Source organism: Melospiza melodia, unplaced genomic scaffold, assembly GCF_035770615.1.
Source record: "Melospiza melodia melodia isolate bMelMel2 unplaced genomic scaffold, bMelMel2.pri scaffold_32, whole genome shotgun sequence".
NCBI lineage: Eukaryota > Metazoa > Chordata > Aves > Passeriformes > Passerellidae > Melospiza > Melospiza melodia.
The window spans coordinates 10,536,103-10,658,007 of record NW_026948638.1 but is presented as its reverse complement, the minus strand read 5'-3'; the positions used below and the strand labels follow the sequence as shown (position 1 = coordinate 10,658,007).

The 121,905-nt window shown below is 47.9% G+C and overlaps 2 protein-coding genes across 2 annotated transcripts; one reads left to right on the top strand and one right to left on the bottom strand.

The window, feature by feature from the left end:
• Window positions 1-18,575: 18,575 nt before the first annotated feature.
• Window positions 18,576-18,881, top strand: LOC134434163 (olfactory receptor 14I1-like; the record flags this gene model as incomplete). Its single annotated transcript, XM_063182845.1, has 1 exon — window positions 18,576-18,881. A coding segment is annotated over one exon (306 nt), but the record flags the coding sequence as incomplete, so codon positions are not given.
• Window positions 18,882-31,712: 12,831 nt separating this feature from the next.
• On the bottom strand, window positions 31,713-85,773 carry LOC134434140 (serine/threonine-protein kinase pim-1-like). Its single transcript, XM_063182831.1, has 4 exons — window positions 85,690-85,773; window positions 32,646-33,015; window positions 32,257-32,433; window positions 31,713-31,972 (listed from the first exon to the last, which is right to left on the bottom strand). Exons 1-4 carry the CDS (start codon window positions 85,771-85,773, stop codon window positions 31,713-31,715), a joined length of 891 nt encoding a protein of 296 aa, XP_063038901.1.
• Between the last annotated feature and the right edge of the window lie 36,132 nt (window positions 85,774-121,905).

The window sequence follows — 121,905 nt, the reverse complement described above, 5'->3', positions numbered from 1 at the left end:
TGATTTTTTTTTTTTCTTTGTGTATGTGTAGTTTAGTGTTTGTTTGTAGTTTAGTAATTGTTTGTATGTAGCTTAGTTAATAAACTTTTCTGTATGTTGAAGTTGGAGCCTGCTTTGTTTATTCCTGGTCACATCTCGCAGCAGACACCGGGGAGAAGGTATCCTCATGGGGGCTCTGGCTTTGCCAGGCCCAAACCATAACAAGGAGAAAAAGCTATACATGTAGAGAGACATCTGTACAGTTGCTTTGCAGTGATGGGTACACCAAAAAGAATTAAAACAGATAATGGTTCTGCCTATACTAGTCATAGAATAGGGAAATTCTTTAGAAATTGGGGGATTGAACATGTTACAGGTATTCCTAATTCCCCAACAGGGCAGGCCATCATTGAAAGGGCACATGGTACCTTAAAGAAGTATTTAGCCAAACAGGAAGAGGTGACTGACCCCCACTCCAGATTACTAAAAAGCTTATTTGTGATCAATCATTTGTGTGTGTTTGGTGATGTAGGGCAGCCCCCAGCAGAACTACACTATAAGCCACCAGAAACTGGTGAGCAGGAAAAAGAGGTATGGGTAAAATACCGAGACCCCAAGACAGGGCTATGGAAGGATCCTGCTAAGGTCCTGTTCTGGGGAAGGGGATATGTTTGTATTTCCACCCCTACAGGAGCATTGTGGGTACCTGCCAAGTGGACTAAACCTGTTCTTGATGCAGCGCCTGGTGGATCAACTCACAGAAGAGGACAAGGACCGTCTGGAGAAGAAGCTGTTCCTGATCCTGAGACCACTACTGCTTCAACTGAAGGGACACTCAAAGGCGATCGACAGGGCCATAACACGCAGTTGCCGGACAACCAGGGAACTGATTGACATTATTGAATCATTATCATCTTTCCATATAAAAGGACCGGCAAAAGAGAACTGCCTTGAATGTCACAGCCCACATTGTGCTGCTTGGGTTGCACTGTGTTGTGGGGGTTGTGACAGGACTTTTTGGGTGGATCAGTTGTCACTTTTTCATTTATGGTGTAATACCTGTAATTATGAACATAACTGGGAACATAATTGGGAGTGGGCACTACGGAATGAAACAGGACTAAACACTGCCTCAGCTTTAGCTCTTTATGAGTCACATGAGCAGAAAATCTTGGCTTATTATCGGTGGGAGGTACAGTGTATTTTGAAAAGGGTTAAAGCTCAAAGTGCATCATATATTACCTCTGTAAGGTGTAGAAAACTGGTGCCTTTAACACAACATTCCATTGTAGGGCCTATAAAAGGAGATCCCAATCAGGCATTAGACAACTGCATTAGAAGGTTACAAAGGTGTGGTCTTCGGGCCTCGGGAACAGTAAGGTTAAAAACTGATAAGAAGAAGAAGGTCAAAGTAAAACCAGAAAAATGAGGTTTCCTTTTATTATATTACTTGGTGTAGTGGTAGCTGAAGAATTAAAAGTAACACATTTTAGTCAATCTAGGGATAATGTATGGTTAACACTTGCTAGGCAGATTAATCAGACATCGCTTTGTCTCAGCATTGGAGGAGTTACTAACCCCTTTCGAACATGTTTGGTAGGACTTCCAGTATGGTCTCCTCAAGAATTCTGCAGTTTTATTAATAACCGTGCCTTATGTATGCGCAGTATGGTAAATATTAAATTGCCTAAAGGGTATACTGCCAGTCAGAGTGACGGCTACCGTCAATGCCTGTTAATTCAATCACTTAATATTCCTTTGCATTCTCCACCTGAGGAATTGGAGCTTTTCGGGAGTGCAAATGCTAGCATGACCAGCACTTCCGACGGTGGGTGGTTTAGCTTTGATTATTCTAATACTCAAAAGATGAATCCACATACACAAACGTGGGCTACCCTGGATTCAGCCCTAAAGCCAAACATAGTGTCTAAACAACTCTACAATCATTGTAAAGGCTCTAGCATCATAACACCTAAGAAATTACCTACGGGTATATTTCTAATTTGCGGAGATAGAGCCTGGAATGGTATACCTGCCCAGCCTCAGGGTGGACCTTGTTATTTAGGCAAGTTATCTTTATTCCACCCTAATATATCTGTGCTAATGCAATTAAGCCGTAAGATAAGCAGGCAAAAGCGTAGCTTACATAATTTAGACTGTAGTCAAATAGGAGATCCGTGGTTCTGGAGTAAATTTAAGCAAGTGATGGTTTCAGCTTTCCTACCATGGGGTGCTGCCAGCAAAGCATTGACTCTAGCAAAACAAATAGGGTGTTGGGCTAAGTGTGAACTGAATAAAACTTCACAGATATTAGATATGTTAACTTCAGATGTACAAAGTGTTAATCACGCTGTTCTACAAAATAGAGCTGCTATAGATTTCTTATTATTAGCACAAGGCCATGGGTGTGAAGAGTTTGAAGGAATGTGTTGCATGAACTTATCTGATCATTTTGTATCTATTCATGCTAAGTTAAAAGAGCTACAGCTAGGTTTTAACAAACTTAAGGAAGAAGAAGGATTGGGTATTGATGAATGGCTGAAAAGTTTCGGATTGGGACCCTGGCTAAGAAACCTTATAACATATGCTATAGGGATATTAGGGGTACTCTTATTACTTTTACTTATATTACCTTGTTTCTGTAGCTGTATCCAAAAGATGGTTAGTAGGATGATAGAGAATACCTGGCAAACTAACCTCCTTTCTCTTAAAGAAAAAAGCAGGGGAAGTGTGGAGAGTTTAGTTCAGGCATGGCTTGAAGAAAAAGGCCATGAAGCCATGAAACTGAGAGAAAAGTAACAGGTAGCTGTGAAGCAGTTCCCAGCCTGACTTCTATAAACAATTAGACTCTTTCAGGCATCATTGTATAAACAATAAAGTTCTCAGGCAGTCTTCTCATAACAAGTGTAACACTCTCTCTGGGAAAAGATGGCACCCTGAGGACAGATGTGGAAGTTTTGGGAACCGTTCGTATCACAGTGAGAACACTGGTTTTGTTTTGTGTAAACAATCAACGGTGTAGTAAAACAAACGGTGTGGTTAGAGTTTTCTCTGTTAGCCTATCATAAACCTGTATTTCGGAATATGCATGAAGTTCGTTAACACTATTATTTAAGCTGACTGATCGATCAATAAATCGAGTTCGATGCATCACAGGATGGTCGTTCTCCCCTCACTTCAACAGCTTTGTTGGCTGACAAGAAATGAACATCCCTCTTTGTCTCGGGCATGTCCTTCTCCAAGGAAAGCAGGTGGGAGTTGGAGCCAAGGAGCTGAAAGCTGCAGGTGCAGCCTGGGCTGGAGGGAGCTCAGATTTGCACAAGGCTGCTCTGAGTGCCAGGGCTTGGATGGGGGAAATGGTGGGGTGGGGGTAGGGACAGAGTCTGATTGATTGTCAGCCATGAAGGGTCTTGATTTTCATATCTATTCAAACTGGCATGAGGAGGTCCTTGGATTCAGGTTCAGCTGGAGATTGCACATATCAATAAATTAACAGGAAAACAAAACAGGATCTAAAAAAATCTTTTCTCACCGTCTTTTTAAATATCATGTATTCACTTTGAATCACTACTGAGATCTACCTAACCACCAACAATTTGAAAATTAAAATCAAATTACCCCCAGAGGCTTGGCTTGTTAAGGTGTTGTGAATGTTAATGAGCCCTGGGACACTGAATTCTTGCACTCAAGAGCTGAAGGCTTAACAAGCCTCTGGAGCAGTAAAATTCAGCAGCAGCCTCCAAGTTGCTGAGGATGTCAGCAGCCCCACTGAGGCCATGCCTGCCCAGAGACCGTGGGGGAATGGGCAGACAAGGAGAGCATCCCTGTGGCTGGGGCAGCACAACTCAGAGGCAGCAGCGGCTCCAGCTGGGAAATGGAGTGTGGAATGTGGCTGGGAAAGCCCTGCCTGGGCTATGCCAAGCAGGACAGACAAGCCCTGACCCATATCCCCCAAACAACTCACTCAAGGAGACATTTAAAAGGAATTACAATTGTTTGTGTCCTCTGAGTTAGACTCACTGGAAAAATACTGACGAGATCATCAAGAGGTCAAAACAACCAAACTGCCTTTAGTGGCACCTTTAGAAACGAAGAGAAACTTTGGCAAATGGTTTAATATGACATTCAATCAACACAAAACACTTCTCAAAGCATTAACTTGGCCCATTTAACTTCACAAACTCGTAGCTTGTTCAATTTAAAGTTACTCAAAATTTGCAAGAAGAGGTTATAAGAAGAAGACACAGAAAGATTTAGAGAAGGACATACACAGCTACCAACTCCTGGATTCCAGCACTGTTCAGGTGGAAATTCCAAGAGGAGGTAGGGTCAAGATGTGTGCTTGCCTTGTGGTCAGCCTTAAATACCCCTTGGTCTTCCTGGGCCCTTCCCCCAGGTGGGTCTTGGGCTCATTTGGTCCCTCAGGAGCTGGGCTGGGGCTGCAGAGGTGGCTGTGGAGCATTGCCTGTGCTGTGCCAGGGACTGGCAGACACTTCTGGGCTGGGATAGAGGCTCTGGGGGGATTGGGGTCCCAGGGCAGGGCAAGGCTGGACCTGCCCCTTCCTCCCCCCCACACAAAATGTTTAGACCCAACAATCTCCTCCAGTCTGTCACAATAGGGAATGTTGGAAGTGTAACCCCAGTTCTGGCCATGGGCACCTAGATGAAAAGGACAGTTCTTTTCCATAGGAAGGAAAGCACAGAGCTCCAGTGTTTGCAAGGCAGGCGAGAGCCTCACTAGGCCAAGGCCAGCCAGACTTGTTAGGAATGGCAGATTTTGTCTGGGAGCAGACTTTGGATTTAGGGAATTTTTGAGGTGAAACCCCAATCTCAGCCATGTGTGCGTGGAGAAGCAGAACAGCTCTTTCCCATAGGAAGGAAAGTACGGAGCCTTCCCCAATGTTTTGGGGACGAATGGGAGGTGACTCTTGTGAAACCACTGCCAGCCAGACTTGTCCTGGCAATATTCCTATGGGAACAATCCCTACACATAAGGAATTTTGAGGTGATATCCCAGTTCTGCCCATGGGTTCCTGGAGAAGGACAGTTCTTTTCCATTGGGAAGGAAAGCATGGAGCCCCAGTGTTTAGGCAGATGAGAAGTGACTCTCAACATGCCAAGATCAGGTAGACAAGTCAGGCAGTCCATGGGGGGTTAAATCAGCCAGACTTGTTCTGTGTCCCCTTGGTTTTATGATCCCCCATAGTCACAATGGTGTCTTGGATTCATACCCTGCAGTGTCATAATGGTGCACTCAATTACAAGAAGACCTGCATTGTCACACTTGTCCCTAGTTTCGATGGGGTCCCATAATGTCAAAATGGCCCCTAGGTTTCATAAAGCCCTGCAGTGTCACAATGGACCATTGATGACTGGAGACCCCTCTGTGTCACCCTGGAGCTTTGGTCCACAATAGTCTCCTTTGGCTCCACAGTTTCACAACGGACCCCTGATGACACAAGGCCCTGCAATGTCACAATGGGCCTTTGGTTCCATGCAGCCCTGCAGTGTCACAAAGGCCTCTTGGTTTCATGAGGCCCCACAGTATCACATTGGTCCTCTTGATTCTGTGAGGCTCCCCAGGGTCACAATGGTCTGACTTGTTCCATGAGGCCTCACAGTGTCACAATGCTTTGCTTATTCTATGAGGCCTCACAGTATCACAATGGTCCCTTAGTGTCACAGGGCCCAACAGTGTCACAATGGTCCCTTGGTGTCACAGGACCCCACAGTGTCACAATGGTCCCTTGGTTCCATGGGGCCCAGTGTTAAGAACAAAAATTCTGCTAAATTTTTGTGAGAAAAGGTTACAAAAATCAGCCAGATCACTGTTGCTGCTGAAGTTTGGCTTGTTTTGTTATTGTAATCACAGGTCATTGTGGCTAATTGCTCCTTTTGTATTAGCAGAGCCTTGCCCGAGGCTAAGTTGTACTTTTCCCCAAAATAGTGAAGAGACCGGTGGGGGGGGGGGGGGGGGACTATGCAAAGTGACTCCAGGACCAGCGTGCTGTGGGGGACTACTGCTCCAAATGTACTGAGAAAACCCCAAAACAACGAGCCAATGCAGAGTTGAGAAGTTAGAGTGATGTCTGGATATGAGGAGCGGAGCGCTAGGCCTGCAGACAGGCTGAAAACCTTCATTGTTCCTCACCCTGTGTTCAAGAGGCCCCACGCCGAATCTTGGAGGGGGCGAGACGGGGACCAATTCAACATTGGAATGGGTCACCACACCCTAAAGGCTCCCACGAGGACCGAACCTCCAGCTCTGCCCCTAGTGGACAAAGCTGCAAATACCCTCCTCCTCCTAGTCGCCCTGGGAGAGACGACAGGAAGCTGCAGACTCGTCCGAGCTGCCCAATCCTGAACTGATCACTTTTAATAAAGGCATTAAAAGGAGAAAAAGTCTCCTTGCCCTGTTTATTTCAGCTGGGGTGCTCTTCCGGGATAGCCACGCCAGAAGAGGACACCAGGACTGGCCATCTTGGACCTCCAGGACATCTGGCTGTCAGGACCAGAGAGATCGGCTCAGAACCAGTGGCGCAGAGGAGCACTGGAGCACCGGACTGGTGAGAAATCCGGTGGCAGGAGTGGGAGATGTGCGCATGTGTGTGTGAGTGAGACTAAGGTCTGTAGCCGGACCTTCGGAGTGAGAGTAGCCCCTCAGTACCACGTTTCCATACCCCTGCGAAGGGGCCGGCTAGGAAGGGGGGAAAGTGTGTGGAATTAGCGTGAGTGAGTCGTCTCCTAAGGGGGAAAGAGGGCCCCCCTCACCGGGCATGTGGAGGGAATAGTTGTATGAGTGGTATGCACCCAAAGTAAGTCCTGACAGAGGGAAGTCAGGCAGATTGTAAGTCCCGAGAAAGATTCAGGTAAGATTGTAAGTCCCGAGAAGGATTCGGGTAAGCTCACAAGCCCTGCAGGTAAAGTAAGTCCTGACAAAGGCGTCAGGCACAAATCCAAGCAAAGGAGGCTGCGGTTTGTTTTTAAGTCCTGATAAGGTGAAGCCTAAAACTTGGCAGGTTAGGCAAACTAAAAATCAGGCAGTTGTTTTTCCTGACTGAGGGAGTCAGGCGCGACTTGGATTCTTAGGCTGAGGTTTCGTGTGTTCAAGTCCTGATAGATGTAAGTTCTGATGTTAGGAAAGCTGGGCAATCAAGAGATTGGGCAGTTGTTTCAGTATAAAGTCCTGACCATCAGGCAAAAATTTGAAGTTCGTTGGAGGAGGCTGAAGCTCCTCAAACAAAAGGGTTTTTTTGAAATTACCTGTCAGTAGAGGCACCTTTGGGATTTTTTACTGTTGAGATCTGAAAAATGGGAGGGTGTAATAGTAAGAAGACCGACAAGAGACTGAGGAATATACCTCCCAATAGACCTTTAGAAGAACTGTTAGAGAAATGGAATTCTATAGAGGCCACAGAGCAATTAAAGTGAAAATGATTCACTATTGTGTAGAAGTCTGGCCGGAATTAGAGGTGCAAGGAGGATGGCCTTGGTGTGGGACAAAGGATAAGTGGATGTGCCAACAACAAAATCATTATCTGACAGCTCGAGGAGATACTGATCCGGAGCAATTACTGTATGTATCTTGCTGGTTAACGAACGCTATTGGGGATGAAGGGGTGCGAATTTGTAAGGTACAGAGGAAGAAAGAGGGAAATGAAGGACGGGATGATAGGACTAGTAAAAGATGGGACCCCCTGGATTATTTGCCTCCTTCTGCCCCTCCACCTTATAATCCTCTTCTTCAAGCACCTCAAATGCCAGGTCCGGTTCTTCCCCCGGCTGCCATCTCATTACCACCTGCTCAAATTCCTCCTCCTACCTCTTCAGCTTCCCCTGTGATAAACCCAGTATCTCCCCCAGTAACCACTCCCTCACCACCTTCAGCTCCTCCAGTTCCTTCTGCACCACCACAAGTGCCTACTCCACCTGCTGCATTCTCCACCCCTTCTCCAGCTCCACTTTATATCCACTCAGGCTCTTCTCCCCCTCCTGTTGCTGTCACTTTACCTCCTCCTAGTTGGGACACAAATGCCTCCTCACCCGATAAACAGCTATCAGCAAATACACCTGCTGATGTGCAGAAAGTTCAGGGTAACCCAGATATCCCTCAAACTAGTTTGGCATCTGAATATGGGCCATACTGTAGCACCAGATCCAAGACCTCTAAGGCTGAGAGACTCTTTCCCCTCAGAGAAGTTCCTATGGGAGGAGTAGCGGGAGGGGTTGGCTTTGTGAATGCTCCCCTAACTGCTTCTGAGGTGAGAGGATTCAAGAAAGAGTTGGGGCATTTAGTTGAGGACCCAGTGGGCATAGCCAACCAAGTGGATCGAGTTTTAGGTCCAATTATCTACACTTGAGGGGAGATGAATTCCATCCTGAGTATATTATTTTCCCCAGAAGAGGTCCAGATGATTAGGGCAGCTGGCATAAGAAACTGGGAGGAAGATAACAGGCCAGGACCCCAGGTGCCAACAGGTGAACAGAAATTGCCACTAACGGATCCCAGCTGGAACCCTAACCAGGAAGAGGGGAGGAAGGCCATGATGGTATACAGGTCTTTGATAATACGGGGGATCAAAGAGTCAGTTCCCAAAGGAACTAACACCCAATTGGCATTTGAGAGTGCACAAGAGAAGGATGAAGCTCCTGCAGCTTGTCATAATCGCCTAAAGCGGAACTTCAAGTTCTACTCTAGAATAGACCCAGACACCCCAGAAGGACACATGCTACCAAAAGTCCAATTTGTTACCAAATCTTGGCCAGATGTATGGAGAAAACTGGAAAAGATTGAAGATTGGCAAGAGAAGGATATCAATGAGTTATTGAGAGAAGCATTGAAGGTGCATTTAAGGAGGGACGAAGAAAAAGCAAAGGCCAAGGCTAGGATCATGGTTGCTGTAGCTAGAGAAAGTGTGGGGTGGGCAGGTCCACCACCAGGAGGAGGCAAGGATAGGTCAGTACTGTCAGGTACAAGAGGGATGGAGAGACCTCAAGTCCGTTTGAGAGAACGACATTGCTATTACTGTGGAAAGGCAGGACACGTCAGGAGGTTTTGTAGAAAGCTCAGTCTCAATGCGGCAATAGCCAGGGAAAAAGATAATTTAGGGAAGATCCTTAGAGGTGACGATTAGAGGGTCAGAGGCTTTACCCTTTAGGGGACCCGATGCAACATCTAGAAGAGCCCTTGGTAAACTTTGAGGTGGGACCCCTAAATGAAGAATTAGAATTTTTGAGTAGATACAGGAACAGATAAGTCCTGTCTCAACAAAGTACTGAAAAGTATAGTACAGTGAAAAAACATCTGAAGTTAGACAAAAACAGCTAGGTAGAAAGGATATCCAATAGCACCAAAACTGGCCAGTAACACTAAATATGTAATAAGTAATGTGAAAATAAAAGGTACCTTATTGTTTTCTTGTTGTGTGTGAGAGTGAGTTACAAAGTCAGCCTCAACTTCCTGGGCAGGTGGGAAGGGGGCAGTGGAAGTGTGTGTGTGACCTGCAAACCAGGCTTGTGTCCCCCAGGTGGGTGGGGGCTGTGGCTGAAATGTGTGTGTGTGTGACCTGCAAACCAGACTAGTGCTCCCCAGATGTGTGAGGGAGCCGTAGCTGTAAGAGTGTGAGTGATACGCAGACAGCCTCACAGGTGAATGTGCACCAGAGGCAACCAGAGTCAGGGCCCTTCCAAGAGGCCGAGAGATACTGAAACCTGTGGGCCAATCCCAAGGTGAGGGGGGGCTACAGGGACCCGTGATTTTCTAGCAATAATGATCCAGTTTGTGTCTTGAGGGTGCGAAGGAATGTGTAATAGTGAATGAGAAATAAAAGACAGTGAATATAGATGAATTAGAATAGAGGTAATGTAGATTGTGCATTACAAGTTTTACCACATCTCCTTAGAGGGGAGAGTATTGTGTAGAAGAATGGTGTAAGAAAAAAAAAAAATAAGTGTAAGGGGTTGAAAGAAAAGTAGTATTTAAGCTGTAAGTGAAAGTAGAAACAGAAGAAAGAGATAAATAAATAAGATCTTGAAAACAGAACAGAAAACCAGTGAATTAAATACACAGAAAAATAAGAGAATAAAAGCACTCTGGGAGTTAAGTTAGCTAACCGAAATACAACTCCCTGCAAAATTCAGAGTGTGCAGAAGTTGATAAGAGAAACATACAAGCTATGGAGAAGTTAACCAATAACATTGAACCGAGAAACTGAGTTTTGAAAAAATCATAAAATAGCAGACCATTAATGCTTATGTTTGAAAGCCTGTTTCAGGTACTCTTCATTACTAATTCGACTGTGCAGACCAAAAGAAAGAGGTTGGACTCACATCACTCTCACCTCCTGGCATTGGACCAGGATTCAGCATCAGTTTTATTCCCTCTGGCATTCTGGCATTGGACTGGACTCCACCCCATTCTCCCTCTGGCATTGGACCGGACTGCACCTCATTCTCCTTCTGGCATTGGGCCAGACTCCCAGTTTTGCCTTCTGGCATTGGGCCAGAGTCCACACCACTCTCACCCCCAGGCACTGGATAAGGATTCAACCACATCACAAGCTAATTCAGCTGAGTATACTGTGATTTAAAGTTGACTCTCAGAAGGAAGAGTCAAAAAGACTGAACTTTGTGGGAAAAAAATTGGTATCAGAGTTCTAACATTGCTTAAAATGTTTCAAGATGATTCTGTGTAAACTATGTTGGTAAAAAATTTAAGAGTGTGAATAAGTAATTACAGTTAAGTTCCCCAAGTTAATTCTAAAGACTCCAGGCTAATCCTCTACAGAGCACTCCCCTGGGAGGGGAAACCAAAATTGGTAGGGAACAGACCAAGAGAGGTTTAACCAGAGAAGCAGGCAGAAGGGACTCTAAAGAGCTTGGAAGCTTCTTCTCAGTAAAATTCCCCAAGAGGCAAGGCCGGGTGGGCAGGCTGTGCAACATGACCCATACCGGACTCTTGGGAAGGGTAGTCCTGATGGCTCTGATTGCTGGTGGTGCTCTGGGGAGCCCAGCTGAGCCGTGCAATGAATGCTACCAACTCCTCTATGAGGAGCAAGTGAGCTCCTGGTCTAGAGTCCCCATCAATTCTAACCCTAACTGTGTTAACCTCTCCCAATTGGTCCTTTATCAGAAAAATAAGAGAATGTATTGGATAGCACACAACATTGCCACTTTTAGGCAGCCACTCCCTGAAAAGTGCCCTATAGGGGAAGCCTGGTTGTGCTTTGAATGTGATGCTGCTGAAACAAGCTCAGTAGATCTAGTAAAAAGAAAAGAAATGGTGAAAAGGGTAAGAAAAATTGTTTGTAACAAGTATTTAGCAGTGGAGTATTCAGCCACCCAGTGGATCCCAAGAGATCCAAACAAATTAGAGTCTGTTGAAAAAAAAAGAAAGAGACAAGTGTGATCACCAAGAAGTTTATGAATGTCATGAGTGTACTGAAAAAGAGATAAACCCCTTTTGGAAAATGAAAGAACTGTGTATATGTTGGGAATGCCCAACAGAAGCTGAAAACACGTTTCATGGGAGCTTGAAACCCCAAGGTTTAGTCTCTGATAACACAGCACACACCAAATTGTCAGGTCTGGCAGATGCACCGCTAGAATGATAAAACCAATTTTCTTCTTATTACCCAAAGAAACTGGATCAAGTTTAGGATTTCCTATATATAATGATTTGGGAGAAATTAAACAGAATAAGCAAAGTGAAATAGAAATTGAGGAAATTCAAAATTGTAAAGGACACGTTCAGACCCCAATATTTATGTTAAACAAAGTCATCAGGCTCCAGGCAGTATTAAAAATAAAGAATGCAATTATTAGAAACATTTCAAATGAAATAAAAAATTAGCATGTGTAAATAATCAAGAACAAACTCCTACACTTGATTCCAGTTGGTGGGAGAACCTGGAGATTTTCAAAAAGGATGTATGGGAAAAGGTAGTTTTTCTCACTGTGTGTATACTTGGAGGATTGCTCTTTTTACTATGCTTATTTATCTGTTTCATTAAAATAGTATTTGCCGTGCAGACCAACCTAAGGAAACCAAGGAAAGTAACAAAGTTATGTAACCATGATTACCAAAGTGCAGAAGAAATTTATAGTCAATTTGAAAAATTAAATATGAAGCCCATGAGTCCAAAATTTTAAGTTGATGCGAGCTTAAAATTTAAGCTCCATCAAAGAAAAAGAGGGGGGACTGTTATGAACAAAAAATTCTGTTAATTTATTTTTGTGAGAAAAAGGTTACCACTGTTGCTGCTGGGCTGCTACTTGTGTTATGGTAATTACGGGTCGTTGTTGTTAATAGTTGTTTTGGTATCAGTAAAAGCCCTGGCTGGGGTGAGTTAATGGCCCTTGTCTGAGACAGTGAAGGGTGGGGTACCTCCCGAACAGTGAGGAGAAGAGATTTTGGAGGGGAGGGATATGCAAAATAACTCTAAGGACCAGCATGCTGTGTGGGACCCCTATTCCAAATGCACGGAGAAACCCCAAAAACAACGAGCCACCTAAGAGTTGAGAGATTGGAGTGATGTCTGGACAAGAGGAGCGGAGTGCTGGGCCTGCAGAGATGCTGAACACCTTCGGAGCCTCTCTTGCCCTGAGCAAGGGAGTCATCCCCGGCGCTGAGGGCCGGCTAGGACAGCCAGCAAAAGTAACATCGGGAGGCATCACCACACTCTAAAAGGCTCCCACGAGGACCTGATCCCCAGCTCTGCCCCTAATGGATAAAGCTGCGCATATCCTCCTTCTTGGAATCGCCCTGGGAGAGACTACGGGAAGCTGCAGACCCGTCCGCACTGCCCAATCCTGAGCTGATCACTTATAATAAAGGCATTAAAAAGGAGAAGAAGTCTCCTGGCCCTGTTTATTTCATATAAGGTGTGAATTCAGTTCACAGCACGACAGCATATGAATTACCAAGTGCCATGGCCAGCCCATAGAAGAGCACAGCTAACAGTGTTATAAATAAGAAGCTTGACTAGGCCGATACTCAAGCAGCAATCAATTTATTATTTAATATAGTAAAGTATGAGCAATACAGTGCTGGGTACAATGGGGGAAGTTTTCCCTCCAACTGCACACTGATAGTTGAGGCTTACAGGTATTTATAAGGGTACTCACCAGGTTTTTCAGCAGTTTCTATTTCCAATTTTTTTCACTCATCAGCAATTTTTATTCCACATTATTACATCACAATTTTGATTTTAATTTCTCAGGATGTATTCTCAAAAGAGGATTCCCAGATGGTGGTGGTCCAGTTTCCAAAAGAAGAAAGACGAATCCCATCTTGTGGGGTCCAGCTCCCCAGATGTGTGTCCACCTTTTAATTGCCAAGACTATAAATCTAATAACAGTGATGTCTTGCTTACCTTTGGTCTAAGCCATAAATCCTTGAGGTGATGTTCATCTTCCTTTCTCAAGCTGTTTTTCTCTGCTTCAATAAGGTGTGAGATAAGCATATTTCCTTTATATATATTCCAAAGCTATAGTTTCAAGGATACAAGTAATATTCTAAAATTATCCTTCAGAAGGTTATTATTGCAGAGCTTGTTATGGATTAAATGCAAGGAAAAAGCAACATCTTTAACACCTTAATTCCAATGCTCCTAAATCAACCAGGGTTAATTGCAAACAAAAGATAGGTTCAAAGGCCTTTTTCCATGCTTTATTTTCCTCAGTTATTATTAGAATTCACAGCTCTCCCATTGTCGGGGTCCACAAATTTTGCATTCACAAATACACACGTCACTTGTTTGTACCTGACACGAAACACAGCTTTGCATCTCACACCAGGGACCCCACCAGGCCCCATCGGCTGCCGGGCAGGGCAGGGGAGGCTGTGGGGCCGAGGCCGGGCCGGGCCATGGCTGCAGTTGGCAACAACTGGGCACTGCTGAGCCCTGCCCTGCTGCCAGCCCAGCCCCAGCCAGGATCTGCCAGGCCCCAGAAGCAGCCCCGGGCCAGGCCGGCTTGGCCAAGATTCTGCCACTGTTGGGGTTCACCGGTAAGCCCCGGGCAGGGGGAGGAGAAGCCATCGGCCCTGGCCATGCTGCTGCTGTGCTCTGGCCTGGCTGCTGAGATCCTGGCCCTCCCCCAGCGTGGCCCATCCTGACACAGCCCCAGCGCAGCTGCTGCAGAAACCTCCATCGTAAAACAGCTCCAGCTGCAAGCACTGAGCCCGGCCGGGGTCACGGAACCAGCTACAGGCCCTGGGTGAGATACGAACTCTTTCAGTGCTTCCATCCTCCCTCGAGTGAGAGAAAAGGACAAAGTGCAGGCTCATAGAGGAGCAATATGAAGACACCAAGGTCATTGAAGACGAAGTTGCGTCCCAGATAGGAGGGATGAGGAGATGTCCTGATCTTGGGGCTGAAATCCTCTTGTAAAGCTATGGAGAAGGATGTAATTGATACATCAGACTCTCTTTTCCCCTATAACGCACTAAAAGGTATGAGGAAATGTTCAGGCTTGTTCAGCAAAGGCTTGTTCAGCAAAGCTTGTTCAGCAAAGGCTTGTTCAGCAAAGCCTTCTATGGCAGCAGCTCTCTGGCCACAGAGAGAAACACAACTTTCCAGGCATTATTTTGGAAAAGCCTTTGGAGAAGATAAGAATAAAAGAAAAAATTCTTAGCTTAACTTGCTGCACTTGGTATTTTAAACAAGTTGAATGTGTTATGGAGATTTGTTTACCAAAGGGTGGGTTCTTATTTAGCCAATGGTGATGATGTTTGGATTGGAGGACCATTTAAGTCCACATGTATCAAACTGGGGTATAAAAGTATGGGTTTCTTAATAAAGATTATGGATCAGCCTTCTGTGAATCATTGAGTCAATGTCTATTATTACCTGGCCAGGAGGCCTTAATGTGACAGGCCTCTATGCTAAAGTAAGCAAATGTTGAAGTAGCTGTGATCGCATGAGAAGTTTGGACAGAGAAAGAGAGAAGAGTGTTGAGACCCTGTGCCCTCATGAAGAGAAGAAGATCTCTGTATTCAGAGATGAAGATAATTTCAGAAATAGATGAAGAGGACCTTTGCTCTTCAACAGCTCATCTTTAAACTAATACCCCATAAGCAGACATGGCCTATGAACACAGCTGTGGGAAAAGTTGTGGAAAAAATAGGAGGGACTTCACAATTGCAGATTTGCCGGGCAGCTGCTATTCACTGAAATTGAGAGCAATGAGAGAATTATTTTCTTATGGAGAAGTCTCCATAGAGGGAAAGACTCCTCTACCCAACAGAACTGAAGAAAGGCTCTTATAGAAGTGGTAAACTGACTGAAACCTTTAGGTTTTGTCTCATTACATTGTCAGTAACAAAGAAAAGGTTTTAGAGAGAGGAGAAGTATTCTAAAAGTTTTGTTCTGATTCTTATTTCTCTTTCTTTGAGTTACTATTAATAATCTTTTCTTTATACCCTTTTAAAGTTTTGAGCCCACTTTGCCTTTCTCATAATTCTATCTCACAGCAGAAAATAAGTAAGAATATTCTAGTGAGTGCACAGGTAATTAGCCAGCACTGAATCCACCAGACTAATTGATACATTGGCTAAGAAATCTCATATTGGTGAACTAAAACCACTACAGAGAACTTCCTGATGAACTGCATGAGAGCAGAGGGAAATCAAGGAAAAGCCATGGTTTGTCAGGACTTGTTTGATCCTAATGAGCCCTGTGGTGCATTTGGAGGTGAGCCCTGGAACCTCAGGGCATGAGAGGAGATTGCACAAACCTTTCCAGATGTCAAAGTCAGAGGAAACACTCAAAGTGTCTCAAAGCATGAATGGGTCCCACTGAGGTCCATCCCCAATGCAGGCTCCTCCTGGACTCCTTGGAGGAGTGAATTGGAGGCCAGGATGGCACTAAATGCTCTCATTTTCTCAGATTCAGTGTGGAAAGGAAATTCCAAAGTACCTTAAAAACCTTGAGTATTTCAAATCATTGATGAGGCCCACTGAATGTCAGTACAGAGTTCTCAAGGGACTCATTAAAGCAGAAAACTGTGGCCATGATTGCAGAAACTTCTCATTGAGTTTGTATTAAGAGTGAAACACCAAGTACCTTAAAATACCTGAAGTACCTTGAGGCAATAATGAGCCCACTGAGTGTTGTTACTGACAAAGGCTCTCAGGGGACTCATTAAAGCAGATAATTGGAGGCCAGGTTTACAATAAACCTCTCAGAGACTCCAAGGCAAAAGCCAAATCTTAAGTCCTTTGAAAAACTCTGTGACCATTAAGGAGCCCCTAGGGCCATTTCTGACCAAGACTGCCCAGGGAATCCTTCCAGCAGATCCTTGAGGCCACTGGGATGTGGGCTAGGGGGGGATGCTGATGGCAGGACAAGTGGCTGACAGTGCCCAGCCTGCCTGGGGCTGTGCCAGGAGGCTCCAGAGCCTCAGGACAAGGTGTCTCCTCCCAGCCCTTGGTGGCACAGACCCTGCTGCTGTGCCCCAGGGCACCAAGACTTGGCTTCTCTTTGTCCCCACCTGTCATCACTGCCTCCAGTTCTCTGCTCTGCCTGGGGTCTGGGGACACATTCTCTGTCGTCTCACTCAGTGAGACCCATTAAAACTTCAAGAAACTTTGGAGTTGGATTCTGACTTGGAGTTCTGGAGAGGTTTATTCTGCTCCTTCTCAGGGACTGATATTCAGGGCCTGAGCACAAAGCCCCAGAGGCTCATTAAAATCCTTGTGCTGTGTCTGTGCTGCTGAGCTGGGCTGGGCTCCTGGCACAGAGGCAGCTCCTGTAGAGCTGCAGAACCAAGCAGAGCTTCAAAAGTACATTTCTCTTGATGAGCAGCTCTTCTGCCAGCCCAGCTAGGCTGGGGCACTGCCTGCAGCCACCCTGGGCACAGCACAGAGGCACAGAGAGCTTCAATCAGTCAGGGCTGGGAAGGTGCTGCAAAGTGCCTGGAGCAGAATCATTGCCAGCCCTTGGCACAGGAACCTCTGGCTGCAGGACAATGCAGCTGCAGCTCCTGGAGCCATCTCCTAAAGCTGGAACATCCCACTGCCTACAGACTCTGTGAGTACAACTCTTGAGTATTTCTGGTGCAGGGGAGGTGAAATGCTCATGAAGCTCTGACATGCTTAGGGGTTCAGATCAGTCATAGAATATTTCCAAGTCAAGGATTTTGATAAAAATGAGGAAACTTTCTAAGACTATGTAGACAGTTTCCTACTATTGCTGAATGAAAGGTAATGGGGATGAATATTAAAGGTTGATTATGAGGTATTTAATATGAATTTTGACAAGTGCCTGAGACATCTAAACTGTTACTTTTTGTGATCAATAGGTTCACAGGAGATCCCTAATGTGCTTTCAGCCACTGTGCCCAAGGACAGCAGCAGCATCACCTTTGCTCTTAACCTTCAGGCTCAGTCTGAGCTGTCCTTTCTCCAAGCTGCAAACAGAACCTGCCTCCCGCCAGTGCCCTGCAAACAGGCAGGGTTCAGTCAGGCCAAGGAGTGGGCACAGAGATTTGGGGTCTGTGGGCAGGGGGAGATCAGGAACAGGGAAACACCTCCAGTAGGGAAATCTCCAGGAAGCAGAGAGAAAATCAGGCAATGAGAGAAAACAAAACCCAGCAATGCTGTGGCAGGGAGAGTTTAGAGATGCCCACAGGATCCCCTGCAGTGCAGCCCCTCCCTCTGAACAAGCCCCCTCCCTCCTGTGCCCCAGCCCAGCCTGTGCCCTCAGGGCCAGGGCTCCAAGGCGTGCAGCCCCTCCTGTGCAGGCAGAGCTGCAGCAGAGCCGTGGGGCAGCTCTGCAGCCCTGGGCCCAGTTCCCTCTGCAGAGCACAGGACTGGGAGCAGCTGCCCAGCCCTGGGGGCTCTGGCAGGGGGCACAGCTGGCTCAGGGTGACGCTGTCCCCAGTGCCCGGCTCTGGGCAATGCTGTCAGTGCAGCCAGGGAAGGAGCTGCATCTCCCTTCATCCAATGCCATCATAAGGACACTTGGAAGACTCTCTGAGATTTCAGTCCAGGCTGGGAGCTTAACTCCAGGGTGTAAACCTGTCCTAGAGCATCTCTGAGTTATAAGATTGATGGGGAAAGACAGAGATGTTGTGACACTGAAAATGTTGCTGGGTTGGTGCAATCAGCAATGTGAGTCCTTGGCTACAAATGTGGAGCTGGGCTGTGGTGCAGTACCTGGGGGTTTTTTAGGGGAAGTATGGGAAGGTGATCACCATCCACCTGAGAGAGGTTAAAGCTCACAGAAAATCTGAACAGATCAGAATGCCAGACCACGTCCCCTCATTCTCCTCCCATCACTTTGCCTCACAGAACTTGCTATCCTGCCTGAATGCAAAAAGAATGTTGAGGGTTTCTGGTATCCAAGAATACCAGGAGAGACGTGGGAGGAGCTCAAAAAGGAAATCTGAGAAACCTTAAACACAGAAGCATGTCAGTCTGTGTTAAAGAGGAGGATGAATGGAAAATGGCTTTGATTTCAGTCGCAGGTATCCCCTCTAACTCTTGAATGTCCCTTTATCCATGAACAGGTCCCCATGTGCAGCTCCAGCAAATGTCCAACTGCAGCTCCATCAGGCACTTCCTCCTGCTGGCATTGGCAGACACGCGGCAGCTGCAGCTCCTGCACTTCTGCCTCTTGCTGGGCATCTCCCTGGCTGCCCTCCTGGGCAACGGCCTCATCATCAGCGCCGTAGCCTGCAGCCACCACCTGCACACGCCCATGTTCTTCTTCCTGCTCAACCTGACCCTCAGTGACCTGGGCTCCATCTGCACCACTGTCCCCAAAGCCATGCACAATTCCCTCTGGGACACCAGGAACATCTCCTACTATGGATGTGCTGCCCAGCTCTTTTTCTTTATGTTCTTCATCTCAGCAGAGTATTTCCTCCTGACCGTCATGTGCTACGACCGCTACGTGTCCATCTGCAAACCCCCGCACTATGGGACCCTCCTGGGCAGCAGAGCTTGTGCCCACATGGCAGCAGCTGCCTGGGCCAATGCCTTTCTCTATGCTCTGCTGTATACAGCCAATACATTTTCCCTGCCCCTGTGCCATGGCAATGCCCTGGGCCAGTTCTTCTGTGAAATTCCCCAGATCCTCAAGCTCTCCTGTTCCTCCTATCTCAGGGAACAGGGGGGTCTTGCTTTTAGTGGCTGTTTAGGAGTTGGATGTTTTGTATCCATTGTTTCCTCCTATGTGCAGATCTTCAGGGCTGTGCTGAGGATCCCCACTGAGCAGGGACGGCACAAAGCCTTTTCCACCTGCCTCCCTCACCTGGCCGTGGTCTCTCTGTTTGTCAGCACTGGCATATTTGCTCACCTGAAGCCTCCCTCCATGTCCTCCTCATCCCTGGATCTGGCCCTGTCAGTTCTGTACTCGGTGTTGCCTCCAGCCCTGAACCCCCTCATCTACAGCCTGAGGAACCAGGAGCTCAAGGCTGCAGTGTGGAGACTGGTGACTGGATGCTTTCAGAAACATTAAACTGAAAGCTAATTTTCTGAAAAAAACTTGTAATAAAAGTTATCTGCGATATTTCTTGTTGGTTTCATTCTGAAAATTCTAGTTCTTTGTTTTACTTTTTCATTATCAACCACAAAGAAATGTAATTGTGCCATTTCTCATTTGTGTCTCTCCACCTTCCCTGTGGCCACAGACTGTGTCAATGAGGGGTTGTGCTCTCAGTGGCATTAAAGAACATAAAGGATTTTCCAGCAGTTTTCTGCAGAGATGCCCTTTTGTTGCCTTCTCTGGAGCTGCAGCAGCAATGTCTGTGTGCAGAGCTGGGGGCAGATAAGGGCTGCCACAGCAGCTGTGCCCAGCAGCAGCAGCACTTGGTGTTGCCAGTGCTGCTGCCGTGGCCCTGCCCCGCTGCCCTGGTGGCCCTGGTGTTGCTGCAGAGCCTGAGTGCTCTCGGGGCCGGGCACACCCCTTGCGGTGGCAGTGCCGGGGCTGCAGCAGGGACAGGCCATGGGCACTGCTGGGGCAGCACTGACGGCCCAGGCCAGGGCCTGGGGGCTCCAGGCTCCATGCCCAGGCTCTCTCAAGAACATGGCCAGGCCAATGCTCAGCACAGAAAAGCCCCATGAACAGCCCCAGGCTGGTCGTGGGCAGGCTGGGGGCAAACAGCATGGCTGGGGCTCTGCAAGGGCCCTGGGGCAGACGGGAAGGAGCAGCAGAGCAGGGGCTGATCCATCCCCAGTGTGCTAGACAGCCCAGGGCAGCGTCCCAGAGCGTCCTGATGGAGCTGCCAACAACATCCCCCCTCTGCATACCTGGCCTGTCCCCCAGCTCACATAGGTGCCCCATCCTTGCAGGCACAGACACGGCAGCACTGGCTCAGCAGCTCCTGTTTGCATTGCACAGAGCAGGGGGAGCACCCTCATGCTGTTGCTGTGGGGACATGAACCTGAGGGAGCACAAATGCCATCAGCCCCTGGGGCCAGCAAGGGCTGGGGGACACCAGGGAAACCACACAGCTTTGTGCTGATCTCTGCATTCAGCCAGAAAGTTTGTTCCCATCAGCTGGGAGTTTCCTATCCCACTGCAGACGCTGTTCCTCAGAGCCAGGACTGCCTGGCAGCCACCCCCAAACTGCCCCGAGCATTTCCTTTTCTTCACCTTTGCTTTCTTTACTCTTCCTGCTACAAATTTCTTCCTATTGTCCACCCCTGTTCCCTCCCCCGCAAAGAGCCCCTCTCTGTTTGCCCTTTCCTCTCTGGCCCCACTCCCCATTGCAGTTCCTGACTTGGCACCATGGGAATGTCCCTGGGGCAGCAGGATCATCCTACAAGTGCTGCAGGAATTGTCTGCAGGCTCCTGCAGTGCCTGGTGCTGCTCCCTTTCCAGAGGCACCCCAGGCCAGGGGGGCACATCTGGGCTGCTGTGTCTGGCTCTGGGGCTCCCTGTTCTGGGCAGTGAGGAGGAGCTGCAGAGGCTCTGCAGGACTGACAGGATGGGCTTTGTGGCTGGCAGGAGAAGCTGAGGGACCTGGGCTGCTGGAGCTTCTGAAAAGGAGGCCCAGGGCTCCTACTGCAACTGCTCCAAGGGTGGATTCAGAGAATTCCAGAACCAGCAAGTTTGGAAACGACCTTGGAGATCATCATGTCCAACCTGTGCCCTGATACTTCCTTGTCTCCTCTGAGCCTCCTCTTCTCCAGGATAAACAACCCCAGCTCTCTCAGCCACTCCTCACAGGACTTGTGCTCCAGACCCATCCCCAGCCTTGTTGCCCTTCTCTGGACATGCTCCAGCCCCTCCATGTCCTTCCTAAATTGGGGGCCCCAGAACTGGACACAGCACTCCAGGTGTTGCCCAACCAGCGCTGAGCACAGGGGAAGAATCCCTGCCCTGCTCCTGCTGGCCGCACCATTTCTGATCCAGGCCAGGAACCATTGGCCTTCTTGGCCGCCTGGGCACACTGCTGGCTCCTCTCCAGCCTGCTGTCCATCAGTCCCTGCAGGTCCCTTTCTGCCTGGCTGCTGTCCAGCCACTCTGTCCCCAGCCTGTAGTGCTGTAGTGGTTGTTGTGGCCAAAGAGCAGGACCCAGCACTTGGACTTGTTAAACCTCAGCTTTTTGGATTTGGTCCCTGGGTCCAGCCTGTCCAGGCCCTGTGCAGAGCCCTCCAACCCTCCAGCAGATCTACACTATCAGACAATTAGGTGTCACCACGGTTCCATGAGGCTTCTCAGTGTCACAATGTCCCTTTGGTTCCATGGGACCCTTGATGTCACAAAGTCCCCTGGATCATTGGGCCACTGCAGTGTCACAATGTCTCTTGGTCCCCCAAGGCCCTGCATTGTTACATTGGACCCTTGGTTCCATGACGTCTGGCAGTGTAGCAATGTCAATGTGATATTTTCTGAAAATTCCCTTCGCCAGGATTTCTTCTCCTGGGAAGATGAGAAGCCTCAACTTCTTTGTGCTTTGCTTCTCTGCAATGTGGTCTGGAGATTGTTTATCCAAACATGTGAATTGTTTTAACCTAATGACCAATCACCATCAGCTGTATTGGACTCTGAGGAGTCAGTAGTGAGTTTTCATTATCATTCTTGTTAAGCCTTCTGTCTGTATTCTTCTTTTTCTAAAGTATATTTTTTGAACAGGATAATGTAATATAATATAATATAATATAATATAATATAATATAATATAATATAATATAATATAATATAATATAATATAATATAATATAATATAATATAATATAATATAATATAATATAAATCAGCTTTCTGAGAACATGCAGTCAGATTCTTATCTCTCACCTCGTCCTGAGCACCTCACAAACACCACATAGCAATGCTCTTTTTGGTTCCACAGTGTCACAATGGCCCCTTGGCTCTGAGCTGCCATGTCATACACAGTGTCATCATGGTCCATTTAGTGCCACCAGGCCCCCAGTGTCACAATGGCCTCTTGCTTACCCAGGGCCCTGCAGTATCACAATCATCAGAGAATCAACCAGGCTGGAAAAGACCTTGGAGAGCATCAAGTCCAACCTGGGACCCAACACTACCTTGTCAGCCAGACCATGGCGGTGAGCGCCACATCCAGTCTGTCCTTAAACACTTTCAGGGCTAGTGACTCACCCATCTCCCTGGGCAGCCTGTGACTTTACATTGTGCTGCCCAACCAATGCCAAGAAGAGAGGGAAGATCACTGTCCTGGTCCTCCCGGCCACACCGTTCCTGATCCATAGGAGTGCCAGGGGTTGGATAAGGGAAATGGTGGGGAGAGGGTGAGGGCCAAGTGTTATTGATTGTAAGCCATGAAGAATCTTGATTTTCATATCTATTCAGACTGCATTAGAAGGTGCTAGAGATTAATACCAACTGGACATAGCTGATACCAATTTATATTCAGGAAATGAACACTAAACAGGAAAAAACCAGTTCTCTCTGCATTTTTTTCAACATAGTATAGTATTCACTTTGAACACACTTCTGAAATCTATCTAATTAACCAAAGAAGAATTGAAAACTTAAATTGTTCCCAGGGGCTTTTCTTTTGCAAGAGTTTTGCATAAATATTTAGGAGCCTTTGTCACTAAATTCCTGAACTGAAGAGCTCAAGAAAGAAGAGGCTTCTAGAGGAGTAAAATTCCTCAGCAAACTCCAATTGGCTGAGGATCCATCCCCATCAGAGCAGCAATGAACAGAAATGGGTACAGCTTTGTGGCTGCCCCAGCTTTGGCATGGGCCCTGGGCCTGGAGCAGGAACAGCTCTTGAGGGTCCCAAGGCCGCAGCACTTGTGCTGCCTTGGGAAGATGGGATGGCAGCAGGGGCTGCAGAACTCTCAGCACCTCAGCCCGAGGGGAGCAGGGCAGCCAGGGAGCCTCCTTTGGCCTTGGCCCAGCACCTTCCCCCATGGCTGGGGCTGAGTCCTGTGGCAGCTGCAGCTGCTGCTGTGCCCTTGCCAGGGGCTCAGGCCGTGAGCACAGCTGTGGGGCCAGAGCTGGCTCGGCTGGGCTGGGGAGCGGCCCTTGGTGCTGCCCAGAGCTCAGGGCAGCTGGCAGAACTTGCAGGGAGCTGGGCTGGGCTCCGAGAGCCTGGCCCAGAAACCATCAGTGTCCATCTCAGCCTGGCTGAACGTGCAGGGGCAGGACTCAGGCCAGGCCTTGTGGGGCAGGGCCAGCGCCTGTGCAAGGCATTTCAAACAGGCAAGTGGCCCAGAGAGGAGGCTGCTCTGTTCCCTTTGGTGCATGGACAGAGCAGGGAGGGGGCCCAGGACATTTGTCAGCACCAGCCTCTGTGCCCAGCCCTTGGCAGCCCTGGCTGCTGAGCTCAGCTTTGGCCTGGGCTGAGTTTGGCTGTGGCCCAGCTCCATCCTCCTGCGGGGCTCAGGGCCTGTTCCCAGCCATGGCCAGCCCTGGCTGCCTCTCTGCTGGCCCAGAGGCTGGCACAGCCCAGGGCAGGGCTGTCTGTGCAGCCCCACAGATGCCCCGGGCTCTGCAGGAGCTGGCAGAGGCTGCCCCGCAGAGAGGCCATGGGGCACAGAGCCCCAAGGCTGCTGTGGGCACCACGGCACAGGGGCCATTCCAAGCCGCAATGCTCCTGGCCTGGGCTGGGCCTGCACAGGGGCTGGGCCACCATGGCTGGGCCTGCACAGGGCCACAAAGGGGCCACGCAGCCACTGCCAGGGCTGACAGCAAAGCCAGGCACACACAAGCAATTGCTGAGCATGGCCTGCGCTGGCCAGGCCTGACTGTGCCAAAGGCAGAGCTCAGCTGCTCTTGGGGGCTGCAGGAACAGTCCAGAGCCCAAAGAGCCTCCATGGCTGTGCTGGAGACCAAGGCTGCAGGAGGGAAATACAGGGCTGCTGTGGGATGGGGAGGGCATTGCAGTCCAGCACACACCTCAGCTCTCTGATGATCCCGGCACCATGCTGGGCCCTGTTTCAGACTGGAGCAGAGATGATGTTGATGGGACAGCAGCCCTGTGAGACTGTCAGGATGGATGGGACAGGATGGGATGGGACGGAGCCCTGCAGGGCTGTTTTTGTTTTGTTACGGTTTAGATCTCATCTATTGCATCTGAAAGGTGAAATCTTATCTTAAGTTTAAAAGCCAAGTTTTAAAATTGATATATATGTGAAGATTTTGCCAGAAATTAGCTCATGAAAAAGATAGAGCAAAATCAAATTATATGGTAGTTTGGATGGATTTTAATTGCTTCTTGTCATGCAGATTTGCCTCTTGAACAACCAAAACCAAATATTTGGTTGACCTTAGCTAAGGCAGCAGGCTTGGATACCACATGTTTGTCTCATTCGGAACCAGAAAAGCATTTCTCAACCTGTCTGGTTGGTGTGCCCATAAAAGATTTGCCTTTGATCAAAAAGCAATCCAATGGTGAGCCTGGTGAAATTGACAATGGGAACAATCCTGCATTGAATTTGAACGTTTGGGCCAAAGAACTTTCCAAAGCAGTACCCGAACCCCAAGAATTAGAAATCCTTCGTTCTTTAACAATAGATTTTTGCCTTACATTTATAGCTAATGATTAGGGAGAGCATGATCCTCCAAAGTACATTGTTACTCCCCATTATTTTGCACACAGAAACTTAAGTTTTTGGTGTAATTATTCAAAAAGTTGGGATGTGCTTTCTGAGGCTGACCAATACCCACCACAATTGCCCAAGGGATATTGTTCATTTGTGGAGATTGGGCTTGGCAAGGCAATCCATCACACCTTGAGGGTGGCCCATGTAGCATTGGAATGCTCACTGTGATAGCACCTAGTGCCAAGGCAGTCATTAAGAAGAAACTAAGGGGAACAAGATCTGCTCGTCATTATGATGAAAACTGTAAGAGTGATTTCATGCCTTGGAAGGCTGCAAAAAGAGTTTCAGCAGGTTTGTTTTTACCCCAATTGGCTTCAGCAATGGCATTGAAACAATAAGATCAGGTTGGATGTTGGCTGAGTAAACAAACTAATGCCACATCCACTGCAATCAGTGATATGTTGACTGATGTTAATAGTGTTGTCAGACCTGCTACCCTTCAAAAGAGCAGCGATTGATTTTCTTTTACTGGTACATGGGCATGGTTGTGAGGAATTTTAAGGATTATGTTGTACGAACTTGTCAGATCATTCTGAATCTATCCACAAAAGCATACAAAAGCTGAAAGATTTGACAGCTCCAATTAAAGAAGATGGCGGGTCATGGTTAGATGATCTGTTCCAAGAATGGAGCTTTGCACCTTGGCTAAGGGTACTTTGTAGAATAGGTCTCTATATGTATTGGGGGTTTTGGTAGTGATACTAGTAGTCACACCTTGCATACTTTGGTGTGTGCGACAAATGATGGACAAAACTATCAAAGAAAATTTTATCACACAAGAGAGAGAGAGGTAGGAAATGGATTCACGAGAGTTCTCGAATTCTCACAGAGATGGTCGATGAAGGTATGGACATGGAGGAATGTTTCAAATTAAGACCTGTGAATTGACAAGACATTCTCGAACAATGACTTGTAACTATTGTCAGGCATAATTTATGCCCTTTGAACTGACTGGACTTCCACAGCATTAAAATTGCTGTGTTGTAATATAGCAATGCTTAGTGCAAGCGAGAAAATGCTTTAAATAGGTAATAAGCAGAAATATTATAGTAAGGCTACGAAACACAAGTAATAAACTACATAATTGTGAAGGTTTCTTTTTAGGTGAACAGGAGGGGTAATTGGGGGAATCCATAAAATTAGAGGGTTTTGGGGAAAGCTGCAAAAGGAAGGCCCCAGAGGCAGCAGAACTGTGATTAGAGCTAAGCAGAAGTCATGAGATAGGTCAGCAGAAAAATTATTTAAACTGTACAAAATCAAGGACAAATAGAACACTGATCTGTGTATTAACTCTTGTCTAAAATAACTCTCTAAAAAGCAAGGGTAGAAGCTCTTTCCCTACCTGATGGGATGCGGGCTGGCAACTGCTGCTCTGAAGATGTGCAGCTGCTCCTCTCTGGAGAGGTCATGGAAGGGTTGTGATGGTCTACGGGAACCAGAGGAACAATGAGCTCAAGCTGGCATTTAAGTTTCATGGGAACAAGCAGAATGAAAAGCTCACAGTGGAGATGAAATTTGCCTGTGCCTGGCTCCTCCGATGAAACCCCAAGAAGTCCAGATGAAGCAAACACCTTCTCCCAAGAAGCTAGGAAAACCTCAGAATCCTGAGCACCTGCACTTAGCCTGGAAAGGCCTGGAGGCAGCTCTAAATGCTCAGGTGAGGCAGCACTGAGGTCCTGGTATGAAAGCGCGGTGTAGCAGTGAGGGAAGGAAAAGGGAAGCAAAGGGAAGGCTGGGTCACTATTGGTTTTTGGGTGTGTTTCCCTTAGCAGGAACTCTACTTCTGTCATGGAAAACAAAAGCTCCCTGAATTGTTAAAACTGAAAATCAGGGACAAAGACTCTCTAACTAGTCAAAGTTACAAAGTGGTATGTTCATTACGCCGGCGGCCGGCACAGGGGTGGGTCATTCCCGAAATGCGTGACCGCTGGCCGGGCTCGGCTCGGCATGGCACAGCGCATCAGGATCCAGCAGGACAGGGAAGGGCAAGGCAGGCAGGGAAGGGCAGGGCAGGGCACTGGGAGCAGTGACAGGCTCTGTTCCCACGCTGCATCCCATGCCTGGGTCACCATCGAGGACAGAGAGGAAGGACATTGCTCTGTCTTGGCTGGGGAAAGGATGAAAAGGGGGAGTTAGAAAACATTCATTGGGACTCCTTTTCAGCAGACTAGCTGGTTTTATCTCACCATGTCTGCCTGTCTTTGGCAGATATACAGATATCAACTTCAGTGAAAAAAATTACTTCATTGCAACCCTCTGCAACAACTCATTGTACACAAATATTGAAGTTACTGAATTGAAGTTTAAAAAATTTATTACATATTACTACAACCGTACAGCCCATATACAAATACAGAAACATCAATATCCCTCTCTAAAGAATCTCAGATCCAGAACTAAATAAATAGAAATTTAGAACTATACAACTCCATACATAATAAATAGAAGTAAATACATATATAGATATAACAATATAGATGTAAACACACATTACATATTTCATGACATATAACATGACAATATAATACAAACATAACAAACCTGTCTATAAATACACAAATATCAATGGACCAATCAAAAAATCCATACATCCCCAGCAATAGAAATGCACAGCTACAGAGCTGTCTGTGCTCAATTGGGGGGACCCAAAATGTCCCCAGATGTCCCCAAATGGCTCCAGAATGTCCCAAATGGCCCAAAATCACCCCAAAATGGCCTCAAAATGTCCCTAAATGGCCACAAAGGGTCCCCGGGGGGTCCTGAGGTATCTCCAAGGTGTCCCCATGATGCTCCATTGAGGTTCCCAAAATGTCCCCAAGATGTCCCCAGAGTGCTCTCAGGGTGTCCCCACAGTGTCCTTCAGGTGTCCCCAGGGTGTCCCTGCGATGGCCCCTGAGATGTCGCCAAATTGTCCCCAGCTTCACTCCCATATCTCCCTCAAATGTCCCCAAAGTGTCCCCAAGGTGTCCCCAGGGTGTCCCCAAAGTACTCTCAGGGTGTCCCTATGATGGTGACCCTGAAGTGTCCCCAGGGTGTCTCCCAGGGGTCCCCACGGGGCATCCTGAGGTGTCCCCAAAGTGTCCCCAGGGGAGTTCTGACAGTGTCCCCCTGGGGTTCTCAGAACATCCCCAAGGTCTCCTCAAGGTGTCCCCAAAGTGTCCCCAGAGTGGTGGCTCTGAAGTGTCCCCAAAAGTGTCCCCAAGGTGGCCTTAGGCTGTCCCCAAAGTGTCCCCAGGGGCCTCCTGAAGTGTCCCCTTGGTGTCCCCACAACAGCTCCCAAAGTGACCCCAGGGTCTGGGGTTCCCAGAATGTCCCCACAATGTCCCCAAAGTGTCCCTGAAATGACCCCAGGGAGTTCCTGAGGTGTCCCCAAGGTATCTCAGGGATGTCCCCAGGGTCACCCCAAAGTGTCCCTGAAGTGGCTCCAAAGTGTCCAGAAAGTGCTCTCTGGGTGTCCCCAGGATGTCCCTAAAGTGTTCTTGAAATGACCCCAGGGTGTCCCCAAAGTGTCCCCAAGGTGTTCCTGAGCTGGGGGTTCCAAAAAGGTCCCCAAAGTGCTCTCAGGGTGTCCTCAAAATGTCCCCAAGGTGTCCCTCAAGTCTCCCCAAAGTGACCCCAGGATGTCCCCAAAGTGTCCCCAAGGTGTCTCAGGGATGTCCCCAGGGTCACCCCAAGATGTCTCCAAGGTGTCCCCAAAGTGTCCCCAAGATGTCCCCAAGGTGTCCCCAAAGTGTCCCCAAGGTGTCCCTAAGATGTCTCCAAAGTGTCCCCAAGATGTCCCCAAGGTGTCCCCAAGGTGTCCCAAGAGTGTCCCCAAAGTGTCCCCAAGGTGTCCTTAGGATGTCCCCAAAGTGTCCCCAAGATGTCCCCAAGGTGTCCCCAAAGTGTCCCCAAGCTGCTCTCAGGGTGTCCCCAGGATGTCCCCAAAGTGTTCCCAGGGGGGTACCAAAGTGACCCCACTATGGCCGCCATGATGTCCCCAAGGTGTCCCCAGGGTCACTCCCAGATGTCCCCAGGGTGCTCTCAGGGTGTCCCTGAGGTGTCCCTGAAATGACCCCAGGAGTTCCTGAGGTGTCCCCAAGGTAGCCCCAGGGTCACCCCAAAGTGTCCCCAAGGTGTCCCCAAAGTGCCCCAAGGTGTCCCTGAGGTGTCCCCAGGGTGGCCCCGCCTCATCCACATCAAGGGACACCAGCAGGGGGTGCCCCAGTGCTCCCAGTGCATCCCAGTACAAACCAGTGCATCCCAGTGCTCCCAGTTCAATCCCTGTCCATCCCAGTGCATCCCAATTCAATCCCAGTGCATCCCAGTTCAATCCCTATCCATCCCAGTGCATCCCAGTTCCATCCCTGTCCATCCCAGTGCTCCCAGTTCAATCCCAGTTCCATTTCAGCTCCCAGTTGATCCCAGTGCTCCCAGTACATCCTAGTCGATCCCAGTTTGTCCCAGTTAATCCCAGTCCATCCCAGTGACTCCCCCCAGTCCCTCCCAGTATATCCCAGTACAAAGCCGCTCTGTCCCAGTCCCTCCCAGTACAGAGCTGAGGAAAGTGAAGGGAGACGAGCACACATCCTGATTGATGAGCATCGATCTCCGATTTATTGATCCAGCTTGCACACTTTTAGAGTAGTGTTAATTAAGTGCTAATTAAGCTCATACATATTGCAAAACCCGAGCTCATCATTGGTTACAGATTACACACCAACCCCTCCTTTGTTGTCAATACCTGTGGTTCCTTGTTGAGGCTAATACTTGTTTTTCTCATCCTGCTGTTGACTTGTGGTTTGACCATTCTCAAGGACTCCATGTTTTCCACCATGTTTTTCTCATCACTTAGCCAAGGACACAGTGTTTATTGTTGTTAAGGAAAAAGCCTGAGACCTTGCTGCTTACAGCTGCCTTTTACTTTTTAACCAGCTGTATGTGCTCATGGCCTTTCTATAAGCCATGTCTGAACAAAATTCTCCAACACATTCCCCGTTTTTCTTTTTGCGCAAGGAGGTTAGTCTGCAAGGTTTTTTTCTATCATTCTACTGACCATATCTTGAATACAATTAAAAATACAAGGCAAAATAAGCAAAAGCATTAAAAGCACACTTAGTATCCCTATAGCAAATGTCACAAGGTTCCCAGCCATGGTCCAAGCAATGGCTTTTACCCCAAAGGGTTAAAACCACCCCCAACTGAGCCATAATCTCCTGCCCTATAAGGCATTGCACAGTAGGTGGTAATTGGACTAAGAAAAAGAAAGCTGTTAGCTGTTTTCCTTCATGCGAACCAGAAGAGAAGGGGAACGGCTAGGGCTAATAATGCTGGAATCTGCTGGAATCTTTTGGCCCAGTGAAAGGACTGTCATGAAATTTCATCTCTGACATTGAATCTCATTGCTACCTGCAAGGAAGTCCCAGATAACTCATCATTAGGCGACCATGTGCTCATTTGAGATACTTCAGAACGGTACGAATTGCTCAAATGCTGCTCTGAATTGCTATGATGTCTGGGCTGTAGCTGGGTTTAGATGTGATTCTGGTCAGTATCCCCTGAGGCTCAGTTTTGTCGTGATATGAACTGATGCAGTAAGCTTGACTTAAGAGTGGCACGGACTAACGGAGTCAGTCTTTGAATGCTTCTGAATATATGATCTCCCTGTCTGCTGCTTTTCTAGGCACAGCTGCAGGTGCAGGGCCTTGAGGCAAAGCTCAGTGTGCAAATTCCTGGTGCCATTCTTGCCTTCCTGCAGGACCCTGGTAGAACGTGGTTGTTTCTGTTATAGGGTAGTTTCTCCAGGCTGGACTCCCTGGGCTTGGATTACAAGGAAAAATATGGATCCTTATAGTCCCTGGACATTAAGAAACAAAGACAAATGACACCAAGCCCTGCTGCCCCCGGCATTCTCCTCAGGCCCCTCCGTTCCCGCCTCCTGCCCTGAGGGCCATGGGGGCAGGATGGCGTCCTGAGGGCGGCGCCAGGATCGTGTGGTCAGAGCCTGGATCCTGTGGGCAGAGCCTGGATCCTGACTGCATTGCCCGGATAGTGTGGGCCAAGTTTGGATCCTGCGGGCTGCTCCTGGATGCTGTGGGCAGAGCCTGGGTCGTGTGGGCCGCGCCTGGATCCTGTAGGTGTCACCAGGATCCTGAGGGCAGTGCCCAGATCAACCAGGCAGCACCCAGATCCTGAGGGCAGCTTTTGGATTGTGTGGGCAGTGCCTGGAAACTGAGGGCAGCTCTTAGATCCTGAGGGCAGCGCTTGGATCCTGACAGCAGCACCCGGATCCTGTGGGCAGCTCCCATTTCCCTCCCAAAACTCACCCTCTATCCACAGTTCTGGAACACAGTGACTTCTCCAATCTATACAACTGGTGAGAAACCACATAACGGCATGTGATTGTCTAAAGTTCAAATTCCTGCCAGAGCAGATGAATGTCAAAAGCATCACCCACCTTCCCTCAGCCCAGGCCAGAGCTGACATCCTGTGGTAGCCAGCCAGCCTCCTGAGGGGGTGTTCCCCTCAGGAAGGGGTCGTGCTCCAGGAAAACACACCAGCTGTGCCTCGGCTTGTGGGGACATCACGATGCCATTGAGCTGCAGGGGCATGTTTCCCCTGTCCCAGTCCGTAGCACCTTCACCGCACTGCCACTACTTCTCCAGTGGGACGGGCAGCATGGAGCCGCTCCCTCCACAGCTCACGGGGATCAGCGGAAGCATCTCCTCGGCTGCGCTCTCTCCTCCATGCCGTGGCCGCAGGGAAACACTCCAGGGTTTTCTTCCAGCGCCACGAGACACGTGCCGGTGCTACGTGCTGGCTCCTGGATCCTACTGTGCACAGGGATGCATCTCTGCTGTCTCCTGGGCCAGGCAGGGCTCCTGCAGCCAAGAATGCTCAAAAAGTCTTCCAGTGATGGCCTGTCTGTGGGGTCCATGCATAAACACCACCTGATGATGTGCTGGCAGTCTGCGGAGAGAAACCAGAAACTGCCGCTCAGCAGGACAAGGCTCCTGTCCATGCTCTCCCACATTCCACAATGCCCAGGCCACCAGGAGTGCTCAGAGCTGCACCCAAAAGCTTCCTATCAATCCCTTCTTGTGGAGGACAACAGCACAGAGGAACAGGTGCCACCTCCTCCAGCTGAGCCCAGGAGATCCACCTCCTCACCAGCTGCAAGAGCAGGATGCTTATGTGCCAGCTGCTCCTCCCAATCCCGTTCTTCCCCTCATGTCTTGAAGGCACATCCCCACCTTGAGACATCTGGGGCGGGAAGAAGAGCTGGCCCCAGACAATGTCCTCGTTGGTGTGGAAAGGAAGGTGCCTGCAGACCAGCTCATAGAGCAGGATGCCCAGGGACCAGATGGTGGCTGGCTGGCCATGGTAGCAGCCAAAGAGGATCCACTCTGGTGGGCTGTACTCCGGTGTTCCTATGGGACATGGGCGCAGCTCATCAGGCCCATGCTGCTCCCTCCCTCCCAGCCAGCTCCCGTTCCACAACAGCCAGCCCCTGCCCTGCCAAAAAGCAACTTGGCTGCAGCTGGCTCCCTCCTTCCCTCCCTCCTTCCTTCCCTCCCTCTACCCACTCTGCCAGCCAAGGGGGAAACTTTGCTGCCCTGCTGGGCCCCGGCTTTGGGCTCACCCGACATCCAGGTGTAGAATGTGTCCTGGAGGATTGTGCCGCACCCAAAGTCGATGAGCTTCACCTTGCCCGTGGCCAGGTCGACGAGGACGTTCTCGGCAATGATGTGACGGTGCAGGACACCCCGGCTGCTGCAGCACCGCACGGCCTCCAGCACCTGGCTGAGCAGCCCCTGCACCACGGGCTCCGTCAGGAACCACTGTTCGTGCAGGAAGTACCAGAGGTCCTGCCAGCGCTGCGGATGCTCCATGAGCAGCGCGAAGCCCTCGGGCACCTCGAACCAGTCCAGGAGCCGCATAACGCCGCAGAAGCCAAGCCACGACACCTTCCACAGCAGCGCCGGCTCCAGGGGCACAGGGGCATCCTTGCGCTGCGGGGGGATCGTGAAGTGTCAGCGGGGCCGATGCTGCGCTGCGCCTCGGGCAGCCCCTGCCCAGCCCCGCCGCGGCTCGCCATGGCCCGGCTTGGGGCGCTGCGCGGCCCCTGCTCACTCTACGCTTGCTGCCCTCGCAGCGTTCCAGCTGCCGCCCTGCCGGGCCTCACCTCAGCCTGCCCGGCATGCCCTGCCAGCTCCTCCCGCTGGCCCCGCTCACTCCCCAGCCGCGCCCACTCCGAAATGCGACCCCAGGACACTCAGTTGATGGCCACCTGTGAGCCAAGGCCAGCAACGGACTTAAGATCATGCTTGGTTAAGCGTGTATAAGAAGGAGAACATGCAGAATAAAAAAATGTTTTTCTTCTTGGACCCTGATCACATGTGTATATTGAGACAGAGTAAAGATCCATTCTGAATTAGGTGAAGTGTCTAAGAAAGGTGAAAAGTCTGTGAGGCCAAAGCTGAAGGAAAAACTCGCATGCCGAGACAGCAAGGAGACAAAGAAAGAAAACCAGAAAAGACCACAAGGTCGATTTGCCCTCGACTTAGAAATTCCTATGATAAAGAATAACTGGTGCTAAATGTCACGCGGAATGAATATGTATGAACTTATTGTGAAACTGTATGCATATGCATTTGGAAGGGGGATAAAAGAAGACCCAAGGTCTTCAGAGGCACGCATGCCTTGTTGGGGGACTTGCGTCCGGCGCGCGTCGTAAATAAACATACCGGGCTTTACAACTTTTATAAAGTTGTGAGGTTTCTTCTTTTCTCCGCAAAACATTATGGCGAGCCAAGCCAGGAGTTCTCTGTCCCCGCAGGGGCAGGGGGGATAGACGGACCTCCAAGGCGCGCCCTAGGATGTTTTCCTGGTGGGGCTCCGCTCGTCTCAACTTGCCACCTGCGAGGACAGACAAGGACCTGCTGGCCTGCGGAGGAAGATACGGTATGTACTGGGTATGTACTGAGGGGCCCTGGGAGAGGGAAAGGAGAGCAGAGAGTAAACCACCCAGAGACGTCTGGGTTCAGCTGATGGAGCAGCTGTATTAGAGACGGGGTTCATCGTTCTGATAGAGCAGACCGCAAGCGGTTCTGGAGGTGAGCCGGGTGAACCCGTGTATGTGTGTTGGGGGTTCATAGTTCTGATAGAGCAGAACTGCTGAGCCCATGTGTGTTTTGTTTGTGTGTGTGTGTGTGTGATGTCCGGACACTGTGTTGCTGTATGGTTAATGTGTGCACTGTGTGGTCAGTGCACTGTGTTTCTAATCGTGCAAGTGTATAATTGTATGGTATATAAAAGAGAGTAGATCTACAGGGCCCTAAAGTGCGGGGGGGTCAGTACTACCCGTGTTTGAAGCAGCTGAGTGAGGCCTGAGGCGCCGGCTGCAGCAGGCTGCGGGGGCAGGGAGAGAAGTGCCCCGCAGGGAAGTGAGTAGAAGAATGTCAGTGATAGTATTTATCGTGTTTAAATGTAGTGATTTGTGTAGATTTGGTACATTTTAACCGTGAGTATGAGCTCAGAGAGTTCCTTTGCCTTGGATGTTTGGATTTCATCTCTAGACTGCATGCTGTTATTTTGATTGTGTCCAGGAAAAATTGACATGAGTAAATGCCGAAGTATGGTATGCTGTGTTGTGTTGAGAAAAGTGAGCACTTTGAGAAATATGCCCTTTCCCAGTGATTTTGTGTGGTGATTTTCTTCCGCTGCATTGTGGTAATTTGATTCTCAGATTGTATAGTAGTGTTTGTGGAGATTTTAAGATTTTGTTGTAACAAGAGCAGCATTTTACACAGGAGAACTATAGTACGGTGATTTATGCTTACCTACGATAAAGCGAGTTAAAGGAATTCCAAGAATTCTCTCCCTTACAGCAATTCAAGCCTTGGCTCTAGTGAATTTGAGATAAAGGGGGGGTGTGGGTGCGTGTGTCTGTGGGCATATCAGAGTTTTGGCTGTGACTAGCACAGCCTTTTTGCAAAGCAGTAAAACAAGTGTAAGTAGACACAGTGCTTAATTAGATTGTGCAAGAAGAGAACTAGAAAAGACTGATATTTTGTAAAACAGAGTTTATATAGAAGAGATGAATGAGATGAATTAGTTAATGAGACGAGATTTATGAGACTTCAGCTGGTACTGCAGTAAGTCTGGACTGGAAACAATCTGCTGTAGGGATTTAAAGTTCTCTGTAACAAACAGAATAGCCTGCCTTTGTGGGCAGTTTCGGGGAGCCTTTGGTGCATCAAGAGGCCGGCACGCTGCATGAGGCGACAGTGGCTGGCCCACAGAGCCAGAGCTGCCCCATCTCCCCAGGGAACACGGGAATGGCCTGTGGGCAAAAGCTGGATGTGCAAGTATTATTGCAGTGCGGTGTTTATGAGAAACACTGGTATTGCTGTTTTGCTGTTCTAATAAGTGTCAGGGCACATGCACCGAGTGTAAATTAGAGGTTTCTGGTCAAGCGGATTCAGAACCTAAGGTCTTAGAGCTTGTGTGTGGGAACCACATCTGATACCTGCCACCTGGAGCTGTGTGTATAGGAGGAAAGTTGAGAAACTACTGTGAAGGTCTGTAAAAAGGTTTGAGTGGAAGCGAGATAGGGCAAGGAGAAATAAATAATGAGAACTGACCAGAGCAAAGAGGTTCCTAAATTAGCCCCTTTTGGGAGGGGCTCACTGGGAGGAGGCTGCCAGTAGGAGCAGCTAAGAAAATAAAAAATTTATAATACTTCATTGCTGTTAGTACTGTTTTAAAATAGGAGGATAAATGGGATGCAGTTTTTTTTTTGTATGCTGAAATGTCTTTATGTTTTAAGAGATCACCTGGAATGGCAAAGAGACTGTGAGATCAGACCACCCTCTGGTCTTGGCCCTTGAAAAAGGAAAACAAGGCAAAGAGAAAGTAAATAAAACATGTTGTTCAGCATGCAGCATAAGATAGCAACGTATGAAATCAGGCAAGGATTATCATGCTGAAATGCAAAGCAATCACAGTTCGCAAAATGAGTACATATGATTTGCTAAAGTCTCCTCCCAAGGTAAGGGAGGAAGGGTAAAGATGACCTCCCCAAAAGGGACGAATTTTTGTCGACACAAGGGTCATATACTCAGTTTTAATAAAGCTTTAGTTCCTGTGGAGAATGTTTATGTTGTAGTGTGGGGAATGAACAACTGGCCAGTCTGAGAAGGCATACTTGTGCAAACCTTTAAAGTAACATGTGTACATTGTGTACCTAAAAGCTTTTGTACAATTCGCTCAATTTGCTAAACATTCTCAAATGAGAAAGGTTACTCTGGAGGCAAATGATATAAAGATGTTAGGCTTAACATTAACAGACACTGAAATTAAGAAAGACATTAGTAAGGAGATATTAGAATAAGTAAACAAGTGTTTTCAAGGGTACGGGCCTCTGCTGTACCAAGGAGAGTGAAAGATGCTCCCCCATGAGCATCAAGCTTAAGGAAAGAACACAACTAGTGAGAACTGAGTAGTACCCTCAAAAGGAAGATAAGGAAGGAATCAGCCCAATAACTGATAGTACTGGATTAAGGGCTGTCAATAAGATAACACAGAATTTATACCCTGTGGTAGCAAATCCATATACCTTACTAACTTGTTTAACACCTGAGCTAACCTGGTTCACTGTTTCAGGCCTAAGAGATGCCTTCTTTTGCCTCCCTATCCACGAAGCCAGCCAGAAAATTTTTGCATTCAAACACAGCTCACATAGTCCATGTGCCTGAAGGCTTCAAAAATTCCCCACTCCTATTAGAGAACAGCTAGCAAAGACCCAGACTCCTGGGAAGCTCCACAAGAGGAAAGGAGGATGTTGCAGTACATGGATGATCTTCTAGTAGCCACTCGGATGAGGGAAGCCTGGACAGTAAGCCTTTTGAATTTCCTAGGACTCCAAGGATGCAGAGTCCAAAAGAAAAAGGCACGGGTAGTGAAACAGAAGGTAATCTACCTGGGCTAAGAAGTGAGTGCTGAGCAGCAGACTTTAAGGCAGGGAAGCCATATGCCAAACCCCGAAACCCCAGACAATAAAAGAATTCCGAACCCTCCTAGCCACGGCAGGGTAGTGCCAGCTGTGGGTTTATAATTATGGACTGCTCATCAGACCCCTCTATGCTCTTATTGCCAATGGAAACAGAGATCTCCAGTGGACAAAAGATGCCACACGGGCCTTTCGCCAGCTAGAGAGAGTGTCCTCATGTCAGCTCCAGCATTGAGACTTCCAGATGTAAGTAAACCATTCTTTCTATTTTTCCATGCAAGGTATTGCCGGGGGAATATTGGCTCAGGACTTGGGCCCATACTGAAGGGCAGTTGCTTACTTCTCTAAGCAACTAGATTCAACAGCCAAAGGATGGCCAGGTTTCCTCAGAGGTGTAGCAGCAGTTGTGCTGAATATTCAAGAGGCACCCAAGTCTACCCTAGGACAAAAATGACTGTGCTAGTGTCCCACACAGTGTCCGCAGTACTGTAAGTAAAGGGTGGCCACTTTGTGGCCACTGGCTTTCACCACAGAGGTTTCTGAAATACCAGGCCATCATGGTAGAGCAAGATGATGTAGAGATAGTGGTGACTAATATTGTCAACCCAGCTTTTTTTCTCAGTGGAATCAAGGAGAAGCAGTACACCATGATTGCCTGGAGACCATTGAAGCTACCTACTCCAGCCTCCAGCTGCCCAGACTTAAAGGACACTCCTCTGGACAATGCAGAGACCTGGTTCACTGACGGAAGCAGCTACATTGCCCGTGGAAAGTGACATGCAAAGTACGCAGTGACTACCTACAGAGAGGTAATAGAGTCTGGACCCTTACCAACAGGTACCCCTGCACAGAAGGCTGAGATAAATGCATTGACCTGTGCCTTAGAAACAGCAAAAGGCATTCAAAGTTGTGCATGCACATGGAGCCATCTGGAAGGAGAGGAGACTGCTAACCTCACAAGGGAAGAAGAGACAATCCAGCTGCTGGAAACAGTTCAGCTACCTGAAAAAGCATATTAAGGCCCACCAGAGAGTGAGCTTAAAATTGGAGGAAAGAAATGAGCTGGCGGATGGAGAGGCAAAGAAAGCAGCAAAGGGTGAGGTACAGATTTTCCTCAAAAGTAAGCCATAATACAATAACACTAATCAAAAGAGACGTACAACTACAAGGGGTGGGCTACCATTGAAAGAGAGCTAGTAATCCCTTCCCATTTTCATGGTTACTAGCGAAGGAAGAGCACTAGAAAATACACCAGAGCCTAACTACTTAAAAGCTTTTTCTAAAGTGTGGCTCCTTTCTCAAAATGACCAGTGATACAGAGTGCATTGAAATGAAGTGTTGACTTTGAAGTAGTAAATTCCACAGGCTTTCTAGAACATACATCTGATTGAAAGAATCATTGTCAGGAATTTATGTGCCACTATCACTCAGGTAAGATGAAAATGTGATCCTTGCCTCCAGACTAACCCCAAAATACCCCCCGGCCGAAACTCGGTCAGACTGGGAGAGGCCATGAGCCTGTACAGCAGTGGCAAATTAACTTTTCAGAACTCCCAAGGAAAGGGAGGTATCAGTATTTACTGGTGTTGATAGATATATTTTTCAGGGTGGCCAGAAACATTCCCCACCAGAATTGTCAGAGCTCAAGAGGCGACCAGATTATTTTTTCAACAAATGATACCACGCTTCAGAGTTCCAGCCATGATATCCTCAGATAAAGAATCATATTTCATTTCCAAAGCAGTGCAAAAGATTAGTAGCCACCTGGGCATAGATTAAGAACTTCACACTTCATACTGCCCCAATCAAGTAGCCAGGCAGAGAAAATGAATAATTTGGTCAAGCAGCAGATTGTAAGACTGAGGCAAGAAGTTAATCTACCCTAGCCCAAGCTCTTCCACTAGCACTATTGCAAATTCGAACTAAAACTTGAGCTAAAGGAATGCTGAATCCTTTAAGAATGCCTTATAGAAGACCATATAGAATACAAAGGGAATGTCCACCTACACAGTGGCTTTAAGCAAACAGCTCAGAGAAATTGAGAAACATGTGGCTGGAACTCGGAGCAGGGAGTTAGATAGCCTGGGGATGATGTATATGTTAAGTCTCTTACAGAGAAGACTTTGGAACCACAGTGGGAGAGATCACTGCAAGTACTTCTCACCACCTTCACTGCAATCAAAATCAAGGAGCAGGACGCCTGGATCCATCACTCTCGGGTGAAGAAGGCCCAGAAGCCCCTTAAGGAGTGACACCAGGAGACAATGAACTGAGACTAAAACTTACTCGGGCAAAATGAGTATATTGCGGTCGGGAGTAGTTTATACTTTAGTTTACAGAATTGTTTTGTATGTAATTATATCTGAAGTTTTAGAACTAGAGAGTACCTCTGTCCAAAGCAATGCTGAATGGCCTTGGTCCCAGGTGTTTAATCAGTATACTGGATCCATGAGGAAACCTTCTGAGATAAAGGATTTAAACCTATCCGCTGTAGTAATTCACGGGGATCAGATATATGAGGAGCAGGAATGGCAGGAACAGGAACTGTGGACACTTAAGGGATCAGAGGAGAAGAAATCAAGGTAGGGTGCCGGATGATAAATGGGACAGCTTATGAGAGACCAAATGAAATTAGTGTTGTAACACCTCCTGGTGTAGACGGACACCAGGAAGTCTGTGATAACCTAAGTGAATCAGACTGTTGGTGTAATTTCACCTTGATACAGCCTGTAGAAGTGACCTGCCTTTGAGCTCGAGTTGCTATCAGACTTTCATTTAAATTCAAAGCAGACACTGCACCTTCTACCACAGCAGGGCCTTATACACCCCATACTAGTTCAGACTCAACCCAAACTTGAACCCAAAGTGTATGAAATAGGCCCCTACGTAGTAAAGAATGCGAGTGAACAACAGCTATTATTCAATCCAGAATTGTCTCTCAAATGTGTAGAGTTGATAATGCAAACTAATATCTCAAAAATCCAACCAGCCTGCCCATCCTTCCTAAAAACTTACTTTGAGGGCTGGACAACATGGTTACAAAAACAGGCATACCTCAGGAGCAGAACAAGAAAGGAAGGAGCCAGCTCTCCTGGTGCCTAAAACCAGGAACACCAAGAAATCAGTTTCCTTAAGTCATTTTCTAAGCTGGTTGGCTGAACACTCAGGCAATGACTGGTAAAGGGTGCTGAACTGCAGGTGGTGAATTAACCTAAGCAAGGAAGGTGATTTTCTTTATTTATAGCTATCCCTTTTCCTACTGAGATTTGGATCAGTGATTTTCCCAGTCTGAGGCAATTGGATTCTGCTTAAAAAAGGTAGAGAGAGAGACCCCCCCTCAGAGCTCAGCAGCAGGCTGTAGGAGTTTGAGCACCACAAACCTGATCCCAGTTTCTTCTGAGGCACTGCAATGAATTTAGGCTCTTCTCTCAGATTTCCCCTTCATTATTTACTTGAGGCTTGGACCTGCCCTGAACACAGTCCACAGCTTGATCTTAGCTAGGGGCAAGGTGGGTGAAGTTTTGTAGGCCAGGAGAGACATTCCTGCTTGTAACACATCTGGGAAATCAGGTGCTTTAATCAGGATGGGGAAGGAGAGGTTAGATTCCCTGAGGTCTCTACATTTAAGAACAAACATCTGCTTCAAGTATGACCTAAACCTCTGTCAGATACACTTGTGAAGTGTGTCTGAATTTGCAGTGTGAGCCCAGCACATCCCTCTGGCAGGCAGGGATGGTCATGGACTGAAAGCAGTTCCTGTTCCCCATAATAAACATCTAACTGGCATATTAGGGACAAGATTAGGAGTTTTAAATGGAATTGATTCAGAAATACTGATGAATAGACTGGCCACTGCAGCAGGTAGCCTAACAAAATGGAAGCAGCCTTTATAGTCATCTCTATTGGCATTAGGAACTAGCCAGTGGCAGATTTCAAAGTACTGACAAAGTAAGGAAGTATGAAAAGGCCGGGGACCAAGACCACAAGCTGATAGTAGAAGCACTTAGAACAGTTCAAGATAATGTGCCTTTAGCTTTCAGTTGTATACAAGCACAGTTATGGGTGCAGGCAACAGCAGCTCTGATCATACGGGAAGGGGGTGAAGGTAATTTTCCAGCTGAAATTCGGAAAATTGTGTGGGACAATGCAATTGATTTTGAAAGAAAGTTTCAGTCCTGGTGGATTATGGTGAATTTCACCTATGATCCTGTTTCTAAAGTAGCAACTGCCTTTGTGCTTACCATACATAATGCCACTGTTTATGTTATCCATCCCATCATTGCTCTAGGATTAAACCATGAAAAAACAATACTCTACCCTTCAGAACATAGAGTGTGGGCACGAAAGATGAATGAAAAGTGGCAGACAGTAAACTTAGAATCCTGCATTACTAGAGAACAGATGGGGTTCATTTGTGAAAGCAATACTATGAATGCTCAGGATGTGTGTTTGGACACGGAACAGAGTATTTGTCACTTTGAAATTCATCCAGCCACTGACCAGAGAACTGTGCTCGTATATACTGGAAATGGGTGTATGCTTGAGAACTGCTTGTGCTGCTGTACAAATTGATAGCAATGATGTTATTCTGTCTAGTAGAAACCATTCTAATTTCTGTATTTGTAATTTTGTTAAGATTATTGGGTGTGATTTTTCGTATTTGGTACCAGTAACATCTCACCAGCTGATTAAAGCCGATTACACACTGTATCACAGACTACCACCTACCCCTATTGGGATGAACCTTACATTAGTGAAACAATTAATTAAGCACCAAGACCTATTGGAAGGCTTGAAAGAAATCCAAGAAAGTGGAAAGAAAACCTTAATTACTGTCCAACATGATACAAAGGAGATAACCAGGGTTCTACAAAGAATGAAACAAAATATGGATTATCACTGGTGGGATGTGATCTTTGGGTGGTCACCAACTGAAAATGGAATCTTTAATAAGTTGTGCCACCCCATTGTAGTTTTACTAATATTAGTTGAGATAAGCTTAAGATTATCTATTATATTGTTAATTTGGAACTGGAGAATACTACAACAAATGGCTGTACTAACCTCTTTATCAAACGTACGTAGTGAAGAATTAAAAGACACTTACTGTCATGAAGGTTTTCATTAAGTAAAAGAATTTACTTATTTCCTAGGAAAGGGGGGAATGAGACAGAGTAGAGATCCATTCTGAGTTAGGTGAATTGTCTAGCAGCGGTGAAAATTCTGTGAGGCCAAAGCTGAAGGAAAAACTCGCATGCCGAGACAGCAAGGAGACAGAGAAAGAAAAACAGAAAAGACCACGAGGTCAATTTGCCACTGACCTAGGAATTCCTTTGATAAAAAGAACTGGCAATAAATGTCACGCAGAATGAATATGTATGAACCTATTGTGAAACTGTATACAGATGCATTTGGAACGGGGGATAAAAGGAGACCTGAGATCTTCAGGGGTACGCATGCCTTTTGAGGAGAATTTTCTCCATATGCGTCCGGCGCCGTAAATAAACATACCGAGCTTTACAACTTTTATAAAGCTGTGAGGTTTCTTCTTTTCCCCGCAAAACAATAGGAAGGAAAGCATGGAGTCCCTGTGCTTCAGCAGCAGATGAGAAGAGATCCTCAACATGCCAGGGTCAGCTGGACCCGTCAGGTGGCCCCTGGGAGGCCAAACCAACCAGATCTGTCCTTTGTTCCTTTGGTTTTATGGGGCCCCACACTGTCACAATGGTGTCTTGGATCTATGAGGCCCCACAGTGCCATAATGGTGCCTTGTTTCTATGGGGTCCAGCAGTGTCACAATAGACCCCGTGGTTCAATGGAGTCCCACAGTGTCACAATGGCTCCTAGGTTCCAGAAGGCCCCAGAGTGTCACAATGATCCCACTGATTCCATCAGCCCTTGCAGTGTCACAATGGTCTCTGTTGTTCCCCAGGTCCCACAGTGTCATGAGACTCTTCCATGAGCTTGCAATGTCACAATGGACCTTTGGACCCTGGGGGTTTGCAGCGTCACAACGGTCTCTTTGGTTCCACTGTCACAATGTCACAATGGACCATTGATGACAGGAGGCCACTCTGTGTCACCCTGGAGCTTTGGTTCCATGCAGGCCTGCAGTGTCACAATGAACCCTTGGTTCAATGGAGTTCCACAATGTCACCATGGCCTCGAGGTTTCGTGAAGCCCTGCAGTGTCACAATGGTCTCCTTTGGTGGCCCAGTGTCACAATGGACCACTGATGACACGAGGCCCTGCAATGTCACAATGGACCTTTGGTTCCATGCAGCCCTGCAGTGTCACAAAGGACGTTTGGTTTCAAAAGGCCCCACAGTATCACAATGGTGCTCTTGGTTTATGGGGACCCCCAGGGTCACAATGGTCTCACTGGTTCCATGAGGCCCTGCAGTGTCACAATGCTTTGCTTATTCCATGGGGCCTCATCGTGTCACAATGATCTCCATGATTTCATGAGTCCCCTCAGTGTCACAATGGCCCCTTGGTTCCATGAGGCTGTCAAGTGTCTAAGTGAAGTTAAATGCTGCTAAGAGTTGTTTTTTTTGCTAAGTTTTTACGTTTATTATAAGTTATAAGCTAAGTTAAATATTGTTATGTGTTAGTCCTCTTTTAAATTGCTAAGTCATAGGTTATAATTTAAGTTAAATACTGTTTAGCAGCATTTAAATTCACTTAGACCTTGTGACTTAACCTTACCTACAGGCCTGACTGACTCAGCTATCCAAGGCACTCCAACCCCTCAGAGAGCAGCATTTCTGCCACATTTCCCCAGCACAGGCACTCCTGTGTGCACACAGACACAAAGAGTCAGTGCCAGGCACCTGTGAGCAATTCCCCTGAGGAAAGGGAATGCTCACTGTGGATCCTCTGGCATCTCCCCAGGGGGTGAAGGGCTGAGCCTGGAGGAGTGGGGGAATCAGCCCAGGCTCTGTCGTTGTTCGGGATCCCCGAGTGCAGCAAACGGGAGAGTTCTCAGCTGGGAGAGGCCCCACTCAGAGGGAGTCGCTGGCCCAGGAGTGTCACTATAGGACACAAAAGAACACAAGCTCACATCGTTGTTCTCATGGTGAAGAAAAAAGGGGAAGTTTATTTTCTGACTCCAACATTTACAGCTTTCCAAAAGTGACAGTGGATTGGAGGGTGACAGTGACACCTCTCCAATGACACTGGACAAACCAGCAGTCCATCAACTGTCTTCTCCTCCATAAAGGAATGCAAAACAATGAGTTATTTATAGAAAGTGTGTGAGAAAGTTCACTACAACAATGTCAACATCAGAAGGCTTAGAAAATCTTAAAAAACCAGGGCAACATCTCACTGTTTTCCTTTAAAAAAGAAAAAAAAGAAAATTAACAATATGATAAAGAAAACATGAACACTGTTCAGTGTCCACTTGCAGAGGAATCATCAGAGTGATCACTCTCATCATCTGCACCCGAATCATCACTCAATGATTCCCCCGCTTGATGCCTTCCAGGTTGCTCATGGTTTCCATCTTGCTCATCAGCTGGATTCTGTCTCTGCAGTTGCAGGTCAGGTTGAACAAACTTTGAAGGTACCCAGCGTACCCCAGTGTGTGTGGATACACAAGCATACCCACGCCCCGAAGCAATAAGGTCATAGGGACCTTCTCACTGTTTGGTGACTAAATTCTGCACCTGTACCTTCACTCAAGGCTGATGTGCCTCCCCCGCAGCCTGCAATGAGAGATGGTGATTACAAATGACAGGGTTATTTGAGTTCTGCGGAGCAGTGAGATGATTGATTGTGCACAAAGCTTTTGCCAACCGACTGTGCGGGGTTTCACCCTGCATTCCCTGTTTTTGTTTTTGAAGAACCTGCTCCAGAGTACCATGAGCACGTTCTACAATAGCTTGACCAGTTGGAGAATGAGGGATACCAAACTTGTGCAAGACACCCCACAACTGCAGGAACTGCCGCACTTTTGCAATGCGTAAGCAGGACCATTGTTGGTTTTCACAGCAGAAGGTATGCCCAGAACAGCAAAGGCCTGACTCCAGTGGGCAAGGACATCACGGGCCTTCTCCCCAGTGTGAGCCGAAGCCCACATCGCAGAGGAGGACGTGTCCACAGTGACATGCACATACTTGAGCCAGCCAAACTCGGCAACCTGGGTGACATCGGTCTGCCAAAGCTCCAAGGCCCTAAGGCCTCTGGGATTTACCCCAGCCGGCAAAGGCGGAGCAAGTGCATGGCAGTCATCACATGACTCAACAATGTCACGAGCCTTAGCTGGCATCAGCTGAAACTGCTTCTGCAAGGTATGTGCATTTTGGTGGAAAAACCCATGTGATGCCTTGGCCTGCATAAGTGTATCAGGCTGAGGCGCTACCCACGCTGGGTTAGCCAACTTGTCAGCCCTTGTGTAACCTTCCATTATAAAGCCTGGCAAATTGGTGTGACTCCTCACATGCAGAACATGGAATGGATGAACCCGGGCCTGAATGGCACACCACAAGGTCTTCAGCAAATGAAACAAGGCAGGATTACTGAACTCCTTCAAAACGGAATAACCCAAACTCTGTGTGGTATTGGCCACATAGGCAGAATCCATGACCAAGTTGAAAGGTTCCTGGGAAAATCAACCAATTGGGCTGACCCATCCTCATGAGCTTCCAGAACCTACCACTCTGATTGGTCTCTCCAAGTAACAATGGCGTTTCCTGTTCTCCCTGAACCGTCAGTGAAGACGGCGGGAACTTGCACAGGTTCCTGGCTATTTTTGGGCCGCAAAGAGATTTGTGTGAATTTCACCATATGCAGTAGCGTATGACTTGGCAGATGATAAATGATCTGCCCTGAAAAATTTTCCAGAGCACTCTGCAGGGACACACTGTTTGCAAAGCTCCAGTCAAAATCCTCCCGTTGCACCGGGAGTATGATCTTTGCAGGATCCGCACCCATCAATTGCAAACACCGTTTCTGGCATTTGATTATCCAGCGAGCAATCAGCTCAAAAAATGCAGTTGCCGTCTTCTGCAGCTGATGGGGCAGGAAAACTGATTCCAACACATGCAAGGAATCGGACCATTGGCCAATGATGCCCGTGGGATGCGAATCTGGAGTGGTGATGAACACGGTGACATCAACAGAGGGATCAATGCGATAAACTTGGCAAGCCGAAACAGCTCGCTGAACCAACCCCAACGCCTTAAGCGCCGCAGGGGGCAGTGTGCAAGGTGACTTTAGATCACAGTCTCTTTTCAACAAATCATACAGAGGAGACAGCTGTGCATCAGTTAGCCCCAAGTACAGACATGACCAAGAGATGACACCTACCAATTTCGGAGCATCATTCAGTGTCTTCACAGAATGCACAAATTGCACCTCCTGGTGACGGATCGTCCATTCCAGAATTTTGACCCCCAAGTATTTCCAAGGTGGTTGTTGTTGAACCTTTTCTGGAGCCACCTGCAGTCCATGAGCATGCAAAGCATCGAGCAACTGAGGCTGAATCCTCAGCAGCTCATCCTGGGTGGGCATACCCACCCAAACGTTGTCCATATAATGATACAGACGTGCATCAGGAAACTGCTTGCCAACTCCAGACAAGGCAGGAGAATTCTGCATGCCTCGGGCAACATCCTCCATTGATATCTCTGTGCGGGTTCAGCCTCGATAATCGCTGGCACTGAGAAGGCAAACTTCGGTCTGTCATCGGGATGCAAAGGAATCGTAAAGAAACAATCCTCCAGATCCACAATGAGGACCGACCAGTCTGGGGGAAGCATGGTAGGTGATGGCATGCCCACCTGCAATGTCCCCATGCTTTCCATCACGGCATTAACCTTTCGGAGGTCTTGCAACAACCTCCACTTCCCAGATTTCTTTTTGATGCAGAAGACAGGAGTGTTCCAGAGACTGGTAGAAGGCTCCGGATGACCCTGTGTGGGAATCCACAAAATTAGAGGATTTTGGTAAAGCTTCAAGATGCAGACCTCATACAGAGCCCAACTATGAGCAGAGCTATGCAGCAGCCATGAGATAGGTCAGTAGAAAAATTATTTAAACTGTAGAAAAGCAAGGGCAAATAGAACAATGGTCTGTGTATTAACACTTGTCTAGAATAGCTCTGTAAGCTACAGAAAGTTTATCTAGCAAGATATTAGGAAGATTAAAGATTAATAATGGAGCTCTGTGCATTATGTTTTAAGGCTTACAAGCAGGTATTGTATTCCAAATAAGAAAGCATTGTTTTAACCAAAGGTATGTGTGATTATGGTGATTGGCTAGAACTGCTGTTAATGTGCTTTTGCTTTGTGTAATTGGTCAAAAAACTTAGAAAGTAAGTTGTAACATTAAGTTCCTGGTCTGCTGCCTGGAATGTGAGCTGCTGGCATATTCCCATTGTCATAACCATGTAATGAGACTGATGCTGAAAATTAAAGCAGCTCAAGGCACATTCTACAGCAGCCCTGTCTGGTTCGTGGTTTGAACAAAGCCACCCTGCTGGCTTCACCCTGGTCCAACTGCTTCTTCACCAGATTCTGAAGGGCGACCAGGTTATCTTGAGGGAGGGGCCACTCCTTCTCCCAGACAGATTTGTCCACCAGACACCGAATAGGAGGCGTAAGACACTCTGCGCCCTTCACTGCAGTGACCCCCATCAAAAATCCGTCCCGATGTGCACCCCCATGTTGGGAATTTAGCTGCTAGGGACTGGAAAATTACAAAGATGTGGCTGATTCCAAATCCTGCACCTGTGAGATAGTGTGTCCTTGGGCCTAGCTGTAGTAGGATAACAAATAGTAAAAGAGACATGAGAAAAGAGAGATGTAACGCCTAAGGAATGAGGAAGAGTTCATGGTATAGTTTAACCAATAGATTGCTTGGCTTACAGAATATTAATAAGCTTATTATTTGCTGGATAAGTGTTTAATGCTTTCTTTAATAAACTGGACCTGTGATGAACCACCTGGTGAACTGGTCTCCTTCTCACGACACATGGTGACCCTGAACGCCTACCCCTCGTCTCGACTAAAAGAAAAAGGGGGAAAGAACGTCCCACGGTCGAGGAAGTTGGAGCTGGGTCCCGTTGCAGCAGGGACGGTGCTGGAATTTTGAAGCACCCTTGGGGTTCACATCGGTGACTCAAGCCATTTACGTGCTGCCGGAGCCTGGAAAGCTGCAAGAGCACTCACAAAAGAGGTATGAAAACGCAAGCAGCATATAAGTTATTCGCCGCGTATCTAGAATGGCGAGGGGTAAAGGGGATAGATTTGTTATTAGCCTACGGATACGCTGAAGAAATTTTCCTTAATCCACATACGGTCTATGAACTCTCAGAATTGAGGAAATTTGAGGATATACTATGGGAAGCAGTGTTAGAAGATGATAAGTCAGCAAAGAAGCCGAGCAAGCCATGGCAGGTGATATACAATACACTTCAACATGTTTCTGAGTGCAAAGCAGCAGCTGCGGCTCAGGGCAGCTGCAGGGCTGTGCCGCTCCGAACTCGGCATGGGCGCAGCGGCGGTAGCGGCGGCAGCCGCGGGGGGAACGACCCGACCAGCGGTGGCTGCAGTGGAGTCAGCCTGCCGGCGAGTAAACAAAGAGCCCAGTGCGGGGGGGTTCGCCCGCTCCGACACACCTGCCGCGGGACTGGAGCGCTTTTTCAAGCGGGAGTGCTTCTCCCTCCGCCCTGCAGCGGGCAAAAGCTACAGTTTGAGATCTAACAGCTGTAATGATTTTGACTCTTGTCAACAAAAGAAAGATTCCTACTACAATTAAGAGACCAGTGATAATAAACAAACGACACCAAGGACCATTGCGCCAGCATTTCTCACCTAAGTTAGAAAAACCCTTTTGTTTTTCCTAGCAGAGACTGTGAAAGACAAATCAGCATAGTGAATGCAGGAGTCAAATTTGGGCCGAATTGGCTCAGCACTCGTTATGCTGTCTTAAAATCACCTGTATTAACAGAGACTTTAAACATCAGAATCACAGACTTTAATCGGTGGAACATTAAACTCTGAAATTATATTTTGAAAAACTTAAAAATGTTAAAAATGTGTTAAAGTGGTTGTAGAAGTAAGATGTAATGAGTGTGGTTTTTGGATTTTTTAAGCTTTGTTTAGATGTGATAAATGTAAAAGCAAGCACTGAATTCAAAAGAATTTCTCCACAGGTATACCTTGAAAAAAAACTTTTTATGTTTAAGTGCATTTAAGTATAAAAATGCTGCAGCAAATACGTGAATAAACTTGTTTTAGTTTACTATTTTGGAATCAGGCCTGTAAGCAAGTTATAGTAAATGCTATATTCTCTTTCTATAGTAAGTTTTATTTGTTACTAAGTAGTTTAAGTTAAATTATCTATTAAGTGCCGTTAAATGTTAAATATTGTTAAGGTTTAGTTTTGTTAAGTTTAAATGTTTTAAGTATTTTAATTCTAGGTACTATTAAGTTTAAGTGATGTTTGATAGATTTATGCTTTTATGATAGACGTTTATTTTATGATTGTGTGCAAAGTGTTCTTGTGTGAACATCAGAGAAACTTTAGTTAAAAGAGACAGTCAGAAGCATTTGTGAGTAAAGCTGCTCCTGTTTGAAGTATATCTGCTGTTTGAGAATAGAAAGCAAACTTACGAGACAATCAATGCAGGTGAAACCTCCGCACATGTTACTCCTTTAGCTTATTTTTGTAGGTTGTATTAGCACACCTGAGTTTTGTTTGAGCCTTGTAGCACATAGAATCCTTTTTGTATCTGTTCTATAGCATATCTTATAAATAGTGATAGCCTTTTCTGTTTCTTTCCCTGGCTTAGATCCCTTGTAAGGGAGAAACCTTGCTAGCTGAGAATATTGTTTAGTTGTTAGAATTGACTATTTTTGTGTTGCAAAGAGTGTGACACAGTTAGCCCATAGAATTTTGCTTTCCTAAAAAATAAAAACAGGGGAGATGTTGGGAATTTAGCTGCTAGAGATTGGAAAATTACAAAGATGTGGCTAATTCCAAGTCCTGCACCTGTGAGATAGCGTGTCCTTGGGCCTAGCTGTAGTAGGTAACAAATAGTAAAAGAGACATGAGAAAAGAGAGATGTAACGCCTAAGGAATGAGGAAGAATTCATGGTATAGTTTAACCAATAGATTGCTTGGCTTACAGAATATTCATAAGCTTATTATTTGCTGTATAAGTGTTTAATGCTTTCTTCAATAAACTGGACCAGTGATCAACCACCTGGTGTCCTGGTCCCCTTCCTACAACACCCCCAGACAGAAGAAGATCCCTCCCCCAGAGGTTGGGAGGAGTTTAAGTAACGTGAGGCCTAACCCAGGCTGTCTGTCCCTCTGGGTTCGCCACCAGCATGGGCCGCAGGCTCACGTAGCATTGCGCTGTCCCACCTAGACCCGCGACAGACGTCCTCACCAGATCCAGGGGCCACTCTGGGGGCCAGGCTGAAAGGGAGAGAACCATGACGTCAGCACCGCTGTTGAGAAGCCGGCAGAGGTGGATTTCCGATGGCGTCGCACCAAGAACAGACAGGGTACTCAGCATCTTGGGATAGTCCTTGGTCAGGACAGCAGTCCAGCTAACTTGAGGCGGCCCAGTGGATCCAAAGCCACCAGCTACACGCAACCGGTCAGCTCTCCTGCCAACAGAAGACTTAAAAGGCACAAGTTGAGCAAGTCGCGTCCCTTTCGGGATCGTGACGGGAGGGGGTGGGTGTGGAGACCATGGCACAAATCTGCCCTGTGAAATCTGCATCAATGAGCCCCAGGGGCACAATGATGCCCTGAAGGGTGGCACTAGATCTCCCCATCAGGAGACCACTCATGCCCCCAGCCAAAGGATCAAAGGAATCCAGGGGAGCCTTGTGTATTTTACAAGATTCTAAGACAACTGTTGCTGTGGTGCAGACATCCACACCTGCTGATCTGCGGGTGCTGGCTGCAAGCCGGCAAAGAAGACCTCCATCAGCTCCAGGGTCTGGAGGGAAGCTTGTGTCTTGGCACATCCATGCTGTGCGCTCCGCTTCACATTTCCCGAGCACGGTAAAGCCTGGCCATTAACATGAACAGTCGCCTTGCAGATATTGGACATGTGATTCGACCTACCACACTGACCACATAAGAACATGGGAAATCTGAACTTCGGTGTTTTCTTCCCCTGCTGCTTACCAGCCTGCGCAGTCCCCTGCTGTGGCCGCCCGCCCTGCAGTGCTGCCCAGACTGGCTGCACAGCGGCAGCCATGGCAGCCAACTTCCAACGTGAGGGGATGATGTCCGCACATGCCTCCGCCATCTGAGAGACAGTAGGAAAACCAGGCAGAGCCACTATGACCCTCCTACAAGCATCATTCCAATTACACCTCACATGGTTTGCAATCACAATCCTCCTTGCCACAGGATCAGGCACCTGCCTCTCCACAGACGCAGTCAGCATTGCTGCAAATGCCATGAAAGGCTCATCATCCCCCTGGACAATGGTCACAAACGGCTGCCTCAGAGCAGCCATTTCCAGGGTCTGAATAATCGCTGCCATGCCCAAAGTGTGGCACTGGTCAAGCACAAGGGGATTGAAGCCAACGTGCCCCTGAGGATTTTCATATACCCCTGTGCCCAGCAGCATGTCAGTGACATCCACACGCCTGGGGTCCTGCGGCGCCAGCGCAGCATTCTGCACCACCGCTTGGGCCGCCAAACGAGCCCACTTGGTCTCAAAAACATCAAACTGCACAAAGTCAAAAAGCGAATGTGCTACACGACAGAGGTCATGAGGTGTCAGCACATCCATAACGACCCTCCAGAGAGTCTGCATAACCTCAGCAGACTCCAAACCATGCTGAGCAACCACATCATGGACTTCCCTCTCCAGCTTATACAAAAGCGGTTCATGGGTGTTATGAGTAACACCCCTGAGCATAGGGAAAGCCTGGGGACCGTCCGACAAAGCCACAGCACCTGCTGTGTCTCAGTCCTTGAGCCCCACAGGGACAAGAGGAGATGATTGACTGGGAGCCAACTCAACACCACTTGCCCCTGCACCCCTTGCAGCCAGAGAAGCCCCCTCCACGACCCTGCAGATGCCATGAAGAGGCAGACTCAGACATCTCATCAGACTTGGTTTTGGCTTCTTGCCAGAAACGCTCAGGATTCCTCGGACGCACGGTCACCTGGCATGAGGAAAGTGTCCACAAATTCAGTAAGGAATCGCCACGGCCCCGGGCACCCACCGGTCTCCCGCCGGCCGTGTCGGCATTCACACTAAAGGTAAATACCTCAGCGCCCTGTGGTGCCACAGCCCTGGCAGGGGGCGCCTTGGTGGGCACAGGTGCCAGCACGGCCTGCAAACCCAGTGTGGACTGGGACGATGTGATGGTGGTCACAAGAGTTTTCAGGATGAGAGAGAGAGAAGAATGTTAACTCCATGATCAGAAGGTTTGATTTATTATTTTATTATATATATACTACATTTTAACTGTACTAAAAAGTAATAGAAAGGAAAAGGTTTCTCGGAAGACTAAGCTAAGAATAGAATTGAAAGGAATGAATAACAAAGATCTGTGTCTCGTCAGAGAGCAAGAGCAGCTCTGCCATGAGTGGTCAGTAAATCCAAACATCCACAGGAGACTAATCACGGATCCACCTGTTGCATTGCACAGCAGCAGATAACCATTGTTTACAATTTGGTGCTGAAACTTCTCAGCTTCAGCAGGAAAAATCCTAATGAAAGGAGTTTAATGAAAAGATGCCTGCAAGAGGACGAGACCGGCGTGGGGCCCTGTCCCCAACATGGAGGAGGGGAGGAGTGCTGAGAGAGGTGCAGCCCGTGGAGCTGCATCACTGCAGAGCGGCACAAGGGAGCCTGGCACAGCCAAGTCCACCCCGGGGGAACCATCGCCATGCCCCGTGTTGGACCCGTCCCCCACCACATCCTCCCAGGGTGGGGAGAGAGCTCCACATTGCACAGAAACTCAAACTTCCCCTCGTCCATGTCCGAGACAGAAGGGCTCCACTGGGAACTCTGAGGGGTACAAGAACCAGACCCCTGCCAAAGCTCCTCACACTTTTTCCACTGCACCAGCAGCGATCCCACGTCTACGGTGCAATTATCAAAGAGGGCCTCCATGAGGTGTACCCCCACAAGAGACCACTCCTCCTTGGAGAATGGCTTTGCAGAGTCTGAAAAGAGGCCTCGCTCTCGGGCCCACAGAAACAATCGCTCAAAATCATTCCAGGAAATAGAAACCTGTTTCCACTCCAAGACCCCCCCCTCCAGAGATCCAAAATGAGGGAATTCTCCTTGAAACCCACAGCGGTTGCCATTACCCCAAGAACAGCAGGCAAAGCACCAAAGAGGGGTGACAATAAAACCTCACTGGCAATCCAGACTCTGACTCAGCCTAGGCTGCAGTACACTTTGGCAGTCACCTGATGTCACTAGAGGACAGGAAAGAACAGGAGCACACATGGCTGTTCTCAAGGTGAAGGAAAAAAGTGAAGTTTATATTCTGACTCCAACATTTATAGTTTTCCAAAAGTAACAGCGGATTGGAGGGTGAACAGTGCCACCTCTCCAATGACACTGATTAAACCAACAGCCCTTCAACTCTCTCCTCCTCCATAAAGGAATGCAAAACAATGAGTTACTTGCAGAAAGTGTGTGAGAAAGTTCACTACAAGAATGTCAACATCAGAAGGCTTAGAAAATCTTAAAAAACCAAGATGACACAAGTTGGGCTAAACTTGACCTCTGGTGACTGCTTCTCTGGTGACTGCCCCTGCACCACTGGGGCTCACTTGTTTCCTTCCTATGGAGACCATTGTGACACTGCGGAGCATTGTGGAACCAATGGGCCATGGTGACACTTAGGGACTTGTGGAACCAAGAGGAACATTGTGACCCCGCAGGGTACCATGGATCCCAGGGGCCACTGTGACACTCTGGGGCCTCGTGGAACCAAGAACATCTTTCTGTTCTCTTTGAACCAAGAACATGAGGCCCAGTTGGGCCTCACAGTCCCAAGGGGCCAGTGTGAAGCAGAAGGGCTTTGTGGAACCAAGAGCCTATTGCTGCATTTCAAGGCCTTGTGGAGCCAAAGGGCCATTGGGATCCTGCAGGGCACTGTGGATCCATGGAGAACATTGTGGCATTACAAGGCCCTATGGAATCAGGGAGACAATTGTGACCCTGCAGGGTCTCATGGAAGGAAGGGGCCCTTGTGACACTAAAGGAACTTGTGGAACCAAGGGAATCATTGTTGCACTGCTCGGCCCCAACGGAACCAAGGGGCCATTGGACACAGCGGGACTTCATGGAACCCATAGACCATTATGGCACTGTTGGGCCTTGTGGAACCATGGAGACCATTAAGATCCTTAAGGACTTGTGTAATCAAGTGACCGTTATGACACCTGAGGGCCTCATGGAAGCCAGGAGCCATTTTGACACTGCAGGGCCCTGTGGAACCAAGGGAACATGAAATAGGTCTGGCTGCCTTGGCTTCCCAGGGGTCACCTGACAGGTCTGGCTGACTTTGGAATGCTGAAGGCCATTCTCATCTGCCCCTGAAACGTTTGGGCTCTGAGCTTTTCTTTTTATGGAAAAGAACTGTCCATTTTTTCCAGGAATCCATGGCCAATATTACGATTCCACCTCCAAATTTCTGTGTATGCAAGGACTGCTGCGAGACAAAAGCTGCCAGGACAGACAAGTCTGGCTGGTCTTTGACTCCTGAGTGGCAGCACTCATCTATTTTCAAAACACTGGGAAGGGCTCTGTGCTATTCTTTGTATGGAAAAAAATTCCCTCTTTTCCAAGCACAAATGTTCTAAATTAGGACTCCGCATTCGTAATTTCAAATATCCAAGGGTTGCTCCAAACAAACCTGCCAGGACAGACAGGTCAGGCTTACCTTGGCCGCTGATGGCTGCTGTTCATCAGCTCCTTAAACATGGGGGCTCTGTGGTTTCCTTCCTATGGAGACCAATGTGACATTTGAGAGCCTTGTGAAATGAAGGGGCCATTGTGAAACTGCAGAGCCTTGTGGAACCAAGGACAGCATTGTGGCTCTGTTTGGCCGCATGGTCCCAAGGGGCCAGTGCAAAGCAGTGGTGTGGGAGTTAGCCCAGCTGTAACTCAGAGTCAGACAGATTTTACCCTGGAAGAACTGGGTGTGAGTTTCAAGTTCTGGGAATCATTCAATTTACTTAGGGTGAGCTTGAGACTTTTCCCATAAGCCTTTAGTGTTGTTATGCTAAGTTGTCCAAGTTCTACTCCTGTATTGGTTTATTGGTTACTTGTTTCTTCTATTGTTCTAGTTTTCTAGCCCCAAGTATCTATGTTGTGACTTCCTCTTTGTCTCAGGTTTTAGCATACTGCCCCTCGTACCGTGCTCGACTTCTCCATGTTTATTATTTTTCACCCTGTAATTAAAGTTCTTTTTGGGAAACTCCATCGAACCCACTCCTTTTCATTTTTGCCACCCTTGCCCTGCTGAAGTCAGGGACTCAGAGAGGTTTCTCGCAGCCACCCTCATTGTGACATTTGGCACCAGAACAGGGACCATGACATTCAGGGCTCCCTGTTTCAGTCACGTCAGCTGGGGTTAGCTGATGGATAGGTCAGTGCTCCCCGGGATTTTGGATTGTGCAGGCCTGGCGGATTCATTGTTGCTTCGAAGGACCTCGGTCCCGGATCGGCAGGAACAAAAACGGTTTCACCTGTATAGGATTGCAGGTGGGTTTGGGGAAATGCAAGACATTTATTCCCATTTTGTCACTGTGTTTTTACAATATGCACCCAAGTCCCATTATTGATTTCGTGTGTTCTGGTGGCTGTTGCCCCTAAGGTGGAGAGGGAGAAAAATGGGCAGCCAGATGTCCAAAGTAGAAAGGAGCATATATGGATGCTTTAAGTTAATTCTAACAGATCGTGACAAAATATTTTCAAAGAACAAATTAAAATCAATCATGAGGTGGATCATTAAAAATTTTCCAGAGGCCTCTGCTGATGAAATCCATACCACTGAATTTTAGGACTCAGTGGCACTTAAACTGTACAACCTTTCGATCAAAAGGGAGCCCATTGCAGCCCACATGCTCCCCATTTTCCATACCATCCTTGAGACCCTTCACCGGCAAACAATGTCTCAAAAACTCAATCCGTTGGTCACTCCTAACTCAGGACCTCCCCTCAAAAATGCCTTTCTCAGACCTTCCACAATGGTCCAAGATGGCAATGGTCTCGTGGTCTTGGAATATCATGCCCTGGAGACTCAAGATGGAAGGAGCCTGAACGTGGCTTGGGAGCTGGATCATCCTCCCTCCATCTTGGCTCCTCCACTTCCTGCTACCACAACCTTCTCTTCCGTCCTGAACAAACCTCCAGACTCCATCCCCACAACTGTGGGTCATGTCCCTACTGTCAATCATTCCACATTCACACTGGGCAATGCCTCCAGAACTCTACCCTGGAAGTCTGCCATCGTAAATCAAGGCCCTTCCTCCCCAACACCTGACAAAATGGCAGTGCCCTTTGCCTCACCCTCCAGCAATAATATAACCCCATGGTCACAGATACTAAGCCCAACTGTCACACTATTTCTAATCCAAATATTTCTCCTCCAAGTTATTCTTCCTCCCCGGAAGAAAGTTTGGATTCCCCCAGAGCCACCTTTCCCCTCAACCACAGAAGGTCCCTAGGAAAGGATTCGGAAGGAAGCAGTTAAGGAAGGAGACTGGCAAAGAGTCTCAAAACCCCTCTTTGCCCTGGTATGTTATGAAAGAAGGGGGCAGAATCCCAGGTATCAGCCATTGGTTTACGGGGAAATCAAAGATCTGTGTAGGGCAACTAAAGACCATAGGAAGGACTTACTTTGTTTTAATGGCCTAATGAGGGCCATGTTTACAGCACATCATAACTCCCTATAATTTAAAATGTATTATGACCATGTTGTTGTCTCCTACAGAATACAACCTGTGGGAAGGGGGATGGAAGTATTTACTAAATCAATTAATAGCAGACTATGCTAATAATGAGGCAAGGGCGAAATTGACAATCAACCACCTAGTTGGAGAAGGACAGCAAAGCCGACCAGATGATCAAGCAGCAGGTGTCCCCAGAGAAGTATTGAATGATATCAAAGAGATGGCTTTGAAAGCTTTAATCCAGGTATCACATTGTAGTACCCCCAATTTGGACTACCTTGGGTGCCTGCAGCTAAAGCTTTAGGACAATCAGACCATCTTGGGTGCCTGTTAAGTCAGCAAACCAATGCTACTCCCTCACACTGAGTGGCCTGCTCTCAGACATAGAGACCATCAAACATGCCACCTTGCAGAACAGTGATAGAATTTTTATTCTGGGCACATGGGCATGGCTGTGTAGACTCTGAGGGCATGTGTTGCATGAAGCTCTCCAGCCACAGCGAGTCAATCCACAAGAGCATTCAAGTACTGAATGAAGAGTTCAAGAAGCTTCAAGTGGAAAACAAAGACTGGGTCAATGAACTCTTCCAATCCAAGAGACTAAAGTGTTGGATGATGTCTATCTAAAACAGGACATTTAATTTTCTTAGATGTTGTTGTATTGGTAATTGTCTCAGGTTGGTTTGGATGCTTTCAGAAAGCCTTACAAAATTCTTTCAGTTTTGTCTTTGTTGTAAAACAGAAAGAGGGAAGATACCCAACACAGTCTCCTCATGGACTCCTTGGAGGAGAGAACTGCAGGTCAGGATGGCACAAAAACCTCTCAGAGACTCAGTGTGGGCAAGGAAATCCTTAAAATTACCTAAAAGTATTCTTAAATCCATAAAGTACCTTAAAAACCTTGAGTATCTAAAGCCAATAATGAGCCCCACTGAGTGTCAGTGCAAAGCTCTCCTGGGACTCGTTAAAGCAGAGAATTGGGGCCATGATTGCACAAACATCTCCCAGAGTCAGTATCAAAAGGGAAACACCAAGTACCTTAAAATACCTGAAGTAAGCTGAAGTACTAATGAGCCCCACTGAGTGTTGTTACTGACAAAGCCTCTCCAGGGACTAATTAAAGCAGATAATTGGAGGCCATGATTGCACAAACCTCTCAGAGACTCCAAGGCAAAAGCCAAACCCAAAGTCCTTTAAAAAACATGCAGTCCCTACAGGGAGCATTAAGGATTCCCCAGGGCCATTGCTGAGCAAGGTTCCCCAGGGACTCCTTCCAGCAGATCCTTGAGGCCACTGGGATTTGGGCTGGGGGGATGATGAGGGCAGGACAAGGTGCTGACAGTACCCAGCCTGGCTGGGGCTGTGCCAGGAGGCCCCAGTGCCTCAGGACAAGGTGTCTCCTCACAGCCCTTGGTGGCACAGACACTGCTGTTCCCCAGGGCACCAAGACTTGCCTTTTCTTTGTCCCCACCTGTCATCACTGCCTCCAGTTCTCTGCTCTGCCTGGGGCCTGGGGACACTTTCTCAGTCGTGTTTCTCAGTGGGACCCATTAAAATTCCAAGAAACTTTGGAGTTGAATTCTGACTTGGAGTTCTGGAGAGGTTTCTTCAGCTCCCTCTCTGGGAATGATGTTCAGGGCCTGAGCAAAAAAGCCCCAGAGGCTCATTAATGTTCTTGTGCTGTGTCTGTGCTGCTGGGCTGGGCTGGGCTCCTGGCACAGAGGCAGCTCCTGGTAACCAAGAAGAGCTTCAAAAGCACATTTCTCTTGATGAGCAGCTTTTCTCCAGCCCAGCAGAGCTGGGGCACTGCCTGCAACCACCCCAGGTACAGCACAGAGGCACAGAGAGCTTCAATCAGTCAGGGCTTGGAAGGTGCTGAGTAGTGCGTGGGGCAGAATCACTGCCAGCCCTTGGCACAGGAACTTCTGGCTGCAGGACAATGCAACTGCAGCTCCTGGAGCCATCTCCTAAAGCTAGAACATCCCAATGCCTACAGACTCTGTGAGTACATTCTCTGATTGTCTCTTGTGCAGAGCAACCAGGGGTGCCCAGGTCCTCCAGCCGAGGGCGCTGTGCTGGGGCAGGGACTCTGCTGCCTGCCAGGGACAGCTCTCAGCCAGCCCTGGCAGCTGCTCCCAGCACGGGGAGGACAAGATCTGGGTGGCAGGAGACAGCTGGTCAGGCTTGGAAGTGTTCTCCTTGTGTGGGGTGGATGCTGCATTGTTCAGGACTGCTCCCAGCACGGCATTAAACGGCAGAACATTTGCAAATATAATATACAGGGAGCACATCAAGGCAGGGGCTGCATAAAAGAGAAAATCATGCTTTTTATTCTACTACTCTGGGTTACCTGGATGGGAACTTGTACACAGATATTAATCTCTCAGTTCACATTTAGAAAAGAAAAAAGTTATCTCAGATGTGAATAAACCAGACGCTGATGAAAATCAGCACAGGGCCCCTCACAGGCAGCATCTTTGTCACTTTTCCAGTCTCCTCAGGGTTGCTCTGGCGTTGCCATCAGAGCCTGCAGAGCCAGAGCTGCCCCTGGGCAGTGCAAGAGCTGGGAGGGGTCTGCAGGGCAGAGCTGAGCCCCCAAGGCTGGGCTGGGCTCTGGCAGCACTGACAGGGCCCAGCCCTAGGCACAGGGAAGCAGCTGCTGGCAGGGACAGCTCCAGGCAGCAGAGCCCTGGGCAGGCAGTAGGGGGAAAGTGCCTCCAGGCTGTGCTGCGATATTTAAAGTCCTCTCCAAACCCAAGTATTCCAAGAGTACTTTTTTTACAGATCCCCATGCCAAGAGAGCACAAATGTCCAACATCAGCTCCATCAGCCACTTCCTCCGTCTGGCATTGGCAGGCACGTGGCAGCTGCAGCTCCTGCACTTCTGCCTCTTGCTGGGCATCTCCCTGGCTGCCCTCCTGGGCAACGGCCTCATCATCAGCGCTGTAGTCTGTGGCCACCACCTGCACATGCCCATGTTCTTCTTCCTGCTCAACCTGGCCCTCAGTGACCTGGGGTCCATCTGCACCACTGTCCCCAAAGCCATGCACAATTCCCTCTGGAACACCAGGAACATCTCCTACAAAGGATGTGCTGCTCAGGTCTTCCTGATTTTCTTCTTCATCTCAGCAGAGCTTTGCCTCCTGACCATCATGTGCTATGACCGCTACGTGTCCATCTGCAAACCCCTGCACTACGGGACCCTCCTGGGCAGCAGAGCTTGTGCCCACACGGCAGCAGCTGCCTGGGCCAGTGTCTTTCTCAATGCTCTGCTGCACACAGCCAATACATTTTCCCTGCCCCTGTGCCATGGCAATGCCCTGGGCCAGTTCTTCTGTGAAACCCCACAGATCCTCAAGCTGTCTTGCTCACAGTCCAACCTCAGGGAACTTGGGCTAATTGCTGTTAGTGTGTGTTTAGCATTTGGCTGTTTTGTGTTCATTGTTTTCTCTTATGTGCTGATCTTCAGGGCCGTGCTGAGGATCCCTACTGAGCAGGGACCGCACAAAGCCTTTTCCACCTGCCTCCCTCACCTGGCTGTGGTCACCCTGTTCATCAGCACTTCATTTTTTACATACCTGAAGCCCCCCTCCATGTCCTCTCCATCCCTGGATCTGGCCCTGTCAGTTCTGTACTCGGTGGTGCCTCCAGGCCTGAACCCCCTCATCTACAGCCTGACGAACCAGGAGCTCAAGGCTGCAGTGTGGAGACTGATGACTGGATGGTGTCACAAACATAAAACTTCTGGCCAATTTGTGCAACTCACTTGTAATAAAAGCCATCTTTGGTACTCCTTTTTGGTTTCATTTTGGAGGTTCTTTACTGTTGTTTTTTTTTTTTTTTTTTTTGTATTTAAACAGAGAAATGTCACTTTTTCTGCTATTTCTCATTTTATTTCTCTCCACCTTCCCTGTGGTCACAGACTGTGCCAATGAGGAGCTATTCCCTTGGTGGGTTTTTAAGGAACTAAAGGAACTCCCAGCCAAGTTTTCTGCAGAGATGCCGTTTAGTTGCCTTCTGTGGACCTGCAGCAGCAATGTCTGTGTGCAGAGCTGGGGGCAGATCAGTGCTGGCACAGCAGCTGTGCCCAGCAGCAGCAGCTGCACTTGGTGTTCTCAGTTCTGCTACTGTGGCCCTGCCCCACTGCCCTGGTGGCCCTGGTGTTGCTGCAAGGCCTGAGTGCCCTCGGGGCTGGACACAGCCCAGAGGGTGACAGTGCTGGGGCTGCAGCAGTGACAGGCCATGGGTACTGCTGGGGCAGTGCTGATGCCTCAGTCCAGGCCCTGGGGGCTCCAGGCTGCTTGTCCAGGCTCTCTCAAGAACACACCCAGGCAAGAAGGGGTTAAGTTCCTCAGCCTTTCCCTCATATTTGTTAACTACATCTCCACTAATAATGAATGGAGATTGTCCTTGTACCTTGTTTTGCCATTAATGTACTTATAGAAACATTTTTATTATTCTTCACAGATGTGATCTGGTTAAGTCTTAAGCTTTCACCTGTCTAATTTTCATTTTGCATGAGCTAACAACATCCTTAAACTTATCCTGAGATACCTACCTCTCTGTCCGAAGGAGATGCACGCTCTGTTTTGTCCCAAGTTCCTGCAAAAGGCCCATCACATACAGAATATCACCTGTTGGCTAAAGCACGCCTCAGAGGAGGAAAATACAAGAGTCTATAAATTAAAAGAGGGAAAGCAAGCTAGTAAAGTAAAAGAAGAAGAGGCTGGGAAGGCTAACAAAAACTGGGACCCCCTTGACCACTTACTTCACCCTACCCTTGCAGTACCTCAAATCCTTCCTCCAATTCCTCTTGCTGTGAACCCAATTCCTCCTCCTCTCCCAGCTGTCATTCCTTCACCACCTCCTAATGCAGTTATACCTCCAACACCTTCCCCTCTACCCTCTCCTTACTCTCTTTACCCTTCACTACTGTTCCCTTAGCTCTGCCATCTCATGCACCCCTAATTCACCAGCAAGTTCCCGCTCTGCCTCTCCCAGCACAAACGAGAAGCCAAAAAACATCTCAGAATCTCATGCCCAAGAGTGAAGTTAACCAGTCAGCCTCCACAGCTGATGTTGTAACACCCGGTCCAAAGTGGGTAAAGTGGAAAAATTTTGCCCTCAGAGAAGTTCCCATGTGCAGGGTGGCCAGTGAGATTGGATTTGTAAACCCTCCCTTGACTGTGTCCGAATTTGGAAATTTAAGAAAGAATTGGGAAATTTAGTGGAAGACCCAGTAGGAATAGCAAATCAAATTGATTGATTTTTAGCCCCTAATATTTAGACATGAGGAGAATTGTACATCTTAAACATCCTATTTTCCCCAGAAGAGACTCGAATAATAAGAACTACAGGAATGAAAATTTGTGAGCGAGAAAACCAACCCGGGCCCAAGGTAACAAAAAATGCCTTTAGTGGAGCCTGACTGGGACCCTAATCAAGAAGAGGGGAGAAGGAATATGAGAGATCACAGGTCCCTGATGACCAGAGGGATAAAAGAATCAGTCCCTAGAGGGAGTAATACCAGGTTAGTGTTGGATGGCGCCCAGGAAAAAGATGGGACCCCAGCAACATGGCTTAATAGGGTAAAGCAAAACTTCCAGATTTACTCTAATGTTGACCTAGATAGCCCCAAAGGCCAGATCCTTCTCAACATACAATTTGTATCTAAATCCTGGCCAGATATCAGATGAAATTTAGAAAGAATAGAGGACTGGCAGGAAAAAAGTATTAATGAACTGCTGTGAGAAGCCATAAGAGTATATATAAGAAGAGAAGAAGAAAAGACAAAAAATAAAAATTAAAATTATGGCAGCCATAACCAGAGAAAGTGTGGGAGCCAACAAGGACAGGCCAGTAGAACCACTTAGAAGAGACAAAGGTTTTATTGGACCAAAAGGCGCTAGGGCTCTACTCAGTGACAAATATTGTTATTACTGTGGAGAGAAAGGACACCTAAAGAGAAATTGTAAGAAACTTCACTTAGATGAAGCCATAGCCTGGGAGCAAGAAACTCTAGAAAACATCTTAAGAAGAGACGAGAAATATGTGGAATAGGGGTGTCAAGGGTTGTATGCCCTGGGGAATTTAATGAATCATCTAGAAGAGCCCTTTGTAAATTTTGAGATTGGTCTCCAGAATGATGAATTTGAAGTTTTAGTTGATACCGGAGCAGACAAGTCATGTGTGACTAAAATACCAACAGGAATCACAGTCGGTAAAAAGGTCTGCAAAGTACGAGGGGCCAAAGGAGAAGCATTGGAGGCCCAGATTATAGAAGATGTAGAAATTAGAGGAAATTCAAGAGAGCTAAGTTCATTTACATCCCCAAGTTATGTTGTGATTTATTAGGATATGATTTACAAATCAAATTGAGAACTGGAGTAATGCCAAAAGAAGGAAAAATGGTAGTACAAAAAATGGTCTTAACTAAGGGAGACATAGATGAAATCAATCCCAACACATGGATGGGGGAGGGAAAAATTGGTTGTTTGAATATGCCACGAATAAAAGCAGAGATACAGAAAGACATCTCCCCCATTCGGGCAAGGCAGTATACAATTTCCCCAGAGGGAAAGAAAGGACCAGCCCCAGTAACTGAACAGCTATTAAAGGAAGGATTTTAGCACCATGCATGTCTACACATAATACACCCATACTAGCGTTGAGAAAAGCTGATGGAAGGTATTGATTAGCACAAGATTCAAGACAAGTTAATAAAAGAATGGTTGCGAGGCACCCGGTAGTACAAAACCTGTAAACCCTTTTAAGCCAAGTACCTGAGGAGCATGCATGGGTCTCTGTCATGGATTTAAAGGATGACTTCTGGGTGTGTCCCCTGGCTGAAGAGTGCCGGAACTGGTTTGCCTTTGAATGGGAGGACATTGAAAAGAAAAGAAAACAGCAACTAAGGCTGACACATCTTCCCCAGGGGTTTAGAGAATCCCCGAATCTCTTTGCCAAGCTCTAGAAGAACTCCTAGAACAGTTTAAACCCGAGAATGGGGTAAATATTTTACAATATGTTGATGATTTAGTTGCATCAGAGGGAGAACAAGACTAAGTTAGAATTTCTATCATAGAGTTCCTAAATTTCTTAGGGGAAAAAGGCCTAAAAGTATCACAAAAGAAACTTGCAATTTGTGAAACAAGAAGTAACAGATCTAGGACATATAATCACCCAAGGGTATAAAAGGTGAAGCCCCAAGAGAATTTTGGGAATTCTGTCCATCCCTGCCCCAAAGACCAAAAGAGACGTTAGAAAATTACTAGGTTGGTTTGGGCATTGCAGATTATAGCTTGATCAGTATAATAGGAGTGTTAAATTTCCATATTGCAAATTGAACAAATCAGAGCCTGTAACCTGGACATCAAATGACAAGGAACAGCTTCGGAATCTGAAAATTAAATTGTCCCCTGCCCCTGTACTGAGCCTACCAGACCTTATAAAGAACTTTGACCTATTTGTAAACGTGGAAGAGGGGACAGCTTGTGGAGTCCTTACACGGGATAGGGGAGGATGCAGGAAGCCGGTCGCATCTCTCTCCAAGTTACCAGATCCAGTAGCCAGAGGGTGGCCAGCCTGTGTGCAAGTGATAGAGGCAACAGCCACCCCAATAGAAGACACACAGAAACTAACCCGAAAGGGGAAGATCCGGGTTCATACCCCACATGATGTAAAAGCTGTTTTAAGTCACAAGGCCCCTCAGGGGCTAACCGACTCCCAAATACTAAAGTATGAAGTCATCCTAATAAGTACCAAGGGCCTTTAATGTGTCACTTCAAAATGTTTAAATCCAGCCCAGTTCCTCACAGGAGAGCTGTTAACAGACCTGGAGCATGATTGTTTAGAAATTATTGAAATGCAGACTAAAGTGAGAGAAGATTTAGAAAAAGGGCCGCACCCATATGGGAGAATTTTATTTACAGATGGATCATCACAAATGGTAGCCAGTAAACGGGTCTCAGGGTATGCAACCATAGATGGGCAGAACATGCAAGTTGAGGAAATGGGAAAGCTACCCTCAAATTGGTCTGCCCAGTGCTGTGAAATCTGTGCCCTTTACTAGAAAAAGACAAAAGAACAATCTATACCGACTCCCAGTACGCATTTGGGATTGCCCATACATTTGGAAAAACATGGGAAGAACAGGGGTACCTTAATTCTAAAGGCAAAAATTTAATACATGAAGAGCTAAGAAAATTAGTAATAGAGTCCCTGAGGAAACCAACAGAGATAGCCAAAGTTCACATAAAAGGACATCAAAAAGGGGACACCCTTAAAATCAAAGGAAATGGATTAGCTGATCAAGTAGTGAAAGAAGTAGCCTTGGAACAAGGCAGTCCAATTAAAATTCTTAAGATAGAAGGAACACCTAGTGGGGAAAGAAAAGAGGAAAGACCCATCTTTGATGAGAAAGAATTAAGAGAGTTAGAAAAGATGAGAGGACAGCAAAAAGAAAATGAAGAATGGTGGACCTCTGATGGATGGCAAATTTTAAATAAAGCTCTAGCCCAAAAGGTGATGATGGAGTTACACAAGTTGACCCATTGGGGAATACAAGGATTATGTGACCCCTTTCCAAGGGATCAAATGTGCATGGGAGTACGTAGCATAAGAAAGGCAGTTACCAAGGGATGTTTAACTTGCCAACAAATTAATCAGAAATTACTGAGAAGAGTACAGTCTGATCTGGGGGAAGAGAGTTGTCCTTGCAGCCATTCCAAAGTGCGCAGGTAGACATCACAGAAATGTCCCCTGTTCAGGGATACAGACACTTATTAGTGACCGTGGATCCCCTCACCCATTGGGTAGAGGCGTTCCTGACCAAAAGAGGCACAGCCCAAGCAGCCACAAAAGCAATCCTTGCAAACATCATTCCCCAATATGGGTTGATAAATAATATTGATTCTGACCGAGGTCCACCTTTTGCTGCCAAAGTCTTACAACAAGTTGTTGAAGCCCTGGGAATGAAATGGAGGTTGCACAACCCATTGGCATCCCCAGAGCTCCAGAAGAGTAGAAAGAATGAATAAAACCATCAAAAACACGTTAACTACATTAGTTACAGAAAGCCAGATGAATTGGCTTAAATGTCTATCCTTAGCACTGTTACAAATTAGAACAAGGCCTCGAACAGGTATAAGAGTCTCACCGTATGAAATGATGGTTAGACTCCCCTTCTTGATAACCTCATAGAGCATTGGAATTTATCCAGAAGGAGAGACAGCCACCCAAAAATATCTAAAGGCTATAGGAAATATGTTAGAAGATCGTAGGAAAAAGGGCTTTCTCCCTCAAACCTCTCCCTTAGACACTAAGGGACATAACATCAATCCAGGGGACTGGGTGTTAGTTAAATAATGGAACTCTGCACCTTTAACCTCTAAGTTTGAAGGCCCTTTTCAGGTCCTACTCACCACCAATACAGCCATACGAGCCAAGAGAAGGGGTGGACACATATAACCAAAATTAAAGGACCTGCACCACATCCCAATGAAGAGTCAAAACCAACCACATCCCCTACTAAGTCTTCTAATGAATGGATTGTGACCAGTCACGGAGACATCCTAAAGCTAACCCTCCAGAGGAGACCTAAAGACTATTAGAGAGTGGTAATAGTCAAAAACTTGTTAAGAACTGTTTAAATAAACAAAATTTGTTAAGAACTGTTAAAAATTGCAGTTAATGTTATTTATATTTTACTTTTGAGTTTGACAAGTAGATACTTTTCTGTTGCATTTATTATTAGTTAGTGTTTATTAATGAATGTACAGGTTTTAGTTTTTGTTGGAGCCTTTGTTTGTTTCAGCGTATATTGTGATTTTATAGGATTAGGCATAAGAGTAAATAACTCGTTATTTGTTTGGAGTATTTTTTCTATCATTTTGGATTCCGATAATTCTTAAAGTCATCTGACCATTGAGTTCAAGGTTTTTAGGTCATGTTTTTGTGTGAAAAAGTTTAAATACCCCAGTTAACTCCAATCTTAGTGTACAAAGCAATCTCCTATAAAACATCCCTCAGGGCAAAAATAAATTAGTAAAGAAAAGTCAAATGTGTTGACACTGAGAGAATAAAAACTCTGTACTAAAACCAACGAGCTCTTCTGTAGGAGAAAAGCATAACCAGGAGGCAAGGCTGGGTGAGTCTACATTCCGCCTAAAAACAGCCACTCCAATCACTGGGTGCAGCTCAGTAGTTGTAGAGTTTAGGGGAATGCCTCATACCAGACTCCTGGGAATGCTCTTACTGATCTAACTTGTTTAACATCACGCTGGGAAGTCAGAAGAGCCCATGTGCTAAATGTTACTACGTCCTTTACAGAGGAGAAGAAACCGGATCTTTAATGCGAGGACATACAAATTTAAATTTTAACTGTGCCAACCTCTCTCTGTTAGCAACCTGTCTAGGGGAAGGGAAGACTTACTGGATTTCACAAAATATAGCCACTTAGCAGCAAGGACTGCCTGGGGACTGTCCTATAGGAGATGCTTAGCTTTGCTTTGAACATAAGTCCAGTCAAAAAGGCACAGCAGACTTAATAAAAGAGAAAGAAGTAACAACATCAGTAAATGAGAAAGAAGACCTAGAAACATCTCGTGGGAAAAACTTGTTCATAGATTTAGTGGAAAAGATCAGTAAAGAGTTAAATGTTACTAATTGCTGGATCTGTGGAAATACAGAAATGGCCAAAGTCTGGCCTTGGGAAGGGATCAGCTTAAGACCAATAGAAATCTTAAAATGGACACAAACAAAATAAAAGGTACCAACTATTGGACAAAGAGGAAAAGAATGGTAGCAATTAAAGTCTAAAATAATTGGAGAAGAGTAGTGTATATCTAGGAACGGGAAAATGTATAAAATGTATAAATTTATAAAACCCCAGTAGGAGAAATATCCTGTAAGAGATATTTAAAAATAAAATATCCAGTAGCTGGGTAGGTCCCTAGACAAACCCAACAAATACTGGAAGTATTATTTATTATTTATTTATTGGATAAGTAAATATTATTATTTATTAAATAATAATAATATCATTTTATTTATGTTTTATTTTTATTAAATAATAAATATGAATATTATTTTAAAATATTAATTATTAAATAATTAGTAATATTAATTTCTTAAAATACTATTTCTTTATCATAATAATTATATTTTCATATTATATTTTCATATTATATTACATATAAAATATTAACAATCAATATAAAATCTATTACATATGATATAATATTATATTATATATATATAACATATTATATATAATATATACCATACTATACATTATGTATTATATATTATATAGTATAATATTAATATATAATATAATAACATTAATAATCATACTTGAAAATAATAAATTAAACACTGAAAATCCATTGGGAAGAAAGAAACAGGGTGTATCTACCGAGAAGGTTCTACACTCCAGGAGTGTACAGGAAAAGGAATAAATAAAGGAATAAATAAAGAAATACATAAAGGAACAAATAAAGGAATACATAAAGGAATAAGTAAAGGAATAAAAGGAATAAACTCATTCTGGGGAGTGAGGAAATATCCAAATACTGGGAATTTCCAATGACTATCAGTGATGCTTCCTGGAAAGCTCCAGAAAACCTGGTTTGCATATGTGGGAATGTGGCTTACACTGAATTACCTGGGGAGTGGAGCAGCACTTGCACTATCGGAATTATTAAAGCATCATTTTTCTTACTCCCAAAAGAGTCTGGATCGAACCAAGGGGTCCCAGTATATGATGATTTGAACAAATCTAGCTGATGAAAAAGAAACTTAATTGAAATTGGAAGAACACAGACACAGAAAAACACAGTATGGAACATCCAGGAAATAATTTGCACTTATGGACCGGCGACCCGGGCTCAAGATGGGTCCTGGGGACACTGGACCCCAATTTATACGGGGTTAAATCGGATTCTGAGATTACAGGCAGTACTCGAGATGGTATCGAACTGAGCCTCTCTAGCTTTAGACCACATAAATGACCAACTATCCCAGACTAGAACTGCGGTGTATCAAATCAGACTAGCAGTAGATTATTTATTAGCTGATGATGGAAGCATATGTGGAAAATTTAACTCCTCTGAGTGCTGATTAGAAATAGATGACCGCAGTGAAGTCATTAGAAATATCTCAAAGGAAATCTGGAAGTTAGCTTATGTTGGAACACAAGAGTGGACCCCTACATTCGATACCAGCTGGTGGGACAATTTCTGGTCATTAAAAGGAAACTGGTGGGGAAAAAAAAACCTTTTTCATCTTATGTGAAATTGCTGGTTTGATCCTCCTACCTTGCATGCTCCCCTGTATAATCCGAATTGTAGCATCTGCTGTACAAGCAAGTGTAATGATACCAAAAGAGCTTAATAAAAAAGAAGTAAAAGTAATCATGATAATGAATGATCAAGAATGTGAAGATGCCAAGCAAATTTACAATCAATATTAAAAATTGTACTTTCAAGAAGAAGTAATTGCTAAATGATGCAGGCTTGAGCCCAATCGAACAATTAGAGGGGGAAATAGTAGAGAATCAATTGTTAAAGGAGTTGATATAAAGTTCCAATGTTATTTATAGATTGTTTGTTGAATGTTTAATAGTTATGTCAAGTTCCAATGCTGGTTAAAGGATTTATAATTATGTATATCCCCTCACTGTCAGGTGTTCCCCCCACTGCTCCTGTCAGCGTTCAGAAGCACATAATCATGAGAATGATTCTATGCAGGTGCTTTTATTGAAGAGCTCTGGGTGTCAGGGGTACAAACCCAAATCTGTCTCCGACATGCATTCAGGATGAACATGTTTTTATATTCAGTCCTCATATAACTTTCATGTTAATTATTAAACTTATATTGTTCTATTTATACATAGATTTCAGCCAAGCATAGGCTCCTCGTGACCCCCCCCCTCAAACATCTAACATAGTTTCTCATGATTCTTTGTATGATTGTACAATAATTGTATTTAATTACTAAACAATCATCACATCTAACAATTACATCATTTATCATATACTGCTTACGCAGGTGCAATTTCACATGATCTGGCAAACACAAATTCTAACATTTTCAGAGTCTATTTTAAACATTTTCCAGGGCCCCACTAAGTCTAGCTTCTTTCTAATTCCCAAAGTTTTATGATTTTAAAACCTTTTACTGTCACTCCCACTCATCTAAGATGGCAAACCACCTGACACCATAAAGAAGAGGATTATGTCATAATAACTAAATACAAAAATGCCATAAGACCTAACAGAAAAGAATGACCTAACAAAAACCCCTAGAACAACAAGCCACCATGCAAATGAAGAATTAAAATAACACCTCTAACCAAAGAAAACATAACCATGGTCAGAGCTTTTTGCCTTCGTCATCCTAACCAGAGCAGGCCAAGAGCAGTACAGGGACCATGGACCTGAAACCAACAGTGCCTACCCAGAGACTCTTGAAAGGAGAGAAAACCCAGCCAAGCCAGGCCTTGCTCAGCACTGCAGTTCCCTGCCCAGAGCCTTGGGCTCCCTGCAATCCTGCCCTCAAGGATCTGCTCTCACCAGGCCCTGGGCAGCCTTGGGCACTCCCTGCCCTCGCTGGGGCCCAGCCATGCTCCAAGGCACTTGGAGTTTTGCTGCTGACTCCTTGAGCAGCTTCTCCATCCTTCTCTGCGTGCCTGAGGCTCCTGGAGCCAGCCCCAAATCCAGCGTGGGGCTGATTAAAAAACAGAAAGCCCTCAGGAGCTCTTTGTCTCCCTTCCATTGTCTTTGAGTCTCCGGGGCTTGTGCAGGGATTGGAGTCAGTTTGGAGTTCTTTTCAGGAGGGAGATTCCAAAGTGCACATAAGGATTTTTGGTTTTAGTCAAGGAAATATTTTTTTATTTTTATTTCAGAGAAGAGGGGACATAAGCATTCCTCAGGTGATCTTGATGCTGAATGTCTCCTTAGGAGGTCTGGGCAGGGAGAAGAATGAGCCCCTTGCAGGCAGAGCCTGTTTGGACAAGCTGTTTCTCACCTCAAACCTCACCATATCTCACATCACAAAACATGAAAAAAATTTAAGCATTTTTCCTTCTAAATAAAATTTAATTAACAAAATTATATTTATATTATTCTAATTATGATAGTAATATTCAATATCTTACTACCTAATTTTTATATTTATATTTAAAAATCAATACAATTTTAGCAAACAAAAAATTATTTCTCATTAGTTCAAAGTAAATACAATACCGTTCATTAATTAATTAAGCTTTATTGGCTATTTATTTCTTCCTCTTTATGGTAACTAATAATATTTGTAGTCCTTTTGGCACCATTTTTATAAACTTTTTCTCTAATAGGGTCAAGGGGCGGCACTTTGGTGTCCCTCGAGACATTTCTGGGGCCCAATTGGGGCAGTTTTGGGTCTGGGGAGGGAATTCAGAGAGAACTTGAGGGTCTGGAGGACACTCTGGGGAGCCGGGTGGGCACTTGGAGGGGCACTCAGGGATTCTGAAGGACAGTTCGGGGCGCGGAGCAGCACTTGGGGGTCCAGGGGGGCCCTTGGAGGTCAGGGAGGGGAATGTGGCGCCCTTCGGGGTCCGGGCGGGTCATTGGGGGACTCCAACGGGGCGCTCAGGGGAGCAAGGGGTGATGGGAGTTGTAAGCGCGGGTATCGAAGGGTTAAACGGGGTCGCGGAGCATCACGGGAGTTCTAGGCGCAGATGCAATGGCTCTCGGTGAGGCGCGGAGCATCATGGGAGCTGTAGTCCCGAAAGTGGTTCAAACACGATGTTCTGGGGTCCGGGAAGGCTCCTGGGGCACTCTTTTGTGTCCAAGCCGTGACTTGACGACCTCGGGGGAACTTAAATGGTTCGGGAGCACTTGCAAGGATCTCTGGATGTTCCAACCGGGCTCCTTAGAGCGCGGGACACGGCAGGATTTTTTGGCGCGGGACTGTTCTGAGGGGCTCTGGGGCCGCGGGAGATGAGAGGAGATGAATTCCCAGAAGTGGCTGTACCGGGCATCTGTGGGGTTGGGAGCACTCAGGGGATCCGGGGACGCTTTTGTCCGGAATGGGCGCTTAGGGGGCACTGAAGGATATTGGAGGGTCTGGCAGACACTTAGGGAACAGATGGGGGCGGATCCCGGGGTTCTGTGGAGCGCGGGACCTGACGGGCTTGTAGTCCCGGCTGCAATGGTGCTATACCCAGCCACGGAGCATGATGGGAGTTGTAGTCAAAAATAAAAGATGGCGTCCATTGAGGTACCGCCCCCAGGCCCGGATTTCTGGCACTGATAGGCTGCTGGAAGTGATGGGCGGGAGCCTCGGCAAATGGTTTGGGGAGGAGGCGGGAACAGCCCATGCACCAGCCTCCACTCCATCCCAGTACAGCCCATCTCAACCCAAGTAGAACCCAGTACAACCCCAGTACCCCTCCAGTCCCTCCCAGTACAGCCCAGTCCCTCCCAATACACCTGAGTTTCTTCCCTGTCCCTTTCAGTTTCCCCCCAATGTCATGCACAGGATGCACCAGTGTCCCCAGCCTTCCCCGCAATGTCCCCAGTGTCCCCAGTATCCCTAAGTATCAATCCCAGTATATCCTGGTACCTGCCAGTATGTCCCAGTGTACCCTCAGTGTCCATCCCAAACCACCCAGATTCCCCCTCAACATTCCTGCAGTCCTCCCCAGTGTCATTCCCAGTATGTCCCAGTCTCTCCCACAGCGTTCACAGGGTTCCCCAGTATGTCCCAGTCCTCCCCAGTATCACTCCCAGTATGTCCCAGTGTCTCCCACAGCGTTCCCAGTGTCCCCAGTATGTCCCAGTCCTCCCCAGTGTTTCCAAGGACAGTTTCATTTCTCACGGTGGCCATGGCAGCCAAACCCAACAGTGGGGTCAGTGCAGTGCCCATGGCCACAGCCCCTTGCAGGGGCCCAGTGCAGCTTGGGCTGATGATCCACCCTCACAGCTGGCCCAGGGCAGCTCTGCAGTGCCTTTGGTGGCACCTGGGGCTGGCACACACCTGAGCAGTGTGTCTGTTTGCACTGGGAAACTCAGCAGTTTCAGATTGCTTAAAAAAACCCCAAAAAGTGAAAACCCCTCTTAGGCTGAGTGCATCCAGCTCTGCAAGCACAGCAGGGCCCAGGGCAGTGAGGACAGACAGGATGGGGCTGGGCAATGTGGAGCAAGGTTGTCCACACTGGGTCAGAGCTCCAGGCACAGCTTCTGTGAGCAGGCCAGAGCTGCTGAGGAGAGACCCTGGGTCAATATCAATCACAGAATGCTGCAATCATCTCTGCTCTAAAGAGAAATTAAATAAAAGACACCCTTTAAAATAGGAATGTGTGTTTTTTTACAAGGTGTTTGAAATCCTTCTCCATAACCGGACTTGGAAAATTTTAATGACCCTCTCAGGGCTTTGCTGTTGTTTACATCAGACTCAGTCCCTGAGAGTGTCTTCAAAAAACTTCTCACAAACTCAAAGTTAAATTTAGACTCCAAAGTTTCTTCAAGTTTTAATGGCTTCCACTGAGGGACACGACTGTAAAGTGTCCCCAGGTTCCAGTTAGAGCAGAACACTGGAGGCAGTGATGACAGCTGGGGACAAACCAGGCAAAGGTGTCTCTGGTGCTGAGCAAAGCTGGATGTGTTTCAGGAATGCAAAGGGCCAAGGTCTGAGCCCCAGGCCCTTGCCAGGCAGATCCTGTCCCTCCCTCCTTGCTCAGGGCTCTTGCCAGGATGGGCACTGGCATGTGGGGATGTGCAATGGCAAGGGCAGGAGCATGGGGCAGCCCCTGCCAGGCTGCTGAGCAGGGACAAGGAGGCAATGAGGCCCCAGGCCTGCAAGGGTCACTTGTCTCCTGCTCCTGCCTCAGGCCCAGGCCCAGCAGCCATGGCCAAAGTGCTGCCCAAGTTGGCCCTGGCAGGGCCAACTGGTAGAATTACATGTCCATGTGAGATTGAGGGTTATGCCTCCTAGACCTCATGCCTGAATAAATGATACCCTCTGAAATAGCAAATGAGTGTTAAGGAGCCTTATTCTGATATTTAAGAGATTTGCTGACAGCAGGGCCTCATAGAACCAAGGAGTCAGCTGTGACACTGTGCAAACTCAAGGAACAAAGGGTCCATTATGAAACAGCAGAACTCCATCGAACCAAAATCCATTTTGTTACATTGGGGCCACATTGACCCAATGCTCCATGGTGATATTGCAGATCGAAGGAGACCATTCTGACCCTGAAAAACCTCTTGGAACCAGGGGTCCATTGTGACACAGCAAGGCCTGGTGGAACCATGGGTCCATTGTGACACTGCAGAACCTCACGGAACCAAGGTGACCATGTTCTACTGTGGAACCTCATGGAACAAAGGGTCCATGGTGACACTGCAGAACCAAGGAGACTGCTGCTGGCAGTGTGAGAGCTCATGGAACCAGAAGTCCATTGTGACACAGCAAGGCCTCATGGAACCATGGAGGCCATTTTTACGCTTGGAGGACTTGTGAAACCAAAGGGCCATTGTGGTATTTCAGAGCGTTGTGGAGCCAAGGGGACCATAATGATGCCGTGGGGCTCTGTGAAACCAATGGTCTGTTGTGACACGGCAAGGCCTTATGGGATCATGGAGACCATTGTGACACTACAAGGCCTCATGGATCAAAGGGTCCACTTTGACACTCTGGAGTCTTGGCAGGCCAAGGGGCAATTGTCACACTGTGGTGCACTGTGGAACCAAGGAGTCCGCTTTGACACTGCAGGGTCCTATGGAACTAAGGATCCATGGAACAGTGGAGGACCCCATGGAACCAGAGGTCCACTGTGACATTGAGGGGCCTCATGGAATCCTGGAGGCCATGATGGCACTTGGAGGCCTCATTGAATCACGGGACTGTGCAGGGCCTCATAGAACCAAGGAGACCCGTCTGATACTGTGAGTCCCCATGGAACCAAGGAGCCATTGTGACACTGTGGCACCAAGGAGACCCCTGTGACACTGCAAGGCCTCATGGAAGCAAGGGACCATTGTGACACTCTGGAGCCCCATGGAAACAAGAGGCCAGTGTGACACATCTGGGCCTGATGGAACCAGGGACCCCATATGACACCACTACTGTGACACTGCAGGGCCCCATGGATCCCAGGGAACAGGGAACAGGTCTGGTAGGCTTGGCCTGACTGGTCCCATTGCCCTTGGCATGTCGAGGGTCTCTTCTCATGTGTCCCTGAAACCCTGGGGCTCTGGGCTTTCCTTCAAATGGAAAAGAACTGCCATTCTCATTCAAGCATCCATGGCCAAAATGGGATTCCCCCTGCAACCTTCCCAATATGCAAGGATTGCTCCCAGACAAAAGCTGCCATTACCAACAAGTCTGGCTGCCTTTGGCTTCCTGAGAGCTGGGTCTCCCCTGCCTTTAAACACTGGGGCTCAGTGCTTTCCTTCCTATGGAAAAGAAACATCCTTCTCAAGGTGCCCATGGCTGAAATTGGGATTCCACCTCCAAAAGTCCTATATCGAATAATTGCTCCTATACAAAAGCTGCCCTTACAGGCAGGTCTCATTGGCCTTGGCCTCCTGAGGGCCAGCTCTCACCTGTCTTCCAAACACAGGGGCTCTGTGCTTTCCTTCCTGTGGAAAAGAACTGGCTTTGTCTTCTGGGCAGAAATGGCTGAAATTGGGATTCAACATTCAAAATTCTGAATATCCAAGTGTTGCACCCAGACAAAGCTGCCAGGACAGACAGTGCATCTGTCCAGAGGCCTTTGTCTCTGGTAACTGCAGTTCATCACCCCTAAAACACTGGGGTAACACGGTTTCCTTCCTGTTGAGATCATGTTGACAGTGTGGGGACCCTGTGGAACCAAGGGACCGTTGTGACATTATAGGTATCGTCAATACCAGACACCACTGTGATACTGTGGGACCTTGTGGCACCAAGGCCATCCCTGTGGCTCTGCTGTGCCGCATCGTCCCAAGGGCCCAGTGTGAAGCAGCAGGGCTTTGTGGAACCAAGAGGCCATTGCTGCATTTCAGGGCCTCATGGAACCCAAGGGCCGTTGTGATCCTGCAGGGCACCATGGATCCATGGAGAACATTGTGGAATTGCAAGACTCCATGGAATCATGGAGACCATTGTGACACTGTGGGGCCTCATGGAACCAAAGGGCCACTGTGACCCTGCAGGGCCTCATGGAAGCGTGAGGCCATTGTGACACTGCAGAAGCAAGGAGAACATTGTGACACTGCAGGGCCTCATGGAAACAAGAAGACATGGAACATGTCTGGCTGGTTTTGCCTCCCAGGGCCACTGGACAGGTCCAGCTGAACTTGGAATGTTGAGGGCTACCTCTTATCATCTCTGGAAGCACTGTGGCTCTGTGCTTTCCTTCCTATGGAAAAGCACCAACCTTCTTTCCAGGTGCCCATGGCCAAAATTGATACTCTCTCTGAAAAATTCCCTATTGGCAAGGGTTCTCCCACACAAAAGCTGCCAGGACAGAGAGCTCTGGCTGGCCTTGGCCTCTGGTGGTCACCTCTCATCTCAAGGAAGGCCTGAGGAAAGTATTTGAACAGGTTTGACCTCTGGAATATCAATGAGTCTCTCCTACTCTGAAAAAACTCAGATGATCTCCTGATCATGGGTCTCCTTTTTTTTCTCATGGTCTATCATGCATGAAATAATTTTTTTAACTAAAAATTATTATTCTTATCCCTCTACCAGTGTTATCTGACACAAATCACCTCCTCTATATATGGATCCAGGTCTCCTGTACAGGCAAACAAAAGAATGTAGCAGGAATGATTTATCTCTGCTCCCATCTGTCCCATCTCTCTGGGACTTGGGGGTCACAAGCTCAGCTCCCACCCAGAGAACTTGCAGACCCTGGGCTGCTCTTCTTGGCCCCAGCACGCTCAGTCAGGCTGAGATGGAAACTGATGGTTTTTGAGCCAGGCTCTCTGAGCCCAGCCCAGCTCCCTGCAAGCTCTGCCAGCTGCCCTGAGCTCTGGGCAGCACCAAGGGCCTCTCCCCAGCCCAGCCCAGCCGGCTCTGGCCCCACAGCTGTGCTCAGGCCAGGCTGCTCTGGGCACTGCCCCACGGCCTCAGCCCCTGGCAAGGGCACAGCAGCAGCTGCAGCTGCCACAGGACTCAGCCCCAGCCATGGGGGAAGGTGCTGGGCCAAGGCAAAGGAGGCTCCCTGGCTGCCCTGCTCCCCTCAGGCTGAAGTGCTGAGAGCTCTGCAGCCCCTGCTGCCATCCCATCTGCCCAGGGCAGCAAAAGAGCCCCAGCCCTGGGGCCCTCAAGAGCTGCTCCTGCTCCAGGACCAGGGCCACTCCCAAAGCTGGGGCAGACACAAAACTGTGCCCATTTCTGTTCATTCCTGCCCTGATCAGGATAGATCCTCAGCACCTTGGAGGTTTGGTGATGAAATTTACTTTTCCAGAGGCCTCTTCTTTCTTGAGCTCTTCAGTTGAGAAATTCAGTGAAAAAGGCTCATAAACATTTGTTCAAAACACCCAAACAAGACAAGCCCATGGGAATAATTCAAGTCTTGAATTCTTCGGTGATTAATTAGAAAGATTCCAGAAGTGTATTCAAAGTGAATCTATGACATTGAAAACAATGAATAGAGAATAGTTTTGTCCTGTTTAGTTTTATTTTCCCCTTTTTAAATTGCTATCAGCAATCCCCAGTTGATATTGATCCCCAGCCCCTCCTCATGCAGTCTGAACAGATATGAAAATCAAGACCCTTCATGGCTGACAATCAATCACACTTTGTCCCAACCCCCTCCCCACCATTTCCCTCATCCAACCCCTGGCACTCAGAGCAGCTGAGGAATGGAGTCACATCCAGGGGTGTCCCCAGGGTTCAGGACTGGGGCCAGGTCAGTGAAATCTCTTTATTGCTGATCTGGACGAGGCCATCGAGAGTACCCTCAGCCAGTTCCCAGGTGAGCCCAAGCTGGGTGGCAGTGTGGCTGTGCTGGAGGGCAGGAAGCTCTGCAGATAGATCTGGACAGGATGGAGCCATGGGCCCAGGACAATGGGATGAGGTTCACCAAGGCCAAGGGCCACATCCTGCCCTGGGCTCACAACCACCCCAAATCCCTGGCTGTGCCCTGCTCCTGATCCCCACAGCCTGTCCTGTTTCCTTCATCTCTGCATTGCCAGGGACTCTCTGGGACAAGGGAGCTCTGCTCAGGGGATGGAGGGAGGTGCAGGCGCCACCACTGGAGTGGGAACCAGAACTCACCAGGTTTGTGCCCTTTGGGGGTCAGGAACTTGTGGGACTCAGAGGCACAGGAAGTTTCTCTTCATGGTGAAGAGACTCTGGTTGAACAGGATACAATTCAATAACGACCACGCTTTTCCCTGAGCCATATGCAATGTCCCAGCAGTGTCTGACATGTCCACCATACACAAGTGATTTCCATACTAAAATTAATTTTAGAAATATATGGTTCTGTGATAGATATAAATAGAGTTAAGTTGTTGTATCAGGATCCTCGTCTGGAAGTGGGGATAAAACAGCCTGAACAATTCCTGATTTGCAAAGCTCTCAGTGGTGGATGGAGAAGGGAAGTCAGGCTGCTTTTAGTGTTGAGGAAATGCTGAAACCAGCCTGACTCATTTCATCTCCTCATGCCCAGGCTGATCTCCCCTCTTTCCCCTACCACCCATAGGCTTTTGTCTCCCACCAGGCCCCCTGTGAAGAGCCTGGCTCTGTGTTCTCCATCCCCTCCTGGCTGGCACTGCCAGGCTGGCATGAGGAGCCCCTCAGCCTCCCCTGCTCCAGGCTGGACAAGCCCAGCTCCTTCAGCCTCTGCTCACAGCACAAGGGCTCCAGCCCCACCTTGGAGGCCCTTCCCAGACCCAGCTCCAGCTGCCAGACATCTTTCCTGCCCTGGCCAACCCAATCCAGGCTACAGTGACCTGGATAATCCACGTCCTTGATGTCCTGGTCACACAGCCCTGTCGCAGACATTTCTCCACAGAAATCCTTTCTTTCAGATTTCTGCGTCTTCAGGAGGCCAGAGGCCTCCGAAGAGAAGGTAAACAATTATTATCAGTTGCTGTGGAATGCAACAGGGACACCTTGATTGGCTCATTTCCTATGTTTATACTTAAGGGTCAATCACCAGTGCAAGCTAGGGGACTTAGTCCTTGGCCACAACTTTGTTAGAGATTCTTTCTATTCTTTTCTTAGCTAGTCTAGCTGCTCTGCAAACCTCTCTCTATATTCTATTTAGTATAGTAATAATGTATTATATATAATATCATAATAAATAAGCCTTCTGATCAAGAAACAAGATTCACAGTCTCTCTCTCACCAGCAGCGCCCACTCAGGCGCGGTAACCCCTCGTGTAAGAGCAAAAATTAATCTAATAAGACCAGAGGAGCAAATTGCTGCACTGGGTAAAAATCCTGTATGTGTAGCATTTGATGGTTGCTTTGAAGTGACCACAGAAGTGGATTCAAGCCAGGAGCTGAAGAACTGAAAATCCTGATTTGGACAGAGTTCACAGCCAAGGCTGACCACAACAGAACCTTCTTCTGAAAAACCTTCAGGAAACATGGTAGACAAAGCAGCATACCTGCAGAGCTGGCCAGACCAAGCTGGACTTTTGAAAAAGGTACTGTTCACTTTTCTATCCCTGAGGGTTCAACCGCGATAAAATTATGGCTGTTTATATGGGGGAGATACCCTTTGAAGTACGTGGTTCGTTTTACTCCTTCAGAGAAGAAATTCATGGCCCTCTGGAAACATTGGTGCAGGGAAGACGGTTTCCTTTTGTCAGAAACAGATATCTATGAATTCTTTCTATGGGCAAAGCTTTTTGGGTTCTTTACTGATGTCCTGTACGCTTTAGATGTTTTTGTCTGGGAGTGCATGGACTCGATTATCCAGCGCGTCTACAGTCAGGGACGCGTGTTGCCTTCCATCTACCCAGCATTTATAAAGCTTTTCCCAGTCCTGAAGCGCAGAGCAGCTTGTTTTCAATGGATCTCTAATTGTTATAGCCAGGCTCCGTTTCCACCGCCCTTGGCAGAAGACCCCGTGGGTGATGAATTTGGGCTTTTTACCCCCCCCTGCTTCGCGGCGGGGGGGCTGAAACTTCGCGGCACGAAGAAGTTTTTTTTACTCTTGCTCCGGATCATGCTCAGATGGAGTTTTCTCCTTCCCCCCCTTCTCTCTCTCCGGGGGGATGGGAGTGGCTGCTCAAGCCACAGCCGGCCTCTCAGACTCCGCCTTCAGACATGGGGGCGGCACCGGTCTCTGAGGTTTCCTCCACGGCCCTGCCAGAGCCGTCACTCCAGGAGGTCCTGCCCTCGGTTTCACCGGCCTCCCCGCCCCCGCCAGAGCCTGTGTCGGAGAAGGCAGAAGAGACAGCACTTTCGGCGATTGACCTGTTGCTAAGCAACAGCGACGCTCCACCGCTTCTCCCGGCTCCGCTGCTGCCTGTTTGCGCTGCGACGGAGACTGCGACTGCGCCTCCACAGCGGACCCCAGAGTCAGCGGTAGAAAACCGCGCTGAACCTGCGGGACCCTCAGAGCAGCCTGCGGCATATCCCACGATCAGCACGGTTCCCTCCCCAGTTCCGGCTCCCCCCTCGCTGCTTCCACTGGCCATCCCAGCGGCTCTGCCGTTGTCGGAGGCTCTGCCCTCCGTGTGGGCGTCAGAGACTGCCCTGGAACCGGCTGCTTGTTCTAGCTCGGACCATCCCGGACTGGCTGCTCTAAGCCACACAATGTATTTTTAGACAGTGACTGTGCTCTGTCCAACTGGACAAACCAGATGCAGAAGTGACTAATTCTGTCAGCAGGAAATTCAGCTGGCACAAGGGGGTGGTGGGAACCAGCTCTGCACTGGAGATCTTACAGGAAAGCAGAGATTCTCCTGCAGTGGGGGATCATGGAAAGGCTGGGATACGCCATGGAATACGGCTCCCCAGCATGATGTGTGCAAAGCAGGGGTCCCCCTGGCGGGGCGTCTCTCCTTCCGTGGAGCGGGGGCTGCCCGCCAGCTGACTGTTGCGGCAGTCCAGCTGCCTGTTTTTAAGATCAGCATTCTCGGCGGTTTGGGGGGTGGTTTTTCGGGGATTGTCCCATGGAGGCCGCCGCCTCTCTTGTGCCCTAGTGGCATGTGGGGGCAGGTGCATCCAGAGAGTTCTGCCTCTGATCCCCAGCCCGGAGGGGATGGGGATGATGCCACGGGGCGGATGAGAGACAAACCCGATGCATTGCAGAGGGAGAGGGCACAGTTGGAGGAGACCATAGCTGGTTTGCTGTGGGAAACAAACATTCCCAGACCCGAGATGAAGATTCTCAGGGCAGCTTCTACTTCCTCACTGCTGGCATGCCTCAGTGGTATTGGGGAAAGGAAGCGTCTCACTACCCGTGCTGCCATTGTGCTGGCAGCAGGGTTCAGGCCTGTGGATATGCAGAGCCTTCCTTATGGGTTTGGCCTGGGACGTTGGGCTCAGATGGTTCCTGGGCCAGGGCCCTCATTTGGCCTCCTTGTGATTTTGGGGACTCTGGTTTCTCCTACCGGTCCTGGTCCCCCTTTGTGAGCCAGTTTTGGGGTTCCTGGTCCATCATGGGCCAGGGCCCCCAGGGCCTTTCCTTCTCTGGCACTGCTCTGCTCGGCTGGCTGCTGCTCTTTTGTTTTCGATCAAAAAAAAAAAAAATTAAAATTAAATAAAAAAGATTGAAAATAGCGGGCAGCAGCTCTGAAGCGCTGAAGCATTGAAGGGCCAGAAAGGACATTCCAAAATTGTTCAAATGGTTTCAAATTTTTTAAATTGTTTAAAATTGTATTAAGACTGTCGGTGGTTTTTGATGGCTATTGATGGAACTCTTTTGCAGAAGTCTGTTTCAGGACCAAAAGGACTCTCAGATATTCCAAGGGAAACAACTTCGGCTCTTGGACTGCTCCTGAAACTCAGCTGCATGGACTTCAATTTTCTTTGCATTGTTTTTGGCATTTTTCTTATATTGTAGGATTGTTTTAGTGAATTGTTAGTATTCTATATTTTATAGGTGAAGAAATTTCCTGTTCATTCCACATCAGCATTTTTCTTTTATTTTATACAATTTAGAAAGGTGAGATGTCGCAGACATTTCTCCACAGAAATCCTTTCTTTCAGATTTCTGCGTCTTCTGGAGGCCAGAGGCTTCAGAAGACAAGGTAAACAATTATTATCAGCTGCTGTGGAATGCAACAGGGACACCTTGATTGGCTCATTTCCTATGTTTATAATTAAAAGCCAATCACAAGTGCAAGCTAGGGGACTGAGTCCTTGGCCACAACTTTGTTATAGATTCTTTTCTATCTATTCTTAGCTAGCCTAGCTGCTCTGCAAACCTCTCTCTATATTCTATTAGTATAGTAATAATGTATTATATATAATATCTTAATAAATCAAGCCTTCTGATCAAGATACAAGATTCACCGTCTCTCTATCACCAGCTGCGACCCACTCAGGCATGGTAATATGCCATCACCCCAACATCTCCAATGTCCCCAAGGTCCCGTCACCCCAACATCTCCAAGGGTCCCAACACCCTCCATATTCCCAAGGTCCCAAAGGTCCCCAATGTTCTCCAATGTCCCAAAGCCCCAATGTCCCCAAGGTCCCCATCACCCCAATGTCCCCAAGGTCCCCAATGTCCCCATTGCCCTCAAAGGTCCCCAACGTCTCTGAAGTCCCCGAGGCCCCATCACCCCAACATCTCCAATGTCCCCAATGTCCTCCATATTCCCAAGGTCCCAAAGGTCCCCAGCTGTCTCCAATGTCCCAAGGTCTCCAATGTCCCCAGTATCCCCAAGGTCCCATCACCCCAACATCTCCAAGGTTCCCAACGTCCCCAAAATCCCAAAGGTCCCCAACATCTCCAATGTCCCCAAGCTCCCCAACATCTCCAATGTCCCAAAGGTCCCCAAAATCTCCATGATTCCCAAGGTCCCCATCACCCCAACATGCCCAATGTCCCCAAGGTCTCTAAGGTCCCCAAAATCTCCAATGTCCCCAGTGTTCCAATGTCCCCATCACCCCAACATCTCCAGTGTGCCCAAGGTCCCCATCATCCCAATGTCCCCAAGGTTCTCCAATGTCCCCATCACCCCAACATCTCCAATGTCCACATCACCCCAACATCTCCAGTGTGCCCAAGGTCCCCATCATCCCAATGTCCCCAAGGTCTCCAGTGTCCCCATCACCCCAATATCTCCAATGTCCCCAATGTCCCCAATGTGCATACATCTCCAATGTCCCCAAGGTTTTCCAATGTCCCCAAGGTCCCAATCACCCCAACATCTGCAACATCTCCAAGGTCTCCAAGGTCTCCTCACTCGTGTCCCCTCTCCCCCAGGCTTGTCCCCCGTGTCCTGCCACCCCGTCCTGGCAGGTGACGCGCTGCTCCTGGTGGTGGCCCAGCTGCCCCGGGTGTTCCTGTGGGGGGCCGGTGGCTTCACGCCGCATGCGGACATCTCACACAGGGACGTCCCACACAGGGACATCCCTCCCAGGGACATCCTGCACAGGGACATCCCACACAGGGACATCCCGCACAGGGACATCCCGCACATGGACATCCCGCACAGGGACATCCCGCACAGGGACATGTGGTTATGGGGGTCCATCAGGATTATGGGGTCATGTGGTTATGGGGGTCCATCAAGATCATGGGAGTAACCAGGGTCATGGTGTTATGGGGTTCCATCAGGGCCATGTGGTTATGGGGGTCCATCAGGGTCATGCGGTTATGGAGGTCCATCAAGGCTATGGGGTTATGGGGGTCCATCAGGGTCATGGGGGTCCATCAGGGTCATGAGGGTCCATCAAGGTCATGGTGGCTCAGCAGGATCATGGGGTTATGGAGTTCCATCAGGGTCATGGGGTTATGGGGATCCATCAAGGTTATGTGGTTATTGGGGTCAATCAGGGTCATGGGGGTCCATCAAGGTCCTCGGGGTCCATCAAGGCCATGTGGTTATGGGGGTCCATCAGGGTGATGTGGTTATGGAGGTCCATCAAGGTTATGGGGTTATGGAGGTCCATCACGGTCATGTGGTTATGGGGTTCTGTCGTAGGAAGGAGACCAGGACACCAGGTGGTTCATCACAGGTCCAGTTTATTGAAGAAAGCATCAAACACTTATCCAGCAAATAATAAGCTTATGAATATTCTGCAATCCAAGCAATCTATTGGTTAAACTATTCCATGAACTCTTCCTCATTCCTTAGGGTTTACATCTCTCTTTTCTCATGTCTCTTTCACTATTTGTTATCCTACTACAGCTAGGCCCAAGGACACGCTATCTCACAGGTGCAGGACTTGGAATTAGCCACAGTTTTGTACTTTTCCAATCTCCAGCCTCCTAAATTTCCCAACATCTCCCCTGTTTTTATTTTTTATGAAAAGCAAAATTCTATGGGCTAACTGTGTCACACTCTTCGCAACACAAAAACAGGCAATTCTAACAACTAAACAGTATTTCAAACAGTGTTCTCAGCTAGCAAGGTTTCTCTCTTACAAGGGATCTAAGCCAGGGAAACAAACCAAAAAGGCTGTCACTATTTATAGGATATGCTATATAACAGATACAAAAAGAATTCTATGTGCTACAAGGCTCAAACCAAACTCAGGTGTGCTAATACAACCTACAAAAATAAGCTAAAGGCGTAACATGTGCGGAGGTTTCACCTGCATTTATTGTCTCGTAAGTTTGCTTTCTATTCTCAAACAGCAGATATGCTTCAAACAGGAACAGCTTTACTCACAAATGCTTCTGATTGTCTCCTTTAACTAAAGTTTCTCTGATGTTCACACAAGAACACTTTGCACACAAGTCATAAAATAAACGTCTATCATAAAAGCATAAATCTATCAAACGTCACTTAAACTTAATAGTACCTAGAATTAAAATACTTAAAACATTTAAACTTAACAAAACTAAACCTTAACAATATTTAACATTTAACGGCACTTAATAGATAATTTATCTTAAACTACTTAGTAACAAATAAAACTTACTATAGAAAGAGAATATAGCATTGACTATAACTTACTTACAGGCCTGATTCCAAAATACTAAACTAAAACAAGTTTATTCACGTATTTGCTGCAGCATTTTTATACTTAAATGCACTTAAACATAAAAAGTTTTTTTTCAAGGTATACCTGTGGAGAAATTCTTTTGAATTCAGTGCTTGCTTTTACATTTATCACATCTAAACAAAGCTTAAAAAATCCAAAAACCACACTCATTACATCTTACTTCTACAACCACTTTAACACATTTTTAACATTTTTAAGTTTTTCAAAATATAATTTCAGAGTTTAATGTTCCACCGATTAAAGTCTGTGATTCTGATGTTTAAAGTCTCTGTTAATACAGGTGATTTTAAGACAGCATAACGAGTGCTGAGCCAATTCGGCCCAAATTTGACTCCCGCATTCACTTCGCTGATTTGTCTTTCACAGTCTCTGCTAGGAAAAACAAAAGGGTTTTTCTAACTTAGGTGAGAAATGCTGGTGCAATGGTCCTTGGTGTCGTTTGTTTGTTATCACTGGTCTCTTAATTGTACTAGGAATCTTTCTTTTGTTGACAAGAGTCAGATTCATTACGGCTGTTAGATCTCAAACTGTAGCTTTTGCCCGCTGCAGGGCGGAGGGAGAAGCGCTCCCGCTTGAAAAAGCGCTCCAGTCCCGCGGCGGGTGTGTCGGAGCGGGCGAACCCCCCCGCGCTGGGCTCTTTGCTTACTCGCTGGCAGGCTGACTCCACTGCAGCCACCGCTGGTCGGGTCGTTCCCCCCGCGGCTGCCGCCGCTACCGTCGCTGCGCCCATGCCGAGTTCGGAGCGGCACAGCCCTGCAGCTGCCCTGAGCCGCAGCTGCTGCTTTGCACTCAGAGACATGCTGAAGTGTATTGTATATCACCCGCCATGGCTTGCTCGGTTTCTTTGCTGACTTATCATCTTCTAACACTGCTTCCCATAGTATATCCCCAAATTTTCTCCATTCCGAGAGTTCATAGACCGTATGTGGGTTAAGGCACCTCAGCTCTCTGATGATCCCAGCACCATGCTGGGCCCTGTTTCAGACTGGATCAGAGCAGATGTTGACGGGACAGGGGCCCTGCGGGGCTGTCAGGGCCCTACAGCTTGCAAAGTGCTCTGCTCTCCCTCAGGTGCTCTCTGAGAGATCCAATCCCAACTGGGCACCTCAGGGCACAAGTGGCATTGCCTGTTCATGGGCACACAGCTGATGTCTGCCTGGAAAGAGGCACAGGTGTTAATACCTGTTAGTTCCATAATATAGAAGCAAATCTTTATTTTCTGGGTCTTTTGAGAACTTTTGAGAAATGTAGACATTTTCTCTCCTGGAAAAGGAATTTCCTGGATGTGCTGGATTCTTCTTCTGATGGCAGGAGAAGAAATACTCATCTTCCCCTCTGCCTTTGCCACAAACATTCACTCTAATATTTAATCACCCCTTCCCTTCAGGTGTTTCCAGCTGTCCTGTTGAAATGGCCCTGTCTAAGAACATCTCTTCATTTAGAGCAGCTGCATCTATGTCCTTTCCATCGCTCCCAGATTTTCTCATCCAGATGCTCTCTGGTCATTCAAGTACCTCTCAACTGACTCGTTTCATGCTTTGAACATCAGGGAGTTGTCAAATCTTTCTGAAGTTTAAATAAATATCACAGTAGACAGCATCCTAATTGTGTTTATATCTATCATGGAATTACCATTTCTTATGTCTTTGTCAATAACTCTTGCTATACAACAATCCGTGGGGAATGGTGGACATGTCAGATGGTGCTGGGACATCCCAGAGATCCGAGGGAAGAGCTGTGATGGTTATTAAACTGTTCAAATGTTCAACTTCTGGTTTTTGGCAAGAAACCTTTCTGTGTCTCTGAGTATCACCAGGCCCTGAGCGCAAAGCACACAAACCTGAAGAGTTGTGGCTCCCAGTGCAGGGGCACTTGGACCTTGGCTCTGTGCAGGAGAGCTCTTCATCTCCTTTCTCTCTTTTTACTCCCTCTGGGTATGGAGGGAGCTCCTGAATTCAGCCTGTGACTTGTGTGTGCAAAGAGCAAATCTGGGCAGAATTGGGGCAGGGAGGGTTTGCACGGGAGGATCTGTTGGGATCTGTGCTGGGCACAGAAGGTGTTTTCCATTGCTCTGAGATGTCTGCTGTGCAAAGTGGATTTAATACCTTGCAGAGGAATGATTTTGGCATTTGATGGAGCTGTGCATTCCCTTGTCTTTGTTGGCTGACAAGAAATGAACATCCCTCTGTGTCTCGGGCAACTCCTTCTCCAAGGAAAGCAGGTGGGAGTTGGAGCCAAGGAGCTGAAAGCCGCAGGTGCAGCCTGGGCTGGAGGGAGCTCAGATTTGCACAAGGCTGCTCTGAGTGCCAGGGCTTGGATGGGGGAAATGGTGGGGTGGGTGTAGGGACAGAGTCTGATTGATTGTCAGCCATGAAGGGTCTTATGTCGCAGAGAACTTTTATGAAAAATCCTTTCTTTAGGATTTTTCCTCCTGAAAAGCTGAGAGACCTCAGGAACCAAATGTAAACAATGATTATCTGCTGCTGTGGAAGGCAACATGCAGATCTGTGATTAGTCTCATGTAGTTGTGTGTAATTAATGGCCAATCACAGCCCTGCTGGCTTGGACACGGAGCTCGAGCCACAAACCTTTGTTATAATTTCTTTCTTTTCTCTTCTTACCTAAGCCTTCTGATGAAATATTTTCTGCTATTATTTTATATAGTTTTAATGAATTATATATCATAATATAATAAATCAAGCCTTCTGAAACATGGAGTCAGATCCTCATCTCTTCCGTCATCCAAGAACCCCTGTGAAAAACGTCACAATCTTGATTTTCTTATCTGTTCCAACTACATGAGAAGGTACTTGGATTCAAAGTCAATTGTAGATTGCTATTAACAGGGGAAAAAAAACCCAAACAACTAAATAGGATCTAAAAAATGTTTTCTCACTGTATTTTTAAATAGAATATATTCAGTTGAATGCACTTCTGAAATCTCTCTTTGTTAACCACACAAGATATGGAAACTGAAATAAAATTGTCCCCAGAGGCTTGGCTTGTTAAGGTGTTCTGAATGTTAATGAGCCCTGGGACACTGAATTCCTGCACTGAAGAGCTGAAGGCTGAACAAGCCTCTGGAGCAGTACTTGGAGTCAGTGTCAATTGGAGATTGCACATTTTAATGAATTAACAGGAAAAAAAATCACAAGACCATAAAATATGTTTTGTCACTCATTTTAAAATATATTGCATTCAGTTTGGATATACTACTGAGATCTGTTGAATTAACTACAAATGATTTGAAAACTGAGATCAGATTATTCCCAGAGGCTTGGCTTGTTCAGGTGTTCTGAATGTCAATGAGCCCTGGGACACTGAATTCCTGCACTCAAGAGCTGAAGGCTGAACAAGCCTCTGGAGCAGGAAAATTCAGCAGCAGCCTCCAAGGTGCTGAGGATGTCAGCAGCCTCCACTGAGGCCATCCCTGCCCAGAGACCGTGGGGGAATGGGCAGACAAGGAGAGCGTCCCTGGGGCTGGGGCAGCACAACTCAGAGGCAGCAGCGGCTCCAGCTGGGAAATGGAGTGTGGAATGTGGCTGGGAAAGCCCTGCCTGGGCTGTGCCAAGCAGGACACACAAGCCCTGACTCCCATTCCCCAAGAAAACTCTTTTAAGGAGACATTCTAAAGGAATTACAGTTATGTGCTCTGAGTTGAACTCACTGGAGAAGTACCATCAAGAGGTTCTTAGGAGCTCAAAACTATAAAACAGCCTTTACTGGGAACTTGACAAAATCAGAGAAACTTTGACAAAACGTTTATTATGACATTGTTGTTGGTTTGTTTATTCAAGATTTTTCTAATCTTGAGATTTCTTAATTAGCGTATTGATGAGTGTGTTGGGTTTTATTGTCAATTAATTATTTATGTATTTTTTTTGTTGTGAGAGAGGATTGTGAGAAAGGTAAAGTAGGCTTAATATTTTTAAATGGTAGAAAGAAAATTTTATTAAAAGTAACTAAAAGAAAAAATGTAGCAATAATTAAAATAAGCTCTTTAGAACACTTTTTTTTACAACTTTTTTTTACTGGCAATGTAAAGAAACTAAACTTAAAATTTCTAGTTATTTACTATTTCTAGAATAGTCTTTTTTTAGTTTACTTTGGGAGAGAAGTTTTTCTTGTTAAGGTTATGCAGATTCTTTTACAAGAGGAAAAAATAGCTTTTTATCTGGTTCTTAATTTTGTCATGGATAACAGTGGTCTGGGGGACTTTGTTATTGTGAAGTTATTTTTATTGCCAGAAGGTTTTTTACAGCTTGTTGATGGGCCATGTTGACTTATGGGGTATTGTTTTAAAAATAGTTCTTTACAGGTAAAAGTGATCATAATTTACTTTTAAAATTATTTTTATCTCTTGGAATACAGATCTTCTCTTGGGAATACTGGATTACTTTTTTTTCCCCTGTTTAAACTTTTTATGTTATTACAGTTATTTTAATAATTCTTTTCTTTTAGCATGGAGGTTTTTCTTTGATATTAATTTGAAATTTTTTATTAGTTTTATGTATTTTAATGAAAAATAGGTTTTTTGGGATTTAATTTCTTCTTTACTGATTTTTATGGTTTTATGTTTGTTTTTTACATGCTTGCATTTTGTTTTTCTTTTACTCGAGGGAGGACTGAAGTATTGAAAGGATTAAGACCTGACCTGCCAGTAGCTTGTGGTTGAAGTTGTGGTTGGGTTAGGATTGGTTTTATGGTTCATTTTTGTGGGGTTTTTTGTTTAACTTTAGTTCTAGGGTTGAATTTGTGTGTGTTGTAGGTTGTAAGAGTTTTGTGTTTTAATTGTCTTGCGGGGAGGGGACTTGATGGTAAGATTTTAATAGCTGTGACTGGCTTTGTTCTGGTTAGGGGTTTGTAGCCTCTCCTGTTTTCCTGTTTGGTAGTTGTTGACGTTTGGTTTAATTAGAACGAGGCCGATTGGGGGGGGCAGGGGGCAGCCTGGGGAGGTGGGAAGGGGCTCAGCCCGTGGCAGAGTTGCTTGGTTTGGTTTGTTTGGTTTGGTTTGGTTTGGTTTGGTTTGGTTTGGTTTGGTTTGGTTTGGTTTGGTTTGGTTTGGTTTGGTTTGGTTTGGCTTGGTTGGGTTGGGTTGGGTTGGGTTGGGTTGAATTGGTTTGGTTTCGTTTGGTTTGGGTTGGTTTGGTTGAGATGGGGGCTGGGGCCAGGGCCTGCTGCTTCTTTGTTGACTGGGAAAAAAAGAGGAGGTTCCTGGGTTTTTTCATCTTTAACATTTGTGTTTCACAGAGGCGTGTTCAGTATCTTAGTGGTTTAACAGATTTTCAGTTACACAAAAATTTTGTATTACTTTTTAAAATTCTTCTCATGTCAAACTACAACAGACATTCAACCAACAGAAAATTCTTCTCAAATCATTGACTTGGCCCATTCAACTTCACAAACTCTATGCCTGTTCAATTAAATGTTAATCAAAATTTGCAAGAGAAACAGAAGAAGAAGACACAGAAAGACAGAAAGACAAAAAAGATACAGAGAGGCACACACAGAGCTACCAACTCCTGGATTCCAGTGGTGTTCAGATGGAAAATCCAAGAGGAGGTAGGGTCAAGATGTGTACTTGCCTTGTGATCAGGCTTAAATACCCCTTGGTCTTCCTGGGCCCTTCCCCCAGGTGGGACTTGGGCTCATTTGGTCCCTCAGGAGCTGGGCTGGGGGCTCCAGAGGTGGCTGTGGAGCATTGCCTGTGCTGTGCCAGGGACTGGCAGCCATTGCTGGGCTGGGATAGAGGCTCTGGGGGCTTTGGGGTTCCAGGCAGGGCAGCGCTGGGGTCACAGGGCAGGGCAAGGCTGGACCTACCCCCACTTCCTCCCCCACACATGAAATATTTCCAGCCAACAATCTCCTCCAGTCTGTCACAACAGGCTGTGTTGGAGGTGGAACCCCAATTCTGGGCATGGGCACCTGGCCAAGAAGTACAGTTCTTTCCCATAGGAAGGAAATCACAGAGCCCCAGTGTTTGGAAGGCAGGTGAGAGCCTCAGTAGGCCAAGGCCATCCAGACTTTTCAGAAATGACATATTTTGTCTGGGAGCTATCTTTGGGTGTAGGGAATTTTGGAGGTGGAAATCCAATCTCAGCCATGGGCACCTAGAGAAGCAGGACAATTCTTTCCCATGGGAAGGAAAGTGCAGAGCCTTCCCCAATGTTTTGGAGACAGATGGGAGGTGACCCTTGTAAAACCAATGCAAGACAGACTTGTCCTGGCAATATGCTATGGGAACAATCCCTGGATATAAGGAAATTTGGATGTGAAATCCCAATTCTGGCCATGGGTGCCTGGAGGAGAAGGACAGTTCTTTTCCATTGGGAAGGAAAGCATGAAGCCCCAGTGTTTCATTAGCAGATGAGAAGCGACCCTCAACATGCCAAGGTCAGTTGGACCAGTCAGGCAGTCCATGGAAGGCCAAACCAGTCAGACATGCTCTGTGTCTCCTTGTTTTTAAGAGGCCCCATAATGTCACAATGGTGCCTTGATTCCATGGGGTCCAGCAGTGTCATAATGGACCCTTGGTTCAGTGGAGTTGCACAATGTCAAAGTGGCCCCCAGGTTCCAGAAGGCCCCAAGTGTCAGAATGGTCCAAATGATTCCATGAGGCCTCGCAGTGTCACAATGGTCTCTGTGGTTCCCCAGACCCCACAGTAACATGTGACTATTCTGTTCCATGAGCCCTGAATGTCACAATGGACCTTTGGACCTTGGGGGTTTGCGGAGTCACAATGGTCTCCTTTGACTCAAGAGTGTCACAACGGACGATTGATGACAGGAGACCCTTCTGTGTCACCCTGGAGCTTTGGTTCCATGCAGCCCTGCAGCGTCACAATGGTCTCCTTTTGTTGCACAGTGTCACAATGGAGCACTGATGACACGAGGTCCTGCAGTGTCACAATGGACCTTTGGTTCCATGCAGCCCTGCAGTGTCACAAAGGCCTCGTGGTTTCATGAGGCCCCACCGTATCATAATGGTGCTCTTGATTCTGTGGGGACCCCCAGGGTCACAATGTTATCACTGGTTCCATGAGGACTCACAGAGTCACAATGCTTTGCCAATTCCATGGGGCCTCACAGTGTCACAATGTTCTCCATGATCCCATGAGTCTCCTCAGTGTCACTACGTGCCCTTGTTTCCATGAGGCTGTGAAGTGTCCTAATGGTCTCTCCATGGTTCCATGAGGCCTTGCAATGTCACAATGGACTTTTGGCTCCACGGAGTCTCGCAGTATCACAATGGGTCCCTTGGTTCCATGACACTCTAAAGTGTCATAATGTTCTCCACAGTTCCATGAGGCCCCACGGTGTCGCAATGGACCCTTGGTTTGATGGGGCCTCTCAGTGTCACAATGATCCCTACATTCCATGGAGCCACACAGTGTCAGTACAGTCCCCTTGGTTCCATGAGGTCCAGCAATGTCACAGTGCTCTCCATGATTCCATGAGGCCCCACAGTGTCACAAACGTCCCTTGGTCTCATAAGGCCCCACAGTGTCACAATGGTCCCTTGGTTCCATAGGCCCTGTGCTGCTGCATTCCCCCCTGCCCTTCTCAGGCCGCCCTGCCAGCTGAGAAATGCTCCTTGGGCCTCGGCCTTGGCCAACAACCCCTGGGCTGAGCTCCTCTGCAGCTCATCACAAACACTGTCTGCTCCAGGCACTGCTGCTGCCCAACCAGCTCCTGGTTTCTGTAGGAGCAGCTCTGGGACCTGTTTGTGTTCCCTGAGTGGCATAACATCCCTGTTCTCACCCTGCCAAAGAAAGCAGTTGATGCCAAGTGCGGCCAGGATGAGCCATTGCTGGGACTGAAGCCCCTCTCTTGGGGCCCTGCAAACAGCGCTCCAAAAGGAGTCCTTGGAGCTCTCCTGGGCCAGCGACTCCCTCTGAGTGGGGCCTCTCCCAGCTGGGAACTCTCCCGTTTGCTGCACTCGGGGATCCGGAACAATGATGGAGCCTTGGCCGATCTGCCCCCCCTCCTCCAGGCTCAACCCTTTGCCTGCCGGGGAGATGCCAAAGGATCCACAGTGAGCATTGCCTGCCCTCAGGGGAATTGCTCACAGGTGCCTAGCACTGACTCTTTGTGTCTGTGTGCACACAGGAGTGCCTGTGCTGGGGAAATGTGGCAGAAATGCTGCTCCCTGAGGGGCTTGAGTGCCTTGGATAGCTGACTCAGTCAGGCCTGTAAGTGAGGTTAAGTCACGAAGTCTAAGCTAAGCTAAATGCTGCTAAGAGTTTTTCTTTTGCTAAGTTTTTATGTTGAATATAAGTTAAGTTGAATATTGTTAAGTGTTATTCCTCTGTTAGATTGCTAAGTCATAGGTTGTAAGTAAGGTAAAGCTCTGTTCTTTTGCTAGATTGTTAAGTTGAAGGTATCAGTTAAGGTTAAGTCCTGTAAAGTTTCAGCTCTTTTAACCTTTTGGGCCGTATTCCTTTCATCCTTGCCCTCACTTCCCATGTGTCACACACACACAGGGACAGTTCTCAGTTCATTTCTGGTTTGATTGCCTGGATTTGGTTTGGTTTTGTTGTTGCTTTGTTTCCTTGGTGTGCCTGAAGTGTCCAGTCAGGAGCAGAGTGACTCTTGCCAAGGAACTTTGTGCTGCTGTCCTTAAATATTTAATGTGGTTTTTGCTGCTCCCTTGCTAGGGATATTTTCAGCGCTCTCAAGCCCTCGTTTATAACAGGGTGAAGGAGCCCTGGCCCAGGCTCTGGCCCTGGGGGACATGGGGACGCTGCCGGGGGGTCCCTGTCCCCCTGTGCCACCCCCAGGGCGCCGTCCCCCCGTCCCCGTGTCAGGCTCTGGGGTCGATCTCATGGAAGCTCCTCTGGGGGAGGCTGCGGGGCCGGGGCCGGGGCCGGGGGGACCCGGAGGGACAGGGGACCCCGCTGTGCACGAGCAGGGTTGGACTGCTCTGGGGGGAACTGTGAGGGGGGCCGGGGCAGAGTGACCTGCCCAGGGACCTCGCACAGCTCCTGTGATGTCACACAGTCATCTGAGACGTCACCCTGTGATGTGATACAGCCATCTCTGTGATGTCATAGATGACACTGTGATGTCATAAAGTCACCATGTGATGTCACTGTCTTTTCTGTGATGTCACAGTGTGTTCTGTGAGGTCACAGCCTGATCTCTGATGTTGCACACCCATCTGTTGATGTCACAAACCAATATTTGATGCCACAGATTAACACTTTATGATGGCAGAGTCGGCTCTATTGCCTCACATCCTACTCTGTGATGTCACAGCTCCCTCAGTGATGTCACAAAACACTCAAGAACTCAGTTACATTGAAATGCTGAAGTTTCTTGCACTTTGAAGAGATTCCTGTCGAGGACACAACTGGGAAAGTGTCCCCAGGTTCCAGGCAGACCAGAACACTGAAGGCAGTGATGGCAGCTGGGGACAAACAAGGCAATGGTGTCTCTGGTGCTGAGCACACCTGGATGTGTTTCAGGAATGCAAAGGGCCAAGGCCTGAGCCCCAGGCCCTGGCCAGGCAGATCCTGTCCCTCCCTCCTTGCTCAGGGCTCTTCCCAGGATGGGCACTGGCATGTGGGGATGTGCAATGGCAAGGGCAGGAGCATGGGGCGGCCCCTGCCAGGCTGCTGAGCAGGGACAAGGAGGCAATGAGGCCCCAGCCCTGCAAGGGTCACTTGTCCCCTCGTGGCCTCAGGCCCAGGCCCAGCAGCCATGGCCAAAGTGCTGCCCAAGTTGGCTCTGGAAGGGCTGTCTTGAAGCTGCTGCCTATCCCTGTGCCCTGTGCAGCCCAGGCTGTCCCATGGTGTCCCTGCCCTGCGTTTCTGTCCCTGCAGGCTGTCGTCCCTGGCACAGCACAGGCAATGCTCCATGGCCACCTCTGGAGCCCCCAGCCCAGCTCCTGAGGGACCAAATGAGCCCAAGGCCCAGCTGGGGGAAGGGCTCATGAAGACCAAGGGATATTGAAGGCTGACCACAAGACAAGCACCCATCTTGACCCTACCTCCTCTTGGAATTTCCATCTGAACACCACTGGAATCCAGGAGTTGGTAGCTCTGTGTGTGCCTCTCTATATCTTTTTTGTCTTTCTCTCTTTCTGAGTCTTCTTTTTCTGTGCTCCTGCAAATTTTGATTAACATTTAATTGAACAGGCATAGAGTTTGTGAAGTTGAATGGGCCAAGTCAATGCTTTGAGATGTGGTTTTTTTGGATTGAAAGTCTGTCATAGTTTGACATGAGAAGAATTTTAAAAAGCAATTCAAAACTTTTTGTGCAACTGACCATCTGTTAAAGATACTGAACATGCTCTGGGAAACACATTTGTTAAAGATGAAAACACCCAGGAACCTCCTCTTTCTTTTCCAGTCAATAAAATGCAGCGGGGCCTGGCCCTGGCTCCCATCTCAACCAAACCAAACCAAACCAAACCAAACCAAACCAAACCAAACCAAACCAAATTAACCCTGCCGTGGCCTGAGCCCCTTCCCCCCAACCCCCCAGGCTGCCCCCCCATTGGCCCCATTCTAACCAAACTAAACCCCAACAACTACCAAACAGGAAAAAGAAAGGTTCTACAAAACCCTAACCACAACAAAGGTAGCCACACCTATTAAAATCTTACCATCAAGTCCCCTTCCCCCAACACCTTTCAAATCATAAACCTCTACAACCTGCAACCCATACAAAATACTCCTACAACTAAAATTAAACACAAAAAAACCCAAAAACAAACCATAAAACCAATCCTAACAGAGTCCAACCACAACTTCCACCATAAGTTACTGGCAGGTGAGGTATTAGTCCTTTCAATACTTCAATCCTCCGTCAAGTATAAGAAAACCCCAAAATGCAAGCATATAAAAACAAATATTAAATTATGAAAATCAGTAAAGAAGTAATTAACACTCAAATAAAAAAGAAGAAAAAATACCTTAATCTTAAAACTAAAACCCTCTTGTAAACTCTAAAGAAAAAGCTCTTTTCTTTTATTACACATAAAACTAAAAACATGAATTCAAATTAATATCAAACAAAAACTTCCATACTAAAGTATACAAATGTTAAAATAACTGTAGTTTCATTCAGAGGATTAAGCAAGGGAAAAAAGTAATCCAGTATCCCCAAGAGAAGACCTCTATTCCTAGAGATAAAAAAAAAAAAATTAGAAGTAAATAATAAAAACTGTTACCTTTAAACAACTCATCTTTACAACATTTTAGAATTAAACGAAAAAAAAGAGTATTCTACAAACAGTAAATTAAGTAGAAATTTTAAGTTTACATTCTTTACATTGTCAGTAAAAAGAAAAAGTTGTAGAGAATAAAAAAGTGCTCTAAAGAGTTTATTTTATTCTTACTACCTTTTGCTGTTAAATTTATTTTTAATAAAATTTTCCTTTAAACCCTTTTAAATTTTTCAGCATACTTTAACTTTCTTGTAATCCAATCTCACAACAAAATAAATACATAAAGAATTAAATGTCACTAAAACCCAGCACACTCATCAATACAATAATTAGGAAATCTCACAATTAGAAAAATCCTAAATTAACAAACCAAAACCACTACAATGTCATAATAAACCTTTTGCCAAAGTTTCTCTGATTTTCTAAAGATCCCAGTAAAGGCTGTTTGGGTGTTTTGAGTGCCTGAGAACCTCTTGTTGGTATTTTCCAAGGAGTCCAACTCAGGGGAAACAAACAATTGTAATTCCTTTTAAATGTCTCCTTGAGAGAGTAATCTGGGGGATGGGAGTCAGGGCTTGTGTGTCCTGCTTGGCACAGCCCAGGCAGGGCTTTCCCAGCCCCATTCCACACTCCATTTCCCAGCTGGAGCCCCTGGTGCCTCTGAGTTGTGCTGCCCCAGCCCCAGGGACGCTCTCCTTGTCTGCCCATTCCCCCACGGTCTCTGGGCAGGGATGGCCTCAGTGGAGGCTGCTGACATCCTCAGCACCTTGGAGGCTGCTGCTGAATTTTCCTGCTCCAGAGGCTTGTTCAGCCTTCAGCTCTTCAGTGCAGGAATTCAGTGTCCCAGGGCTCATTGACTTTCAGAACACTTTAAAAAGCCAAGCCTCTGGGAATCATTTGATTTCAGTTTCCTAATAATTTGTAGTTAAGCAGATCTCAGAAGTGTATTCAAAGACATGATATTTAAAAAGACAGTGAGAAAAGATTTTTTAGGTCCAGTTTAGTTTTGTTTTCCTGTTAATTCATTGACATGTGCAATCTCCAATTGACACTGACTCCAAGTACTGCTCCTCATGCAGTTTGAATAGATATGAAAATCAAGACCCTTCATGGCTGACAATCAATCAGACTCTGTCCCTACCCCCACCCCACCATTTCCCCCATCCAAGCCCTGGCACTCAGAGCAGCCTTGTGCAAATCTGAGCTCCCTCCAGCCCAGGCTGCTCCTGCAGCTTTCAGCTCCTTGGCTCCAACTCTCACCAGCTGTCCTTGGAGAAGGAGCTGCCTGAGACACAGAGGGATGTGGAGAGTTTTGTCAAAGAGTGGCTTGAGGAGAGAGGACACAGCTGAATTAATTTGGTAAAAATGTCCTAACTAGGGCAGAGGCCTTTTTGCAGGCAGGGTGTCTGTTGAGAAAGTAGCTGACTAGAGAATGGAAAAGTACAAGACCGTGGTTAATTCCAAATCTTGCACCTGCAAGATGAGGTGTCCTTGGGCCTAGCGAAGTATGATAAAGAAATGGACAGCGAGACGTGAGAAGTAGAGAACGTAGGCCCAAAGGAATGTGGATGAGTTAATGGTATAGTTTAACCAATAGATTGCTTGGCTTACAGAATATTCATCAGCTCATTATTTGCTGTATAAGTGTTTGATGCTTTCTTCAATAAACTGGACCTGTGATGAACCATCTGGTGTCGGGGTCTCCTTCTCTCGACAGAGGGATGTTCATTTGTTGTCAGCCAACAAAGCCAAGGGAAGGCACAGCTCCATCAGATGCAAAAGCCATTCTTCTCCCTGGCTCTGCCTTGCACCTGATCCCCACAGCCTGTCCTGTTTCCTTCATGCCTCCTTTGCCAGGGACTCTCTGGGACAAGGGAGCTCTGCTCTGGGGATGGAGGGAGATGCAAGGGCCACCGCTGGGATGGGAGCCACAACTCATCAGGTTTGTGTCCTTTGGGGGTCAGGAACTGATGAGACTCAGAGGCACAGAAAGTTTCTCTTCATGGCCAACAGACCATAGTTGAACAGGACACAGTTTAATAACAATCACACTCTTCCCTGAGCTGTGGGAAACATCCCAGCAGTGTCTGATGATTCTGCCATCCACAGGTGATTTCCATACTAAAATTACTTTCAGACAAACATGGTTTTATGATAGATAAAAACACAATTCAATTCTTGCATCAGGATGCTCATCCTGGTGTGGTGCACAACAGCTCCAACAATTCCTGATTTGCAAAGCTGTCAGTGGTGGATGGAGAAGAGAAGTCAGGCTCCTTTTGGTGTTGTGGAAATGCTGAAACCAGCCTGACTCATTTCATCTCCTCCTGTCCTGGCTGATCTCTCCTTTCCCCTTCCACCCATTGGCTTTTGTCTCCCACCAGGCCCCCTGGTGAAGAGCCTGGCTCTGTGTTCTCCATCCCCTCCTCGCTGGCACTGCCAGGCTGGCATGAGGAGCCCCTCAGCCTTCCCTGCTCCAGGCTGGACCAGCCCAGCTCCCTCAGCTTCTGCTCACAGCCCAAGGGCTCCAGCCCCACCTTGGAGGCCCTTCCCAGACCCTGCTCCAGCTGCCAGACATCTTTCCTGCCCTGGGCAACCTAACCCAGGCCACAGTGACTGGATAATCCCTCTCCTTGATGTCCTGGTCACACAGTCCTGGCCCCTTGTCACCTGTCAGGCTCTGGGGTGGATCCTGTGGAACATCCTTTGGTGGAGGCTGTGGCTCCAGGTGGGCCGGGGGCATCCCGGGGGACAGGGACCCTGCTGGGCATGAACAGCATTGGACTTGTTGGGAGAAACTGTGAGGGGGAGCTGGGGCAGAGTGACCAACCCAGTGACCTGACACAGCCTGCTGGGATGTCACACAGCCCCTCTGGGATGTCACAGCCTGCCCTGTGATGTCACAGCCCATTCTCTAATGTCACACAACTGGTCTCTGATATCACAGTCAACTCTGTGATGTCATATTCTGCTCTGTGATTTCAGATCTCTGCACTGTTGTGTCATGGTGTCACAGTCTGCTCTGTGATGATGTCTATGATGTCATACCTGCTCAATAACCTTACCTACTGCACTCTGTGATGTCATAGCCCACTCTGTGACCTCATGCTACCAGATGATAAATTGTCTCCACCAGGTGAGCTGACACCTGGAGCTTGTTCTCCAAAACCCCAGGCCTATGGAAGCTACACAATGCCCATTGTGTGAGAAGGGAACTGGAAGGACACCAGCCTCAGTGTCCTGCCAGCTCAGCCAGGCCCTACTGGAACACTGGGGTTCACGACCACCAGGGACCACCAGAGAGACCCCCAGGACAGAAGAACACATGGGTTAAGGGGAGGGGAAATATGTTAATGATTTTGGGAAAATGATTATCAAAATATGTTTAGTCCGGGAAAATGAATATGTGTGCAAAATACAGAAAATAGACAGAAACTTTCCTGTACTCAGCATGCACAGCTTTGGGAGGAGCTCTCCCCTGTGCATCTGGCCAAATAAAGAATGCTGCTTCTTAATGCTACATTGGGGTTAAGGAGTTTTCTGTTTCACCGAATTTTTCGTAGCACTCCCAATGCCAAGGAAAGCTCTGTGTCCTGCTGTTCACAAACAGAGAAGGGCTGGTGGCAGATGTTGGGCTCGGAGGTTGCCTGGAGCACAGTGACCATGAAATAATCAAGTTTTCAATGTTCTGGGAAAGAAGGAGGGGCAGCAACAAAACTTCTGCACTGGAATTAGGAAGGGCAGACTTTGATCTATTCAGGATGCAGATTTGGGGAGTACTAAATCAGGCACTGATTTTTTTTAAGGAAAACATCCCTTAAAAACAAAGGGGTCCAGGAAGGATGGACACATTTCAAGGAAGTAATCTTAAGGGGGAAGGAGCAGCCTGTCCCAATGTGGCAAAAAATGAGCTAGTGAGGAAAATGAGTGGCCTGGCTGGCCATGGAGATTTTGTGGGAACTCAAAGGTAACAAGAGGTGCATCAACTTTGGACAGAAGGTCAAGCAGCTTAGGAAATGTTTAAGGATGTTGTGAAGTCATGCAGAAAAAAAGTCAAGAGGTGAAAGCTCAATTAGAGTTTAACCTGACCACTTCTGTGAAAAAAAAATAGACAATGTTTCCACAATTAAATTAATAGCAAAACATGGGATAAGGAGAACCTCTACTCTTTATTGGATGCAGTGGGGAATATAGAAACTAAAGATAAGGAGAAGGCAGAGCTACTTAACATCTTGTTTCTCTCAATTTTCGATATTAGGACAGGCTGTCCTCAGGACAAGTGCTCTCCTGAGCTGGTGGATGGGCACAGGGACCAGAAAAGCCCCTGTAATCCAGGAGGAAGCAGTTGGTGACCTGCTGAGCCACTCAGATGCTCACAGGTGTGTGGGGTCAGATAGGATCCATCCCAGGGGGATGAGGGAGCTGTGGATGAGCTCCCCAAGCTCTCCATCATTTACCATCAGTGCTGGCTCAGCAGGGAGGTCCCAGAGGACTGGAGGTGCCAGTGTGAGCCCATGCCCAAGAAGGGCTGGAAGGAGGAGCTGGGGAACTCCAGGCCTGTCAGCCTGACCTGGGTGCCCGGCAAGGTTATGGAACAGATCACCCTGAGTGCCATCACAGGGCACCCACAGGATGGCCGAGGGATCAGAGCCAGGCAGCGTGGATTCCACTGTCTGCATGGAATGGTCTGGATGAGGGGATTGTGTCCAACATCAGCAAATCTGCAGATGACACGAAATTGGGTGTGAGTTTGGATCTGCTGGAGGATGGAGGTAGGAGGGCTCTGCACAGGGCCCTGGACAGGCTGGATCCAGGGCTCAAATCCAACAAGGTGAGGTTGAACAAGTCCAAGTGCTGGGTCCTGCACTTTGGCCACAACAACCCTTGCAGCAGTACAGGCTTGGGACAGCGTGGCTGGAGAGCAGCCAGGCAGAAAGGGACCTGCAGGGACTGATGGACAGCAGGCTGGACATGAGCCAGCAGAGTGCCCAGGTGGGCAAGAAGGCCAATGGCTCCTGGCCTGGATCAGGTATTGTATGGCCAGCAGGAGCAGGGCAGGGATTCTTCCCCTGTGCTGGGCACTGCTTGGGCAGCACCTCGAGTGCTCTGTCTAGTTCTGGGTCCCCTGGGGTGGGGAATTAGAAGAAATTTGTATCAGGAAGAGTAAAGAAAGCAAAGGTGAAGCAAAGGAAATGCTCAGGGCAGTTTGGGGGTATCTGCCAGGCAGCCCTGGCTCTGAGCAACTATGCCTGCAGCGGCACAGGAAACTCCCAGCTGATGGGAAAAAACTTTCTGGCTGACTGCAGAAGCCAGGACAAACCTGACAGGTTTCCCTGGAGTCCCCAAGCCCTTGCTGGCCCCAGGGGCTGATGGCATTTGTGCTCCCTCAGGTTCATGTCCCCACACCAACAGCATGGAGGTGCTCCCACTGCTGTGTGCAATGCAAACAGGGGCTGCTGAGCCAGTGCTGTCGTGTGTGTGCCTGCAAGGATGGGGCACCTGTGTGAGTTGGGGGAGAGGCCAGGGCTGCAGAGGGGAGATGTTGTTGGCAGCTCCATGAGGACGCTCTGGGACGCTGCCCTGGGCTGTGCAGCGAACTGGAGATGGATCAGCCCCTGCTCTACTGCTCCTTCCCATCTCCCCCAGGGCCCTTGCAGAGCCCCAGCCATGCTGTTTGCCCCCAGCCTGCCCACGGCCAGCCTGGGGCTGCTCACAGGGCTTTTCTGTGCTGAGCATTGGCCTGGGCATATTCTTGAGAGAGCCTAGGCAAGGAGCCTGGAGCCCCCAGGCCCTGGCCTGAGGTGTCAGCACTGCCCCAGCAGTGCCCATGGCCTGTCCCTGCTGCAGCCCCGGCACTGCCACCCCCAGGGCTGTGCCGGGCCCTGAGAGCACTCAGGCCCTGCAGCAACACCAGGGCCACCAGGGCAGCGGGACAGGGCCACGGCAGCAGCACTGGCAGCACTGCTGGTGCTGCTGGGCACAGCTGCTGGGCCAGCACTGATCTGCCCCATCTCTGCACACAGACATTGCTGCTGCCGCTCCAGAGAAGGAAAAAAAGGGCATCTCTTCTGAACACTTGGCTGGGAGATCCTTAATTCCTTTAAAGCCATAAGGGAACCAGCCTCTCATTGGCACAATCTTTGGCCACATGGAAGGTGGAGAGAAACAAAATGAGAAATGGCACAAAGAATGACATGTCCTTGTGGACCATATGAAAACAGTAAAAGAAAAGAAAAAACTCACAACCAAACAAACAAGAAGTATCAAAGGTGACTTTCATTACAAATGATTGGCAGAAACTGGCTAGCAGTTTAATATTTCTGAAAGCATCCACTCATCAGTCTCCACACTGCAGCCTTCAGCTCCCGGTTCCTCAGGCTGTAGATGATGGGGTTAAGGGCAGGAGGCACCACCGAGTATAGAACTGACAGAGCCAGATTCAGGGATGGGGAGGAGATGGAGAGAGGCTTCAGGTAAGTTAATGTTCCAGTGCTGAGGAACAGGGAGAGCACGGCCAGGTGAGGGAGGCAGGTGGAAAAGGCTTTGCGCTGTCCCTGCCCAGAGGGGATCCTCAGCACAGCCCTGAAGATCTGCACATAGGAGAAAACAATGAACACAAAACAACCAAACACCAAACAACCGCTGACAGCAATGAGCCCAAGTTCCCTGAGGTAGGATTTGGAGCAGGAGAGCTTGAGGATCTGTGGGATTTCACAGAAGAACTGGCCCAGGGCGTTGCCATGGCACAGGGGCAGGGAAAATGTATTGGCTGTGTGCAGCAGTGAATAGAGAAAGCCACTGGCCCAGGCAGCTGCTGCCATGTGGGCACAAGCTCTGCTGCCCAGGAGAGTCCCGTAGTGCAGGGGTTTGCAGATGGACACGTAGCGGTCGTAGCACATGACGGTCAGGAGGGAAAGCTCTGCTGAGATGAAGAAGAGACAGAAAAACAGCTGTACAGCACATCCTGAGTAGGAGATGTCCCTGGTGTCCCAGAGGGAATTGTGCATGGCTTTGGGGACAGTGGTGCAGATGGAGCCCAGGTCGCTGAGGGCCAGGTTGAGCAGGAAGAAGAACATGGGCGTGTGCAGGTGGTGGCCGCAGGCTACGGCGCTGATGATGAGGCCGTTGCCCAGGAGGGCAGCCAGGGAGATGCCCAGCAAGAGGCAGAAGTGCAGGAGCTGCAGCTGCCGTGTGTCTGCCAATGCCAGCAGGAGGAAGTGCCTGATGGAGCTGCTGTTGGATATTTGCTGTGCCTTGGCACGGGGATCTGTAAAAAAGTAATCATGGAATAGTTGGGTTTAGGAGAGGACTTCAAATATCCCAGCACAGCCTGGGGGCACTTACCCCCCACTGCCTACCCAGGGCTCTGCTGCCTGGAGCTGTCCCTGCCAGCAGCTGCTTCCTTGTGCCTAGGGCTGGGACCTGCCAGTGCTGCCAGAGCCAAGCCCAGCCCTGGGGGCTCAGCTCTGCCCTGCAGAACCCTCTCAGTTCTGGCACTTCCCGGGGGCAGCTCTGGCTCTGCAGGCTCTGATGGCAACATCTCAGGAACCCTGAGGATACTGGGAAAGCAACACTAATGCTGCCTCTAAGGGGCCCTGCAAGGATTTCTGTCACTGCCTGGTTTATTAACATCTGAGAGAATTTTGGGGGGTTTTTGGGGTTTTTTTCTCAACCTGAACTGAGAGATGAATATCTATGTGCACTTTCCTGTCCAGGCAACCCAGAACAGTATATTCAAAAAGCAGGAAATTCCCTTTCATGCAGCCCCTGCCTTGCTGTGCTCCCTGTATAATCTCTTTGTTCTGACATTAAATGCCATCCTGGAAGCAGTCCTGAACAATGCAGCATCCTCCCCACACAAGGAGAACACTTCCAAGCCTGACCAGCTGTCTCCTCCCACCCAGACCTTGTTCCCCAGTGCTGGGAGCAGCTGCCAGGGCTGGCTGAGAGCTGTCCCTGGCAGGCAGCAGAGTCCCTGCCCCAGCACAGTGCCCTGGGCTGCAGGACCCTGCTCTGCAGGACAGCCCTGGCCACCCCTGGCTGCTCTGCACAAGAGACAATCAGAGAATGTACTCACAGGATCTGCAGGCATTGGGATGTTCCAGCTTTAGGAGATCACTCCAGGAGATGCAGATGCATTGTCCTGCAGCCAGAGGTTCCTGTGCCAAGGGCTGGCAGTGATTCTGCCCCAGCCACTTCTCAGCACCTTCCCAGCCTTGACTGATTGAAGCTCTCTGTGCCTCTGTGTTGTGCCTGGGGTGGCTGCAGGCAGTGCCCCAGCCCTGCTGGGCTGGCAGAAGAGCTGCTCATCAAGAGAAATGTGCTTTTGAAGTTCTTCTTGGTTATCAGGAGCTGCCTCTGTGCCAGGAGCCCAGCCTAGCTCAGCAGCACAGACACACCACAAGGACATTAATGAGCCTCTGGGGCTTTGTGCTCAGGCCCTGAACATCAGTCCCTGACAGGGAGCTGAGGAAACCTCTCCAGAACTCCAAGTCAGAATCCAACTCCAAACTTTCTCGGACATTTAATGGGTCCCACTGAGGGACAGGACAGAGAAAGTGTCCCCAGGCCCCAGGCAGAGCAGAGAACTGGAGGCAGTGATGACAGGTGGGGACAAAGGGAAGCAAAGTCTAGGTGCCCTGGGGCACAGCAGGCTCTGTGCCACCAAGGGCTATGAGGAGACACCTTGTCCTGAGGACCTGGGGGCTCCTGGCACAGCCCCAGCCAGGCTGGGCACTGTCAGCCCCTTGTCCTGCCCTCAGCATCCCCCCCTAGCCCACATCCCTGTGGCCTCAAGGATCTGCTGGAAGGAGTCCCTGGGGAGCCTCGCTGAGCAATGGCCCTGGGGGCTCCTTCATGCTCACAGAGTTTTTCAAAGGACTTTGGGTTGTGCTTTTGCCTTGGAGTCTCTGAGAGCTTTGTGCAATCATGGCCTCCAATTTTCTGCTATAATTACTCCCTGGAGAGGCTTTCTCAGTAACAACACTCAGTGGGGCTCATTAATACTACAGGATACTTCAGTTATTTTAAGGTACTTGGTGTTTCCCTTTTGATACACACTGTGTGAGAGGTTTGTGCAATCATGGCCCCAATTATCTGCTTTAATGAGTCCCTGGAGAGCTTTGTACTGAAACTTAGCAGGGCTCATTAACACTTTGAGATACTCAAGGTTTTTAAGGTACTTTATGGATTTAAGAATACTTTTAGGTACTTTTAAGGAATTTCCTTCCAAAATTTAGTGTCTGAGAGGTTTTTGTGCCATCCTGGCCTCCAATTCTCTTGTCCAAGGTGCCCATGAGGAGCCTGTGTTGGGTATCTTCTCCCTTTCTGTTTTACAACAAAGATGGAACTGAAAGAATTTTGTAAGACTTTCTAAAAGCATCCAAACAAACACGGGACAATGAACAATACAGCAACAACCACTAAGAGAATTAATAGTCCTGTTTTAGATAAACATCATCCAACCCTTTATTCCCTTGGATTGGAAGAGTTTATTGAACCAGTTGTTGTTTTCCACTTGAAGCTTCTTCAACCCTTCCTTCAGTACCTGAATGCTCTTGTGGATTGACTCGCTGTGGATGGAGTGGTTCATGCAACACATGCCCTCAGAGTCTACACAGCCATGCCCATATGCCCAGAGTTAAAACTCTATCACTGTTCTGCAAGGTGGCATGTTTGATGGTCTCTATGTCTGAGAGCAGGCCACTCATTGTGAGGGAGGTAGCATTGGTTTGCTTACTTAACAGGCACCCAGGATGGTCTGATTTTCCTGGAGCTTTAGCTGCAGCCACCCAAAGTATTTCAAATTGGGGGTGCTACAATCTGATACCTGTATTAAAGCTTTCAAAGCCATCTCTTTGATATCATTCAATACTTCTCTGGCGATACCTACTGCTTGATCATCTGGTAGGCTGTGTTGTCATTCTCCAGCTAGATAGTTGATTGTCAATTCCGCCCTTGCTTCATTATTAGCATAGTCATTGCTATTAGCATAATAAACACTTCCACCCCTCTTCCCACCAGGTGTATTCTGTAGGTGACAACAACATAATATATTTTAAATCATATGAGGTTGAGACATATGCTGTAAACATGGCCCTCATTAGGTCATTAAAGCAAGGTAAGTCCTTCCTATGGTCTTTAGATACAAAGATCCTTGATTTCCCTGCAAACCAGTAGCTGATACCTGGGATTCTGCCCCCTGTTTTCATAACATAACAGGGCAATGAGGAATTTTGAGGCTATGTGCCAGTCTCCTTCCTTAACTGGAGGCATGGTCCAGGCTGGAGAGGGAATAATTGACAGTGAGGGCAGGACCCGTAGTTGTGTGGTTGGAGTCTGGAGCTTTTTTCAGGGCAGAGGCGAAAGTTGTGGTAGCAGGAAGTGGAGGGGCCAAGATGGAGGGAGGGTGGTCAGGCTCCTGAGCCATATTTTGGCTCGTTCTGTCTTGAGTCTCCAGAGCATGATGCTCCAAGACAGCATGGCCACTGCCATCTTGGACCATCATTAAAGGTTTGAGAAAGGCAGGTTTGAGGGGAGTTCCCGAGTTAGGAGTTACCAACGGATTGAGTTTTCAACACACTGCTTGCTGGTCAAGTGTGGTGTGGAAGATGGGGAGCACGCAGAGTGCAATGGGGTCCCTTTTGATCAAAAATTATACAGATCAACTCCCACTGAGTCGCAAAATTCAGTGGTATGGATTTCATCAGCAGAGGCATCTGGAAAATTGTTAATGATCCACCTCATGATTGATTTTAATTTGTTCTTTGAATGACTCCTAGGACTTGAAACTCATGCCCAGTTCTTCCGGGGTAAAATCTGGCTGACTCTGAGTTACAGCTGGGCTAATTCTCACATTGCTGATTTGCAATGGTCCCTTGGGACCATGCAGCCCAACAGAGCCACAATGATGTCCCTTGGATCCATGGTGCTCTGCAGTGTCACAATGGCCCCTTCATTTCACAAGGCTCCCAAATGTCACATTGGACTCCATAGGAAGAAAGCCACGGAGCCCCCATGTTTCAGAAGCTGATGCATGGCAACCACCAGAGGCCAAGGCAAGCCTGACCTGTCTGTCCTGGCATGTTTGCTTGGACCAACCCTTGGATATTCAAAATTATGAATGTGGAATCCTAATTTCAGACATTTGTGCCTGGAGAAGACGGATGTTTTTCTTCCATAAAAAGAAAAGCACAGAGCCCTTTCCAGTGTTTGCAAAACAGGTAAGTGCTGGCACTCAGGAATCAAAGACCAGCCAGACCTCTCTGTCCTGGCAACTTTTGTCTGGCAGTATTCCTTGGATACACAGAAATTTGGAGGTGGAATCCAAGTTTTGGCCATGGATACCTGGAAAAGATGGACAGTTCTTTTCTATACAAAGGAAAGCCCAGAGCCCCAGTGTTTCAGGGGCAGATGGGAGTGACCTTCCACATTCCAAGGTCGGCCAGACCTGTCAGGTGAACCCTGGGAGTCCAAGGCAGCCACACCTATTTCATGTTCCCTTGGTTCCGCAGGGCCCTGCACTGTCACAATGGTTCTCTTGCTTCCATGATGCCCTCTGGTGTCATAATGGCCCCTTGGTTACACAAGTCTTTAAGGATCTAAATGGTCTCCATGGTTCCAAAAGCCCAGGCTATCATAATTATCTATTGGTTCCATGAAGCTTCTCCTGGTCACCATGGCCCCTTGGTTCCATGGGCTCCAGTGGTACCACAATGATCCCCTTGGCTCCACAAGTTCCCATAGTGTCACAATGGCCCCTTCCCTTAATGAGGCCCTGCAGTGTCACAATGGTCTCCATGATCCCATGGGGCCTTGCAATGCCACAATTTTCTCCATGGATCCACGGTGCCCTGCCGGATCACAATGACCCTTTGGCTCCATGAGGGCCTGAAATGCTACAATTGTCTCTTGGTTCCACAAAGCCCTGTGGCTTCACATTGGCCCTTTGGGACCATGCAGCCCAACAGAACCACAGTGATGTCCTCCCTTCCATGAGGCTCCACAGTATCACAATGGTCCCTTGGATCCCTGGTACTCTGCAGTGTCACAATGTTTCCTGCATTTCAGCAGACCTCAAAGTGTCACAATGGCCCCCATAGTTCCTCAAGACTCCACAGTGTCATAATGGCCCCTTGGATCCATGGTACTCACAGTGCCACAATGATTCTCTTGGTTCCACAAGTTCCTACAGTGTAACGATGCCCTTTGGCTCCACAACCCCCCACATTGTCACAATGGTCTCCATAGAAAGGAAACAACTGAGCACCGAGGCAGATGAAAGGCAGTCACCAGAGGCCGAGTCTCGCCACACTTGACTGTATTGGCAGATTTTGTTTGGGAGAAACCCTTGCATATAGGGAATTTTAGAGGTGGAATCCTAATTTCAGGCATAGAAGCCTAGACAAGAAAGAGAGCTCTTTTCCATAGGAAGGAAAGCATAGAGCCCCAGTGTTTCACAGTCAGATGAGAAGTGGCCCTTGACATGTCAAATTCAGTGGGACCTGTCAAACAGCCCCCAGGAGGTCAAAGCAGGCAGACCTGTTCCATGGTTCCTTGATTTCATGGGTCCCCACACTGTCACAGTATTCTCCTTGATTCCATGAAGTCTTGTAGTGTCACAATGGCTTCTTGGTTTCATGAGCCCCAACAGAGTCACAGGGTTCCCTTGGCTCCATGCGGCCTCGTGTGTCACAATAGCTCCTTGTTTCTATGGGCCCCAGTGTTTGATTTTTGACCCTTGCATCCATACTGCCCCTGAGTTCCACAATGGTCTCCTTGATTCCATGAGGCACCATGAGGTCACAACTGACCCTTGATTCCATGAGATTCTGTACTGTCATCGTGGTTGCTGTCAGAGGCTGGATGAGATCGATGTCCCGAGACACCTTGGGATGCTCAGAATGCCCATGTGGGGCCAGGGCCGGGTCAGGCCTTGGTTTGTGGCGGGACAGAACCCCACCCCCAGCCCTGGCCTGGCAGAGCTGTCAGTCACACAGTATGGGCAGTGCTAACATAGTTCTGATTGGCTGAGCTGTCAATCAATCACACACCAGCCGCTGGTGCCTACCATGGCTCTGATTGGACATGCAACTGGCAGTCTCACCCCAGGGGCGGGCCCATGAAGGAGCAGGGGGTTAAAAGCTGGGGCTTGAAGGCAGTCCAGGGTCTGGATCCTGCCTTCTCCTGTGGTTCCTCTCTTTGCGATGCTGGAACCCCAGACGTTGGTACCTATGTGCGTGTTGTTCTATGGATCTTCTGTCTTTCTGTTGTTCTCTCTTTCTCCTCCTTCTAATCCTACTTACCTGGAACATTTTTGGGCAACTTCACATATTAAGGGTTAAAGGATTTTAGGTTAAATTTGTGGGAATCCAAGGCACAGGGAATATTTCTTTGTCTGCTCTGAGGGGTCCTGACCCCCAGAGAAACACTGCCTTTCAACTTCCCCCATGGAGAGGATTTCCAAGATTTTGAGATAGATTAGAATTTACCAAAGTGTGAAATAGGTAATAGAGAGTACTATGGTATGTTCCTTGGGTGAGAAATTTAAGTTTTTGGGGTTGTTAGTATGGTGTAGATAGGAAGCAAGATGGAGGAATTTGGGTGTAGTCCCTGTCTTCTTCATCTGCTCTATTTTCTGCACTGTTGGTAGCACAGGGTGATTGGTCATGGAAAGCACAGTGCAGAGGATATGTGGACAGTCAAGGGATGAGTTATTGGTAGATAAGTAGAAATAATGCACCTTTCAAGTGTTTATTGGATGAGACAATGTTAAAAGAGCTTGAAACTGTATGTTTTGGGGCCATTTTACAGTGCTTTTCCAGTGCACTGAGCCTGGTGTGGACAGCAATGCAAAACTTTAGATGAGATAACAATAAACAAGTAGCTGAAAAAGTCCCATGCATCTCTTTTTACCTGGCATAGAACTGCTACAGGAGGGATTTCCCCATCCAGGGATCCCCAAGAAAGGCCCAACATAAAACGAACATCAATAAATGGTGTTATCTGAGTGGATTTTTGCGGAAACACTTGGCTGACAATGTTTGGAATAAGTTGGCTTTTTTTCCATAAAATTGTTTACTGAAGGGTGTTGTCTGAATTGGCCAATCATGTGAAATGTGTTGATTAAAGGACCAGTGAGGTCCACCTGTAGCAAACCAAGGTATAAAAGAAGAGGATTGAAAAAACAGGTGGCTTTTAGCCCTTAGCCTTCTGATCTGAGTCTGTGTCATCTCTGATTCAATGGTGACGTTTGGGCATCTATGGGGGCTATTGGGAATTCTTTCTGCACGTTGTGACCCAACAGGAGTTTCCCTAATAAATTTTGCCTGAAGGTCTCACTGTGCCCATGACAGGAACACCTGTGAGTGTCTGGGACACCCCAGCTCTTTGGCAGGCAGGGGACTCCTGGGATGTCACCGTAGAGCCCCAGTGAGTGCCTGTGACAGATCGGTGCCTTTGCAGCCCAAGGTCCCCTGGGATGTCACCATGGAATGGCTGTGACTGCCTCTGACCACACGGCCCTTTACAGTCCCCAGAAATGCCTGGCAGGTGTCCATGGAGCCCCTGTCTCTGCATATGACATTCCAGCTGTGGAACAGCCTGGAGACTCTTGGAAAGTCCCCAGGGGACCCCTCTGAAGGCCTCTGACAAATCTGACCCTTAGCGGGCAACCATCACCAGGACCCTGTTGCTATGGTCAGTTTCCATGGCAATCATCACCAGGACCCTGTTGCTATGGTCAGTTTCCAGGGCAACCATCACCAGCCCGCTGTTGCTATGGTCAGTCCCTTGGCAGCTCCATGGAGACCCCATGCCAGGGGTGGTTGCCATGGACACCAGCTCAGGCCTGCAGCCAGAGCCCGTTGCCATGGCAACCATTGGCCACCCCATCCCCAGGCTCATGGGATCCCAGAACCACAGAATTGGCTGAGCTGGGAGGGACCCATCAGGATCCTCCAGTCCAACTGCTGGCCCTGCACAGGACACCCCAACAATGCCAGCCTGGGCCTGGCAGCGCTGTCCAAACGCTGCTGGAGCTCAGAGAGCCCTGGAGCTGGGACCCTTCCCTGGGGAGCCTGGGCAGGGCCCCAGCAGCCTCTGGGCAAAAACCTTTTCCTGACATCCAACCGGAGCCTGCCCCGACTCAGCTGCAGCCGTTCCCTCCACTCCTGTCCCTGAATATCCATGTCGAAGGAGAGGAGGATGCACCAGAAGAAAAGGGCAGCTGGGCGTCATCCTTCCACAGGGAAGAGGGGGCAGAAATCTCTCGCCCTGCCACTAGATGCTCCCACAGGGATGTGAGGGCTAATCCCAGAGCCCCAAGGGTCACAGTCAGGGCTGCCCTAGGGAATGCTCACCTGGTATTGAGGGGCAGCGTGGGAGCGCCTGGATCTTGGAGCACCCAGCTGCCCCCCATGTTTGCAGGTGCCTGAGGAGGGCTGGGACGATGCCAGTGACATCCTGCAGTGACATCCCCCCTGTCCAGCTCTGGGTGATCTCAGTCCCAAACCTGACCCTGATCCTGGTCTCAATCTCACTCCATGTTGAGACACACTCACAGTTCTGTATTTAACCTCATCCCAGTCCCAGACTCGACTAGCCCCAGACCAAATCCCAACCCCAGCCCTGAAGCCAATCCCATGTCTCGCCTTAACCTCAATCCCAGCTCGAATCCAAATCTCAGCCCCAACTCCAACCCCAGCCCTAATTCCAGTCCCTTCCTAAATCCTCAGTCCCAAACCAAATCCCAGGTTCAGCCCTTCTGGGGGTTTGGGGTGTCTCTGTCCCTCTGACCCCAATGATGTTTGAGTGGGGTCACACCAGGGCTGAGAGGGACAGAGACCCCCCAGCCTCCCCAGGTGTGAGAAGGTCGGAGAGCCCCCCCAGCCCCGAGCACCCTCAGCGGTGAGAGGGACACAGAGTCCCTGGTCCCCAGCCCTGCACAGGCATTTCCTGAGACCAGAGGGATGGAGACCCCCTGAGCATCCCTCAGGATGAGGGGACAGAGATCCCTGAGCATCCCCTGGGGTGAGAGGGACAGAGACTGCCCCGAGCACCCCCTGGCACAGGGGTGAGAGGGAGGGAGACCCCCCAGGCATTCCCTGGGGTGAGAATGATGGGGGACCCCTGGGGAATGGTCTGGGGTGACAGGGACAGGGACAACCCCCCCAAACTCTTCCCAAGAATCCCCCAGTGCGAGAGGCACAGAGACCCTTGAGAATCCCCTGGGCACTGGGCAAAATAAACTTGGCCGCAATCAACCTTTACTCTGCATAAATCACTTCATGAATATTTGATTTTCCCACAAGTCACATATGATGTAAATGCAAACAAATCCCAAACATGATTACACTGAAAATAGAAGCAATTCTGTGTCAATTACAAGTCAGATCAATTCTTGCACAGCTCCAACTCAGCTGCTTGCAGGTTCCAATTAAAGAATAGTGCAAATTTGGCCCAATACAGATTATTAAAAAGAAGGAGAAGTTCTGTGTAGCTGTCACAAAGGTGACAGGGATGAAGAGAATAATGACTCTCACATTTGGAAAAGCCCCCAAGGGCGTGAACTCAGGAGTTATTTGGGAATTTAGCTACTTGAGCTGGGCTTCTTGTGGGACTTCCAGCAGCCCCTTGTGTTCCTCACCTTGGGGTGAATGAACCTTGTCAGTCTCACTCGTATCACATGATCCCTTTCCTGCAGTGATTTTAGTAAAGTTTTCAAGGAAAGACAGCAAAATATTTTCTTTTTCACTGGCCACCTACAACAGCCATTTTCCTCATCAGTTCTCCCATAAGTCTCTCTGAGGAAGCTGTGTCAAAGTTTCCAAAAGTTCCTCCAGAGAGAACCACAACCTCCTCAGAGGAGGGAGCCATGTGGTTGTCAAAGGCACTTGGGGTCAGACAACAGTGCCCTGAACTCACTGTGCCAAAATAATGTCGCGATTTGGTTAAGAAAATTCTTAGAAAGATGCCTCTGCCCCAATTAAGGTGCTAACAAGACCAAACCGAAAGTGGATTTTATTGAACAGTAAATGTGAGGTAGAGAGAGAGATGGAAAGAGAAAAGGGGGGAAGAGCAAGGGAGTGACAGGGACAGAGACCTCCCCTGAAGCACGCCAAGTGTGACATTGTCCCCTGTGGGCGTGGCCTTCCCAGGGTGGGGGTTTACACCTGACCCAGTTCTGGTAAGGGGCGTGGTGTTCACCCCCTGAGCAGGGATTACCCCACTGTTTCAGGTTGAAATGTAAGATGTAACCAAATGCATGTTTTCAATCACCATCTTCATCAACTGCTATAAACAGGTGGGGCAGTGTTCTTTATCTCTTCCATGACTCACCCCTGATAACACCCTCCAGGGGAGATATCTTCTGTGAATGGGCCATTGAGTGTCATTGCAGGACTGATAAAATTCCATCATCCCATTGTGGGATGCTCCACCCAGGGGGAGGATCCAAGCATTCCTACCAGGATATAAGCTGAGTCTTTCAACACCAGGAGCAGCTTGCCTACTGGATTCCCAGAGGACAAGAGCTCCATAACCATCACGGGACCTTCAGAGGAAGACCACACCCTTCTACAGGATCACTGCTTCAACAGAATCACGTTCATCACTCCAACAGGACTGCAGCCACCATTTAATGGGGCTGCTGCCACCACCCTGACTAACAGCTTGTCAGATTATATCCTGACTCTGTCAGTTTAAGGCACTGTTTCTTGTTGTAGTGTGTTTGTTAAGTTTCTTTGTTTGCTCCCCTATTTTCTGTATTGCTCCCCCCCCGTTTGATAATGGTTCTGCCCTCCCTGTTTTTCTCGCCTGTCTATTATGTTGTTCCCATGGCAACTCCTGCCACTTGGGTTGTCAGTCCTTTTAGTTATATAATTCCTCCTCCCCCTAATACCCTTATATGTACATTTATTTCTCCTCCCTGGGCCCAGTCAATCACCCCCACTCCTTCTATTTTGCCAGAATCTTCTTCCCTAGGGGGGTTATGATTGGCTGTGGTCCCGGGGCCCCTCCCTTACTTTCTATTGATTGGGTGTTCCCTCATGCCCGTTATGTTAAGTTCATCCCTTCACCCTTCCCTATTGGTTCTGTGTAAACCCCTCCCTGAAACACCCACTCCCTTTATAACCTTGTTCCACCCTCCATTCCTGGTCTCTCCCTGGTTGTCGTCTTGGGCTTCATATTAAACCTGATTTGACCCCATCGAGAGTCTAGCTCCTTATTTCCCGTCGTGTGTGCAGCGAGACTAGTCCGCAGGTGAGCACAGCCCGAGGCCCTCAGACGCCGAGGGGTGCTCGCTTTGGATTGCAGCTGGGTGTCGGCCTACCCTCTGCTAGCCAGACACTGACCTCCCAGGCCAGATACACCTCGCCGCAGTTTCTGTATCATTGCAATTTTGGTTTAGACTCTCCCCCAGGTCTGCCTTCAAAGCAGTACAAAATTCAATGTGCTTATCCCTTGTTTTCCTCCCACAACAGAATTTCCCATCCCCAAACCTTCACCAGATGGAACACAAGGCTGCAAGGAAAATGAGGATCCCCCAGGACCCCCAGACAGGTGAGGAGAAAATCAGTGCCCTTTCCCCTTCTCTACCGCTCCATCTCCCAGCATGGCCCCCAGCTGCAGGACAACCCCGGTGCCAGTGACATCCTGCTGGGGATGCATTGAGGGGATCTCCTTCTCCTTCCCTCTGGCACGGAGGGAAATCACATCCTCTCCTTGTCCTTCTTCCCCCAGACAAGGAGCTGAGGAGGGAGGACAAATCCCTATGGCAGGACATGGTAGAAAAGGCCATTTTGAGCAGCTCCACGGTCTGGAATCCAGCAGGGAGGAAAAGCCTCTGAGGTAGAACAGGAGGAGGGGCTGCAAACCTCAGAGCCCCAGGGTGCTCTGAGGATGAAAGACCCACCCTGTGCCAGGAAGGTGGACAGAGCTTAAGCCAAAGCTCAGAGACAGTGGAGGAAAAATCTCCATGGTAGAACCTCATTGAAGATGTCATTTTGAGTGACTCCACAGTGCAGAATTCCAATGGGGAGGAAAATCCCCAGAGATCCTGCAGGAGGATGGGCTTCAAAGCCAGCCCAGGGTGGCTGAGGAGGAAAGACCCACTGTGAGCCAGGAAGGTGGACAGAGCTTCAGACAGAGTTTGGAGCTGGTGGTCCATGAGCAGATTCATGATGGGGAGAAACCCTATAAGTTCTTGGAGTGTGGGAAAAGCTTCAGGCAGAGCAGCACCCTGATCAGCCACCAGGGGATCCACACCAGGGAATAGCCCTATGAGTATGGGGAATGTGGTAAGAGCTTCAGCTACAGATCCACCCTCATGACCCACCAATGCATCCACACCAGGGAGAGTCCCTATGAGTGTCCCCAGTGTCAGAAGAGTTTTCACATCAGGTCCCATCTCCTCAGCTACTAGCATATTCACACAGAGGAGAGGCCCTTTCCGCTGCCCTGACTGCGGGAAGAGTATCTAGCAAAACCTCCACCTCATCAGGCACCAGCGTATCCACACTGGGGAGAAGCCCTGTGAGTGTGGGGAATGTGAGATGAGCTTCAGCTGGAGCTTCAGCCTTAGCTGCCACCAGAGGATCCACACCAGGGAATGCCCTCCCTACAAGTATGGGGAATGTGAGAAGAGCTTTAGTCATAGGTCCCAGCTGATCATCCATCAAATGATGCACACTGGGGAGAGGCCCTATGAGTGTCCCGAGTGTCAGAAGAGGTTTCAGACCAGCTCCAATCTCCTCGGCCACCAGTGGATTCATACTGAGGAGAGGCCCTTCTGCTGCCCTGACTGTGGGAAGGGCTTCAAGGACAACTCCATCCCCGTCATCCACCGGCGCATCCACACTGGGGAGAGGCCCTACGAGTGTCCCCAGTGTGGGAAGAGTTTCTTTGGCAGCTCTGACTTGACCAGACACCAATGGAGGCACCGGTAAGGGAAGCCCTGGAAATGCTCCAACTGCCGAAGAGCTTCGTGCACCGCTCCAGCTTCATCCCCCATGGGAGGATTCACATTGGTCAGAGCCCTAGTGACCCACATTTCCTGTGATCCATGTTGGGAGGACACCTGGCTGGTTATCCTTTTGGTTTGGCCCTAATTTTCTTCTGATTTTTCTTTATCACTTAAAAACACCTGAAATATGACATAAAAGAAAGTAATTGATCAAGGATATCTAAAATCCTACTATTTAACAGGTGTTTGAGGTGGAATTTATGGTTTGGGAACATATTCTGGAAGATTTGTGTGTTCTTGGGGGATTTCAGGAAGTATTTTCCATATCCTTGCACTCCAGAATTCAAGATAAATTGGTTTGTCACCTCAATATTGTTCAGTCCCACTGAAAACACCTCAATTTTACCCCAAAATGGCTCAATTCATGTCAAATTGCCTTGTTCCCACCTCAGAAAAACTAAGTCCCATGCCATATCTAGTTGATTCCACAATCTCCAGGGTGAGATGGTGTTGGAAGGAGATTGGGAGAAGTGAGATCGAAATTTGAGGGTGTGGGATCAGGATTGTGTAGGTCTGGGTGTGTGTGATCCATTTTGATAATAAATAAGACTTTTAGAACTATCAATTTCTGTCCCATTCATTTTCCATCAGTTCCAGTTCTGTTTTTCAGAGTGTCACCTTCTCAGCTGATTGTGTTTGTGTCCTCCTTTCTCTCCTGCCTTTCTTTGCCTGCTCTGTTTCTCTCTCAGTGTCTCCCTTAACCCAGGGCAACTCCCACCAAAAATCCTGCCCTGATTTACGTCCCAATCCATGAGCTACAAATACCGTGGGTGAAGTTATGGAGGTTGGCAGTGAAATGTCATTGTAGGATCTTGCTGCACTTGGCTTTTGGCTCCTTCTGAAGAGCTTTGCCTTTGAGGGCAGGAACATCTTTTCCTGTGTGGGAACTGGAATTCCAGCCCCTGGCAGTGTGTGCCATGGATCCCAGAGGGGCATTCCCAAGGCTCCTAGGGAGCTGCTCCTGCCGTGCCTCCCAAGGAGCTGTGCAGGGCCAGGGGACAAGGTCCAGCAGCTCTGTTGCTTCTGCAGTGCCACAACAGCCCCTGGTTCCATGAGTTTCTGTACTGTCAACAGCAGTTCCTTGGTTCCCATGATGCCCTGCTGTGTCACCATGGATATTTGGTGTCATGAAGTTCTTCAGTGTCACAATGGCCTCCCTCACTCCATGAGCTTCCACAGTGTCACAATGGACTCCTTGGATGGGCAGTGTCACCATGGACTATTGGCTCCATGCAGCCCCGCTGGGTCCCCATGGACTCCTTGGTTCCATGAAGTTCTGGGGGTGTCTCCATGGTATCCTTGGATCCACAGTGTCACAATGGACAACTGGATCCACGTGGCCCTGCTGTGTCACCATGGCCCATTTGTTCCATGAGACCCCAGGGTCACAATTGACTCCTTGCTTCCATGTCACCCCCTCAGTGCAAAAAAGGGCCTCTTCGTTCCACAGGGAATGCAAAAGTTTTGTAGAACAAAGGAAAAATCTTTACACCTGGAAATATTTGTTTGCATTCAAGAGAGAGGTTAACAGTGAGGATGGCACCAGCAGCTTCTATCTGCAACGGAGATCCAGGGAAAGGACATGGACAGAGAATTCAGCTGCAAGACTCAGAGAATTCTGCTCCCAGAGATCATTTCTTCTGGATCACACTGTCCCTTGGAGAAAGGTGAGCAGGTGGCTCCTGAGTGGGGTTTATTGTTTAGGAAAGCTCAGGCTTTTCCATTCTTTCCTTCCCAACAAAAGAAGGAAAACTTCTCCTGGGCCTTTGTGCAGGTAGACCCCTGAGGAGAGCAGGTGGGACATGGTGCAATGGACTGGACATGGAGCTGCAGAGCTCAGGGGACAAGGTTCTGCTGCAGGGCACAGGGATGTCAGTCGCAGGTGGGCAATGTCAGTCATGATAAGGTTGGGGGTGAGGAGCAGCTTGTCCAAACAGGGTAAGCCCTCAAGAGGCTCATTCTTCTCTGTACTCAGACCTCCTATGGAGACATTCAGCATCAAGATCACCTGGGGAATGCTTCTATCAGCTCTTCTCTAAGCTGAAAAATGAAAATATTGCCTTGAGTAAAAAGAAAAGTCATGAGGTGCACTTTGAAATCTTCCTCGTTAACAGAACTCCAAACTGACTCCAGTCAGCTGCACAAGCCCTGGACACTTGGAAGACAACTGAAGGAAAAGAAAGAGCCCCCAACGGCTTTCTGTATTTTGTTGAGCCCCATGGTGGATTTGTGGCCGAGTCCAGGACCCTCAAGTGCTGAGGGAAGGCTGAAGAAAATGCTCAAGGAGTTGGAAGCAAAACTCCAAGTCCCTTGGAACATCTCTGGGTCCCACTGAGGGCAGGGAGTGCCAAAGGCTCCCCAGGGACTGGTGAGAGCAGATCCTTGAGGCCAGGATTGCAGGCAGCCAAAGGCTCTGAGCAGGGAACTGCAATGCTGAGCAAGACCTGGTCTGGTTGGGGGAAGCAGAAAGGCCAAGCCCTGAGCCCAGCCTGAGACAGCGGACCTGTCCCTCACGGGTGCCTCAGGGCTCTTGGTGGGCCAGGGGGATGTGAGGGGCAGCAAGGACGAATGTCACAAACCCGTATGACACTCCAGATCCTCAGGGAACCGAGGGCTGGTATGACACAGCAGGGCCTCTTGGAAACAAGAGGCCATTGTGAGCCTGCGGGGCTGGGACACCCCAGAACACTCAAATGCTGGGGGCAACCAAAGGCTCCTTTGCTTGACTTTGGTGCTCAAGAGAATCACCAACTAGATATTCTCAAGAGGTCCAAATGACACAGTTTTACTGGTAAAGTACAAAAATCTAAGAAACTTTGGGAAAAGATTCAATGTCACATCCAATTCAACATATAAAACCATAGCAGTAATTTCATTAACTTGGCCCATTTAACCTGGAAACCTTTAAACACTTCAGTTCTGGAGGTACCCAAAAATGTTCCATAGGAAAATGTTCCATAGGAAGAGCATTAGAAGGAGAGGAAAGAGAGAGACAGAAAGACAGAAGCTCTATAGAAGGACATGCGTGTGGCTCCCAACTCCTGGGGTTCCAGCATGGGTGAGACACAAACCCAGGAGAAGAACAGTTCATGCTAGGGGTTGACCTTGTGCTCTGTGTTTTTAAGCCCCTGGGCCTTTGTGGGGCTCCCCCCAGGTGGGATTTGTGATTGCTTGGGCAACCAGGGCTGGGTTAGCGCTGTCCCCCACTGTGTGACTGAGTGACAGCTCATCCCAAGGTGTCTCGGGACATTGATCTCATCCAGCCTCTGACAGTGACCATGGTGACACTGGGGAACCTCACTGAACCAAGGGGCCCTTGTGACACAGTGGGGTCTCATGGAAATGAGGAGTCCATTGTGAATTGTAAGGAAGATTCATTACAGGCAATTTGATGGGTGAAGGTTTTGGTGTTAACATCTTTGAAATGGTCTTAATGTGTCCATTAACGTTATTACAGAGTCTAGACAGCTTGGCTCCTGAAACAGACATGTGGGTCTGCATGAGCTTGAGTTTATGAACTTTGGGGTAAAATGACAGGTTTGAGTTTATGAACTTTGGGGTAAAATTACAGGTTTGAGAGGGGAATATGTGACAGGTGGTTTGGGAAGGCTGAACCTTCCTAGTACCTCGGCCAATGGGGACAGGAATAGGGCAACCTGCAGCCAGGATTTTTGGAAAAAAGGAGGCTGCACCCTCTGAAACCTCGAGAGAGAAAACCCTGTGGGTGTGTGCCCTGGTAGACTCTTTCCCTTTATTGGAATAAAGTTGCAGGACTCCTCTGTCTCATTTATAGACACGGCTTTTCATAGTATGATTTTCCGTACATGACACTATGGAATGTCATGGAACCAAGGAGCCATTGCGACACATCGAGGCCTCATTGGAACAAAGAAACCATTGCTGACAGTACAGAAACTCATGGAACCAAGGGGCCATTGTGGTGTGAGAGTCTGTCAGAATTTTCCATTATCTGCCTCACGACCGTCCTTGGGAGACCACTGAAGAGAAGAACCCCCCCGTCTATATCTGGCTCTGAAGGAGAAAAGTCACATGCCAAATGCCCTGAGACCGGAAAGCTCAGTGTTAAGCTATTGTTTTCACAAGTGCGTTTGCTGTAAGCTAAGAAGGCGGCACCGTGTCCTGTTGGGATCTTAGCTGCTAGAGAATGGAAAAGTACAAAGCTGTGGCTAATTCCAAGTTCTGCACCTGTGAGATAGCGGGTCCTTGGGCCTAGCTGTAGTAGGATAACAAATAGTGAAAAGAGACATGAGAACAGAGAGATGTAACCCCTAAGGAATGAGGAAGAGTTCATGGTATAGTTTAACCAATAGATTGCTTGGCTTACAGAATATTCATAAGCTTATTATTTGCTGTATAAGTGTTTGATGCTTTCTTCAATAAACTAGACCTGTGATGAACCACCTGGTGTCCTGGTCCCCCTCCTATGACAGTGCCCCATTTGCAACAATAGCAGCTTTGGAAGCTGTCCCATCTCTCGGCCTGGCTGGACTTCTCCTGAGTTTCAGGTGGTCTACCACAGAAGACCCTCACTTGTTTTAACAACCACCATGACAGACAGACTGAGATGTAAGAAGCTTCCACACCAAAGACTGAGACATGAAACTCCTAAAAGGCCCTTCTGCTCCTTCTGACTCTCATTTACTGCTGAGAACATAGACTACCTGTTACATCTATCAAGCTCATTTACTGCTGAGAACATAGACTACATGTTACATCTGTTCCCTATTGTATCTGTTTCCCCCCCCCTCACAATTTTCAATAATAAAAAACTCTGAGTTAGCTAGAGCCTTTGAGATCTCCCCAGCGTAGCAGGCGGACCCTTGGCTGGACTGGACCGAAGGACTTCGTCTCTGCATTGGTAGCTATATCCCCTATCTCTCTCTCTCTCTTCTTTCTCTTTATCTTTTGCTTTCTCTTAATCCCTCTATTGCATTTTTGCTGTGGTTATTTCAATAAAACTGCATTTGGTTTGATTATCACTGCAAATCCCCTTGTACCGTGTTAGTTTTTGCACTCTGAGATCACTCCTACGAACCATCAGGTCATCTGTTCACTAGGACGGATCCTGACATGTGGCAATGCAGATCCAAGGACACCATGGAGACACTCTGGAACTTCATGGAATCAGAGACCATTGTGGCACCCTTGTGCCTCATGGAATTGAGGAGACCATTGTGAAACTCAGGGACCCTATGGAACCAAGGCTCAAGGATGAAGATGTGGGGCCATAGAACCAAGGAGCCATTGTGACACAGTGGGGCCACATGGAGCCAAAGGGACATGGTGACACCTCAGGGCTTTGTGGAACCAAGAAACCATTGTGACAATGCAAGACCTCATGGAAGCAAAGATCCATTTTGACTCTACAGAAGCAAGGAGAACATTGTAACAAGGAGAATATTTTCACACTAGAGGGACTCAGGGAACCAAGGAGACCATTGTGATACTGCGGGGCCCCATGGAATCCAGGGAGCATGAATGTCGACGGAAGGGAACCAGGACATCAGTTTGATCATCACAGGCTCGATTTTATTGATCAGTACGGCGGGTTAAATACAGTTAATAATGAGCTTCATACATATTGCAAAAGTTGAGCTCAGGATTGGTCAGCTTACATATCAGCACCTACGCCTACTTCTACATTC

Bases quoted from the DNA above. Each gene is read 5' to 3' on its own strand.
- LOC134434140 (XM_063182831.1), bottom strand. From the start codon at position 85,773: ATGGGCGCAGCGACGGTAGCGGCGGCAGCCGCGGGGGGAACGACCCGA. The intron at 33,016-85,689 runs GTAAGCAAAGAG...ATCCCCCCGCAG, and splicing joins TGGAGTCAGCCTGCCAGCGA to CGCAAGGATGCCCCTGTGCC. The intron at 32,434-32,645 runs GTGAGCCCAAAG...CATGTCCCATAG, and splicing joins ATTCTACACCTGGATGTCGG to GAACACCGGAGTACAGCCCA.